This window comes from Amphiprion ocellaris, chromosome 2 (assembly GCF_022539595.1).
Source record: "Amphiprion ocellaris isolate individual 3 ecotype Okinawa chromosome 2, ASM2253959v1, whole genome shotgun sequence".
NCBI lineage: Eukaryota > Metazoa > Chordata > Actinopteri > Pomacentridae > Amphiprion > Amphiprion ocellaris.
Genome location: NC_072767.1, coordinates 15,442,037 through 15,586,215, shown reverse-complemented (window position 1 = coordinate 15,586,215; position 144,179 = coordinate 15,442,037). Strand labels below are relative to the sequence as shown.

Here is a 144,179-nt window from a genome sequence, read left to right as displayed (position 1 = left end):
GCAGCCAACTGTCAAATGTAAGAAATTAGTTTTCTTGTATCAGATGCATTTGTTATGACTTTTTCACAATCAAAACAAACTTTTTTGCTTGTTTGTTTTTCTCCATTTAACACTTTTATTATGAAGCAGCAGCAGTAGGCCATGTTGGGTGTGCATCAGCAGATTAGGTTGTATGAAGAACATTTATTATTTCCTATTAATCTCTTGCCTGTAGGTAAACCTGGTGGATCACAGCTGGAACTGAGATGAGTTTACCGAATTTAAGTACATTGAATACTTCTTGCATTTTTATCCACAATTCCATCAAAATACCAATGACTTGCTTAGCGGTACTTCATTTAAAAAAAAACCTCCCACTTACTTGCTCCTCACATCCCACATGTGTACCATGTGCTCTCTGCTCAGAACCAAGAGGTTTTTCAAGGTCAGGAAAATACTAAACCGTCATAGCGCTGCTTCCTCTGGTCACTGTGCTAGCACTGAAATAAGGTCCCGAGACATTCAGATTCTATAGGAGCCTGAAGAACAGCAACCCAGCTGTGCAGTGCAGCTATTAAACCTGCTTCATTATGATTCAGGAATACATCCACCTTGACTTTGTCCTTCACTGAAAAGTCTTTAGAGTGTGACATTTAAATTTTTGACAATTAAAGGTGAACATATGGATTGTACACATTTTGACAAACTATGCTATATGTTATGTTCCATCTGAAGAATATGTAACGACCTAACTTACAGCATTGAAGACTAAAGAAACCGTGCGTACAGCATGTTCCCCCACATATGTAGCCTACACAATGAGTATAGTTTTTGTTAAATCTATACAAAACACAACAGGAGAACAAGAGCACCGAGCGTGGTAATGTAATCAAAGGCAAGAAGTTATTTGTAACTAAAGAGTCTTAAAGACAAATCGACTCGCCTGCTATCTCCTTGAAGAGTCCCATAGGATCCAAGCCATTCACTTAAAAAGTAATGGATTTAATTAGTCATTTTATCATAATGGGAATGACTATATTGAAACAGATATAATTACCATCTTCAATGAGATAATTATGTTAATAATGATACGCTCTGAGGTTCATCAAGCTGTATTTTAATGGGTGTCTAGAAAGTTCCAAATGACAGCTGAAAACATTTGTCAGAATACCACACCTTTGTTAGGCTGATCTCCAGGAAAGCCTTCCTTAGGGGAACCTTGAAGCCAACTGTAAATGCCTGACACTTGATCAATTTAATCAGCTAATAAAAGAGGCTTAAAGGGTTCCAGTGAGATCTTCCTGATATTCTGTGTTACCTATTGCACGCAACACTATGCACTTCCTTGTACTGTTATGCAAAATACAGGGAATGATTAATGCACTCAATTTGCATGGGGAGGTGAACATACAACACTAATGACAATAAACAAATGAGTTCATAATGAATTTGCAGGGGAGAACCTGCGTTACAAATGCTCGTAAGCTAACTTTGGTTCTGATGACTGTTCTTTTCAAAACACCATTATGTTTGATTAATTGTGAATGCTGAGTGTATACACTTGTTTAGTTCATTTACAGATATATCAATAATGTACATTTTATTCACTTCTGTAAAATAAGCTACTTTTTAACCATAATTGAACTTTTTTTGCAACCAACTGCTGCCCAAAATGAAGGTAGTGACTCATGCTGTATTGAGTTCATTAATGTTTTTGTTCTAAAGCCCCAAATCATGAACCCCATAATAAATGAGAGAGTTTACTTTTCCAGCAACAACAAGAGAATAATAATAAGGAAACCCTGAGCAGTGATAGCTACTGTGGCTGCAAAGACAATAAAAATAATGCCACATTCCTTTCATTAATTGAAAACACATACAACCCTTTTTGGACTTCTATCTTTGTGGGGACATTCATTTGCATAATGCGTTTCCAGGCCCTTTATCCAAAAACCATGAAGTTAATTCTATCCCTACCTCTAAGACCAAGTCTTCACACTGAAGCGTCTTTTGAAAAGGTGTCAGAAACTGAGATCAAACCCGGCACCTCTAATCATAACCTCTAATTACTGCTACAAGATATGATAGCGCCTTTCTTGTATTTTTTCCCATTATACTGTCGCTATGCTGGAGCTTTGCTGTGGGTGAAAGTCGGAACTTTTCAATATTGCTGATAACTCGGTCACTGTTAACATCAAGGACAAATTCAACTAAGTCTTGTGCAAGTGACTGGTTAAGGGTTTTTTAAAAGTAAACTTGAGTAGTAGAAACTGTTCATCTGCTACATAATTAAAGTGGCACCCCATGTGGACAAAGACTGAACCATGTCTGTGCCAAATTTATAATAATTGTAATTCCTGGATGCTCATTTGTGTGGCACTTTGATTATTTCGCTGTTGCTGGGGACAAAGTTTGGGCAAATTTACCATTTTGTTTTGTTTCATGCTGATTTCAGACAGTGTGTTGATTGGATTGATGTGTTTTACTTTCTAAAGCTGGGCAGGCAGTGTTTTTGGTGTCAAAGGGGAATAATTTCATAGTAACCTTTCAGCATATTGTAATTCGAGTGATCTGAGAGGGAGACTTCAGCATCTCTTCGTGGCTGTGTTGTCAGGTGTTAGTCGAGATCAGAGACTTCCGGCAATCAGGGGTCTTTTCACCTTATCAGGTCATTACGAGCAGCAAAGTCCATGGTGGCAAAATCTTTCTCTTGTGAAGCACACGTGAATATTTACGTATGGGTTCATTATTTATGTGCATTTGAGGGTGTGCAGTTGCCTATGCATGGCATGTCTGATGAGAGGGAGTTGTGGCAGAATGGAGAGGTGGGATATATTTTCAATTACTGCCATTTTTTTTGTTTGTTTTGCATATTCCAGATTTTCTGTCTGCTGCCTACTGTCTACTCTCAAAAGGAAGCAGAACTCAGTGCCATTTCAATTTCAGAATTCAGTACTGCAAGCATTTCACTGTCTGTTGAAATCATCAGTTCATTTACAGCAGTAAAGGTTAAATAAGCTGTAAATTTGGGAACATTAAGTCACGTTTCACCCCGGGGCTGCACAGTGGATCGCCTTGAAGCTAGAAGATCCCTGGTTCACATCCTGGCCTTAGCGTGGGATCTTTCTGCATGGAGTTTCAATATTCTCCTGTGCATGTGTGGGTTTTCTCCAGGTTCTCCAGCTTCCTCCCACAGTCCCAAAAACATGCTGAGGTTAATTGGTGATTCTAAATTGTCTGTAGGTGTGAATGTGACTGTGATTGTTTATGTCTATGTTGTTACAGCTTGGCTCAAAGGCTGCAACAAAACAAGGAGACAACTGTATGGTGACTAACGATGGTTTTATTTTAACACTAAACAATATGAACAGTGCATTAACGACCCCAAACCATGCTGCTGGAGCTCCAGGAGGAAGCAGCTCCTGACAGAGAGAGTCTTCTGTACTAGAAGTGAGGGAGGTTTTATTCAGTTGAGCCACTTGATCACAGGTGGGAATTAAGTGGTGTATAGATAATGGATAGATCGATGTTTTGTCCTTTCATGTTACTGTGCAACAATAGCTGTCCATATGCTTCACAAAGGTTCAAATAAACATTTAACGATGGAATGCAAACTAAAGTATAGCATGTAGTCCTGGATCAGTACCACCCACAATACACTCTGTCCTACTCACTAAGACAAGGTGACTCCTAGTCCTTCATTAGTTTCTTGCTATGGCAATTAAAAACTTCACTTCAGATCATGTCAGATTTACTAAAACCATGTGAAATTAGTAGGTGTAGAGGAGGAATCTCAGCTAAACTGTGCTCATACCGCCATTGTTTAAGATCCCTTATGTAATTTCAGCACATATTTAGCCATTTGTTGCTTTGCAGCCATACCAGCGTGCCTTTAGATGAGAGCGATTGTGCAGCTCTTTCCTCCTACTCCTCTTTTCTGATCCTGCCAGCACAAGGGGCAAGCAATTAAACTCCTCATTGGAGTGAGGTTATCTCTGCATCCATGACACAAGCGCAGCAAACAGTCCCACTGCAATACGTAAACAAGACGGGCCACAAGATATTTGCTGTCTGTTAGGAAGCAGCTATCAGCACATGGAGGAGATCAGAAGAGACCCACCCTCCTTCTCACATTGCCATGAACAATACAGATTAACCTCAATAACACCCACAGCTGATTAAGAGACTCTGAAGAGCCCCACTGCTGTTTTGGGGGGTGACTTTTCTGATATAAGGCATGCTAAAGGGCAACATTTTAAAAGCCTAAATAATGAAGAGAGAACCTGTGGCCCTCTCATTACTGCTGCTGTGATTGTGTGGAGATGTGGAGCCATGCAACACAGCAGTGGATGCCTCCACCTTTATCTAACGCCAAGATTGGAGCAATTTAGATCCAATCTCTCTCTCAGGGTTCTGACCTATTCTGTACTCAGTTGGGAGGATATTTTTTTTCTGATTGAAACAATGTCTAGATCATTTCCATCAGGTTCCTGGAGCTCAGTGATATATACAGAAGGAAAATCATCTAACTTCTGTGTTTTGGGAAATTATTAAAAGCTGATGGTCCTTGTTCAGTGTCCATCTACAAAGAGGAGTCATTTTCTATTTGTTTTATTTTACGTTGCTTGTTCGATCTAAATTTACACGAATTTACACTCTGATCAATGGTTGCACAATAACATCCTCTGCTGCACCAACAACTGCACACATTTGCTGTTTCAAACTATTTTTGCCATTCTTTCATTATTTTTTTTTTATTTTCCCCAAAAAATTAACTGAAGAGAAAATGTAAATGAAATGAAAAAGAGCTCCTGGTTATCAAGTCAAATTCAGCAACTCAGTAAAACTCAGTATTTGGGCTAGAAAGTATATTTACAGTCCCCTAAAATCTCTAATAAGATGCAAAAAACACTGAAGATATTTTGCAGTTGAGTTTTAATGAGAAGAAAAATTGGCACCGTATGCCTTTTCTGTGGGCTGCCTGCTTTTAGGCAAGCTGGAAACCCAGAGGAAGCTTCATGCTGGCCTATAGTTGTTTTGCTCATGTGTGGTAAACTACCTGTGCCAAATCACACAACGGGGGACTTCACAGCTACATGCAGCACAACTGCCATATCTGGCTCAGCAGTCTATCCCATTACCCCTGCCATAGCTGGCATGTTTTGGCTTAGTGATAACATTATTAAAAATAACTCCACACAGATGCATAATCAGGCAGATTGTGAATTTTGACATGGAGCTGAGGCATTTTAGAAAGACAAGTAAGAGACTTCATTTTTTTCTTTGAAATTTTGCATTCAGACAAAACAATTCAGTGTTTTATGGATGGATGGCAATTCTTGTTGATGACATTTCAAGGAATTGGTTGTCGTTCAGCACAGAGAAAGAAGGCGTTTTGAGTATGTTAGTACCAAACAGTGGTGTGAAAATTAAAGGTCCTGTATGCAACAATCAGAACAACTGGTTATTGCAAAAGCGTCTCGGATCAAAATAAAGACACTCATTGACCACACCTCCTCCTTCTTGTCACATTTCATTCACTGCATACATGCGAGATAATTTAGTCACAACCATTAGCCCATGCTAGCATTGTGAAGTACGTTCAGTGTTGTAAACTCGAGCCAGGTAATTTTCGCTTCACTCCACGTGTCCCTTTCTGTGTGCATGTTTCCATATACTGTTAGATCCATTAGTGGACCGACAGGAGCAGCACCACATGTGAAAACAAAGACACACAGACTGGAGTGGAGCAGCCCCAAAAAGAGTAGGGATAGAGGAAAGCTTTAAAAAAAAAGAGAGAGAGAGAGAAAAAAAGCAGTAGATGCTCGTACATTGAGCCGAAATTAAAGGAGTGCACTTCAAGTAGGTAAATATCATAAATAAAAGACTGTTTTTGGTTTTTCGGGACACTGACTGACTAGTTTTCTGATGCGGTGTGGACCGACAATTTCAAAAGGATGGACTCACATGCACAAACGTTCCTTAACAAGTATGAACCAGCCGCCAAAACATAGAACACAGACTCTCAGATTGTACCACATGTACAGAGAGTCTGACTTTAGTCTCAGAAAGTAGAACTCACACAAAGACACAGTTAGACATGAAGACTTGAAGACTTGAAGTTGTGAATGGAGAGTGGAGAGGCAGGTGAAGAGGTGAACTTAGGTAAATGCTCATAGAGAAGAATGGCAGGCAGGAGATGGAGTATGGCAGGAGGGTGAATGGCTGGCAGGCTGTGGCAGGCTGCTTGGACAGAGATGATTGCCGAAATGTGTAGCTGAGAGCATGGCGGGCAGGGGGGAGCTGAGCTGGTTGTGGGAGCATGGAGCTGAAAGTGTGGCAGACTGGGTGAGCTGAGCAGATGACGAAGGGTAGAAGGGAAATGGCAGGACAAAGCATGAGGAAACTGAAAAGTTGAAGCTCAGTGAAACAAAGGGTTACTTCAAATCGTTGGCAGAGACAAAACTAAACAAGAGCTGGTTGTAGCATTAATACCAAGTTGGTGAATGTTCAGAATGTCGCACCCAGACAGATCCACACACAAACACAGAAGGAACAAACAGGCGACCAATAGCAAGAAACACAAGAGACGGGATAAAAAAAAAAAAGCAGGAGAAATGAGGAGAAGACACAGCAGGGACCATGACAGTGTCAAGGATTAGCATAATTTTTGCTTGTGTTGCCCACTTGCTCAAACAAGTTCTGTTCTGTTGTTGGATTTCTCGGCAATTGTCATGAACAGATCCTACTTGTTTTTCCAGAGTTTTGTGTGGATAAATGTTGTGGAACAATTAGTTTTTTACGTAAATCCTTCAACCAAGAATATATTAAACTCACTGCATTCTCATACTTTTAACTGTGGCTGTGGTGTAAATATCAAAACACCATCCTCACAATGTCTGAGATGGATGGACTCCTCTAGTGGAATTGTCAGATGTGGTTAGCAAGCGCAGCATTATTGCTATTTTTTTTTTTTTTTTTTTTTAGTTTTATGTTGACAATCGTAATCATGTTATACTGTTTAACAGGCCTGCAAAAGTCTAACAGCTTCTTTTCTCATCAATGCAGAAGAGGATGGAAACGCTATTTTATTGATGAAAAAAAACACGACAGATGTTAGATGTGATTGGTAGCCACACAGCAACGTTCGTCCACCTCTGGATCACAGTTCAGAAGCGTTTTAATGTATTATCACCCCCATCAAATCTGACAGTGCTCTCACGGTCTACCTAAGTAATTTGCCACAGCTTGTAGAAAATGAAATTAAGGTGGTGGCCTCATCTCAATCACCATATTCAGTGTGTTCAGTCCCAAGAAAGAAACAAACCACCGAGTTCATTGGTCACACAACGGAATGACAAAAATATGATCTCTATCTGCATATATTGAAAACTATTCATATTGTAAAATAATGTTGCTATATATCTCTGCACTACAGTTGAAACCAATACTGTGAAACTTAGTGAAATGTTGTGTATTTGTGAGCACTGCATTATTTCACTGAAAAACTACATGGGAATGTTAATTAACATACTAGGCAAGCTGCAATTACACTGATACTAAACATGAGTAATGTGTTTACTTCCAAAATATTTGATCGTGTACAGCATTAATAAACTTTTTTAAGGATATCTCCAATGCATCCACAGCACATAGTTCAGGATTGGGAATATTGTGGTCCGGAGACTGGAACTTGCTTCCTGTTTGGGACCATTATTCTTTGACCTAAGGTCTGTTTTCACATGCTATTTACTTAAAGTTTTCTTTTGGCGAGGTTTAGACACCAAGCATATGTGGTTTGGTTTAAGAAAACACTTTGACAATGATGTCTACTTGTTGGAAGACTTCACATGTAGGCACCAAATTATTGGGTTAGCTTTGGGAATCCATGCTTTTATAACTTATTTAAAGCTTCATCCCTCTTTTGTGGGGTTACCAGGGTGACATGTCTTGCCCCATCTAATTAATATATGATTGGCTGACTGAAAAGGAACAAAAGCAAAGTACTACAATATATGGCAATGATATGTTGTGATTTGATTTGTTATACATCACAAATGTACAAATAAATATGTCAAATTTAAAACAAAAAACAATGCAGTTTAATTGTATAGGAGTGTCATTTTCAGGAGACAGTGCTAAAAAATGCCTAAACAATATATTCACTCGAAAGCACAATCTCTTTCCAACCTTGACAAAATGCTTTGTTTACTATGGTTTCTAGTGTAAGATTTGTGATTTGTATGCCCACCATCAACCCCAACCACCTCCTTATGACTCCTAGTCTGCTCATGACAGACAATTTATTCAAATAAAATGTTGCCTCTGAACATAATCCAGTCAGTGATTAAACTGCCATCACAGCAGAACTGCATCAGAATCTTTTTTAGTAGTAAGCCCACAATTAATCATCGATTACAGGGACAAAATATAAATAAGTATTATTTTTTATGGTACTTCCACATTTTAAACCCAGCTTTCACTTCCACAGAGTGCTACATTTGTCCTGTTGTACAAATCTTTGCATCAAATTAAGCCTGGTCTGATCAGAAGCAACATGCAGATAAAACTGAAGCAACGTGTTTTTACTTAAGATTACATGAACAGAGCCCTGCTTGCTCTTTCTCTTGCTACACTGTGTAACACCAATGTTATGGATTTCTGCATTCACGCTGCACAAGGACAGAGATTCAGCGAGGTAATTTGAGCAATGCTTTTCATCTTGCATTCATCCTACTACAGGTTGTGGTGTTTTTTAATGTGGCTGAACAAAGTAGTTGTGATGCTTTGCGTTACAGACACAAGCTTCAGACATATTGTTTAATAATATTTGCCCAAAATTTTTAACACTTCTAAGCAATAGATGATGATGGATTTCCATAGACTGGCTCTTCACTTTCTACTCCAGACATTTGATTTTTGTTTTGCACATCTGCTCTCTGCTGTATTTCACTCCTCTACTCTGGACTCCAGTCGCATTACCCAGGACATTTTTCCACAGGCTGCCACTGCAGGCAGACCGCCGCAGCATTGTGCCTCCTCAAAACTGATGCCAAAACATTGTGAACGCTCCCTGGCATTTGACTGTTAGCATACAAAGCACTTCACTTGATATGTCACAGGCTTTTCTGTGAGCAGAGTCCATACTTTAAACGTTAGCATTGCAGTTGGTCGCGCACCCAAAATCGAGACTAATATTTGATTTACTGTGCAGCCTTAACAGGAACATCATTTCTAGAGGACTGGGTTGTTTGGGTAATAGTTTCATTATTTGCTTGAAATTAGTTTTTCTTTTAAATTAGTTGAAAAATTAACTCATTTGGTTATAAGTTCTTAACCTCCCTTGGTGGAAGTCCAGATCTCAGCTGTGAAGTTGTGAGTAAAATTGTATCATAATTATTGCCAAAACCATGAAGAAAGAAGAAAAAACTAAATGAAAATCTGCAGATTGAACCCAACACAGGGGTCTTACTGTGCAGGACATGTAATCTGTGTACCCGAACATAAACCCTGTTGCTGTTTTTCTCTCCCCCTCTGTTTCACCTGCACAGACACATTCACACAAACACCACCTGGTGCAACACCACCCGGGGAGCACAAACAGGACTTTCAGTTAAATCTACTGTCTTTTCCCAGCTGCAGCCATTCATCTACTGAGGATGCTGCATGTGGCTTCCATTTCCCTGTTTTTGCCCTTCTAACCAGAATCTCCAGGTGAATAATACATTTTTAATTCGATCTCTCACCAGGGTACGAAGACATTAAGAAAAAGGTGAGGTTGAAATTCTGTGATTGTGACACGTTTCTTAACAAAAGAATTCTCTTAATGAAAAGCTTCTTAATAAACCGATCATACAGAATAAGCATTCTGAATATTACATTGTTGATAAAGCAGACATAGAATTTTCAATTTTCAGTGCTACCTTTCAGACATGTCTTCTAATTCAGGTTGTGCTTAAGGACTCTGGCTAATCCAAATGACATTTGACCATCACGTCTTGAAATAAATTGTGTGAATGTGTGTGTCTGAATGTGTGAATGTGTGTGTGGGCGGGTGTATGTGCACATTAGGAGAAAAGGATCAGCAACTGCCATTCTCCAAGGAGAATGCTGTTGTGGGGAATGATTTATGAGAGTCAGACCACGTATCAGGGCATGATGTATACATTACAGTGTGAAAAAAAGAGGTCGCTACTTTACCGTGACCTCAAATGTATCTTTCTGTAACATTGTGGCATTTCGCTTAAGACACAGTTATCCAAGGCTGCACATACTTGTGTGCAGACTGCGGCAAGATGTTTGCCCTGTCACTTTATATGATTTGAAATGCACAATTGCAGATGGCGACACATCCCCCCCATCTCTGGTTCCTCTCTCTTGGGTCTCTTCTGAAAAGCGAGTCAACACAAACAAAACAGGGAGCCCTCCAAATGCACGCCACAAAAATAGAAAACATGATTATTGATGCTTTCTCATTCTCAATATAAGGGCTGACATTCCTACAGATGTAGCCATTACAGAAACCTTGTTGTCCTCACAGTATAAAGATGCTTCTTGTAACTGTGAACTCCTGCCGCACTGTTGCTCAGGGGGAAATTCAAATTTGGTTCTTTTTTCAGCTGTCAAAATGCACAAGGAACAGCATGGAAAGCAGCTGAAGGAAAGACAAGAGCTTTGTATTACAATGTTCTGCTTTTGTTCTGATTTGAAGACATGCTGGTTAAAGCTGCATGATGGGAACTGGGCTGGTAGCTCAAAATAATCATTTATAAAATGGCGACTGTAATTTTTGTCTAATGTGTAATATTTATTTTTGCTTCAGTAGGAACACATAAAAAAAATGTACTTTTCACTGACAGTTAAATGAAAAAAGGAAGAATATTTTCTAAAGAGTTTTCATAAATGATGGAACAGGAATCTCATCATAATTCAAACAGGAATTACTGCAAATACAATCATTAAAGTCAATATAATGACAAGAAAAAAAAACTAATCCACAAAAAAAAAAAAAATGATACGCAGTGGCAGCCAACCATGCACTGCTGTCCAAAACAACCATTAGCAAACACAATCATCACAACTAAACTTAGCAAATTGCCATTATTGAACAGCAACACTGTACTCCAGCAGAAGCTGTTGCTCCATGGATTTGGGTAAAATCAGTGTTAAATACTGGACTCTCTGTTATAATACTTTCAAATGTTTTAAAATATGAAACATAGAATGCAATATGTGGTACATAGCAGTGTTACATAGGCTATGCCACTATTAATTGCAACCCTAACCCTTTTGTAAAGCATTATGATAATTGTAAATAATTATGAAATGATACATTTATGATTAGTTATCATCTGGCAATGTTATGCTAAAATCTGTGTGAATGCATTAATTCCCACCTCTACCCAAGTCACAGGCTGCACACACTCTCTCACACACATTCTCACACCCATCTGGACTACAACCCCCCTCAGCATAGCAACGACCTGCTGAAGACGGACCCCACTGCTAGCCCAATACACCAACCCCTTCTTCATCCAGGATCCTCAACACCAACTGAACGACAACCACAAACACCCCACAATGCCACCTGGGATAGCCACACAGATGAGATCCCCTCCACTACAACAACAGCGGATCAAAATAGCACCCAGACAAACGCCATACTGCTCCACAGAACCAATATACACAGCCAAGAAATGGCAAACAAGATGACAACTTTTGAGATGACTTGAATTGGCAATACATTCTTATTGAATTTATTGAATTTTGGGATCGCCATTTGTTCGATTTCTGTTGGTTCGCAGAGTGGATGCAGCATCATTTCACTTCCAACAGTCTATAAATGTTACGTGTTCAGTGTTACCATGCCGTTAATCGCTGCCATTCCATAAAATGAAGCAAGAAAAGGTTTTTTAAAATGGTGAATTTAAATATGTAAAATGGCAGATTTATTTCCCCTTGATGTTGACTCCTGGATCGTTGCATTATTTTGAGAACGCACCTGAAAATGCAAAAATGACTCAAAACCAAGTGACACCCAATCTATTATTATCAAATACTGGAAATGAAATTCAGTTGTTTTCTAACATTGTAACATAGTGACAGAATACAATATATCATGGAGATTTCACATAAAAATAAAATATGCTGTGTGCACTCAGTGGGTTGCAGATACCCAGCATGTTATCAAAACAAGAGAACGCAATCATCAGGGGTAATTACATCTGCAAAGCCAGTGTGACCATGGTGACGCATTTCTTAATGTGATCATATGTGATAGAAATGTACGTCATTTCAGTTACCTGAACCCATCTAATTCCATTTCACTTGAGTCAAATGATCTAACCTTCCTGGAACTAAATGGTCCCTTAAGCTAAAAGTTTCAGCTTCATGAGCTGTGGACCGTATCTAACCAGCCTGCGATGCTTTTTGGTTGACCTACTTCTCCATCCTGCATCAGCCGCTTCAGAGGAGTTTTAATTAGAACCTAATTGACAAGTTTAACAGCATCCTCAGATCACAAAGTGGGAAGTGCTGCAGATATTTAAGATGTGAGAGCTTTAAACATTTACATGTCGCTCAGCTGGAACGCAGTTAGAAAAATAGGACTGGATGGGGATGTGTCAGACATTTGGGCACTTTGGTGGGCTTGATTGATCTGGGCCTCTGAGAGTTTCTGATGTATTTTGGGACATTCAGTGCAGAGAGGACGGTGACATTAAACACAGCCACGCAGATGTTCTTTTAGTGCTTGGATTCCGCTATGTGGCAAGCTGATAGAAACTGCATACTTGTTTTGAAAAGAGATGCTCCACTTTCATCCCCAACAGACCGAGCACTGAGTATTGTATTAGTGGTGACTTTAGTATTCAAGAGCAGAACATTCAAATGCATGATGCCAGGAAGAAGTTTCAAGTTTTCTTTTTCCTCTTTTACTAAAATGACTTTGTACTGTTGCAGCTAACAGTGTGACATTTGACAGAAAAAGACAACATCTTTAGTTTCCATTAATGGATCATTTTAAAGCTCTTTACCACCACAGTCCATTAAGTCTTGAAGGCATTTTCAACATCAGAAAGGCCAAAGAAGTGAGGAGCAAAAAGTAGGGATGGGGGTGTATTGCTTCACAGTAATTAAAAAGTAGCTTCCAGTGCTCTTTGGAGCTGTTTGAAAGGTTTTATCACCACATCAGGTCCACGACACCTGAGCAAGTGCTTATTAAAAAGTAAAGTTCTGTTGTTTAACAACTGGGGCCTTTTTACTTAGCAGATTAATTGCAGAGATACAAGGCTACAGGGAGACCACAAGGCAGGACATGCATGAGTTGCATGCATCTGACACCGGAAACATTTTTTTTTTCAAAGTTTTCTAAGTGGTTTCAGTCGAGTTATATAAGACACTTATTTAATAGTACATGACCTGAAAATCTTCACTTTAATAATCGGCAGATTTTCAAAACAGCATCAACAACAGTGAGTGCAGTAGGTGAAATATGAACATGAGATACTGTAGCTCAACAGTACAACATACATTTATAATAGCCAAGAAATCTAGTTTTGTCTTTAATTCAGAATACGTGGTCTCAAACCTGTATTTGTTTCAGCCGTAGATGCATAAACGGATCAAAGAAGACTCACTGAGGTTGTTTTCTTGCAATATCTTTGTAACGGAAAGTTTTTATTTTTTCATATTCCAGGTGTTCCTCAAAAACCATGTTTTTGACATCATTCCATTCAGATTTTTTAAGTTACCTTTAATGCTTTTAAAGAAACTGTGAGATATGTATTACTACCCCAAGCTCTTTAGTTTATCACTGATAATATCATACAAGAGGTGATGTAGTGCACAAACTTGGAGGAATGAAGAGCAGCAACAGCTGAAGGAAAAGAGTGGAAAAATGTTTATAAAATGAATGCTGACATTTTTCTATTGCAGTTCTGTGTAGCCTTATTCTTCAGTGATTAAAATGTTCAAAATCTGTTATTGAGTGAAAAATGAACATATTTCAAACACAAGAAAAGCACTCAGAGAGCACAGTATTCTGCCGAGGCTGCTCAGTCATATCATTTCCGACAGATAAAATGTTCTAAAAATTCATGGTCAACAGCAGTCTGTTTGTAGTAGGATCGCAATCATGTGATCATCAGCAGGCAGCTGACGTAATGTTCACTGACATCGGCCACTATCTTCGCAATTTGTTAAATCTTTAACAAATCTACGGATCCAGACTATAAGCTGCATCGCTGCCAACATCTAATCACTGGTCCTTGTGTCATTTCTGACCTTCCCTGAAAATTTCATCCAAATCCGTTTGTCCATTTTTGAGTTATGTTGCTAACAGACAGACCGACAAACCAACACTGAACATCACATAACTCCTCTGCGTTCTTTGGCAGCATAATGAAATTATTCTTGTGTGTACAAAAATATAATGCAAATAATAAAACAAATGATTATTTTTAACCAAAATGACAAAAATTGCATAAAAACACATTGATTCTTATACGGGTCATGTTTGATCCATTTATGGAAGACTGTAGGGCCCAATCACGTGTGCATCTAAGGGTTAAAACCTGACTCGTTTTGAGCCGATGGTACAGGTTAAGCTGTGGTATCATTCCCTGCATGTAAAGAAAAAAACCCTAAAAAACTTATTTAAAACATAGCGACCTTGACTGACAGTAGGAGACAATACATGGACTGAACTCCGGCTTTTAAGACTCAGATTTGAAGCACATCACTGCTGAAAATTAATGTTCATAGTCATTATTAAAAAAAACTGTCAGTAAAAAAAAAAAAAAAAAAAAAAAAAAACCCACACTTAGTTCTTAGATTTCGAGTTACTAATGCTCTAAATTTTCCATGGTCACACTTACAGAATGTTTATGAGCAATAAGTGAAACATACTAACACTTGAAAACTTTAGAATGTAGTTTAAAGCTTGGTGTAAAAGGTCACATAACTCCACCGTGCTTTCATTAAGTGTTCCCATTATACTTAAGAAGGGGATTATTGGAAGCTCCAGTTCATCCCCTGTAGCGTGTTCTGCTGTTTCCCACTGGAACTTAGATGATTTCAGTGTCAGCCTACGCAAAGGCATCTCAGGTCAAATATCTTTGAAACATTTCCATATATATTCAGTGATATATATAAGGTGCCTGTATACCAGAGAAATAAATGAACCACTAACTCAGAGGGACTGTATGTTCAATGGTCTTTCATCATAAGCGATAAAGCTAACGGAAGAATTGTTTTTTGTTAATGCAGAAAAAGACAGACGATTAATTCTCTGCTGCTGCTGTGTGTGTGTGTGTGTGTGTGTGTGTGTGTGTGTGTGTGTGTGTGCATACACTGTATACTGAAGTAAATATTAAGTATTCAGCACTTAAGCATTTACGTCCAGAGTGTTTGTCTTTTCACTGTGCTGATGCTAACCAGAGAGTTGCATTAGCATTTCAATTTTGTGTCCTCGATCTATTTTAATATCTTTATCATTCACTGGTTATTATTGCAAAGCAGAGAATGAGCATCCACAAAACTTCGCTGGCTGAGATATTCAGCAGTTTACAAAAATCAACAATCCAGGAACTTTGCCAGGAGATTTCCGCAATCAGTTTCTACTCTATTGCACCATCTGTTAAAGTCGACAATAATTAGCTCCACAATTACCTGTGAATATATAAGGCCCTCTTCATTCCACACAGTCATGATTACTCCTCTATATTTTTATTCCTTAATGTTGTCTGAGCACATCTGTGGAGCATGACCAGGGAGAATGCAGGAGAGTCCACAGAGATGTTTTTTCCGCAGATGAGAATACAACATTTAAATTTGGCAAAATCTCATTTAGACTTAAAACCCTGAAGATGTTCAAAAAACAAAGCAAAAAAAAAATAATAATAAATTTAAAAAATTAAAAAAAAAACTGTCTGCAAATGAGCTCTAAGTTTTTTGTTTTGTTTTGTTTTGTTTTTACCTTGAATAACCCTGATACACACTGCTGTCCATGTAAATTCTAATAGCAGATATTGGCTTAAAATAAAGAAGCTACTCTTTTCCTATATGAATACTGATGTGTTTCTCTGATTCGAAGCGGGGACAAAGGCAGGGGTGTGAAGGTGTGCTCAGATACAACACAAAGTGACATTCAGAGGGGGTTTACAATGCATTTCATCATCAGTCCTTCTCAATGGTTTTCAAATCTTTCCCTCGGTCAGCGCACCTGATAATAATCTGCCAATAATTCCTGCAACATGATCGATCAGGACATCGAGATAGGGTGTTTCTATTTATCATGGCTCACGGGCAGATTTCAAGTATTGTTTTGTACGCTGGTGTGTAATTACTGTGCGTGGACCGGTGTCAGACAAGTTCAGCTAAATAACCTGTCTGTGGCGGTGTGGAAGATCTGCTGTGGGAGGATGCTAATGAGATGACAAATTGTTTATGAAACAAATTATTTAATGCCACTAAGTGGGCATTTTCATTTAGTTGGAATGCTTCGGGCATGTTTTTAGAACAGATCTGATTATGGAATAAATGCCCCTGCTGTATTTTCAGGTGTATGGTCCCATCAGAATCCCTAGTTGTGCACGCTCACGGATCTGCCTGTACTGTTACTGCTTTGCTTTAGGTCTGACCTCCAAAGAAAATTTAACTAACTTGTTAGCAACATCGCTGTGTTTTCAGATGTCACTCATTACTTGATTAAGTAAAGTGCAATAAAAAGTGCTAATAATCAACAAATAAATCCCCAAAAAGATTTGGGAGTGACCAGGATGGATAGGATCAGGCATGAGTATATCAGAGGGACAGTGCATGTTAGATGTTTTAGAGATGACGTCAGAAAGGCTAGACTGAGATGGTTTGGGCATTTACAGATGAGGGATAGTGGATATGTCAGTAGAATGATGCTGAGTTTTGAACTGCCAGGCAGGAGGCCTAGAGGAAGACCAAATAGGAGGTTTATGGATGCAGCAAAAGACATGAGTTAGTTGGTGTTAGAGAAGAGGATGCAGAGGATAGAGTTAGATGGAAGCAGATGATCCACTGTGGCAAACCCTGAGGGGAAAAGCTGAATGGAAAGAAGAAATCCCTACAAAGATAAATGGCCCTTGAACAAATGAAACTAAAATGATTTTATTTTAGATTTTTAATCAAAAATCAGGGACCTGATGATTACAAGTGAGTCTGCAAAGACCAGTTTCTGCAGAATTTTGCAGTAACTACTGACAATGCTAGAAGATACACTGTGTGTAGAAGATGGATCTATCAGTCATGGCATCACCCCCTGGTTATAGACTATACCGTTTTCAAGTCTTGTGTTTGGTTTTTTTAACCCAGACATAATTAACAAGTGATGGATCTAAGTGGAGAACCTGCAGACACGAAGCCTGTCAATCACATGGAGGCCTCGCCCGAAAACATACATCACTTTATTGTCAATTTTACTCTATATGTCACCATAATTTACAAAATCACATCAACAATCCTTAAACCTAGCAACTTGCACCATCAACCCATTAAGAAAATATTTACGCAGGTAACAAATCAAAGAAGAAGTAGATCCCTTTCCTCATAGACTTCTGTACAATCTTTTTTTGCAATTATTGAAGTTGCTCCTACTAGAAACAGTTACAAAGAATGTAGATTTAAAGGCGCTTCTGTGTTGCTATCACTCTTCCGAACCGGAGGCTCTGTCCATCAGTAATACACAGTCCATAATATTTACACTATATTTTCAGCACAGTGCCTACAGTGGGCCCAGTTACCCCTTGGTTCACCAAGACTTGGGTGGACTTTCAATTGGGTCTTGTTGTCAATCATTGAATACCTATCAGGAAGGAAGGAGTTGAAGCACTTTTTGTAAACTCAGTTCAAGAGAAATATAGCAAACATTTAAACTAATCATTGTCATTATCAAAGTTAAGTACACATCTCTACTCTTTTCCATCTTCTATTGGTTTTAGTGACATGATGGTTAAATTTATGTAAAGTACATTTCACTTTGCCAGAGGAAAATTGTGAGTACAGGCACACAAACTGTTAAATAACTCAACTTTACTTGTACTGTAGTTTCGCTCCAGGCAACAGTTTTCTGCCAACTTTATCAGAGCCTTTACCACCAAGCGAAGAATGATGGAAAACTCATTTGTGTCCCAGACCAACCAGCATATACTGACCTTCAAAAACAAATAAAAATTGTTGATGTTGTGCAGAGTTACAGACTGGATTTTGCATGAAGTACACTCCTGAGATCTGTACTGTTTTTTTTTTCTTTAGACCAAACTTTCTATATAGTTCAGTAATAACTTTTTTCTTCCCCATCAAATCCAGATTAGATTTCATAAATCTAAACCTCACTATTATCAGTCATCAGTAATAAGACAATCAAAAGGAAGGATTGTGATTTAGAAAGTAAATCTGCTAAATCATTTTTGAATGACAACTTTGACAGAACAAGTACCTTTTCAGCTCGCTTTATTTTTCTTAATAAAGATTCAGAAGATATTGCATGCAATTCATTTAACTTTATTGACTTTATTCCCACAAGATTGTATTTAACTGTCAAGATGTCTTCAATTGAGGCAACTTCAGCCATGCAGTCAGAAAAAAATAACTTTAGATAACGCTCATTTTCAATTTGTTATTTGATTCAATAATGATAAACATTTATTGGAACATGACACATGACGGAAATGTCAATCAATCTTAGGAGATATCATGGCGTCTACTAGTTCAATTTAAACTCCCAGATCCTTCGATAGCTTCGCAGAAGTGATCTAATTTGATGAAATTCAGATTCTTTCAATATCCTCTTGCTGACTGTAGCCCGTACTGTAAATTCTCAATGCTGAATCTGCCATTGGCCCTATTTGAGAGTCTGCTGGTGTGCCTTGTGGTGGTGCTGGGTCTTGGCAGATGCATGGAATGGTGAAGGGCTCTCACTGAGGTGATTAATCAAAGCAGACATTTGGATGGAAATGAGCTAAGTTGGATAGCTCATCTCAGTACAGATGCAGAGCCATAGTCCAATATACAGAATTCAGCTTGCATGAAGTATTGCAGTGAAGCAATAACTGCTTTATACAGAAATAATATAACAGAAACATTAATCCCAATAGCAAATTGGCAAGAAATGTACATCCAAATCAATTAAATAGAGTCCAAATTTGGTTGAGAAACAAACACCCTTTTTAATGTAAGCTGCTTGTTGTAACTGATCATAAATCAGGCTGAAGTCTAGAGAGAAACGGAGTACCACAGTGGTTTTCACTGAACTGATGATTGCAGTGATGCTAATGCTACACGCTAATGCATGATCATATCAGCATATCATTCACTTACAATTATGCTGATGACTATCGTTTGCATATTTTCACCCTCTGGGCTGCAATCAAACATGAATTCTAGGCTTTTTATTATTTTTCTTTATTACAGTTTTCACTCATATATTTTCAACTGCCATGCACAAAGATTGCCAGTAAAAGCAGCAAGGTACTCATTTCCGCATTCCCGAAAGGGACGTTCGGCTGGCTAATCAATATGTGAACATATTAGTTGTGTATAACACAGCAGGAACAGTACACTCTCATTTTTATATGATATGATTTGGCCAAATTAAAAGATTCTTCTACCAACCGATGATCAACAAATTTTAAGTTTTAATTTGCAATCCACCCCCCCCCAAAAAAATAAATAAATAAAAATAGACCAGTACTGAAGAAACAATTAATGCAATTCAATGTAGAGTAATATACAAGTAGTATGAAGTGAGGAGTCCGCTTACTGACTTTCTTTTGTTTTTTGGTCATTTTTGAGTCACTTCTCAAAGGTTTTGAAGCAGATAAAGTGGCTATAAAAAAAAATATATCAGTAAGTCAAGTCACAAAATAGCAACTCAACCATTCCAGAACATCTCAGCAAATTCCATTTGCTGATAAAAGCTACAAGATGCGTCACACACCTCTGAAAAGAAAATGCTCATTGCACAAAGAAGTCTTTTTTTTTTTTTTTTTGCCAAAGTAGTGTTTCCAAGGTCAATAGTGAATCTTTAAAGGCCAAAATGGACTGAAGTATTTTTTTTTCTTAAGCTATTTGCAACTGAACATCTTTGCAACCTACTAAAGTGTTTTTATTATTCAGTTTTGACTTTTACAAATCCACTGTGCTTAGAGAAATCATTGTCCTGGTGACCTTTAATACAGCCTACTGCCTCCGTTCTATTTGGCTCTGCCGAGGAATTTGAATCTAAAGCATAGACAAATAGCAATCACAATTCTTAAAATGAGTTTAAGTGCACAGGTGCCATGCTAGACGGGCAGTGCTTGCACTTTTGGGGACAGTGAATTGGTTCCATACGGCCAGGCTGAAGGATATGATTCATTTCAAATCCACTTTCCACCACACATAATCACCACTTGCTGAGCTTTTTAGGGACGCTATTCTGTGGTGGGACAGAGTAAGTATCAACGTCTCTATGGCTGTAAAGCAAGGAGGTTATGGATTCATTTTGCATATAAAGCAGTGTTTCACTGAAAGCAACCCCACCCAAACCTCAGTTTCAATGGAAGAAGCATTCACACAAAACAATTTCAAATGTTTAGAATGACAATGTGCTGAGATGAAGAGCGTACAAGGAGAACTGTGCAGCCTTATGGCTGGACAGAATGCTGATACACTGGAATGCATGACAAAGCATATTTTATATACATATCATATCCTACAATAGTGCTACAGACACTGGTATCACTAATGTTAAGCAAAAGAAAACTACATCAATCAGGGGGTGATTGTGGTTTTCACGAAGCGTTAATTGAAAGCAAGGAAAGTAGTGATTTGGCAAGAAAAAATGTGCCAGTTTCATTCCATTAGTAGGATATAAACATCAGGGTCAAAAAAACATGCAAAAAACATGCAGGGCTCCTTTACAGTAAGTTTTAGTAGCAATGTTTGGAATAAATAGTGGTCATACTATGACCACTATTTAAAACAAAAATGTAGAGCAAAGTAAGTTTTTGCAACTAGTAGTTTAGAAACCATAGTTAGTATTCCGTCAACATTCAAGTGATAGTGTTGTTGATCATTTCTTTTATGACAAATCTCCTAATGCATTTTGACCAGCACTGGCAGCAGGGTTTTTTTTTCTTCTCATTCTTTGCTCTTAGCTACAATTCTTTGATCTTTTTCAGCAGTTTTTAAAGAAACAGCAGAGAAGCAGAACTGCAGACCTATTAGACCCACTGAAATAAAAGAAATCTTGATAGAAATTCATACAGTGATGTCAGGTTAGAAGTGATCACGATGAACACCAGAAAATAAAGCACACCAAGAGCAGCTCTGATTCCAGTACCTGAGGTGTTGAGAGGGCATTGCTGTCATGTGGTCACATGTCATGAGGCTGTCAGTTTCTTGTGTGACAAGTTCTTCTCTTTGATTTCTTATTTAGACAACAAGATGACATAATGCTGATCATTTCTGCTCAAGAACAGACACATAATGGTAATCAAACCCACCGGAGTCAATATAAGAGAATAACTGATGATTTTAAATCCTCATCTTACCAACATATCTACCATCCAAGGACTACTGAATAGGACCCCAGGAATACACTACTGTAAATCTAAAAAAAGAAAAAAAAAAGAAAACAGAAACCGCAGCTTTTATCTTGGTACAATCCACATCAGTATCTAAAAGCCTATGCAGCATCCACTGATTCTGGTATCATTTCATTTTCAGTGATATAAGTTTCAAAAGATATGGAAAGCCTTAAACTGCTAATCATTGTTGCCTAAAAATGAACAACAAAAAAAACAGTGATGTTGTCCAAAACTAAGTCACACAGATAAATTCAAGATTTATTACAGATAAACACATTTTGAAGCTGAGAAATAATCTGAGAAATCTTTCTCCTTACATAGCCCGTGCTCCACGTCCCCCGCCCCAAACTATTTCCTGAATATGCTCCGACTAGACATTCATATGCATTAAGCATTATTTTAGTCCCATCTTGTGTCATGAAATTAAGCATTCTATTTCTGACTTTAAACATCAGCTATTTCTGGAAGAGCAGCGCTTAGTGCTGTTGACCGAGCAAATGAGGAAATAAGTGTCTCCTTCAAAATGACTGACGGAGTGGCCCTGTCAGTCACTTTGAAGGAAACACTGGTATCAAAAAGAATAAATAAATCAACTATTGAGAACATCTAGATGCCACCTTTCTCAGTCATTTTGGAAAGTGACTGTCGCTTTCAGCCAGGAGAAGATGTCGTCAGGTGGCATCTAGCAATCATCACGCATTTTCACCCTGAACCACAACACCCTCCAGTTAGTGGGTCGGTACTGATGGCCAGTCACTACCCACCTTCTGCTGGCTCCCAGCTTAACTCCTCTCTGTTATTCCATAACTGCAAAGAGGCTCTCTCGGCTGCCTCTTCCTTCCTGCTATCCCCAGAGCTGTGAGCAACTTCCACACTGACTATGCTGGAAGTCTCTGCAGCCAACCTCCACTGGGTATGCCACCTTTTGTTCCTGCGTTGCTGGACAAGTCCTGGTACTTGGTGGTTTTTCTAATCTGAGACCTCAGCACATCCTTTTCCCCATGGGACTGTCAGCTCAATTAGGATTATAATAATTACAACAATAGGGGGAGGAAAAAAAAACTGACATGAAGGCATCAGGAATGAAATTATTGAAAAAAACCAAGAAAAGTCAAAATAAAGCATCTGTGAGATATGACAAAACTAGTGGTGGGACGTGATTTAAAAAAAAAATCTAATTAGAGGCTTTGTAATTAATTAATTGCCATTAACTGTATTTTTGTCAAATAGCAATATTTGACACAATAAGTAAAGTTTTTCAGTTCAAATAAATTTTGGTTGATAGTTGAATAAATGAATAGACATATGTGTTTATGATTTAAAATTTCTAAAATACAATTTTAAAATGGGACATATAGAAAAAAATGATTTTGATGATTTAATGCCTGGATTTAGTTGGGTTTTCCCACTGTATGGCACATAAAATAAGAATAAGTAGTTCAAGGACCCTTAGAAAGTTGAAAATCCACAGATTCATTCTGTTTCCATAGTTTTTGGGTCTGATAAATGGTGTACCTGTGATGGTTCTTTTTTTAGGAATATCATTTTTTTTAATAAACAAAAATATCTTTATAAACTAAAAGTTTATAATTAAGTTATTAAAGTTATTACTTAATACATAAAAGACATTTTTCTTGTTTAAGTTATTACTTTGGCGAGGCTCCACCTCCTGGGTGGAGTAATAACTTAAACCACAAAAGTTTTCCATTTGTCTACTACATACACAGTTTACGGCAAACTCAAAGTGAAATTATAGCGATTACATTCAACATCCCACTATCCTGATCTGCTCCCCCTCACTTCTCTCCTTTCGAGATAAAGGACCAGCTATTACTTGCACTGGCTCTGAACCTTAGATATGCAATAGATGAGGCGCTGCAGAATCCAACTCTAAATAGACACAGTGGAGTGTAGCTCAAGTTACTCTTTATATTTCCATGTTGAAAACACAGACCTATACTGACTTCAGTAAAGCATGGTTCAGTTAAATAAAATCCTCAGAGGTGCAATTATACAATTCAAACATAACAGCAAAAGCCATCGAATTGTGTCACCCCACAGGAAGAATCCGCTGTGATCTGTTTGTGTTTAAGGAATACATAGAGTTTCATGTCAATACCATGTATTGTTGATTTAATCCCAGACTCATAATGGTACTTGTCTGAAAGAAGCAGTTTGGGAGCAGATTTGTGTTTGTGAATTAAAAATGATGTTCTGAGTGTTAAAGCAGCATGAAATTGGTTCTGTTTGCAAGCACTTCCTGGGACACATATTTCTTTAGAAGAGGAACACTAATCAGAAAAGCCTTTATGTTCAGTCTCTGTGGAGCAGTAGAGATACAAGACAAAGTAGAACTCATTGTATTTGACTCAAGCCCCCCCCCCAAAAAAAACAAGCAAACAAAAAAAAAAACAGTGACATTATGCGATGGCCTTCAATTCTGCAAGTCCTTTAGGAATGCAACCCGACTGTGTTTTTTATACCGTCTTCCTCAATACTCTGTTTTAATTGCTCCATGCTGGATAAATAACATGGACTAGAAATAAAACTAATTTTAAACATAATATTATGCTTTCTAGACCTCATGGTGGTTATGAACATGCAGTTTATTTGATGCACTGCCTGCTGCATATTCCTTCGCTGGTCATTAGGATATTAAATATAACGAAAAATGAGATTTGCTCACTGATTTGTATTGATAAGGGTTGCCATATATTGCCATTTTAAAATGCATAAGTGTAACTAGATGAAACCAAGCCTTCAAGCAATCTTCAGTATTACATTATCAAACATTCCAAGTGACAGACTCAATACTTATTTCCTGCATGATGGTGTATTTAGCTTTAGCTAAACCGCCACAACAGACACACAGATCATTTTGGAGGGAAGTGTAAAATGAAACTGTGTTCACAAGGAAAATTTAGAAGACACAGTGCAACTACCATTTAGATATTTTGAAAATGTACTTGAGAATTTCAGTTTCACCATCACACACAATTCAGAGCAAAAAACTGCACTTTTTCCTCTACAGCATTGTTAAGCAGCTATAGTTTACTACTGTCTTTGTGTTTATTCTGATCTCAATCATAGATATTGGATTTTTTCTTGTCTTATTTTGAAGATTTTTTGACATTTTTTCATCGCATATATATATATATATATATATATATATATATATATACACACAAACACACACACACACACACACACACACACGTATGTCTATTTGCTTCCCCTTCACCAAACATGATTCACTTTAACTGTGGCTGACCTCTCCATGTGATAAACAAGAGCAAATGGGATGACCACTTTATTGTCTCTGACATGCTCATTTTTATGCAGGAGGAATGAAATATTCACAGAAAAACAAATAATGAGCATTTCAAAGTTCATGCTCAGTTCACCAAGTTTTCACCAACACTTACATGCTGCTAGATTGTTCTTCCAACCAGCTTACTGGCAATAGATCACAACCACAGCACAGTTCTGAGTGGAAAAAATAATGCACATCCCATTCTAGGGGGATTGGTTGTTTGCCATAAACAGACCTATTATGACATATTTTGTTGGGGTAGATCGTTTTCACCAGTCACCACGCTGCAGCGCTGAGCTGAGACAAACATGTAGCAGCTTCTTGATTGATGGAATATTGCATATGCACAGCCATATTATGGCTGTGACAGCTGGCACAGTTTGAGTAATTGCTTGCTTCTGTGTCTTCTTTTATGCATAATTGGAGTATTTCTTTGTCAACAGGGTTCACTTTGCTCCCATTCTGAGTGCTTGTGTGTGTGTGTGTGTGTGTGTGTGTGTGTGTGTGTGTTCAGTCATGTATGTTTTTGTGACGGGGTGAGGTGTGTGGGCTTTGCACATGTGCAGACTGTATGTGTGGGCAGATGTACTGTCAATGCAGAATATATTAAGCCAACAGATTGTTGTGAGCTGTAACATCATTATTTAATGAAGCTATCTGCTGGCTGTTTTGGTGTTTCACTAATGATGTAATTCCAAAAATAATGTGATATTGAAACTGGGAAGACATCTGGTTCCTGCATGCGAGTGCCAGTGCCTTTTCTTTAATTTATGCACTACATATGAACATACAGTATGGGCCTTCATTTGAACATATGAATGAATAATGCTGTCTCTTAAGGTTTTGTGATTACTTTCTGAGAATTTTGATCCCAGAAAGGCCAATAACCAGAAGGATTCGCATTCCCACAAATCCCTTGAGCAACGGATTGCCATCACGCAAATATGAATGTATGAGCTGAGAAATATGGAAATACTTCAATTTTTATTCCCGCTGAAAATGTGTGTGTATGCATAAGTGCGTTTGTTTAAATGTGGTGCTAACTTGCCCACTGAAGGCAAGTCCTAACAGCAGCAGCTTTAATGAAACTTCACCTGTTTTGATTTTCTTTTTAAGCACCAATAGCGGTGGTGGCAGCGGAGGCTCCCTCTGCCCGATCGCCTCATTAAAGAGCCATAAAGCAGTTTGACACTCACAGGATGCCAATCCATCACAGCTAGGCCACTTCTGATGGGGGGAAACCTCCAGGGGAAGAAAGCTGCAATGGCTGGGAGGAAGCGAAAAAAAAAAAACAGTCCACGTCAAACTGAGCTGTCGTCTGGTGAGCTGAGATGCCAACACCCCTGAGGTAACAGAGCTGGATCCAGATCCAGTAGCCGGCTAACACGTCCCACAAACTCATGAGCGAGGCAATTAGCAGGAGCCCCTGTGGATAGCACATTCCTCTCCCAATGATTATTTCTCTCACCCGCAACCCCCCCTCCTCCTCCCCAACCCTTCTCAGCTTCTTTTCCGTTCCGTCTTTGCTTCTCTTTAAATTCCTCTGCTTGCTTGCCAGTCCAGTGCTTACAATTCAGCCATAACCCATTTCGGTGCAACAGCGGCTGTCTCCCCGAGCACAGTCATGTGGCCTGTTGTTGTTAAACAGCAATGTTCCTCATTATTCTAATTACCTCTGCAGGAAAATAAAAAGAAATAAAATGTCATTTGGGAAGCCAATTAACAAAATTGAAAGTTAATCCATACTGCAGGAAATTCAGAGTTTATAACTGAATTGTCGACGTCTCATTATTTTGTTCAATGGAGTTAGATTGTATTTATTTCATTTTATTTCCTTTTTTTTTTTTACTAAAGCGGGTTAGTCAAAGGCAAAACTTTAAAATGAGTTGTTGAAGTAGGTTGGTGAGCAGTTGAAATGCCGGCCTTTTATTTCAAATATGCAGATCTGTGTCAACACTGTGATTCATTATCTGTGACACTGTCTGCTAATCCAGATGGTACTTGTTTTGACAGAAATAATGGGAGCATTATTTGTCCTTTTCTAACATTGTAACAGTCACATTTCAGGCATAACTGAATTCAGTGAAGCAAACTAACATCTGCATGACTTTGATATGTGATAAGTGAGGGAAATGTGGCAGTGCAACATCAGAGCCAATTGATTTGCTGCCGATCAACAATCAATCAATAGGTCCCTTCCCCTTTTTCGTGCTCACACACACCACATTGATGCACTGGTACTGTACGCTCAACTATTTTTCTTATAAAAGTGGGGTAGTATACAGAAGAGTAAAAGTTTTCGCACCACTAGATGCTAAGTTTTTTTTTTTTTTTTAAGCCATCAAACAGCACCCTCAGGGAGGATCCCACTGCCCTTAAACTCTTTCTGCAGAATGAAAACAAGCCCAGATATTCCGCTTAAGTCATCTTCTGAGGCAAGAACAACAAGTTCTGCATGAAATGGAATGGTCCCCACAGGGCTTTTAGGTTGCTCCAAGCATCCTGGACAACTTAGCTTTTCAAGTTATTTGGCAGCTGAGTGCAAGAGAACCATATACTAAACTGCATATTTTAATTGCATTGTAAAGTAGGTTTTGTACAGATTCCTGAACCTCCTATCAAGATTTGATGAGTAAATTGCAAGATTGTTTATCATACAATACCATTAGCGAGGTGTTGCTTGTGTGGAACTCTAAGAACTTTTGTAGTTGCTATTGTTTCATTTCTGATTTCACTATAGTGCTGTTATTGTGAATTATGTATGTCTCTGACATGGTCCAGGGGTCCGTTTCACGAAGCAGGTTCAACAAACTGAGTTTAACCCTGAACTCTGAGTTGATCTACTCTGAGATAGAAAACTCTGAGTTTTCGGTTTCACAACGGCTGATTGGTTTAATCAACTCGGAGTAGTTTCACCAGGAGTTAAGTGCGTGCACCACAACTCTGGACAGCCAGTATCAATGGAGCGCCGATTCGGCGAGTCACCATGGCAACGGGGAAGCGGAGGACTACACCGTTTGAATTGGAAATCTTAATGCGCTTATATAGCGAGTTTGAACACGTTTTTAGAAAGAAGTGCAGGACCACTGCAGCTGCAAAAGAGAGGGAGACGGCGTGGAGAACATTGCTGCCCGGGTCAATGCGTAAGTTTAAATCACAATAATATTACAGGAAAACTCTTTGAATAGTAGACTATTAAGTTATTTCATTTAGGTGCAATCCCGCGGGGGAGAAGCGCTTGTGGCAGGAGCTTAAGATGAAATGTAAAAACATTTTTAAAACAGGTAAGAAGCCGGCATAATCTCATGGAGCTACCTCATTTTGATCATGTTTTACATTATAAAGTAGCCTAAATATTAAGTGGCTGTTTGACTGTGCAGTGGTTTTAACCCACACACAGCCTAAATGTCTGCATCCATATCATGTTCTGTTAAATAATTAAGCTTATTTAAACTAACACAGACTTCTACTCAGCCAACTATATATATATATATGTATATATATATATATATATATATATATATATATATATATATATATATATATATATATATATATATATATATAAACAGAGCCTTGATGGCTCTGACAGGTTTATGTCCAGGGAAAACGACAATGATGGTAAAAGTCGTTTCAGGGCCAGACACACTTTTCTGACCGTCCTGCATACAGTTGCTTTACTGAAGTGTTCTGCATCTCCTACATTATATAAAAAAACTTCCATTTGCAAAGAACCGCAGCGCAACACACAATATCTGCTGGGATGTGAGAGCGTGACTGTGGTTGGTCATGTTGTAAATGTAAGGATGGATTAGGTTGTGGATGTAGATTATGGACTGTGATGTGAAACGGTACCGCTCTAAAAGATAATTGTCCAGAAATGCGAGAACATCTATGCGCGGTCTGATAACAATCTCCTGATGAATATTTAATTCTCTGCACAGTAATGCTGCTCCTTCATCTACTGGATCGTTCATAAAAGGACATGACATTTTGACACACGGCAGAACTAGACTGCTAAATCAAATGGCGTGTGGCTGAAAAAGGGCGGAGACAGAGAGAAACTCGAGGTTTACTGAGAAAAACCTGGTCCCGACCAGGTTAGAGTCAGAGAGTCTGTTACTACGGTAACTGACCGAGAGTTTAAGTTACCTCTCTTTGTGAAACAGGCTAGAGTTACCCCTCTGTCTCTGGTTTGAGTTACCTCCCTTTGTGAAACAGAAAACTCTGAGTTTCCCTCATTTCAGGGTTAACAAACTCAGAGTTTTCACTAAACCTGCTTCGTGAAACGGACCCCAGTCTAGTTTTACAACCTAGAACAAAAAGGTGATATTCAAATGCACCTAGAAGTCGATGCAAATATAGCAACTAGATGGTGAACTGAGCAAGTTACAGACACATACCATTTGGTGAAACCCTACGCTAACCCTATCAATAAGAACAACAACAGAATCTGCTTTGAAAATGAATAAGGATAATAACAACAATAATAAAAACAACAACAATAATAATATGAGGAACAACTTTAATTTCTTAGTTTGGTTTTTAGTTGATTTTTAAATACAACACATGCAAAGGAACTTTTAAAACAAAATCTACTTCAGAAAATAGTAAGGACAAGAATAAAAGCAAAATATTAGGAACATTTTTTTTAAAAGGATCAAACAAAAACCTTACGAATCAGGCACTAAGACAGAAAAAAGTAAATATTTCTAATTAACAGGAACTTAAAGCAACAACAGAATCCCCCTATTTTTTTTTTTTTTTAGATTGTGTATCCTTGATTTTTCATTCCATGTTGATGGGTCATGGTGAGAGATGGACAGATCGTGTTTGCACGCATAATAGAATATGTTTTAATTCGATTTGAGAAATATAATTTTCCTTCCTGAGAACAGAGAGGAGTTAGATTACACCAAAATTCACGTCAAATTTCTTTCCACGCTCTGGCATACACCCAGAGACTAACTCAGGGGATCAAACCCAAACACCGCCTTTGTTCGCTCTTCTCCTCCTGTACACTCATCCTCACTCCACTGCTCTGACGCCTTGTCTCAGTTTTTCTCCATCTTGATAAGTATCGCTCTTGAACTTTATCGTCTCCTGAATTTTTACTTCATTTCAACGCATTTCAACGTTTTCTTTGTCTCATTTTTGTCACTCTTTTTTAAATTAGCGACATATTTATACATTGGTCACTTTCGTTATAAGCCTGAGCTTATATGCTTTAATCTTCTTTTGATGAGACAATAACAATAGAAATCTTTTTTTTTTTCTCTTTCTAAATTCCACCGCGCCTCCGCTCTGAGTTTTCACAATCCTTTTTCGCTACCTGGCTAACACCAACAGAAAACATAATGAGAGGTACCATTAAACAAGTTATTTTTCATCAACCCTGAAGACCACACACTCAACACCGGTTGCCTACCGACACCATCACCTGCATGCCAACAGACGTCTGCTGGCAGACCTCCGCCACTGCGCTGTGAGAGCTCCAACAGCAGAACTCGTTGCCTAGCGACCACACAACGCTTCAGGACAGACAGCCTGTATCCGTCATGAGGAAGATTCCGGCCTCCCACCATGTTCCAGCCAGCAGAGCCTCTGCTTCGATCAGCACTGCACAAAGTAGGCAACCTCTCCTATATGCTCCTGACTGAGTTGATGTTGTAATAACTTGACGATAGTGAAATATATTCACTCATAAACGTGTCGATCGTAACTCAGATCATAGATTTATTCTGTTAGATCATTCACCGTCTACCCTCCTTTCGCCACAATCTTCTTCCTTTAGCGTATTAACCTGATTTCACATAGTCACCACACACACACACACACTAATTTTCACTGTATATAGCTCACCTGTATTGTCTTAGTAGAACACTTGGTAAATGTTATTCATTTAGACCAAGTCACGGTCTCTTGCATTTCTACATGCGGGAACTGAGGTCAATTTAATCAGAATTCTAGACTTTCAGATATCAGACTGATCAACTTCATTTTAATATAAGTCTTTGAGACTTTGTTTAAATTGATTTTTTCCTCAGACAAACTGAGGATGGTGCCCCTTTATTAACAAGTGCAACTTAACTACTTCAGCAGTCACGTCACAATACCATAACCTTCAAAGGACTAAACTTCGAACAAACCAACATCCTGGACATCAGCCTAGCCCTGTCTACAACTCTAACCTCAACTCCTAAATCCAACCATCTTTAATCTAACCCTAATCTTAAATGCCCCTCATCAATGTGCACCGTTTTAAGATTCGTTCTGAACAACAAAGCTGAAATATTGTTCGAACACTCATTTATTTCATCGATGTTTAAGCACATGCTGAATCAATGGCTGCAATATGCCTCCAGTATCTACCCTGTAAACTATTTTATTTCTATCGAGATATGATTTATGGGCATACTTTCCACATCATCAGGACAATGGAAAGAAAAATGAACACGTATCCCTGGGGACGATATTTTCACATCACCTGATGATATTCTGCCATCAGTAAGCCCCTAACCAAACAGCCCACATTTTATCCATACTGCACACATTCACTGAAACAGTATCACTCAACACGCTGATATTGCACTGAAATCTAAAAGCCATAATGGTTTTAACAAATACATTGGGATTGTGGCAAGATGTTCATAATGGCATATTTGGCATTATTGAATATACTCCTCACACTAGTGAGAAATGTTGAATGGTTTATTATGTCACACCTGTAAAGGGAATGTTAATGTCATAGCACTATAGCAAAGCAACAAAGAAAGAAATAGACAAATTAAAAAAAAAAAAAAAGATGCTCAACGTTCTTTCTGCAGGTAGAACTTTCTTAGTCTGACTAGTGGCTAACAATGTTTTTCCTCCCAACGAAAAAAAAACAACAAAAAACACACAAAGCAAGTCAGGAGAAGGGTTACATTTGATAGAAAAATGTCACAGAACCTGAGAGACAAGTGGTAAATAAGCTTTCCTTGCCTCTCCATTCTGACACCGTTGGATGGCAGACGCCTTGGAGAAACAAAGTGTGCCCTTTTTCCCCAGGCCTGCACATGCTGCGATATTAATAAGAGTCCTTCATCATTTCCCGCAGTGGGATCTTGTTAACCTATGTACCACAGTTAATCAATCTTAAAAGAAAAGAAAAAAAAATACCACTATGTCTACATTTTAGTACTTTTGATTTGCATATGGTGTCAGGCCAAGTTTAATAGATGGATAACTGTCAGATTAAATATATAAGAATAAAACCAAACATCAGTTGGACAGATGAAAATGGAACCAGCACACTCCAACACATATGGAAACGTGTCTTATTCAGTTAAATCCGACTTAGTTAACAATTTTAACATAAAATGTGCACACTGATACATTGAATTTACATATATAGAATGCAGCAAGGAAGTATAAGATCATGCTAGTATTAGTCCACTTCTCCATGTGTGGCAAACATTAAACTTAGACTCCAAGCTTTAATGCAACAACTGAATTTTGCAGTCAGCCTTGGAGAGAGTTCATTCTTTGAACATTGCTGCTGGAGGTGAACTTGGGAAACGGGTCAGATACAGTATCAGTCTTTCAGAAGTGAAAAAGAATTTAAATCATTCATAGCCAACAGAGGTTTACTTATGTTCAAGGAAAACTGGCCATGAACTTTTTTTTTCATATAGTTTAGAAAGTGCCTAAAAAACAAGTATTTTATGAAATATACATGTTATTTTAAAAGGCAACAGAATGGGCTGGTTTTACAACTCTAGTGCCATAGCTTTGTGCGTTTTTTGGTGGAACGCATGTACTGTAATTTATCTTATACATTTCTAGGATGTTCTTAAATGTATTTTTTCTTCTCCCCTGTCCTAGACTTTTCTACATTAATAACCTCACCTATTTTTTTTTTCACAGTCAAGTCCTCATGCAGAAATGCACTCTTTAGCTACGAGTTAATTAGGCAGTGATGGAGAAAATAGCACATCCTTTTTCTATAGACACCACTTACCCCTTGTGCCACTCTGTATTCCATTACCATTGTCACTGATAACTTCCTTACCATTTGTCATCTACCAATCCCCTTGATTTCATCCCCATTTGTCATTGAGTAACTATATACAAACTGACCACTACTATTTTCTGTATTTACATACTGTCTACTTGCAACTGTTTGACCAAAATGTTTTACTCCGTAAATTGTCTGTACCATCAGACTCAGGCTCTGCCCATTTTTAAAATATATTTATTTATTTGTTTGTTACTCCTCTCATCTCCCAGTTCTCACGGACATAACATATTGGAGGGCTTGTCCATTTCTTTTAGAAGAAGTTGGGAATTGACTTGTTTGATTGTGTTGTATTTTGTAGTTGTAGCCACTGAGTATTTGTTTTTCCTGTTTAGCTGTCGTCTCAATCACAGATTCCTCAGAGAGACAGGTGAGTGTCCAGCCGAGCTTCTTCAGCTCCTCCATCGGACGCTCTTTTGTTATTTGACCTTTCTTGTTTTCAGGGTTAATCCTGGACATGCCCTCAAATATGTTACATCCCCAAGAACTAGGGGATGAGGGGAGTAACAAATATAAAGAAAAAACGGGTGAAGAGGCAGGAAAACCGATTATGTAACAAAAACAAATTACAAAAAGCAAACAAAAACCATAATTCAACACAGATTGAGTTCCTTAAATACAAAGCCAGTCCAAAATTCAAGCACAACACTTGGTTTTTAGCAGAACGCTACGACACCAACTCAGTACACTAGCAGCTGATCTGGCCTACTGGCAACGACGATTGTAAAGGAGTCACAGGTGCACCTGGCCACTCCCACCAGGTGTAACCTGAGAAAAGGGAAAATAGAAAAAAAAAAAAGACAACCTACCCTACGCACACACAACACACCAAGGAACGTAACAGTTAGTAAGCCCACTGTATACCGGAATTCTAATAAACACCCTACTACAGCAAACTTTGCAAGTTAGATTCATAACTCCACCAAGGAGCGTGGCAGAGTTATGTGACGATCAGCATAGGTGAATCTTTCCTGTTAGCAACATTCTCAGAAATGGACAAATGGATTTGGATGAAATTTTTGGACAAGGTCAGAAATTACACAAGGACCAAGTGATTAGATTTTGGCAGTGATGCGGCTTATAGTCTGGATCCACGGATTTATTTAAGATTTCCCATTGAGGTAGCGGCACGGCGTCTGATAGTAACACAGTAACCATGACAACAAGTGAACGCTACAGCTGCCTGCTGACGATCACATGATTGTGATCCTACTAGAAATCCATCACTGTGGACTTGTCAGAAATGCTACAAGGACAATTGATTAAATTGTGGGGGTGTTTGAGTCTCATCAATTCCCACCACCCGTTACATATTTAGGTCACGCAATTTTGGTATCCGTGCATAACGTACACATGCATAACACACACCTGTACCTAGCGCAAGGTCTGGAATAAACAGTTCTGAGTGCTTTTCTTGTTAATTGACGTGACAAGCCGTGAGCATGTGTGTGAATAGGCTATGTGTGTGCTAGGATGTGATACTGCCACAGATAGATATGCGACTCATTCAATAGTAAGTTATCATTTTGTGCCTTAAATCTACCACTGACTTCATGTTCAACCAGTATCTGGCTGGTACTAATTTCCCACTATGGTGTGCGAGCTTGTATAAAATGGGTTGGAGCGTGTTAAAGAATTAGTTTCAGAATAAATGTCAATTAAAATGTTGAAACACGTTCTAAAAGCTGAAAAAAATGCAACTTTTTAGCAATTGTCACTTTCTCCTGCAATTTCATCGCAAGAAATATAGAACTGAAATTTATTGTAAGTGGTTGTGAATTGATGAAATGGCCATCATTTAGTTAGTTTTTTGTTTGTTGTCGTTTCAAAGAAAAAAGAATTGGCATAAAACAGAAGAATAGGCCAGTGCCAGACCAGATGAGGAGTGGGGATATGGTTTCTCTCCCAGGAATGATTTGCCCTCCCAATACTAACAAAAGTACAAGCTGTACCCTGGTGTAAGGAGGGCGAGTGAGATCCTCACAAGAACAGTAACTAAATAGAATTATGATTTAGTGAAGCAGGAAAATAAATGGTGGCCAAGAGTAGGTGTGAATTAAATGTTTTTAAGAAGGAATTTTATTTATTTATTTAGACGGAACATGGAGTTTTGTTTAGCAGAGGCACAGAGAATGTGTGTACTGGTCTTGTGAAGAAGGAGCACAATGATCAGGGTGCTGTGAGAATTTAGAATGAGAAATAGAGGGTAGAGAGAGTGCTCTGGAAGCACTAAGAAAAGGAAAATAAAGACATGGACCATTGGAGTTAAGGAAACAGAAATGGCCAAAGAGAAAGTAAGAGGGCCTGTGAATGGGGGAAAAAAACAAAAAACAAAAACCAAACCCCAAAGTCCACAGTTTAAGCCAGTGTAGAACCAGGTGAGAACCAGGGATGTGATTCACCCTCTGAGGTATGATCAACTCTTCCAATACTTACATCCTTACAAGAACAAAAGTAATTCTGACTCGCTCTCTTTACACCAGGGAGTAACTAGTATCTTTGAAGTAGAACATTGATTGAAGGAGCTGTTTTAGTAGAGGTGCAACAAATAGGGTTACTGGTCCTGTAAAGTACATGCATGAAAATTAAGAAGAAAAATAACAGAAAAGTCAAATTGCGTTGTTCTGAAATCAAAGGAAACTATAAGCTGCAGGGGTTGGAGGCATTTCCATGTTTTAACCTGTCTCTGATCCTTTGTTATCTGTAGGTTTTTTCACCGAGAGCATGCCAAGTTTCACATCTTCACACTCTCTCCAATCCTTATATACAGCATTGCATGTGCATCAAGATCATAATTTGAGCGTATTAACCCAGACTTTATTTTCTACTCTGATGTAGACAAAATGGAAAGCCATGCAATGCTGATATGCAATTTATGTCAATTTCCAGATTTTTTGAAGTGTCACCCTCCAGCTCCACCCAAGCGGCCGAGTTACATGCGCTGATGAGCACCTGCCAGCTAGCAGAAGGTAAAACTGTTGCCATCTAGACAAAACTTAGACATCAGGCATTGACTTGCCTTGTGTTCTCTTCTGAGGTTGCCCTCACACAAGAGAGCACTAATGTTGGAGAGAATAGGTTAGGGACCCTCCATGTATACATATGTATATTTGGTGGGTCTGCAATGTAGGCTGCATTATGGACCCCGTATTTTAGATTTTGGAGTTTCTTCATTTGACATTTTTTTCCTAACTTTTGCATAGCATGGATTTTTTTATTTATTTATTTTTTTAAAGGATAAGACAAGTCAAAAGAAAAAAAATTCGTACAAACTGTTGACAGAACTGTTGCCTCCAGCCTCACTGACAAGATCATTAAGATCTACCCCAATTAGGCAAAAGCTGTCCAGTCTTTTCTCAGTGACAGACTGCACCACAACAACCAGCTATGAGGTGGGTTGAAACGGGCTAGGATTAAAAACGATGACTTAAAATGAGGGCTCTTTCATGAAGACTTAAAACAAAGGTTTAAAACTGGGTTCTTTTATGATGGCTTAAAGAAACATAACTTAACACAAACTTAACTTTAAACTAGGGCTTTGTTTTCCTATATTTCAATAGAAGTTTGACTTAAGTTAACTTTAATACTACAACAGCACAAATATTTTCTTGATAACTATGAGCTTTGACTCTTAGTGCTTTTACTTCGGCACATTTTTGCAATGCAAACCTGCCAGAGTGCCTCTTTACATTTCTGAACCAACTCATCCAGCAGATCATCACAGCTACACATCCTGCAGCAGCCTCCCTCTCACTGCTGCGAAGGCTACGCAAGTATCACTTTCCTTTTGCTAAATGGGTGAATTTACAAATTACAATTGTTTTCCAATACCAGAGTGATTCTAAATTCTTCACTTTTCTACCAACTGCTGTCAGTGACGATCACAGTTAATTCATGTATCTGCAAATTTTCCACTCTGTTTATTATTTGTTTATAGTATTAGTTAATAAATGTTTGTGTATAATTTGCAGTTGTACCGTGTATTTCTTTGTTTGGGGAGCTGGAAGTCAATGAAGTCAGAGTCTACGACCTGATTATGAGACTGATCAATACAAGGAGATTTAATTAATTATTAATTATTCAACCTGAAATATTGATAAAAGTCTCTTAGGGGGATAGATTAAAGACCTACGTGGTGCCCCTGATAAACAAGTGCAATTTTATTCAAAGTGTACATATAAGTACATTTACACATATGAGGCTATTTACGCTACTTAACAGATTATGTTTTGTCTCCATTTTGAACTTGAGAAGTACTTTGGTCAACTTTTGGTTATTTATATAGCACATTTAAAAACAAAGCTGACTTGACCAACGTGATATTGCAGTGAACAACGAGTGAAACAAGCCACAACCATCAAGTAACACATACCTCCAGCTAGCCAATTTGGTAGCTAAAAACAGCCCAACCCCTAAAAACTGTTATGTCTGTGGCTTCATTCCACACAGTAAAAAAAAAATGGAGAACGTGCGCTGATTGCTTTGCCTCCAACTCTTTGTGACATGTCATGTATGACAGTCCCTTAGCTCACCTCATGAAGAGTGCACATGTCCCAGTGCAACACAAACCACACATTTTTTTTTTTTTTAATTGACAGGACACCAGCTGTCCTATGAGGACTCTCCCAAACCCTTCATCCTTACAAAAGGTCCCCAAGATATTTCAGTGGTTCATCAAAGGCACAAACACAATGGACAAGATTTGTTGATGCACTCATTCCAACCTATGGAGTTATGTCATCTTCAAACCAAATACGAGATCTTCCTTATGCTGTAGATCTTGCAAATTCCAGTGCATATGGTATGGCCATGCTTTCACAAGAAATGACTGCTGTATGTCAGAAAACCGGCCTGCACTAGATTTCATATTGGCATCCCAGGGAGGAACGGGCCATCATTGGAGCCGAGTGTTGCACCTCATTCCTGATCACAATGCAGCCATACAGGAAATAAGTGATTACTTGTACAGCATTGCAAAGATGTTACATGAACCGGTCTTGACTGAATTGCTTAGCTACATGAAGAACAAACTAAGAGTACTGGGCTGCATAGTATTTGGATGGGTATTGTTTGGTTTGATTAGGATTAGTTTTGATTACTTGGCATATGTTTTTTGGAAATTACTCAATGTCAGAGCTACTACTAATATTATATACTGTCCATGGAAATTGAGCCTGCTTTACCAGTACAAGAAAACTTGACTGTATAATATTGAAATTGATTAGCATTACCACACATACCCATGCTAAAAAAAGAAAAAAAGTGTGGATTTATTAAGAAAATAGCACATCCTTTTGCTACAGACACCACCTACCCATCAAGTCACTCTTTATTCCACTACCTTTGTTACTGATAACTCCCTTACAGTTTGTCATCTGCCAGAGCCTTTGATTCCATCACTATTTGTCATCGATTAGCAACTATATGTGAACTGACCACTATGCTTTTCTGTATGTACAGTCTACTCCCAACTGTCTGACGGTATAAAATGTTTGATTCTGTAAATGTTGTGGGTCACCTTACCTTCACAGAGTCATGCTCTGCGTTGGTAAACCCACCGTATACCACAATACTAATAAACACCCCACGACAGCAAACTTCACTTGAGGACTTTGGGTACATTTCTTCAAGAGCAGCATGGCTGCTGAAGTACAGAAAAGGGCTGAAGTGGATTTTAAACATTCAGTTTCCTTATACTAAATGTATTGCTGCTCCTTATGGTCAATACTGGACTTCTCCAGAAGTGTGAGAAACTATATTAAAAGAGTGTGCTACCAAATCCCTATATACAAACACCTTTGAAGTGCAATCAAATTCAAGTGTCTGCCTGGGGGCCAGTAAGTTGTGCCGATTTGAGAAAGTCAGGTAAGATGGAACTCCGGGGAATCTACTAGAAACAAACACATTTGATTGTACCTGCATCACCAATTGCATTTTACATCTTGGAATTGAAACTAACCAAATAGTGACGACTAAAGTCTCCAGCCCCAAAGATTCAACCTTACTTGTCTCTTTTCTCCTTTTTTCATCTGATGTAACTGCACACAGAGTTCACAATACGAATACAAAGCGAGTGTGCACAAAGTTTAGATCAAGTATAATTTAAAGTACATTTCAAAAAGTCAGATTGCTCTTGTCAATTTGTTTACATATTGTAACACATGTGCTGCATGCAGCTTGATTACTGGGCTGCAGCAGCACTCATGACCTTAAGCAGATTAGATGGAATAAATGTATTTCCGTACAGACAGCGTCTCCATTTAACACCGCACAAATCTCCTTGTAAAAATGCAGCTTACTTTGGGTCATCACACCCAGCTCTGTGGGAAGAGATCTAACCAAATCATTGATTAAAAAAGAAAAAAAAAAGGGTGGGGGTGGGGTGGGGGTGGGGGGTGGGGGGTGGGGGGGGCAGGCAGCAGGAGGATTGGTTCCTTCTGACTGAACACACTGTGATATATTCATCAATACTGCTGAAACCATGCAAGCAAGGCCGCAGATAGTTTAGCAGTTCTATTCTTGGCAAAGCAGATAGTGCCTCTCTTGTTAAATTCATCTGTCAATGCTGTTGGAGGAGGAGGTAAGAGGTGGAGCGACCCCCACATGGAATCAGTCGAAGTCACATCGATCACTCCTGCCTTCATTTCAGCAGGATGGTTAAAAATGATTAGAGTTCCGGAACTGAAGTTAATTCTCAGGGATTGGCTCTCTATAACAAGAGTCTGACATAATCAATGCAAATGATCTCACTCTCTTGTGCTATCAAATTCTGTTCCCCTCATAGACAGAAGCTTAATCAAGGACTGTCATTGTTTAAGATTTGCATTACAGCCAGATGCAGAGACCTTACACACCATGTCCTGACAAGTATTCTGCTCTGTGGGTTTTATTTCTCTGTCAAGAGAAATGCACAAAATTAGCAAGTGATATTATATAAAACCCTTACATGACCTAATCTGACAGGGTTTCCTTGGGAAAGGTAATGGGATGTTCGTGAGCTTAACTGTGAGAGCTCTTACCTGCACTGTCATGATTATTAACATCAGGTCTTACCTCTTACTCATGTTTCAGCCGACTTCTACTGCATGCAAGAATGAGTTTAACTCTTAAAATTTAAAGAAGCCTCACAAATTCCTTTAATCTGCTTCTTTAAATAAGAAAAATTATGAAAGAACTCAGCAAAAGAATGAAACAAATACTGATGTGATGCTCAGAGTGTATGCCATTATAGACTTGACATTTTGATATGTTAGCAGAAAAGAACAGATGTAAACAACAAACAAAAAAATAAACTAAAAATAATTCACTGAAGGTTAAAGGAAATCATTATATTGGCAAAACTATGAAATAATTTCATTACTCGCATACTGTTGGTATATACAAGGCAAAAAATGGCAAAACTATAATGCACTGCAAGTTCCAGTTTCATGATTGATGGTGTAAAGAGGCGAGGTGGCATTTTCACTAGGTGGCCTTACGTCACCGAACATGACTTGCCAAAGTCAGGGGAAAGGTAAAGTGCAGGGATGTGTCAGAGGAGCAGAGTGCAGCATTGCCGTCTAAAAATGTGCAGACATTTTGTAGTTTAGCTAGCACCAAATAGCCCTGCCTCCTAAAACTGATGTTCCTATCAACTAAAATGAATGCTAAATTGCATTTTGAGGGAAACGATTATGTTGTTGCGTTTCTTTTTATGTTGCTTCCCAGCTGTTTTTCTCTTTGCAGCCAACTAATCCCCACCCTTGTAACCCTGAAAATGGAGAAGCAGCTTCAAGCGTCTTGTGAAAGGGTTCATTTTAACACCCAATTCGGATGTTATCAGCCCATTAAATGGCCGTCATGATGGCACATCACTCCCATACATGTGTAAATTAAGACATGAAAAATGTCTGCTGAAATGGTCACTCTGGAAATGTACAAGCTTTGTAACATGTAGCAAAAGGTTGGTTTAATCAACCATATGCTGTCTGAAAATTCAAATAAACAAATGAAAAAGCCAAAAATGAGTCAAAAACAGCCTAATAATGGTCCAAGAAAAGACTGAATCTCAAGCCTCTTGATTAAAAGTCTATTTTATAATTACTAATCTTTCGGGGACAATTGTTCCTCTGTTAGGACAAATGTGGTTCCACAACCATTAAATAAGTGATAATTGAACTCTACTGAATGAGTTGATGAAGACCTACTGAGCCTACTAGAAAGTGGTGGAAGTCCTGTCTGGCCCATATGAGAATGATGTGTACAACTCTTCTATAGGCTGATAGCATACACAATGGGAGAATTTAATCCCAACATGCAATTTCAGTGTCTAAACCAAACTAAACAGTGAGGGAGAAATCTATGCAAACACTGACGGAAAACAAAACTTAAGCATAAGAATAATGGCTCCACATGGGACAACCTCCAGTCTCCAAGGTGAAAGTCTGATGTCAGACTTATGCCACCCTCCCTCCAACCTCCTAGTGTGAACTTTATGGGTCTTTGAAACTGGAAATGTTTCCTACAATGTCACATTTACCTTTCCAGGAAATATTTTATTCAGAGAATGATGTTTATTTGTAAAGGAACATAATTTGAGAGAGAGTTGCAGTGAACAAAAGCCACTGAAAACAGAATTTAAAAAGGCCAAGACTACTGACAGTCAGGTTTTTGTTTTTTTTTTTTTGATCGTTTTTTGTTTTTAATTACACATTACTCTGTAGCTGTCCATATGCTGATCTTGCTTGGGACTGCACAGTAATTCAGTGGTTAGCATTATTGCCTTGCAGCTAAAAGATCCCCAATTTGCATCTTGGCCTGGGTCTAGCATCTTTCTGCATGGAGTTTGTATGTTCTCCCTGTGCATGTGTGGGATTTCTCTGGGTACTCCGGCTTCCTCCCACAGTCCAAAAACATGCTGAGGTTTACTGATTATTCTAAATTGTCCATAGGTGTGAATGCAAGTGTGTTGGTCTCTATTTGTAGATAGACTGGTGACCTGTCCTCGGTATTCCCTGCCGTTGCCTTAAGTCAGCTGGGATAGGCCTCAGCAACCCTAATGAGGACTAAGCGGTGTATAGATAATGATGAATGGATGATCTTCCTTGTCCAAAACAAACCCAAAAAAAAAAAAAAAAATGAGATGAGACACCTCCTCCACTTTAGATAGTTAAACCAAAAGTACTTCTGCTGAAAAATGCCCCTCAGTGTGTCTTCTCAAGAGGTCAGTCTTTGGTTTAAATTTAATATTACTCTGAGCATACATTGCCTCCACAGCGTTTGACAAGCAGGCAGAGCTGGCTGACCTACAGACCTCATGGCTGCTCAACGGTGGTGTGTTTCAGTAATCATTTAACATGTCCTGCTTCATTTCTCCTCAGCAATTGGTAACATGTAGAACAAGTCAGCCAGGGGTGACATGCAGAGGGGCAGAAGCTGTGGTGAAAGGGATGGAGATGTGAAGTGGAACATACTAGCCCTTATGCAGGGCAACAGATGAGGATCAAATGGAAAAGATGAGTTGCATTTATTAGCAAAATCTCTGAATATTTTACTTGCATTTATATCATGTGCTTTTGTTCATGTTCATAGTGCAAGAAAAGTATCAGAATACATTATATGTAAGACGTGAGCCGAGAGAATTTGTTTTCTTGCCCCCTTCCATCCAAATGACTTGATTTCATGAAAGTCCACTTAGTAACTGTAGATACTTAAAATGGAAATGGGCATTGTCCAAAGGGAAGCAACGGGGGAAAACTCAAAAGCTTGTTAAATGAGCAGAAATGCGCTCCGGATCTGTTCGACTCAGAGGACCTCTGCAGCAAAGAGGAAACACAGGTTCAGGCAACCAAGAAGATCAAACAGCTGATGGATCGAACAGTACAGGGTGTGGGAGAAGGTAAGTTTAAGCAGACTTGGCAGATGGCCACTAGCTGGCAAAAACTGCTGCATGTGCTAAGACTGGTGCCCTCTGCCATCGTGGAGAACAACTTTTAAAATCGACTAGTTCATATCAGAACTTCAGTCAGTACATGGCAACCTCTTGTTCTTTGCTGGATGCTGCCCAAAAGTAAGAAAAACTGTAAGTGAACATCCCTAGAAATGTCTTAACAGAGCTCATATTTTACTAAAATGTGCATGCAAATTGAAAGTGAAACACATTTGCTCAAAAAGGCCCAAAAAGTGTGTAATTTGGGGCTGTTGAGCTGTCAGTTTTACATCATTGTGTGCATTCTTTCTTGATTGCCTGTTCCCCATTCCTCACCATCATGACGTTTCAGACCAGCTGACCCCAGTTGCTTTACCCTCTTCTGCTCACCTACATCCACTTCACTCATTTGTACTTTCAGTTCCCCACTCATTTCTTGCCAGATTTTCTTTGTAGAAAGCTCAAAAGAACAAAATGTGCAAATTGCGCATGTTTGTAGGAAAAAGGCTCTATAGCGCCCCCTACAATGTTTCAAAAATTTAGCCCACCGAGCCACATTTGACCTACAGCTATGAAATTCAGTAGGCATATGTAACACATCAAGATGTACAAAAAAGCCTCTTGAACAAATACCCCAAAACCAACAGGAAGTCAGCCATTTTGAATTGTGTCACATTTTGGACATTTTTTGGACTTAGAAACTCAAACTTTACATGTGTGATCGACTCCAGCCCTGATGACATACATGGGATGATACACATTCTCAGTCGCAGCACCACCTGGTGGACATGCTTGGATTCGCTGACCAGCAAGGATGCGAGGACCCGACCAATGCTGCTTGGAACTTTAATTATACTTTCTTCTTCGGACGAAACGAACACATTTGAGGCCCTAAAAGTACTTAAATAACCAAAGAAACAAACCGATGAGAAAATGACGCAGATTGCAACATTTGCAGCCTTCATTTTCACCAAAAAAGCTGTTGCACTTTTCCAAATATAGCAATTGTGCAGAAGTTTGTAACACCCTTTGGCATCTACTTCTTTTTTCCCTCTGTCCATAGCACCACATTTCACTCATTTGTATGAATTCATATGCCTTGATAGACCAGTTTGATAATTGATTGCAACCAGGAATTTACTCGACCGATGTGGCTCAGTGTGACATACCATGAACCTGTAAGACTGCCCTTTCTGTACAGTGTTTACTTTTGTAGCCTAAGAGGATAATTTCACTTAAAGCAGCAGAGTAAAACTGTAGCTCTTCCATGTAGTTCAGCTTTTTTGACATGCAAATTTGTGCTCCACACAGCAGCAAACAGTCTTGCACCGTTCACCTCTGAGTTGGTGTTCACACTGAAGAAGCCATCTCGGCAGAAGCCATCTTGGCAGAAGCCACTGTGCTTTTTCTTGCAGTTTTATTAGTTGTGTCCATTTGCTTGAATAATAAAAAATGTTTCTTAGAATCTTTAGAATGTTAAATTCAGTCAACAAATAGTTTAAACCATTAGTTTAGAATCTAGCACAGAATTGACATAGCCTCATCATTAGGCATAATTCAAGATAAGGTAAACCCTAATTAGAAACAGACAGAGGAGCACAGGACTGCATGAAGGGAAAACAATGGGAGAACCAGAGATTTCTACCTGGTGCTGTAGCGACGGATCTCATTTCAAAGGCTGCTTTTCTATAGTGCATATTTCAAAATCTGAGATGACAGAACAAGTTGACAGACACATCCTCTTCCAAAGGCTTGTTTGAAATGGAGAGAAACTGCTGCACCTTTTGCGGCTCATTGTGCAATGGCCAGTTGTTTAATGGTGCATTCAGAAGGTCCTTGTCAACATGGGCGAAGTCAGGAAATGTCGTGTTGCTTTGACAAATTTACCAGGTGTTTGCATCTCGATTTTAACCAGTCAGTTGTAAAAAACAAAAACAAAACAAAACAAAACAAAACATCATCTCCAGACCAAATGAGAAACAAACCAAATAAAATATTAGAAACAAATTCAAGTTAACTGAGATACATGCAAAAGCAACCTTTATATGCATAATATATTCAAGTAAAATGTCAATGCTTATAACCAAAACATGACCACTGGGGATGTTAACCCAGTTAAACATGGTATTTCCTACTTTGTCAGGCCCCCAAAACACTATGTCCCCGTTGAGGCTACACCTCCGTGACCATACCCTTTGTCAGTAGGATTAACGAAGGGAAAAAAAAAAATAATAATTGAGCATTATCGAATGAAACTTGGAGAGGTGCAGCAATGAAAGAACTCATATCGTGGTGCAGACCTGGATCACTTCCTTTAAAGTAGTGAGATAGGGCACTGGCCTTGTTGGAAAGCTGTGAATTTTTTTTTTCTTTTTTTTGTATGATCCAACAGCTAAAAACAACAATTTATATGTGGAGAAGTTTTGTAGTGTGAGAATTCTTTGTCATAGTGGATTTTTTTCCCCCTTCGAGGACAGCCCTTTAAAAGAAAGAAACAAAATATGAATTCCCCACACAGTCATGTCCAGCCCCAGAATAACAAAAAAACAAACAAAAAAAACAAACAAAAAACAACAACAACAAAAAAAAACAGCATCCATGGCTTGGTATTTTTTGCCATGTCTCAATGTTTCGACCTTCACTGACACAGCACCTAAATTCTTAAAACTGTAATCTCGATGGAAAGATAAAGTCTAGGGCATGTGTCAAAATCCCTTTCCCAGGTAACAGCACTCCTTCCAGGGAATCCAGGCTGTATAGATACCAACAACACAGAATTGGAAAACGTTTCATTTCAAAATACAATCTCAATTAAGAATTTCACTTAATACCCTTGCTGTATTATCCACAGTCAACATCGATGAAGGCTACTTGGATGGAAGCTTGAAGGATAGTGTGCCGGTGATTGCTGCACCCTGCTGCCATCTAATTGATACAGCTCCACTATTTCCAGTGGCTGTCATTTTAAGCAAACAAGGTGACAGGAAAAGATGACTTGCTGTGAATCCCCCCAGGCAAGAACGGCACAGTGAGAAGGATGAACATAATACGATGAGTTGATATTCAGAGTTTGACAATGTAAAGGAAACACTACCTCACCACCATCGCCATCAACCCCTCAGGCCCTTTCAGACTCCAACTGACTTCTCTTGATAATAGTGTCAGCCAGTGATTGACATTTGCTAATTTCCCACTTCTACATGGGCAGTTTAAGGACGGTTGAAGGCTCGAGGCTGCCAACAGGGGTCCATGTAAATGACAGTCTCTACTAGGACAACACCAGCCTCAGAACAGCTCATGTAGGCTCCATCAAAAATCATGGATCCTTAACTCTTCTCAGTATAATTGGATAACTATATTTGACAGAAACGCTTGTTTCCTTTACAATAGCAGATGATTGCTGAACTGTTTGCAACATTATAAAAACAGGTAAATCAAGTTAGATATTTCACATTCCTGTATTACAGCCAAACTCAAAAATTAAATTTTTTAATGAAACAACATGCCTCTGGATTAATTTCCAGTGTCATCGTTTGTGGTCGTTTTCCATAACTGCTGGAATCATTTTGGGTACCATATACTGCTTAATTGGGATTAATTTGTTTTGATAGCACAAACCCCTTTCAGGCAGAGTGGTTCACTGTCATTAGAGTTGCAGAGAAACTCACTAAAACCATTTAGACGGGAGAAATGTGTGTGTGCGCACGTGCCATATAGATAAACTATGGAGAAGAGATTTTTATTTTTGAAGTAGTCTGTTTTCATATTGCGCTAAAATAAATCAAACTGCTTCATTGAAAAAAGTTTGTACTATTTTTAAACCACTGACAGGCCCTTTGACTCAAAATACATAAAAAGTTCCTTAGCAGTAGCTTTTTAATTGAAATTCCTCTCTCATCATACTCAAGTACATTTAGCTGTTTGTTTCCCATCTTAGATTATTTATAGCGAGCAACAGTGGAAGACATCAATCAGGTTGACAGCTGTAGTTGTAGCACGTTGATAATTTGCTAGCACCTGTGCTCCCTCCACAAACTCCACCGTTCAGCATTGAAAAGACGATGCTGCTTTCCATCTGCCTTCCTGCTGTTTGCTTTCAAAAACAAAAATGAAAGACATGAACAGCCAATATGCACTGAGGCCAAGAAAGCTTATTGTGAAGCTGAAACTTTGCATGTACAATAGTACATCTGGGGGAGTGGGGAAGAAAAAAAAAAAAAGTTACTTTTAAAGTAGCAAAAGTGAACATTTTGTTCCAACTCCTAAAGGTGAACTGTGACACCAGTGATAGTGGAGTTCAAACTCCAATTGTTGCAAAAAACAAACAAACAAACAAACAAATAATAATAATAATTTAAAAAATGTTCTATTACAGTGGGGCCAGGAAATTTCAGTAATATATTTACACATGTGGACAAAACTGTTGGTACCCCTTGGTGAATGAAAGAAAAACTCTCTCCTTGGCTTCCTCTGGTCCATGTTTAGTGTGGTACACACCATGTCACCAAACAGCACAGTGACTACTTGTAACCCTATAAATAGGTCAACTGACTGATTACAAGTTTGTAGACACCTGTGATGCTAATTAGAGGACACACCTTGACTGAACATGTCCCTATGTTCACATTATTTTCCGTCTTTTCTAGGGGTACCATCATTTTTGTCCAGGCCTGTTTCATGAGTTTATTTTTAAAAATAATTCTGTTAAACCATAGTTCAAAAGCAATGTCTGATTTTCATTGGTTAATTTTCATAGAATTTTATTAATTATTACTTTTGTCAGATTCAAATTATTTCTATGACAATTGTGGGTTTTTCTTTCATTAACCGAGGGGTACCAACAATTTTGTCCACGTGTATATGGTGGCACATGGAAAGCAAAAAGTTCTTTTATTTGTATTCATCTGGTTTCGTGGTATTCTAAATTGCCCATAGGTGTGCATGCGAGTGATTGTATATGAAGCCCTGTGACAGACTGGTGACCTGTCCAGGGTGTCCCCTGTCTTGACCCCAAGTCAGCTGGGATAGACTCCAGATGATGGATGGATGGTTTCATGGTTGCAAGTTTCACAGAGATATTAATTAAAATGTTTGTTGTTACATCCCTATTCTGCTAGGGCAAAGTGAACATGAAACCATATGTTTTTGGCTTGGTAAAGCAATGTATTGTTGATGATAGTTTAAAGAAAACAGGGCTGGAGGGTGTTGCTAAATCAAAGAGTCAAATAAAACCAAATAGGAGCAAACAGTTTCAAACTACAGTACTGTTCAGAATTTGGGGTCACGTAGAAATGTCTTTGTTTTTGAAAGCTTTTTTTTTCCCCAATGAAAATAACATTAATCAGAAATACAATCTATACACCATTATTGTGGTTAATGGCTATTCTATCTGCAAACGGCTGATTTTTAATGGAATATCTACATAGAGGTACAGAGGCCCATTTCCAGGAACCATCACTCCTGTGTTCTAATGGTGCATTGTGTTAGTTAATGGTGTTGAAAGGCTAATTAATGATTAGGAAACTCTTGTGAATTTTTTGTTAGCACTTGAATACCATTAGTATTCAAGTGCTAACAAACTGAGTTACTGAGTTTTCATAGAAAACATGAAATTGTCTGGGTGACCCCAAATTTTTGAACAGTAGTGTAGGTAAAACTAAAAACAAAACACCAAAAAAAAAAAAAAACTCCTTAGGCAAATTTAATGGCAAGCAACCAATATCCCCTGACTAACAAAAGTAATCAACTGGTGCAGGTGTAAAGAAAATAAAAACAAACAAGTGCTTCAGCAGGAGTTACCATTTCTTTAATGACTACCAGAAGCACTTGTGTCCTATGTTTTATCCACCCCTTAACTGAGCTACATGTTCACAGAGGCGAGTTGCTCATGTTGAAACACAACCAACAAGACTCACACTTTGGCTGCAGCTTTATACCCTGATGTGAGAATTGGTACAGTCTGATTGGATGGGGCGAAATGGGTGATGGACCAATCAGCCTGGAGAATAGGTGGGAATGAATAAGGAGGCCAGGAGTGCAGGTCAGGAGGTCCAGGCCAATCATCCCTGATTGGAAACAGGTGGATCTGGAGATCTTCAGCCATGGCTTAAGCAAAAGTCTACACAACTGTCTTCCCACACAGAGTTTACAAGGGTCCAACACAAAAAAGAAGGCACACAGCCACCTAGACCTGTAACACTGTAGTGTGTTGCCTTGAATAAAATAAACTGATCACATCTGAGATCTCAAAAAGATCCATATAACATCAGGCTTCAAGGAATAAGATGTTTACAGAACAGGGTGGGATAGTTTTAAAAAGAAAATGTTGTACAGATTGAAAATAAATTTTAACTAAGATTCACTTCTATCAATAAGACTCAACTGAAGTCCATCGCCAGCCATCGATTAAACCTCTAGAAACTAATTTTCATGTATCAAAATTACCTACTTAGAAGTTGTTTCATAAGAATACTTTGAGTTTTTTTTAATTTATTTATTCATTTACACAATCCATCTCCTCCTCTCTTCCTCCTCTTAACTCAGCAAATGAAAAGCTTTATTCCTCAGTTAAACAATCAGCTTTTACCACAACCTCTGTCTGTGAGCCAGTCATTGTGTTAAAAGTCTTTCTTTTTATATTACTGTCAGATGTTATTTCAGTGTGATATCAGTGTAACCCTCCCCGACACCATTAACCTCCAATTTTTATCTGAACCACTGTTCACAAGTCCTTCCACTGAACTCATAGTCCTGTTTCAGATCCCATCCGTTAGACCATCAGCATTGTTCTTCACCGCTGCACCACCAGCAGTGTTCTGACTGATATTTCTGTACAGCTTGTAACTTTTCCCTTTAATGGGTTCTAATCACCAAGGACTGCTCACATATTCCTTTAGCTTTTCCTTGCTGTGCACACCATGTTAAATCACTTAATTATGGTTTAAGCCTCTTGGATTTGAGCCTTTCCTGATTCAATTTAGTTCTCCTGAGTTCTGAGTGAAGTTGATGTAGCATTTGAATGAATATGGAGGGTCTTTAGAAACAAGTCAGAAAAAAGTAATTGACTCAGTCATGCCATAGATAACATAAAATAACAGCTGCAAGCACATGTATAATATAAGAACTTTTAAAATATATATATATATATGAAAAGCAGGCCATTAGTTCTCAGTATGTTTGCCATTTGGATCACAGACCTAAGTTTGACATTTTAAAGGCTGAAAGAACGGTCATTGTGCATTGCAAGCTCTGATCTTAAAATCCCCAATCAGACTGCAACAGGTTCACCTGTTAAAGTCTCCACAGGTCCATGGAACACGTAGGTGTTGCCACTTGTTTTAGCTAATTACAGCTCATGGATTTTTAGTGAAAAAGACACTGTGCTGGATTGTCATGCAGAAGCACACTGTTCTGTTCCACATTCTGGCATGACAGCTTACGCTTAAAAGAAATTTTCATTTTGAACAAGAACAAAAAACTTAATTGAAAGAAAAACAGTATATTTGTGTCTCCATGTTCCCATTTACCATTTCCATAACAAATAAAATGCACTAAAACAGACCACCAACAAAAAAAAATAATAATAATAAAAATGGTTTTGCTTTCTTACATTTTATAGTTTTGCATTCTTTCCAAATAATTCAAGGAGTTCCAAGAAAAATTATCATTTTGTACCCATCAAGGGAAAGATAGACAGTCTCATTTGTAATGAGCCAGGCCTACATGGAATCAGTTGACTGAGAGCACAGCACAATGCACACTGGATAGATTTCTGTTCGAATTAATCCCCACTTGCAGTACTGTCATGTCGACATCGGGGATGGTATCCTCACAAGACCAAGGCGGATGCATGTATTTAGTGGGACTTTTTCACAGTAGACACTTTGACTTGCCACAGCAGGAGAAGCGCAGGTGTGACTAATTACATCAGCAATCTAAGGAGCCCAGTCAGTGCACAATGCATCGGTTTCAGAACAGGAAAACCTAAATGGGATGCAGGCATAATTTATTTATTTTTCCTTTTTGCCAAATCCACCTGTGCTTTTTGCGCTACAATGTCACAATTACTGCTGTGACAAAGAGGTGGTCTATCCTGCTGACAGTAAGACATGAGTGTACAATGGGGGGAGGAAAAAATCACCATGCCCTTGATGTAGCAGTCCAGTGACCTTGATGCATGACAAGTTTGATAGAAAATCTTCATTTTTTTCATTTTAGTTTGTTAGTTGTCTGTCACGAAAGTTTTCTTTTTGAAGCAATATCGAGGAGAATCAACCCTCAGAGTGCAACAGATGCATTTCCTTGCATCTTTATCCCTTCTTCTTGGTTCAATTGTTCATGAAGTATTCAGTGCAGCAAGGTGGAGCACAAATACAATGAGACCGCACAATTCAACCTTTTTAACAATGCTACTTGCTTGTCTGTGTGACAAAGCGTTGACATGAAAATTCAAATAATTTTGAATTTACATTTAAATTTAATCATAGTTACAGCCTGCAGACAGATCCTCATATATTTCTGCACTGATTTCTCTTGCATTTATATGAGAAAGAGCAGAACTGGATCTTTGTAATGATGGTTGTCACAAATCTGTACATACCAAAGTAATCATATGGTGTAGACAGATCAAACCTCTGCAAAGTAATATCTTTAATAATGTATTTTCTTATTTTCATACTCCTGCTTCACGGTTTAATAACTCATGAAGTTCCTATTATTTCACAGCACATTGCCTGTGAAAAATAAACAGCAGAACTTATCTGTTCTGTTTTTGGTTTCCTTTGGTTGTCTGTGTGGCAAAGCATGGTTTTGAAATCAAAACATTAAAGTCATCTTGGCACAGTCTCCAACATAGGGCAGGCAGAAAATACCACTCACCGCTAAAAATTGAACAAATAAAACAAACACAAAATAACATATGTGCTTTTTATTGCAAGGATTCTGAGCAAAACATGGTCACAAGTCAACTGTGTGAAAGCAGGCTAGAGTGTGTGCTCACTACAGTGAGGAGTACAGTGAGGGTTTTTTTTTCCCCCACAGGCACAAGCATTTTTTTTTTTCAAATTGCGCAGTCATTGAGTATCCCACCATTATGTTCTGATATTACCAGATTCCAGATAATCTCCCTTATGAGACAACATCTCCACTAACAGCATTTTGTGGTTTGTGTTTACATGTAAAACCACAACTTAATAAGACACATTTTATTCATATTTATTCATTTTACTTAATATAGGGTTGTTTAAAAATAAAAAAAATAAATAAATAAAATGTAAGCATAATAAATGATTTAAGATCTAGATAGTCTACACTGTTTAGGGACAAAAACACTGATACATGTATGGCCAGCCCTTTTAACAACCAAGAACCAGCCAAAAAGCTTCACCCTGAAAATATCCCAGTGCTCATGGGTTAAAGCTCTTGTCTGGACCCTATTTGTACTGAATCCACTGTTCAAACACCAGGTCCAGTAGTATTATTTCAACAAAAGGAACGTCTGCACATCACTTTCATTGACTTCCATTGGCAGATGATATAGAGCGTGATTATCGATGTGGAAGATCACATCTTTTGGTTTGGCAGCCCACAGCATCTTCGATGGTGAATCCAGGTGGAGCCTTAGATCATATATGTAGGTCGTCTGTGAAGGTCGTGTGTTTTGACATGAATGCTCCCCCACCACTGGTCCCATACACTCCTGGCATGAGCCATATATATTTAAGCTAGGGGCAATGCATCTGCTGGACATAAAACAAAACAAAACAAAAAAACCCAAAAAACTTTTCTGTCATTTTCTGTAGCTCCATATAATGAATTGCATTTTGACCTCAGCCTTGATCAGTTTGGGTTGGACAACGGGTCTTAAGGTATCATATGGGTTGAAGAGATTAACTAACACATTTAAGGTGTGCGTCCACAAGTTAATGCTAATAGGCCAGGCTGGTGTCTCAGGACATTGCCTGATGGAGATCCTGACTGTATGACCTCTGACTGTGGCATGACTTCTGTTATCCAGAGAGATGATGATGATGGTGAGTGGATGATGCTATCAGGAGACGGAAGGAAAGTGATGATGCAGCAGAGTGTCGATGTGGAGATCTGCTGGTTGAAGTTTGCTGGCAAGCACACAGACACGATAGGGATTTCTGGCCAGTAACAAAGAAAATGTGAAAAAAAATAAGTTGCATTCCAGTGATCTTTTCCTACAATAAGTTTTGGGGAAAAAAATTAGATCAGCATCATACAATTGCGGATGTGCTCAGCTCCAGGGGAAATGTTGACTTTCAACCCCCCTTTTTTCTAAGTATGCTGTCCATGAGAGGTCAGTGGCCAAATATCTTTAAGAACTATATTCAAAATCATCTCTTAACTTACATATCTGGTTATTGAACAACTAGAATGATGAACACCTGAATGCCATTTGACCAAGCATGATATGCCTATGCCTAGCAGTAACTGAAATATTAATAACTGACTTTAACATGAATATAAAATGTGTACATTCAAATAATGAGAACAACTAAGTTTTTTTTAAGTATATATATTTATTTTAAGTATATATACATAAGAGGAAAGTCTTTCTGTCCCCAGCAGTAGAAGAAGTAATTTTTTTTTCAATTTATTTATTTATTTATTGTCTTGTGTATGTTTTTCATTCACTACTGGTCTGGTAGGATGACAGAGTGGTTAGTTCTCAGATCATCATTGATGACCCAATGTCAGATTTCCCTCATTTTTAAGTTTAAACTGTTGGTTCCTTCCAGTATAACATACAGTTCTAAGTGTGGGGTGGAGAATGCCTGGAGATGAGTTGCAGGTCACGTCAAGGTAGACGAGTATCCTGGCAAAAGGTCTGTGAGAGGATCCAAACTGACACTGAGCCCTTATCACTTCTTTGGGGGATAGGGGTCATCTTCTGTTTTCTCCAAAGGCGCTTTAAATTGTCATTTGGCTGTAAACATCTGTCCTGTCTGTCACAGGGTCCAGATTGTCCAGTAGAAGTGTTTTGTTGTTGTTTCTTTTTTTTTTTTTTTTTTTGTCTGCTCAGTGTGACCCAAACAGTTCTGTAGTCAAGTTTGTGGCTGTGAAAAAAAGTCCATAGATTTGGTGAGTGGTTGGTCTGGGATGTGTAACCATGCTCTGTCACTGGCTGGTTCAAAACCCCTTGACTCTGCATTGTGTTCATTTATAAAGAAGTCAGAAGGCCAAAATGTCTTCTCTGTGCCATCTATTGCTCCATCTGGTAAGTACAAAGAAAAAACTCTGGTTGGGGACTCAAGCGTCTTGTGCACAGAACACTGTAAAAGGAGGAGCACGTACATTTAGGCTAAAGCTCACTAGATAGCTAGCTTATTGAGTGTCTCAAACTCAACATAAAAATATTTTAACACACTTCAATGAACATCCAAGCGGTTCATTATGCACATGCACTACCAGTCAAAAGTTTGGACACACCTTCCCATTTAGTATGTTTGGCCCAAGCAAATCTCTTCTGCTCGTTGCTTTTCTTTAGTAGTGGTTTCTTAGCAGCTATTTGACCACAAAGGCTTGATTCGCACAGTCCCCTTTGAACAGTTTTGTATTGTAACAAAACCAAGACAGAAAACTGAAGGGATTAAAAGTGAATGGGTGCTACCGAAAACAAAGAAGTAGAAATGGTTCCTGACCAGCTTTACAGCTTTGAGAAAGGGTGTCTGGATTCTCTGTGTGTTGCTTTGGAATGTGGCTGTTGTTCTGCTCCTCAGTCTGTTACACAATAGATAAATAAACTAGAGAACAGCAGTGCAAGTCACTGGAAGCAGCTGGTAAAAGTAATGATAAATTCAAAGCTAGGTTTGAATAAAGAAACCAATTGTAATTTCTGCCTTCGATCAATGAGCACAAAAGAAATACAGTACTACTTGTACAGTACTAGTGTCTGTGGAATGGATTCAGTGTGCAAATGTCAGCAGTAGAGAAGATGGTTGGTTGGGAAGCAAATAAACACAAAACCCCCCACCAGCAACAAATAAAATGTTAACTTTTTGTTGACAGCATGATTTTTTTATTTATTTATTTAAAAGCATTCTTATGTCCTGTTTATCTAGTTATTCATATTATTTGTTAAATATTTTATGTATTCCCAACTTTAACCCAAGCAGAGGCCTAAATAAACAGCACTGAAAACACTTGGTTGGGCTTTCTAACATGCTGTACCGCCTTGGTAACATGGTTAAAACATGCTGGTGATCTCTACATTTAAATATTTTTGCAAAAAGAAGTTATACAGCATAACCCCTCTGCAACTCACTCGCTGCTATGACTTTATGCACATTTGAGAACATGTCTGATGAATATTTTATGTCAGTCCCAAAGGAAAGCTTTGACATCAGTACAGCAAGCAGACAATGGCTACTTGTTTACTCACAGCTGGCTGTAAGCACAAAAAAGAAAGAGAATTGCCTATTTTTTTCACATGCACATTGAAATCATGTTTAAATATTCAGTTGATTGTGTATTTTCAATCTGGGCTCTATTTACTCAACCATACAGCATATGTGAGTGACATTGGTACAGGCTTGTCGGTATGGCCTGGGTCAAAGTCTTGCAAATCAATCTTGGTGTTTTAATCTGGGTGCAGTACACGATGGCATGGATTTATTGCACCAGCACAATTAAGACAGTGTCAGCAAAGTCGGCAGGCTGTCAGTCAGAGAAATATACTAAACTGACTTTCAAATGCATCCCTGTTACTGTCTTGAGGCTAGTTGCATTGATCTACAACAAATGTTCAGGCACTTAAAAACAAACCAAATGCATTTGGAATGTGAATGACTGATGCAGTAGAAAGCATTGTATTTTACAACTGAGGCTATTTAATTGCCGGTATTTTGTGCCAATATTCAATAAGTTTTGAAAATCTGAATTGTTAAAAAAAAAAAAAAAAAAAAAAAAAAGCATTCATTTTTTTCCCCCTAGGATCGGGCTCATGTCATTATTATTATTTTTTTTTTTTTTTATTTATTTTTTTTTTAATTTCTTTTTCGTATTTTAATCATGTCTTAACTGTGTAAATTCATAACTGTGTTTTGTGTTTGCTGCTGCCTATCTTGGCCAGGACTCCCTTGAAAAAGAGGTTTTTAATCTCAACGGGATCTCTCCTGGTTAAATAAAGGTTAAATAAAAAATAAAAAAAATGTCAAGGTAGAGATATCCTTGGAACTACATTCAGACTATTACAGGACACAAAAGCTGTCCTCTGAATCTGATGAAATTCACACTGACTCTTATCAGCAGAGTGACCCATTTCTCTCAGGAGAGAAACATGAGAAAGAGGAACCCACATGACATTAAAATGCTGTAGAAATTATTAAATAAATGAATAATGATGCCAGTGTATGTTTCCCGTACTTCTTTATCATGTAGTTAGCATCCAGTCAAGGTTTAATGCTGTGCCAAAAGTGTATTAAAAAACATGTTTGCCACATTGTAGAACTGTGTTGGCCTAATGTCTGGCAGCATCCTCACGTACTTCCTTGTAATTCATTTTTAACATAAATTGGAACATTTTTTTTAGTTTATTATTTAATTTCAACAATGTGTGGCAACAAGCTGACAGCCACATGGCCCTGACATATGATTGCCTCATTGCTAAGTGTGGGCAAACAATTTCCTGTTTACCTTTTCTGCAGCCAAAGATCCATTCTTTCCAGCAACTCTTGAGAGACATATTTGCCTAAATGTTTCACACTCTTCACAAGGGCATTAACACTTGCTTTGTCTTCTGTTTGGTGCTACACAGATTGTTATAGTGGGCTGAAAGAAGCTACAAATCCCTGCGGAGCTGCAAAGTGAAGTGCATTCAGTGTGTGCAGCTTCGTGTTACACAACTAGCATGTGTTAAACTAGCTAAATGAGGTTCTTTTTAATTCAACATTTACATGATTTAACTGTCAACATATTCTAGCAATGGAATAGCCTATTGATTGACCTTTTTTCCTAACTTTCTAGTGCAAACAATTTGGTGTCTAAGTAATCCACTGTAAAAGTTTAAATTTCTGAACATACTGAAGGCAAATTCCTGACCTGAAAAAAACAGGAGAGCTTTCGCGGGTATAATGAAGCTCATGGAACTTCTAGTCAGAATTAATAGATTTACCATTGTTTTACACATGTACACAAAGCTATATGTAAACTAGGTTTTACCTAGCACTGACATTTTGTTCTCAATCATGTGAACTCGCTTGCATGGATGATGATTTACAAGTGTCACATTCTAGCTTTAAATGATCCATTCATCCATTAATTTTCTTCCACTTATCCAGCAGTTTTTGGGTCTAAATCAGACATGCTCAAAAAAAATCTAAAGGAAGACTCCCAGGAAGCATTTGAATCAGATGTCCGAACCACCTCGAGTGGCTCATTTAATACCCAGAGGAGCAGCGGCTCTACTCCAAGCTCCATCCGAATGTCTGAGTTTGTCACCGTATCTCGAAGTATTTTCCTTACACCTGCACCACTTGATTACCTTTGTTAGTTAGGGGATATTGGTTGCTTGCCATTGAATTTGGCTAAGAAGTTTTTTTTGTTTTGTTTTGTTTTTTAGGTGTTTTGTTTTTAGTTTTACCTACACTACTGTTCAAAAATTTGGGGTCACCCAGACAATTTCATGTTTTCTATGAAAACTCAGTAACTTAGTTTGTTAGCACTTGAATACTGTTAGTATTCAAGTGCTAACAAAAAATTCACAAGCGTTTCCTAATCATCAATTAGTCTTTCAACACCATTAACTAACACAATGCACCATTAGAACACAGGAGTGATGGTTGCTGGAAATGGGCCTCTGTATCACTATGTAGATATTCCATTAAAAATCAGCCGTTTCCAGATAGAATAGCCATTAACCACAATAACAGTGTATAGATTGTATTTCTGATTAATGTTATCTTCATTGGAAAAAAAAAAAGCTTTCAAAAACAAAGACATTTCTACGTGACCCCAAATTCTGAACAGTACTGTAGTTTGAAACTGTTTGCCCCCATTTGGTTTTATTTGGCTCTTTGATTTAGCAACACCCTCCAGCCCTGTTTTCTTTAAACTATCATCAACAATACATTGCTTTACTAAACCAAAAACATATGATTTCATGTTCACTTTGCCCTAGCAGAATTGGGATGTAACAACAAACATTTTAATTAATATCTCTGTGAAACTTGCAACCATGAAACCATCCATCCATCATCTGGAGTCTATCCCAGCTGACTTGGGGTGAAGACAGGGGACACCCTGGACAGGTCACCAGTCTGTCACAGGGCTTCATATACAATCACTTGCATGCACACCTATGGGCAATTTAGAATACCATGAAACCAGATGAATACAAATAAAAGAACTTTTTGCTTGCCATGTGGCACCATATACACGTGGACAAAATTGTTGGTGCCCCTCGGTTAATGAAAGAAAAACCCCCAATTGTCATAGAAATAATTTCAATCTGACAAAAGTAATAATTAATAAAATTCTATGAAAATTAACCAATGAAAATCAGACATTGCTTTTGACATTACTAAAGTAACTGCAAAAAATTATCTTAAAAATCTACTATTGCAAAAGTTAGTCTGGAGTATCGGTATCGGTATCGATATCGATATCAGCGATACTGGCCTTGTATTTACTTGGTATCGGATCGATACCAAATCTTGCAGTATCGCACACCACTAATGTGTAAAGGTAAACCTAAGCTATGTGTAGATAGAAAGGAATTATTTACATTGAAACAATAAGTAATACAGATCTTCTCATCATGAAACTTATTACTTATTTTATGATACACAGACATGACTATTTAGAGGTTGAATCAATGATGGAAGAGATAATTTAAATAAAGATGTGGGTGAAGAGCAATAAAACACATTGATTAGTGGAGCTCTGAACAAGTTGAAAAAGATGTATCCGTAATTTGTCCTTTAATACGCTTCCACCATGGGTTTTCAATCAGACCAAGACTAATAACTCACATGTGCAAGGCTGCTCACATCCATTCATTCATACAACCTCTGAGGTTACCCAGGCTTGATTAGATAAGAGGTGATGAAAGAGGAGGTTCAATGTCCACAATTAGAGGCAGTATTTGTATAAGCGTATCCATTTGTTGTTAATGACATCATACAGTGGCTACTGGCAACTGCATACATGCTTGAATAAAACAAAGTGGAAGGATAAAGAGCCAATAGATTTCTGTCCCTTCCTGTCCTGTCCTCCTCAGCCTCAGGCCTGAGCGATGGCTCTCAGTAACTTATGTGATGATGAAGTTATCGCCGTGACTGATGGAGCCCCAAAGGAATCAATAGCATGCATGCCTTGTACTGGAGAAAATGCCTACATATTTTGGATCCACTAAATGACCACATTTACCATACTGAGGGCTATGTTTCTCAATTTGACCTGCCTTTTCATATCAGGAGGTGGGGAAGATATGAAAACTTAAAGAGTCGGCTACAAATAGGAAAGGTGTGTACTGCTTCTGCTTTCTGCTGAAAGCATTGGGGTTGAGCATAAATGCTGCTGGTCTGTATCTCAGGTCAAAGGAGATTTGTTAACAGCGGCTGCTAGATCTCCACTCTCCCTTTTAAGTGATAGTGTTTACAGGCAGGCTAGATGATTTATGACCTTGCCTCCCACAATCACATATTGTCTCCATTTGTGAGATACGACATGTAAAGCAAAGTCAATTAAATGATTGGGTGACACGGTGTTTTATCAGACGAGGCCGTGTTGCAAATGGAAGCACTACCTTGGTCAGTCATTTGACCTTTAATTATCTTCCCTCAAAACTGGATTAGATAAAGCTTTGCACCCAATGGAAACACGCTGTTATCTATCCTTTCAATTACCCCAGTCCCTTGATGAAGGGGAGGAGGGATTACATTTGAAAGAAGGGAAAAAAGAACTCCTTGTAGTTGAAGGATGGATAGAGCACACTTTTTAAAAAATGCAGTGATTATTGCAATGTTTTGTGTTACCTGTTTTCCATTTCCTAAAAGTTTCATTATGTGCTCATTCTTTCCCATCACTAAAATCACAAAGGATTTATTTCATGAATAGATATTTGTTTTAAATTGCATTGCAATCCTTCCAGTATGTCACATACTCTAAGGGTTTAAGAAAGAAGCAGACGTCAGTTGTTCCTAATTTGTGCCGAAGCTACTTTGAAAATTGAGACTTTGCGTGGTAAAGGCAGTTGTAAATAATCACTCTTGCTTTTAGAAACTTCTTAATCAGTCTGATAAGATCATCGGGGTATTATGACAAACAACAGATGATAAACACAAAAACTTGACACTAAGAAGTTTGAAATTTCCTATCAAAAGAACAACTAATTGGATTTCATCAGATAAAATTCTTGATGAATCAGAGTGTTGAGCACAAACTTCATTTCAGATGTGACAACATATGGAAGCCCCAGGAGCCGAGATACTGAAATTAATCACAAAATGTTTTGGAAAGCAATGTCTCTGTAAACAAAATTAACAAAGCAGACGAGATGGCCTATAAGGGCATGTCCTATTGACACCAAAGCATTATTGTCACAATAGACACATACAGAGCAGAATATTTCCTCCTTGGCACTGAACGTCTTGCCAAGGCCCAAGCAGCTGGGGTTCTATTAATTAACTTGGCATTAGCAACGTTTGGTTTTTGTTCAGCACCGAGTGCACAGGGGTGTTTTAGGACTGTTAAATTAGGGCTCTGGAACAGGGGAATGCTTGCGCCAGATTCAGGGAAAATTACAGCGAGTCAAATCACGAGGGAAGAAGCCTCTTCTGGAAGCTCTCTGTAATTTAACATCGCTGTCAATCACTGTTTCTAAAGGGCCACTAAATCCCTCGTCTGTAGTGGGGATAAAACAACAACGCCAGGGATTGGCGACAGCTCTGTTTCTTGGTAAATATTCTCCCACACCTCGGAAAACAGATGTCCAACATTCAAACTCTAAATGAATGTTGATGGATAGAAATGTGCCTTGAAAGCAAGCCAAATCACCATTATTGGGCATCCCAATTATGTGTCTGAGGCAGGCAGTTATAATATGAAACTGACTTCATAGTTACATGCTGCAAAGACATGCTTCTAGCCATTTGTTGTTTCCAGGTTGATAACCATACAGCTGTGAAATATTCAGTTTTAGGTTCTTTACGTGCTGTATTTATTTGAAAGTCACTTCATTAAATTTTACCAGCTTCTGAGGTGAGGACGCTGCTATTTCCAGTGAGTATAACAACAAATTACAAGGTTTCAAATAACAATATGAAACCAGTGTGGTGGTGTGAAATGGCTTTTTTCTGGTGACAACCCTATAGATTTGTGATGTGAATCTGCAGCTCCTGTGGTTTTATGGCGCATTTTAGCTAGTTTTAGCTCATGGTTTAAACAGTCCATCCCACAACTTCAAGATGTTGGCTCACTCTAATGAAACTCATTGTATGGTTTTCATTGATGCATTTATAAAAACAAAACTGTGTATTAAACCTGTTTGATGCTAAACAGCAGTCCAACCAGATGGTAGTTAATAGAACATTTCACAGCTAAAGAGCCATGTATTTTCTGAAAGAGTTGTTATAAACTCATACCGGAGCTAAATGACAGAAAATGCTGAACTTTATTCGCCCAGTGGTCAGAAACGAAAGTTATTCTTACTCTGTAACTGCTGGATGTATAAACTGGCAACTCTTTGTGACCAAGTTGGTCAGATTAACTCCACAGATGACACACTATTGTTTCTCCCAAGTGCTCAAAAAGTCAGTTAATGCAGGTTCAAACTAGAAAAGCACTCAGAGCACAGTACTGCACCAAGGCTGTTCATTCCCCCATATGGCATTGTCAAAAATGTTTTTTTTTTTTTTTTTTTTTTTAAGAAATGCAGCAATTTGTTTATTAGTTACTGATGATCAAAAATCACGCCGCTATAGAATGTGGCCATTTAATATAGATGTACCCACAAACAAAATGACGTTGCGCTGAGCACAGGTGTGTGTTATGAATGTATAAGTTATGTACAGATATCAAATTGTACGACCTAAATATGTAGCAGGCGGCGGGAATTGATGGGACTCAGAAACACCCCCAAATTTAATCAGTTGTTCCTTGTATCACTTCCGAAGGATAAGTCCTGGTAAGCCCGCAGTGGTAGATTTGTAGTAGGAACGCAATCATGTGATCGTCAACAGGCAGCTGACGTAGTGTTCACTTGTTGTCATAATTACAGTGATGCAGTGCTGCTATCAGTCAGCAAAGACATGACAAACTGAGTAGAATAAACAATGATTCATTTACAGGAATAGCTGAACAAAGGAATACAGAGTAAGGCACAGTAAGACAGAACTAGGGAGCCCTCTGGAGGAGAGACGGACTGACAAGGTACTAACCAGACTATATTCAAAATACAGACAATTTTGGTACAGACCTGAACCAGGCATTACTAGGAGCAGGAACGTGAACAAAACTACACTAAGGTTACGGAAGAAGCTAGATGCCAAAATGGCTAAATCGAAAGGAGCAAAGAAGTATGAGAACGACTACAAATACGGAAAGCCAGAGGCTACAGATGACGGCTACGGCGCTAACGCTAAGCGGAATGTCAATACTACCACAACAGATGGAAAACCTAGATATTACTCTACGAGCAAACTAACTAGGTTTTTGTGCAGGGAACTTAACTGATGACTGACTGAGGTAGGAACAGACCTGTGGAAGGTGGGCGCAGGTGGCGTGAGGCAGGGACGGAGACAGGTGCTGCAGAAGGGGAAGCCGTGGTTGTGTAGGAATCCGGATACCACAGATAGCCGAGGGGAATACAGAAGTTCCAGGAGGTAGTTGTAAGTAGGTGGAGGTCCAGGACTAAGGGTAGAAGAGAGAGTCATTAGGAAGAGCAAGGTTCTAGGGAGCTGGATGCAACAATGATCAGAATACTGACGAGAGTTGTAAGACAGCCCAGTGAAGTGTAGCAAACCATGTCTGGCTTATATGCAGAGCTGAGTAATGACGGTTGATCATCTCTACGTGCTCGTAATCATGGATTGGCAGCACCTGTCCACCTGCCACACACTATACTCACACCCACCTGGGAGAGGGAAAGGGTGAGAGAAAGAGGAAGGAAAACAAAACTGCCACTAACTGGTGTCAGATGTGGAGGGCGTTACAGAAATCTCTAAAAAGTCTGAATCTAGACTTTAAGTCACATCACTGCCATAATCTAATCACTTACTCCTTGTGTCATTTCTGACCTTCCGAAAATTTCATCCAAATGTGTTTGTCTGTTTTTAAGTAATGTTGCTAACAGACAGACAAACCAACGATGATCGTCACATAACTAATGTTTATTACTTCACTGCGTTCCTTGGCGAAGTAATAAACATTTAGACAAGATACATTTAGTTGTGTTTTATTTAGCTGCAGTGATCACAGTCTTGATTTATTATTCATAGACTCTGACAGTGTAGTGTGCAAAGACATTGGCACTGTGTGCTGCTTTCCTACAACTACAGTAACTTAAACTAGGCTTGACCCTCATGTTCTGCTCTATTTTTTTGAAATGAAAAATGCCTGGATGTCAGAAACAGAACTTCAATAAATCAGAGTCCAAAAGGGAGAAATCGGTGACGCAGAATAACACCCTGACCAAGGATGTGTTTGTTGAAAACTGCACATGGTGTTTTCATTTGACTCTAGAGGACAGCGTGGGATGTGAGGAAAGCGTCTATGGTAAATGTTATGGCATGCATGAGCTAAATCACTGGCAGCCCAGACCTCACTGCAAACAAGGACAACATGGAAAAAAAATAGATTGATAACAACTTATGTAACACACATCTGTGGGATTTATTGGATTACATTCATTCATCAAGTTTTGGAAAAATACACTACATATCAGTTCAAATATTTAACAAGATTAAAACAAACAAAAAAATAACTTTAAAGTGCAGTAAATCCTAATTTATGCATGTGCTGGTTTCTTTATTGAGTATCAATGGGTGAATGCTTGACAGAATAGAAGTGATCGGCTTTTGCTCTGTGGCCAAAATCCATTCAGCTAAGCTCTGCTGTAACTGAAGTATTTAATTTGGAAAGACGATTATGGTAATATAAAAAAAAATTAATTTCTCTGCTTAAAGTTGAGAGTAGTAATATTTCAATGGAAAAAGCCAGGTTTTAGTAATGCTTTTAATTTGTGTGTTTAATCAGGGGTCATAGACCACAGAAGAAATTCATTAGTTCTATCCATGGTTGTGTGCACACACAGCGATCACACAGCCCTCAGCGAACCCTTCAGCTCACACGCATTTTCCTTTCTCTCCGTCTGCTGGTTTGGGATACTTGAGAATTCTCTTTTCTGGAATAATAAATGTTCCCCATTGCAAAGTGATATAACACTGGAATAATTCAACTCATGCTCAAAACAGTGTCCAATAGAAGCCCAATCTTCCATTGGCTTTTCTGGTGGGGAAAAAAAAATAAAAATCTTACCAAGGAGTGATGTGTGCTTTATTTTTCTGCAGGAGGCAGAGGCTTATACCAGCACACACTTGAGAACATAAAATTCAAGTTGAAAGAGTGTAGTACCTGCCACACTCTTTGACATACGCCTTGTTATGACTTCACCCAGAAACAATAACGACCTAAGCTGCAGCGGTACATTACAATATTGATTATTCATATCAGTAAGCACATAAACGTCACGCTTAATTACGGGTATTCATGGGGTCTTCTTTAGCTTTCCTGATGAAATGAAAAGCTGGAGATGTTGACATATTTAATGACAGAGGAGGATTCAACAGGGGAGTGGGCAGACAGTGCACCAGCCAGCTCATCTCTGATAAATTAACTGTGGACAACACAGTGCCAAACCCATCACTGCTCAGACAGCTTAAGTAGTGGTAGGTGTAATAAATGATTCAGTAGTCCCAAGAACTGGGGTGTCAATTTGTAATGTCCTCCAAATGCCCAACCACCTCTTCCTACAGCCACGGAGCCTACAGATTTGTCTGAAACCAGCTGTAAATTTAATTTTAATGGCACGACACCTTTCGCTGAGTCATGCACTTTCCCCCCTTCTCTGCTTTTCCCCACTCCTCTCTGCTTTTCCCAATGCTGTCACAAAGCGGTCTTTCTCTGCGCCTTGTATTATCTCTGTCAGCAGAGGGCCCATGGATCTATCAGGCCAAGCTGGGAAATACAGATAGTGACAGGGGTAATGTGGACCGGGTCACTTCACATGCCTTAACTTGTCTATTCTTCCAGCTCTCAATCCTCTGCAAATCACAGGTTGAGAATTTATCTCTATGACTTCCACTCAGCTTTGTGTCATTTGTTTACTCTTCTAGCCAAAGCAGAAAGTTGGATAAGGAGAATGTACTGGAGACAAACAAGAGGAGCCACTCAGGGCATTCGGTGCTGTGAGAAGATGCCATACATTTATTCTATTTGCCCAAATATACTTCAGATGATCACAGGGAGCAAAGTCTCTGCTCTCAAAAGCTGACCGTTCAAAAGCAGATCTTTTTCTTCTCTCCTTTATGAAGCCAGCTCAGGACATTCTAGGGGCCTAAGCAGACTTAGATCCCAACAGGACATATCGTCATGTCAATGGAAGGCGATGACTTGCAAACATAAAAGTAGGCATTTCTGGAATTGAAAGCATCCATGACCAAGCAGTTGGTGTTAATGAGCAGCTCCAATCCCTGGCACATTCGGCTTGGCCATGGTTTCTTACGACAGTCAGCAGACTTTAAGGGTGGGATGGCAATAAGCGATCTTATTGCTGTCGCTGCACAAACAGCTCCTTCTGCTAAGCATTTGATTGTAGCTAGATTAGGAAGCACAGTGTTAGTTTCTACATTGATGATGCCTGCTGAAGCCTGCTGACATTAATATAAGCACATTAAAGGAATGTGGACACCTCAACCCTTAAGTACATTTTGCTCTCCACCTTTTCTGCAAAGTGGACTGCACAGAGTATTCAGCCATGTTTAGGAGGATTCCAAATGACAATGAGCAAAAATGCTAAAAGAGAACTGTGAAGGGGGAAAAAAATGAACAGTTTATCAACTTCCTTGATAGTAGACTAGCACGATTAGCAATAGGGCGGGCTGATACTGTAGAAGTTTCATGCTGATTTACCCCAGTTTCATCCTCCAGATGACCAGGGGAAAATCTGGTCTGGACTCTTAGTTTAAATTGACATTCAGTCTGGATTATTTGGTAATGTGAGGGGTTTACAGATCTGGTCTGAAATCACCCACGGCTAAGCTTGTAGCTTCTTCAGATGAATCATAGCTGTCTTGGTGACCTTCACAAATGTCTTTCTTGCATGGTCACTCGTGTTTTGAGGACAACCTGTTTAAGGCAGATTTACAGATGTGATGGAATTATCTGTACCCCAAGGTATATTCAGTGAATTAGAAATGTTCTTGCATCCATCCTCTGATTTCTGCTTTTCAGTAGCGTTTCAACAGAATCACTTTATAAGTATTCTTTTGTTTTTATGCTATCTAACCTGGATTGCTGATTCACCGGTGCTAAGCCCTGCAGATACAAGTGTCTTTACAGTCATCTGAGACATGTTCGCTGCACTTAGATGATCTATTTTTCACTAATTGTGTGACTCTAATTGGCTGCACCTGTGATGAGTTAGTTGAGTCACTTTAAAAAGGATGAATACTTGAAAGAAGTCACTTATGAGGGTTCTTCAAAAAGTACTCGGCATCACCTGGAAACAAGGGGGTGAGGTGTGGATGGGCACATTCTCCTGAGCAACAGTATGGCACCTGGAAGCTTTCTTCTCTTTGACAAGAAGTGATGCCAAACATTTGAGTTTTTGTGGACAGTGAATAAAGCAATGCAGTAAACTGTTAAGCCCAAAATTGGGAGCATCGTACCTTATTTCCAGGTTAGGCCGAGAAGTTTTTAAAGTAACCTTGTATTTTATATTTTATATTCTTAATTGTTGACATTACTTCGTTGAAATCTGTTTTTACTTGACTTGAACAAATCTTTTTTTTGTATACTTTTGGTGTGTCTCACTGTACATTCAAAAAACTATTTCAGTCGTGTAAAATTTCTACAGTAGCAGTTTAACAGGGTACCGCACAAGTCTGTGATGGTAACTTTACATAATGTTCCAAATGTTAAATTTCCTTACCTGATAATCTCTGAATAGGGAGCAGCAGGTATTTGTTTTCTTACTTATATTTTCTTACAGCCTGGATAATTTTCATGAACAATGTTTTTTTTTTTTTTTTTTTTTTTTTCCAGGTTAAAGAAGTGTTACAGTTTGTCCCACTGGTAAGTAATAGGTAGGTGGTGGGAGTGGATGTATGAGTGGGCATACAAAGCACAGGCTATATAACCTGGTTAGGGTTAGAGGAAAGATCATGTTTTTCATTAAGTGTTGAAGTGTTAAACCCATTCTGTCGTGCTCTTCGAGTCACTGGATAATCTTTTAGTAACCTCAAACATGTGCTCTGAGTGTTCAAGCATCAAAAAGCTTTAGTCACGACAGCAGACACTGAAGAAAAACCAACAAAATATGCTGTCAGTAAACATTTCACTGATATAACCGGCATCAGCAGCAGTTTGTGACTTGCTTGATGCACGACTTAAAAAAAATATTGTACTGTAAATGAATTGAATTTCAACAAAGCAGAAGGTACACCAGCCTACTGACAAGAGTCCTGTGCAAACAAATCAACCACAACAAATCCAGAGTGATGATTTCCTCCCTGTCATAGGATATTTTCTTAAGATTTATTACAAACTGTAACTATCTAAATATGCTGGCTTCTTACTTTTAATGCGGGCATTATGTAATGCATGCACTGTGCTGCTGTGCAACAGTACAAAGGAAAATGGAAATAGGGTTGACCTCTGTCAACAGATGATGTGTATTAAGGGACTGTGGGTTAAAAACTTAATTGGGACATCGGTGCTTTAGAGAGATCTGTTATTGCCAGGATGTCATTATGCAGAGTTATTGCTGAGGGTCATGTTTTTCAGTGCTTTTACTAAGGATGAGTCACCTCTTTGATAAACTGTTTTTACAGACTGGCTTAGCTTCATAATGTGTCAGTTTACTGATGGCACTGATTACTGAATACTGAAATATTCAAACTGTGGAAAAGATCTTATAATGGGGCTTTCAGACTTAATGCAACATGTGGTGCACCCGCTGCCGGGTTCAACTGTTCAAGGGAGTCGCGGAAGAGACAAAGCAAAAGGGGGGGGATTTTCAAAACTTTTGACACTACTTTAGTTCTGTATGAAATTTAAACCCCTTCACCTCATTATTTCAAATAAGAAACTGTAATAGGTCTGTAGCGCAGTCAGCAATGTTTACACACATATACTGATCAGGCATAACATTATAACCACTGACAGGTGAAGCGAATAACACTGATTATCTCTTTATCATGGCACCTGTTCGAGGGTTGGATATATTAGACAGCAAATGAAGATTTTCTCTTCAAAGTTGCTGTTAGAAGCAGGAAAAATGGGCAAGTATAAGGATCTGAGCGAGTTTGACAAGGGCCAAATTGTGACGGCCAAACGACTGGGTCAGAGCATTTCCAAAACCACAGCTCTTGTAGGGTGTTCCTCGTCTGCAGTGGTCAGCATCTATTAAAAATGATCTGAGGAAGGAATAGTGGTGAACCAGCAACAGGGTCATGGGCGGCCAAGGCTCATTGATTCATGTGGGGAGTGAAGGCTGCCCTGTATGGTTCGATCTGACAGATGAACTACTGTTGCTCAGATTGTTGAAGAAATTAATGCTGGTTCTGATAGAAAGGTGTCAGAATACAGTGCATCACAGTTTGTTGTGTATGGGGCTACATAGCTGCAGACCAGTCAGGGTGTCCATGCTGACCACTGTGCATCATCGAAAGCGGCAACAATAAGCGTGTGAGCATCAGAACTGAACCACGGGGCAATGGAAGAAGGTGGCTTGGATTTATGAATCAAGTTTTCGTTTACATCACGCGGATGGCCCGGTGTGTGTGCATCGCTTTCCTGGGGAACACATGGCAAAACAGTTCAGCAAAAAATATTTCTGAAAACATTTGAGATGAGAAATAAGCCATGCAGCTGCCGAATCTGTCCTCATTTTAGTTAAACAACAGCGAGTTTAGACATTTTACGAAAGTTTCACGAGGCGTTGGGTCTCCACTCCCCGTGCCTCATTTGCATAAAGTAGAAGTCAAGTCCACCTTATGCAAATGAGCTGCAGGTAACTAGGGGGAGACGCACCACAATGAAGTTCAAAACGCACTGCATCGCAACCAGAATGCAACGTGAAGCGTTTTACATAGACAATGAATGTCAAGCGAGAAACTGACTGATCCTGTGGATGAGTTCATAAATTGATAAAGACTATTATGAACTGCTAAGCATACAACAGTTTCTCTGGAGTCAACTCTGATTCCGGAGGTCCATCAAGTTCCATCTCAGCTTGCATGTGAACAAAACTGCAAAATCTCGGAAAACACCACGTTTTGATTGGTTTTCTGTGCCAGAAAAATATGTCAGCAATATACAGTTACACTCAAGAGCCACTTGGAAATCCTGCAAACACGTGACAAAGATGATTCTTCAATGACTGCATACAAAAACCTCACTGAAGCCCACAACTTCCAGCTGAAAAAACATATCCCAGTCAAACCAAAAGCTAAAAAACAACCAGCATGGCAATCAAAAAGAGTTCTGGTCAAATGTAAACAACTGAACGAAGCTTCAAAACTGAAAAAAGCAAATCCAACAAAATCAAACCAAATTCTTGAAAGCACATACAAATCTAAACAAAGCTTACAAACAAGACCTCAATGAGTATGTTCAAAGTAAAATTGATGATATCACATGTGCAGCGGTGAACAATCTGTTGGACAAACTGTTATCTGAATTCACAGGTCGTAAAATTACAGCAGTCCTAAAACTGAAGGTTTCAAACCAGAAAAAAAAAAACTGCTCGAGTCCTGGAAAGATCACTTCCAAAACCATCTCGGCAAACCTCCAAAAACTTCTAAAGAACCCATTCAAACAGTTGTTGAAAATTAGGTAAACATCAAACAAGGCAACTTTACAATAGATGGATTGACAAATACAATTGTAAAGCTGAAACACAAAAAAATGTCTTGACGGTATACCTGCTGAAGTTTGGAAAACTGGAGAACTCAGTGACCTTCTTCATCTTTGCAACTTTAGCATTAACTAGAAAATGCAGCTCACATTGGTCTCCATGTTAATGCAGAAAAAAATGAATTTATATCTATGAATACTACAGGAAAAATAACATTTGTCTGGTTCAAATATAAATCAAGAACACAATTTCAAAAACCTTGGCAGTAACGTATCATCAAGAAAAACCAACGTAAAAAGAAGAATCGCATCAGCTTGATCTGCCATTACATGGTTAAACACTATCTGGAAATCGAATCTTTCGGATGGTATGAAACGTGGATTATTTTGAGCCATCGTTGAATCCGTACTGATGTTTAAACCAACTCATGGCCAAAGTCACAGTCGACCATCACGTACCTGCGAGACCAACTGACTGACGATACTGGATTTACTGCAGATGATCTTGCTGTTGCAATGACTAATCGTGAATTATGGCAGAAAATTGTTGCGGGCATCCGAGGAAACTCGACCTGATGACACACATTACCTAACTACAACAAGCTATCAAACTGTTTAAAGACACCTGGCACAATTATTTTGATTAAAGTCTGTTTTAAAGACAGGACTTTTCTCCGGAGCTGTCATTACTACCTTGTGTCATATACTTCTACTACTCCTAATCTTTAAACCCACAGACTCACTCACTTCAAAATGCTCTTGCTAAGTGTGTGTGAGAGCTCAGGGTTGTCCAACTAACAAATCATATTGGCAGACTTTTTCACAGCAAAAATGGTGACATATTAACGTGGTTGCTATGCTCTTCACAAAATATGCCCAAATCAAGCATATATGATGTTGGAGGGCAGTCTGCTGAGGAGTTTTTCTTTAAATGGCAGCATCTGACTGCTCACTGTTCTGATTATTTATTGTACAGTTGTTTGTGTTTTCAGTCAAACATAATATTTACAGATGTTCATGATTTTCCTGACTTTTGGTAGATTGCCAGAATGCATCAACACTGTAATGTCACAGAGGGTGACTGACTGAGCAGCTAATTACACTGTGAATGACACACAAGTTGAAATTTCAGTTTTTTTTTTTTTTTATATTATGGCAATGTATTGTTTCCAAACAGTGTGTGCTGTCACAATAATGTGTCCCATCCCACCTTTTTATCCAGTTCTGAGTCATCATGAACTCACAAACTCAAGCAGCTAAGTCAGTTAAGCCTGTGAGGGTTGCTGCTTTGCGATTGGGATTGGGCCAACATCTGCTTTTTTTTTTCTGTTTCACTTTCCATGCCTGGCTGGAAGCCTTATTTCTATTGGCCACATGGGTATTTGGTACAGCACACAATGGTTAAAGTTCAACTAATTTGAACTTTGGCTGTGGAGCAGCAGCTCATTGGGTGGTGCTTGACACAGCAGCAAATGGTTGTGATGTGGCACAAGCGTTTTGAAGTAACTACATTCAGAGACAAGCCATGTTGTGGTTGTATTCTGTGTGAAAGCTTCTTATTATGACTTTATGGTGTTTATATATTTGCATCAGCCACAACATATAGGCTCAACTGCAATCTATCTATTTGTGTGTGTGTGTGTGGAATAAAACCAGGTGCTCTTTAAATAGGCTGCATACAGGTGAATGAAGATGCATCTCAGCCGCACAGCATGAGACTAGCCTTTTGACTTCACCTTCAAGCGCTGATGTAGAGAAGTGGGACATTCCATCCCATGTGTGGAGACAAACTGCTTGTTTGTTTGTTTTTTTTTCTGTCAGTACACACACACCACCCCCAACACGTAATAGTGTTGATATGAGTTCCCTTGTACAGAGACGAGCTCTGACTGTTGTATTGAAAAGAGGGGGCTGTGTGTGCTGGGATGGCCATGGGGGAGTTTTCGCTTTCATCAACGAGGTCAGCCTCTCAGCAAGAGCTTGTTGCTGCCTAGTAGTTTATCCGCAATATATCATAGGTGATGGATGGGTAATGGAGAAGCCATAGCCTTCTCATTCAAGGCACTATATCATTTCTGATAAATCTTCAAGCTATCTGTTCATTGGGTTCAGTGATAGGCTTCCTCTACGGCATCATACTCGAGGTACAAAGGTACACTGATTTATCCATATCTGGTCTCTCAATTTCCCAGTTTCTGTCTGAAACAGAGTTGACTGATAAAGCCTGCACTGCTAAAATATATGTAACTACACAGATGGACACCAGCTGCACTTCAGATTATAATTATTATTTTTTATTCTTTTAATGTTTGACGCTTTTTACTAGAGTTGCTGGAAATGAATATTTAACAGCGACGGCAAGGGATGCAGTGGGACTTCTTTGTCAAATGTTTATCACAGCTCTGCTTTGTTGGCCAATGAAATGCTTAACTGGGGTAGTTGTAAGTTCAGTGGCTAACCTAAGGGCACTTTGATTGTGCTTGATGTTCTTTTTTGAGCTTGTCCAGGGATTTATGCCAACAACTTTATTTGTCACAACTTTACTTCTCTAACAGCGTTCTGCAAATTTGCACTTCCACTTACGACTCCAAACTTTACTAAAGCGTTCTAAGCCTGCAGTGCTTATGGCCACTGTGTGACTGGGTGGATGTTTTCCCAAAGAATCTAACATTGTCTGTCTGAGATTGTGAATGTGATCTGTGTTTACTAAGGGATAGTCAAAGCAGCTTACCTTCCTCATCCCCCACCACAGTTGTGTTATCTATCCCACAATACGACTGAATTAGCCACCACACTGTTAAGCACTGATGCTGCCATGCCATGATAAATATCTTGAATGAAAACACTGATTACTATCTCAGTATTACTGTTCACAAGGTTATCTCACTCTGCTTCTGGTATCAAGTTAATTCTTCTTCTCTTCAGGGTCATCATTAAGCCTTGTATTGGCCATTACACAAAGTGATGTTCATTATATAATAACAACAACAAGCAGGTGCTTTTGGGAACAGGGTAGGATTCTATGAGAAGTTCTGCTAAATTGAAACATTAACCCTGAACAGTCTCATCAAGTCTTTATTTTATGCACTCAACAAGGAGACGTGTCAGCAGGGTGGATCTGGAGATTTTGCTTGGTTTGACAAAAAGGTAAATAATAATGATTGCTACTTGACGTGGTAAAGAAAAGTGAAGAGGAAAAGCAGCTGAATATCCTTTGTGATGAGACACAATGTTGAATATTCCCTCTGAGCAGTTTAAAAGTTCCTTCTGTTCATGAACCTTTTGTCCCAGCTATGCACAGATAAGCATTTTGCACAATAAACAGGAGGATGATACTGCTGCCACTGGCTCATATTCTAATATGGAATCTGTAGTGCAGCAGTAGATAGAAGGTAACACAAGATAGCCTGAGGTAATCTGAATGAAATATGAGGCATATTCATTCCCTGCACCAAATAATCCTGGCTGTTTTAAATATGGAATAGATAACTGCTGGTTTGATGGTATTCTGGGGGAGATGATAGACAGTAAAATGGAGCCAAAATGAATGGACCCCGTCGTTGAACAGACTTAAATTCATTTCGCCGGCCCAGTGGAATGGAGTTATGTGAATCAACTGTCCCTCCATGGCTGCTTGAGGGATTGGAGATGGCTAGGGTCAAATTACAGAGGAGGGGGTTCAGCTTTTGAGAAACTGTGGAGACATTACCTTTAAGAGTTCACAGCAGTCTGACAGGCAGCCAGGCTGATACACCGAGATCTAAAACAGACTGGGGTAAATCCTGTTCTCTATTCCATTTGACACAAATGTGTGATCAAACAGGAATTCCAAGCAATAAAATAATTGCTTTTGCTCTGATTTAAGAACGATTCATTGCTAAAATGGATGTGAAACACCTTTTCAAACAAAACACCATTAGAAAAGGAAGAAAGGCAGCGGAAGAAAAAGGCAAAACATCCCACGTGACACTGCTCTGTCTACTGGAGGGACATTTTCTGCACTCGTGCTGACAGCTACAGAGCTAAAATGAATGTGATGCTCTCCAGACACTCCCAGGTCCTCTAATGAGACTGTGCTTAAGGTGTAAATTAGTTACACTGCCTTGCTCATCACAGACACCAGAGCAGCAAATCCACTGGGTTGCTCCAGTTCCACCAGACATGATGGAGGTCCAATTCATGAACATCACTCATTAATATGCTAATGGAAGTCATTAATGCCTGATAGTGGAATTAATAGAATTACAGTACTTGGCAGGTCGTGGCAAAGAAGAAGAAGAAGGAAGGGACATTATTCCCAACACAGATATGTTCAAGAAGAGAGGTATTTCTGTGTATATTTTTACATATAAAACACAAACTAATGTAGCAATAAGTATGTTCTATATGCTGTTATAATAGAAGACTTGTAGAGACTTAGCCTAGCAAGCATTTATGTGATTTTTAATCAAAAAATTCAACTCAAATGATCTTTGGAGCTCCAAAAAGGGTGCTGGTTATTCAGCACCATGGCCAGCGCCACACCCATGAGCTTATCATCAACAGCAACCTCCGAGCTGGAAGGCTTTAAGACGGGTGATAAATGCTGTTATGCTGTTAAAAAATAAGAGCACTCTTACTAAGACTTACAGACACTTAGCCAAGCAAGCATTTGTGTGATTTTTCTAATCAAAAAAGTTCAACTCAAATGATCCTTGGAGTTCCAAAAAGGGTGCCGGTTATTCAGCACCATGGCCAGCGCCCCACCCGTGAGCCCATCATCAACAGCAACCACTGAGCTGGAAGGCTTTAATACGGATGATAAATGGATTGGGATGGGGGCAACGTTGTCATTTTTTCTAATGCAGCCCACAGATGGATGAATACACTTAAGGAAATGGTTAAATTAATGACATTTTTCTAACAAGTTGTCACTTTTTTGCGCCACCGTTCTGATCGGAATTGACAGTTAGGAATATAAAACGGAGTCTGTGTCACGCTGAATCTGGCACAAATCTCTGCTGGGACGCGACATAAATCAACTTCAGAAGCACGGACAGCTCCAGCACAGCTCAGCATACTAAATGGACACTGAAATACATGGGGAACTGGGTTAATTAGCACCACACTGAGGCTGCTGTGCCCGTAGAATTCCTAGACCTGATTGCTTTCACAGATTAATTTCTGCTGTTTCTGGGTAGATTTACTTTCTATTCTTTAGTCTCAGCAGAACCACGAGGTGACAAATGACCCAGGGATGCCACCCACATTGTGCTGTACATGAAGCAGCTCCCTAAACGTTAGGAACATGTCTCATAGTGTTCTTCATTACATGAAACATGGGGACACTGAACTGAACATCTTGATATTAAAATTCACTTTTATCCACCATGGGCTCAAAAATCCACTTACCCAGAAACATATCCACATCACTGGGGCTTCTAAATTGTATTTCATATGTAATTCACACACTATACTCCTTTTTCTTCCCTCACTGCATATTAATTATTCCTGTGCAGTAGTAAGAGCCAATAAAAGGCAACAGAATCTTCCCTCCTGACCAATTCAAGTCCTACACGGTCCGGCGCTGTTTTTGATCGGTGCAATCTGAGATGGAATCAGGTGACTCGGTTTACAGTTAAACAACGCTGATCCCTGTTGCTGTAATGTGTGCTGTCATAGTCATTATGAAAATGCCAGCATCTATTCATTCACTCAGCGGCTATATCTCTGCTGCACGGTGATTGTAGCAGAGCTGCCTTTGCAGTGCCCCTTAATGACTCATGGTTCATGCATAGGCATGCTCCACAAGACAAAACCAAAGAGGATTACGCATTATGCCCGACACCTTCCCTCTCCTCTAACTAATGTGACAGCTCAGACAGATAAGGACTTAAATGTTGACGTCCTCTCTGGAGGCGCTTTTTGGAGTGGGCCAGCCAAGCAGTTATGGGGGATATTCAATTACTTCCACTGCTCATGTCTTTATAAATAACTGCTGCATTAAAAGAACTATATTAGGGCATAAAGTTAATGACAAGAATGTCATTTCGCTTAGTGCACCCCAGCGCTCTTCATTTAAAGTGAGAAGGAGAGAGGGTGACTGTTAACAAAACGCGCGTTATTATTCTCTCCACGTCGCCTACCTTAGTCTACCCTCCTTTGGCAGCTATTACAGAGGGCTACTTGTGCCTTAAACATGTGACTAAGTGAGAGAGGGGCACAGGGGAGAGCTGAGGCGCCCATGCCTGTTATCTGCTGAGCGCCTACCTACAATTTCTACAGGATCTGGATCCTCCGCTGCTGCGCTCCTCCACAGCGATGCGGAGTAGGCGGGTCAAGTCGGAAAAAACGGCGCTGGGGCGGAATTCGCAACGGGATATTTAACAGTCTTCGTGGGGCGACTGTCCGCGTCCCGGTAGCCGCATTCCGTCGCATCTGTCTGACGCCGGACTCCGGCGGTTTGTGTCTGAAAGAATTGCGCCAAGGCGCCTTTTTAATCTTCTGATCATCAGCTTCTTTGCGCTCCGTGAGTCTCTCTCCACCTCCTCTCTCCTCCTCCTCCTCGGCTCTTCTCTTGACTACATCTCCTGCCGGATGATTTCATTTTGTAAAGTCATTATCCCCAGAAAGGTCAAAGCTTCTCCTTCTAGGAACGCAGAATTACTCTGGGATAAGCCGACTGTCACCCCAAGCGCATCCCGACCGCTTCCTCAAAGTTTCTCACTGGTGTAGAACCGTGCGTCGGATTTGTCCGGAGCAGCCTTCCTCACCAATCACTTTTACCTCTTTTCGGATCCCTGAGTGTGTACGGGTGTTTTTTTTTTTTTTTTTTTTTTTTTGGAGTGCTGTTTCTGTTTTTTTCTTTTCTTTTCTCCACGGAGTTCCTACTGAGCCCCGACAAACTGTGAAATGAGTTTCTCTCCAATTTCGGCAATTGAGAGCCATCGAGATTCAGACAGAAAATGGGAAATACTGAGTTAAACTTTATCTGCTGTTCCAAACCGCGGTGAGTTCCTGCAATTCTGCTGTTTTGTCTGATCTGTGTGAATATAAAGAATCCCGTACAATGTAAAGCATCTCCCCTTTGATGCCTGTTTCCTGTAAAATAACCGCACATCGTCGTTGTATTTGATCTGATGAGACTTTAAATCTGCTATCTGTGAAATGTCGTCTGAGGCTTGACCACAATGTAAGCAAAAACTCTCTCACACGCACACATTTGCGCGAACATGACTCCGGCTCCACACCTGCGCATGGCACAGACACACACACACACACACACACACACACACACACACACACACACACACATCTACTGCATCTACCAGGAAAGTATACACAATATTGCTTTTCATGCCTTGTCAGTATATACATGAGCACAATCACACTCATCTCCTCCCCTTCTCTCTGCCTGTCTCCTCCCCCCTCCTCACCCACACTGCCACCCTTTATCTGGCTCTCCAACAAACATCTCTAATCTATATTCCTTAGGGTGTATTGGCATTCTCGCCTGTGGAGGATCAGATCTCTAACACTGATCTGTGCACGGAGCATAGTTGGCCAAGCGTCAGCGGGGCAAAAAACCTAACTCAGCCTGGCCAAAAGAAGAAAAAAAAAATGAAAAAATGAAAAAAGAGAAAGTCCCACTGATTTCATAATTATACATTTCACCCTCAAGCATCACCCTCAAAGAAGGCACATGAGTCAGGGCAGCCTTATGGGATGTCAGTGGAGGCTGTGATAATGAGCCAAATGCCCTCGAAGAAGATAAATAACGTTTAAAATGCAACCATACCGGCCCAAGGGCATGCTGGCATAGGTGCTGTTTGCAGTATCTTAAATTTAACTTTATATTAAACCAGAGTGAAAAAAAAGAACCCTCTCCAGTGGCAGGCAGGTTGTTTTGTAGCCGAGCTTTACGGTGGAGAAAACAGTGAATCACTGCTGTAATTCTCATTGCCACTTGCCAGTGTTAGGCAGAAGTGCCAAAGCCTCAGAGTGTTTATAGGGCCACAACAGGGCCACTGTTCAGCAGTGTCCTCATCTATCCTGGGAGACTGGTGAACCCGACCGTGTCCAGGCCTGAAAGGCACACTGTCTCCCCTTATGAAAAGAGAGATTTCTCTCTTTGTGTCGGTCACCTGGTTCACAAAGAAAGAACTTAACAGCTCAACACATCCCCTGATTTTACATTTTCTTACTTTTTAAACGTGTGTCCCAGCTCCGCTTGTGTATTTGCTTGTTGTTGATGGCAAGAGCAGCTGCCTGTGATGGACGTATACTTGAGAGGAGACAAATTGAGCTTGAGAAACACTTTTGCAGGCCAACTGTGACCTAGCGTTGGACCATCTATAGGCTCCTAGAGTAACGTCAGCAGGAGGAATTACATGCTGGAGAGGACTCCTTGTTCTGAGAGTTCACTGCTTGGTGGCTGATGGGGCCGGATGCGGCATCAGTCGTAGGTGTGACGGCTGAAGAGAGGAGAGAGAGGAGGGAGGAAACGAAGAGGAACTCTGCCATCCTCCTCCCACAGCCACTGCAAGCACACCAAAGGAGAATGAAAAGAGCGTGGAGTAAATGCAGTTAGTGCGATGCAACATGGTTCTCTGTTGCTTATTTTCAGGGAGATGGATGGATGGGTTTGGGGGCTAGAATGCTAACAAGTGTTCAGCTTGATGAACAAAAGCCCTTGCTGTCTGAAATACCACTGCAGTAGATTTGATCATAATTGATATTTGCTTGGAAGTGGGGAGATGGAATTGAGAAGTAAAAATTAAGTCTGAAAATAAGGAGAAGAACCGAGGGAAGAAATGAGAAGGATAAAAGGGAGAGAAAGACTGGCTGTGCAGGTTTAGGTGCTATTTCGGGGTCAAGTTTTGCCGGATCTGTTCCATATCCACAGCCCCTTATTTTATGATAATGAGCTAACAAACGAGTTTTACTTCAATCTAAAATGATGGAGAAGAGCCTCTGTAGGGAGAGAGGGCAAAAGCGGGAAAGATGAGAGCAAAGCAAAAGAGGAGAAAATCATAAAAAGAGGGGGGGGGAAAAAGTCTCATTGAGGGATTTGAGACTGACTTGGGCGTTAAAATAGAATCTCTCAGATTAAGACCGACTGGGGCATTGAGCCAAAATCTCTCTCTGAGGCAACTGGTAATTGAATGTTGAGTCTGAACATATTCTGTGGAAGTACACAACGGACAGACACAAGACTGCTCTTACAGCAAATTTGCAGTCAGTCACTAACAGCAGTGTGCTCGGTTTCACATTCTGCTTTGCAAATCAAGTGCAGACTTTTTCTTTCTAATTAAAATAGACAGACGCCAGGGATGGACAGAACACTGCACTGACTAAGACTGAACACATTTAAGTCGAGAAGAAATTGTGAGCTTGTGATTTTATCCATCACCTTGCCTGTGAAGCAAAAGAAGTATGAACTGCGGCATCTAAATTGCTCCATTTACTGCTATTCACGTGGTCAGAGTAGCAAACAAACAAAAACACAGACAGAGCAGCGAGAAAGGAATCTGTCCCTTTAATTTAAGAGCAACCTTTGTCCCTGTTTGTACAAGGCCAACAGCAGAAGAGATCTATTTATGTTTTACTGTGATTTATAGGAGCTTCCTTCTCCGTATGTCCGTGATATGCAGCCGTATAAAAGCCTGCAAGGGAGAAGTTTACAGTCTGAGGAGCAATTATAAAGGTGACTTTTCCCCTGTTTGCTTTCAACTTTAGCTTTTATGCACAATGGTTTAAAATGATTTACAATATGGCGGCAGATTAAAACTCACACGCTCACTTTGAACTCTCTAAAACCTACAAACACACACACAGACTGCTGGCAGAATAAGCAATTGAATTCACAGAAACAATTAATCTCATATTGCCACCAAGGACAGCACACACGCACAATCTGTATGCTGACAAACACGAACACAAAAGCTCTCTGTCTGTGCTAACATAATTAAATTGATAGCCGACACTCAAAACTCCAGGTTTGCTTTGAAATAATTTGAAGGGGCTTTAAGACTTGAGAAGCAACTTTCTTTGCATAATGATGTGAGACGGTGAAGTCAGTGTTTGAGGTTACTGGGCTCATTGCTATCCTTCTTTCATAATGAATTGTAACTGTATTAAACAAAGAGGTTGCTGTTTTTCTTCTCACTTTATTGCTTTTTCCAGACAAATTTCTATCCTACTTTGTTGGACTGACATGTTTCCATGTTGGCCTGGAAGGTGCCTGCAGTCGAGTTTATTTTAATCTTTGTATTTTCTCAGTAGTCGTAGAGAGATTGAACTAGATATTACAAAAAATATAGATTCTTGAGGACAGTCTTTAAACAGAACCGCACACTGTGTCACTGCAAAGCCCCTCAGTGCATGTATGGCAATACCACCGGCTGGTTTATTGGTTTATCTGCTCTCTGACTCCACAGTTGATCAGCCGCCTTCGTCTCATTATAGAGAATATAATGAATATTTGTTCAGTTTTGACTGTTAGAATTTCTGTTTAATAGTAGCAACCATGCTGAGCAAACAGATCTTTAGTTCACAATGCAATTCCTCGGTTATTCTTAACTCTGATGTCGTGTTTGGGCATCTGGGCACCCCAGTCTCTCTTTAACAGTAAAACTGAGCCTCGCATTCTTTATCAGATTGATACTTCATCCTCCTATTACCTTCATATTAACTAACATCTTTTATCCTTGGGGTCAGTTTGACTCCAGCAATTTAAACCTCTAGGAAATTATTAGAATTAAGCTTGTTTCCCAGATTTATGTGTCAGGTACTTTATGTCTTTTTGTTGACTACTAAGTAGACCTTTCAATAAAACATCTCCCCACCCAGTCCCATTACACGTCTGGAATACTTGATATGTGACTATGGAGACATCTGCAGATCACAATAAAATCTCACTGACTGACCTAAAATTTGAAAGAGATATCTTTTTAGTGATTTAATGGATTTATATTTTTTTCAAAGTACATATTTTTGTTTTCTATAACATTTGGAATGAAAAAAACTATTTCTATTTTCAAGAACAGTTACATGTATTATGTTCGGAGTCAACTTGCCCCCAGGAAAAACCAACACAATTTTAAAGGGCCCTAAAGCTGTTTAAAGATTATAAAATTGCATGTTATAATGAACTCAATATCATCCAAAACAACCAAAACTAAATTATGTAACATGTTGATATTTCTTATATGTCTTCTACAGCTAAAAGCCTGGAGTCATATTGACCCTAAGAACACTGATACGTACAACTTGTGTACAGGACATTGGAAACATATCATCATGTTAATTTTATATTTATGCATTAAATTAGGAAAAGTCATTAAACATGAAGAAAAAAAAAGATGTCAGTTATTTATTTAGAGACGTTAAGCATTAAATCAGATCAAATTTACCCCAAAGATAATAGTAGGGTTAATGATTTCACTAATTTTATGGGAATTGCTATTTAACATGATTTGAAACTAAGGACTAATGTTTCAAGAATTCACCTGTATTACTTCTGTGCTGCCTCTCAGAGACCGCATGGTTAAGAACAATGGATTTTCATATGCTCTATAGCTGTAATTACTGGCAATAGTGCTTTTTCTCAGTGGTGCCCCTCACAAATCCCTAATAAGTTTGTCTGGATTGCTGTTTTATATCTGTTTGTCTGTAGAAGACCTAACATGGAGTTATTCCTATCTGGGCTCTAAGTGATCCAAAGTACAGCATCTTGTTTCTAAATTAATTAAATGTAATGCTTGATGCATTGGGGATATATTAACAGTGATACATATTTTCCTTTTTACTGTGACGTCCAACAAACAGGAAAACCCATTTTTGGGGACATATGGATGACCACTACAGTACTTTGATACATAATGAGTTTTAACATGCCCATAGAGGGGGGAAAAAAAGGTATATTTAAATGTTAAAAAAAAGATTAACAAAGTCTGTTTCAACAAACACAAGAGCAAAGGAAGCTACAAAATAACTATAACTCTGTCTACACTGGTCTACATGATTATAGCAGCAGCTCATGTAAATAAGCTTCCTTCCTTAGGACTCCACCAAAATGTATTTACATAACAAGAGGATTATAAGAGATAAAGCATATTGCAGCTAAAATGCACTGCATCAAAGTTTAAGTCGGAATTTACAGTGATTAAAGGAATTATTAAAAATAAATAAATAAAAGCAGGCATGAAATGGGTTTGCTGCGTCCACTTATTAAATCTCAATTTGGAGTCGAAGAGCACCGTGCCTTACTTTGAAGAAATATATCTTGAGTCGGTTGTAGGAAAGTTTCTGTTCGGGAACATTCCATCACTAAATTAGATTCACTACGTCCCAGAAGACTCAAAAGTAAATTTAGGAGTCGATAGAACAACACCTACACAGCAGTATGAGCTAAAAAACACACCTTCACTATATATATGCTATGATTTGACCTTCCCCACAGCAGCCTGGCACTGCTGCTCTTGTATTATTGCTTTGAGTCTTCATGTCTAGGACTTATAAACGCATGTTTGTAGATCTGTAAATGTGTGTGTTTATCATTGTTCATGTAAGCACTTTCATAGTGACATTTTTTTTGTCTTTGATGTCTTCGTGAGGACACCATGGGAGCTCATCCTTTGTATTTGTTAGTAAGACAGCCGGATGAGTGCAACTGGCAGTCATATTATAATTTCACAAAGGCTGTGTTTTACCCCCGGCGCTTGTATGAGAGGTATTGTTGACAGTTGTAGGAGAGAAGATAACTGGGTTAATTAGGGCCAAAAACCTCATTAGTCAGCATGGAAGGGAAGATGTAAAGTTTATCAGTTCCTGTTTTCCTACTTTGAGGATGGTTTTAGGGCTGGCTTGCAGACAAGTTACAAAGTGGATCCTGTTGAAGAAATTCTAATGAAATATTTTAATCAAACCCCCCTCCTCCCCTCCATCTCCCTTTCTACCATTGTTTTCCTTCAGATGTGTTTAAAGTGTGACATACTACAAAATGAGACTCATTTCAATTTGCATCTTTGCTGTGCCAACAAAGAGGATCTGCAGTGGTGAGTGTTCCAGTCATGGACATGGACACATTTTGTGAGACGCCACATGCACACACACACACTCACATACATACATTTACGCACACATATGGCTCATTCAGGTGACCATTGCAGCTCTGGCATCGTACAATAAGCGAGCAGATGTTTAGGGATTGAATGATCCATTTTGTCCTGGTCTCCAATGAGAACGGCTGCTAAAATTCTCAAGAAAGATTAGGCTTGGGAGTTCCCACATCTCATCAAGCTTACTGTATCCTTCAAAAGACAGGGTGAGAGTCAAGATCCAACACTGCGGCCAGTAGCCAGGCTTGTATCTCAGGAGAAAACATGTAATTTTGGCTGTTACACAAAGTTACTGGAAGTGGTGCAGTGCAGCCTGAAAGACGTGCTCCGAAATCTTGTGGAGACGGATAAATCTATTCATCATTAGGAAAAGCCCAATAAAGAATCTGTTTTGGGATGCTCTCTTTTGCAAAATCAATTGAAATATTAACTCAAAGTGGCAATTTTGTTAATTTAGCTCAAGAAGTCTGTGAATCAATCAGCCACTCTCAAAACAAGCTATGAAAAGTGTCAAGAATACCAGCAATCGTGGCTCCTCTCAAATTATGTCTTTATTAAGTGAAAAATTTGCAAATATTTTCAGATTTATCTGCTGTATCATTGGAGGACGCAATCCTACAAAAAACAAAAAAAAAACATCTTTCTGTTATATGAAAGCCTCCCTCTTCGTTATTCAGAAGAAAAATGGGGAAAAAAATCCAGACAGCTGTCATTTTCTCACAGATGTTCCAAATAGCTGGAGGACACTATGCACGTCACAGCTAAATGTAACCACCAGTGGTGCTCGTAATGAAAAATACCTTTGACTCACTGTTTCATCATTCAATTGACTTTTTTTTTTTTTTAACCATCATGCCTTAAGGAAGTACCATCTTGAGATATGACTAAGTTATGGGCATGCTTTCAAGTTTGCTTGACTGGTGCTCTTCCAGGATAGACGTCTGTTTTTATCCTTTGAGAACTACAGCCTTTCTTAGGAGGTGAGGTGCTGTGTCGAGTTGGTCTTGCTTGTAGTTGACACGAGGTGCTTAATAGGCGTCCACAGAAGTATAAATAGAATTTCTGATGAATGATACATCTACATGAGCCCCGGGGTTAGGGTTTGATAGCAGGGATTGAAGCTGAATCATTCAAATGATGAAGTGGATCTGTTTATGTTTGTTTTGCAACAATTTTAAGTAACAAAGGCTTAGGGGCTTAAAGTCAAAACTGACATTCAGATATTAAAAAAAGGAGCCAGAGCAGATTAAATATTTGCCATTTAGATATATTAGATAAATCCCCAGATCCTATTAGTACTTGATAAATCTGCTATATATTTCGTAGAGTCAGTGCCACTGTTTATTGTTAATGGAAGAAGTGGTGAAGCTTTAATGCAGCAAAGTCAGGGAGTTTAAGGTAGTATATGGGTGTTTAAGATATCAGCAATTCAGAGAATACAGATGCAAACCTTTGTTTCCTTCACATAACCACATTATTTCCTTAATCTTGCTTCTTTTAGTTGCCCAACATAGCTTACTTGTAATATTCTCACAACATATCCCAGCCTTCACCAATATGTAGCTGTCACCCAGAGATAAGATAGAACAAAGTAATGTTCAAAACATTCATATTGAACGCCAAAATGCATTGCCATTCAATGTAATCTGTGCTTTGCAGAATCACAATAAGCCTACCTGCATGTTTTAACACTGAAAGTGTGGGAGCAAGGAAAAATAACAATTTGATATTAGAAGCCGCTGCACTCAGAAGCCAACAAATCCAGGTGTTTTCACAGCGCGAGGATCTGATCGAAATGAAATTGCGCTCACTCTTTGGACTTACTAGCATCCAACAACTTTTGTAGACCATATCGAGGCATACCAGGTAGAAATAGCTTATCTGTGGTTGTAGAGGATGGTTTACTCTAAGTATCTAGAGGAATTTATTTTAAAATGATCTCAGAGCTGTATATAAAACTGCATGTTTTAGTCATAAAGTGAATAGCAAAAGAAAAAAATAGACTGCATGTATCCTATCACACTTAGCTGTGCCATTGATCCACTGAGCTTTCGGGTCAAGTAATGACAGAACATTAAACCTTGCATATGATGGGAGTCATCACGGATGACTTGTTAAGTATTTTTGTAGAGGAAATATTTGATATTCAGTGGCGCTTACTGAATATAGCCTGTCATTATGATGGGCAGTGGGCGTAAAAATGTTGTAGATTTGATCCACTGTTGGCTGTACTTCACTCGAATGGCCATTTGTTTAACACCCTCCTCTCTCTATTGAACTGGCAGAACAAAACTGACTTCCAAATGGATATTTCTTCCCTGCAGAAATAAACAGGACCTTGTCATAGGTGTCATTTCAAAGATAAATTGCAATCTCTTTGCTTTCTCGCTACTCAAAGGAACATTATGTCTCTTGTGCAAATGTGTGGCACATTTTTTAAACGTATGAAAAACAATTGCGTGTCATATGACAAGGCTGAAGTTATTGTGCATGGGGACACATGCTGACTGCCAATTCCACCGGAGAGCCGTTCTAAACCTTGAGGGCCTCATAACAGATGTTTTCAAGGATGGAAAAAAAAAATGGTTATAATAGCAGATACTGTTTTTTTTCCCCTCAAAATTCTAATTACCTCTGTGCTTAGAGAAAAAGTCTAGCAATGTGTTTATAATGTGTAGAAAGATTATGACAAAATACTGAAACGACAGTCACTTGATTGCTTAAATAAACATAAGTAAATGGTGAATAATTGGTAAAGGGTTGCCTTTGCTATAGGATGCCACGTCTTGCCTTTTTTTTTCTTATTTTCTCCTCTTCATTTGCCTATTCAGGCAAATCTTCATTATATTCATGTGTGGGAAAATCTATTCCCCCCATCATTTGCACTCTTATCACAATTCCATTGAGAGGACGTCACGGGAACAAACAGAGCTTTCATTTTATACAGAGGTTCCAAACAGCCCAGGGCTATTGCTGGCCCACGTTGTGCGAAATCATATTTGAGTGGATCTGCTGGAGCCCCGGTGCTTGACTACTGCTCCAAATGAAAATTCTTTCCTGCTGTATTACAGAACATCTGATTTGTTGTTTCTAGATTATGTGGAAGCTTTCCTGCCTCAAGGAGGAGCATTTTTAACACTGTCTGATGAAAAGATGTGTTTACATAAGGTTGAAAATGATGACATAATGTTCCTGTGAATAAAAAAAACAAACAAACAACATATATCTGATATCATCCAGGCGGCTGATGACAAAGGCTTAGTGGACGGCTTTGTTTGGGTGATAATGTGATTTTCGAGGCCTGCGCAAACCTGTCTGAAAACAATACATGTTTGCAGACAGGGCTGCAACAGCAAATGTGTAAAACATTGAGACTCCAAACTGGGTTTTAGAGGTATTTGAGAACGCAGAGGAGGTAAAGAGTGGGTTGTTTGCAGAAGAAGAGACACAAGGAAGAGACAAAGGAGTCTGATAGACAGAAGAAGAGAGAAAGTGAGGTACGGAGAACAGGGAGAGGCTGGTGTTCTCATGCATCAGCAATTTGGACAGCTGCCTGTTGGATGATAGGATTAAAGAGTCTTTTAATATGACCTCTGCACTCTATTTTGATATTAACATGCCACACACTCCCCTCTGAGCAAGGTCACTATATACACTACATGCACCATGTAAAGCAAGGCTGTATTTCACCTGTAACGCCTAGTCAAAGCCGAGGCCAGCGGTGGGTTTTGATTCAGCTAACAAAACTGTGCTTGTAGTTTGTCCCTGGGCCAGTTTTTTTTTTTTTTTTAACAGCAGCAGAGAGTCATTGTCATACATTATCATACAGCGACTTATCCTCAAACATGGTGCTATAAGATAAGTCAGATTGTGACAAAGGGTGACTGCGCTCACTGTGTGGCCCTTTTTTCCTGCTGAAGGAACAGGGATGGAGAAAGAAAAGTGAAAAGCTCAAGCTCAAACAAAAAGCATGGCAGAAGATAACAAAAATGCTAGGAAGACAGAGATTTCTCTGCCTTAGTGCAAATAAACTATTCAGCAGTGCTGGGATGAGAGCAGAAAATGCTAAAGGACTCGCTCACAGTTTAACTACATCAACAATAAAAGGAGTTACAAGAGAATATGGTAGAATTTGCTCCATGACAATGCTGGGTAACGTTATCTCCACTTGTACTTTATTTGTAACAACACTGCTCAGTACTGAATCACATTTATGATAATTTTTTACTTAATGTACATGAGACCAAGCATCATGTATGAATATGAAACTGCAGACTTGAGAGTGGAGACTTTGATCTGGGTCAGTTTTTCTGGCCTTCTTTTCTGTTCGTTGTTCCCAGTAAGCAAGTCTGGCAAATGGTAAAGCAGTGACACCTAAAGAGTGAGAATTATTATTTCTAATCCACCTCATCAGGTTTCAGTGCAGAGCCACAGCTGGGCGAAGTTCACCTCCCTCTCATAAAGCTCTGTCTCCATCAGCTGCTTCTGCAGAGCCCCTCTTCTCCACATCTACAGATTGCAGCATAAATTAACAGGACAGGTTTTTGATGCTTGACCATGTCTGCTTCGGTTCCCTGAAAGAGGGATTTCAGAGGCCGAAACTCTAATCACAGAATTCGATGTTCAATATGTGCTCCGTTCTCTCATTAAGAGCGAAGAAACTATGTTGGCTGGAGTCGTCGAGTGAGTTGTCTTTTCCTAGCAGGTTTTATTAATATTAAGGTTGGCTCCCAGTTGTAGGATTTGAGACCCGATTCAGAATTCTGACTTTCAACTTGTCTCCCTAAAGACTAGATTTCACACAAGGCTTGAAAGCGCAGCAATTCATTCTCAAGTAAAACTAGGGACTCATTCCTTAAATTTTGGCAGTGCACTCTAAAAACTTCTCGGGACTGCGTAAGAAAAAAGAAAATCTATGAAATTCCTGAACAGCTTGTTGTAAGAGTTGTAACCTAACTTGGATTTTCCTTTAAGGGCTTTAGACACGATAGGCGACCTGCTCTGATAGTGGACTCTATAATGGACTTGCTTTTGGGACTTGGACTTAGGAACACAACTTGCGTCTTTCCAAAAAGTAGATGACTCATATTAAAAATACATGCTAAAAAACTGCACATACAAGTGTTAAAACATATTATAATTCAATTAATTGCGCAGTAGCACGCAAAGATAGTCTCCATACACACACACTGGGGTCCAACAGGCCGAGTCTGGGGAACAACGACAGCGAAGTCAAATTGAAATCAATTTCCAAATCGCCAGCTCATCTCATCTCATTAAAACTGCTAAATTAAAGTCCTCCGGCATGCTTAACTTTCAATAATTAACCCCCGTGTCTATCTTTTTTCCGTGTACGAGCATGTGATGGTATTCGATACAGCGTTTTAACCCTGGTTTTTTTGCTCCCTCCATCCACCTCCAGATGTTGCGCGTTCTCCCCACGCTGTCAGCTGTGTTGTCTGAGAGTAGTGATTTTTCAAACCCGCACACCCACACACGGTCATATGGCTGAGTTAACTTGACAGATTGTCATCAGAATACTGTAATGGGACTCAACACCCCCCCCTCAACACAGACACACAGACACACACACACACACACACACACACACACACACACACACAACAAGAGTGTGTCACTGTGGGAGAGATGATTGACAGGGTTTGAAATGGTGATAGAGACTAATGTGAGCTCTGGACAACAGTCTGAACAGCAGGTAGTCTGATAAATCACAGTAACCAAGACTTTTCATTTTAGCAACAAAGCAGTGTGTGTGTGTGTCCTTGATTTGCACAAACGTATAACTCTTAATAGATCTGTTGCAGTGTTACAGTACAAGTGTTTAAGTATGATGAGTATAATTTTGAAAACAGCAGCACAGCAATTATCCGCCAAGTTAAAGGGATGCATTCACAAATAGAATCAGAACTCTCCCCAGTTCAGAAGCATAAACCTCCGTGCCAAACTTTTGTGTCAGAGTATCTCAGTAAATCACAAAGCGAGGCTGCAACAGAAATTTAGAACTTCGCTAATCAAGTCTGCGAAACTTTTTTTTCCCCCTTTCTGCCCGTATTAAGTTCTTGTCTATTGTATGAAAATCCCAATTCCCTGGAAGCAATGAATGCGATGAATCATAACAATAGTGAAATGTTTAAAAAAAATAAATAAATAAAAAAAAATAGAGCCGAATGGTTCTCTCTCTCCCCAAAGGAAGATGGATTCATTACACGTTGCAGTGCCTTTTACTTAAAAGTGCTGTGATTTATTTATTAATTTCTCTCTCCTTTTTTTTTTTAGATTTAACGTTTCTTTTCACTATCCTAGGCAATTTAATGTAGAGTAGGAGTGCAACTGATTATTGTATTTTCCTTTATTATTGGTCAACCTTTCATTCACCTTTACTTTTGCACCATCTATGAATTTAAATGTCTTGTAGAATCCCCATAACAGCAAAAATACACTACCAGTCAAAAGTTTGGACACACCTTCTCATTCAATGCTTTTTATTTATTTATGTTAGTTTCTACATTGTAGATTAATACTGAAGATATTTTGAGTTTTTTTGTTTACAACATAATTCCATATGTATTCTTTTATAATTGTGTTGTCTTCAGTGTTTATCTATAATGTATGAAATAATCAAAAAACATTGAATGAGAAGATGTGCCCAAACTTTTGATCCACTTAGTGCATGTTCACTACTTAGTAGTGTATGTCCATCACAATTCCTCACTAGAAGCACATCATGTAATTTATTTTGATTTTAAATTTAGATTATTAAAGAGCTTCTAAAAAGAACACTTTATTTATTGATATAGTGTCATCGTAAAGCCCCTTTCTTCTTGTTTTATTCAAACAACGATCCAGAACCTACAAAAAAAATAGCTGACAGATATGCAAATGCAGAGAAAAGCAGCAAAACCTCACAAGCTGAAATTAGTCCTCGTTTGGCATTTTTCCTCCATGAATTACTCGAACAATCAATTCTTGCGACAGAATGTCTGTGTAATGAAACACATTTCAACAACTGAACATTCAAGCGGCTACATCTTGCTGCTGCACAGTGCTGTCTTTGCTCGTTCGTCTCTGTGTTTGTTGTTGACTGTCCTCCGTGTAGGATGTGGGTGTTTGTTTATATTCTTCACTCTGCTCGTCTGTGTTTTTTCTTTAGGTGTTCGGGGGGCGTTGAGGTGATGCAGGTCCCCCGGTCATCCCAGTGGAGGAGCCAGTTAATGATGAGTGTCTCTGGCTGCTGAACGCCCCCCTCCCACCGCCACCACCACCACCACCACCACCACCACCACCCTCGTCCCTCCTCCCCTCCCTCCATCTCTGATGGCTCTATGGGGCGTCGTCAGCCTCAGCCTTCACTGCTGGGTGTGTTTACGGTCCGGTGTAACGGCAACGGCGGCGACAGCCAGCCTCCCCAATGACAAACCCGGGGGACCTCTGGACTGGCTCCTGTCTGATAAGGGGCCCTTCCATCACTCCCCTGAGTACATCGACTTTGTGGAGAAGAACCGGCAAGGCTTCTCCACCAGATACAAGATATATAGGTGAGTCGCTGCTGCAGGATGAAGAGGCTCTTTACACTGTGTTTACTAATGCCAAGTTATTACTCAGCCTCCATTATATGCATGACAAATCTCCCAGCAGTCGCATCAAATAGTCTCCGTGGTTGTCCTTTGAAAGGCTGGCTGCGTGTAAATAAAGGCCACATATCAATATGTAAATGTGTTTACATATTAAGATTCGTATAACTCCCAGTCACAGTATTGTGTCCTTAACCACAGGCTACACAATGCCCTTGTAAAACTGAAACATTTTGTTTTATGCTTTAGGGTCTGTACAATTTAGAAGTGTATTTGTGAAATGTCAACTTTCAATCCAATTAGTAGAGCCATGCTAGTTAGCTGTTAACGCCCACTGCTGCCAAAAGGTTCTCCAATATAGCTAATATTGGATGCTGACTGCAATTATCTACTGTAATTTCAATGAAATCACTCTCATTGTGAGGTTTATAAAATGATTTTGGAAGAATTAGTCTACATAAAGGACAAATATCAAAGTTCAGCATCATTCTGTAGTATGAAAAGAGTAAATGTTATTTAAAACATCGTATTTCTCATTGGTACCACAAAGCAAGAGTAATAATAAGAGAAAAATTTAGATATACAGAAAATGTGAAATGTGAATTTCAGCAACCTCAAAGCCACCTTAAACTTCTTACCTGACATGTACACCACCTGTCAGAAGTTTTAGAACGCCCCAATTTTTCCAGTTTTTTAATTGAAATTCAAATAGTTCAAGTCCAATGCATAGCTTGAAATGGTACCAAGGTAAGTGGTGAACTGCCAGAGGTTAGAAAAAAGGTAAGGCCATCCAAAACTAAAAAAAATGGTACATTTCAGAATTATACAAAATGGTCTTTTTCAGGGAGCAAGAAACGGGTTAACAACTTAAAGCTGTTCTGCAGCATTGGAGGTTGATCAATCCTTGAAAGCTGGTGCTACCAAATCCTACAGGTGTCCCCAATTTTCTTGATTACTTCCAATCCCCTCTGTCTGCATAAAAGTAATGATGGAACACACTGTGGCACCAAACCTTCCTAAACATTATTTGAACAGTATTGTACTGCAGAAAGTAGTTTGTTGCTTTAAAAATGGTGAGGATAGAACAATAGAAGAGAGACAGACCATCATAACACTTAAAAATGTAGGTCTTTCCTACAGAGAAATTGCGAAGAAAGTCAAGGTGTCAGTGAGTACAATTTTCTTCACCATCAAAAGGCACTCAGAAACTCTGACAGGGAGAGATCTGGAAGACCCAAAGCCACAACAGAATCAGAAGACAAGTTTCTGAGAGTCAACAGCTTGGTGATAGGCGACTCACAGGACAACAGCTTCAAGCACAGCTTAATAGCGGTCATAGTAGGAAGTCTCAGTTTCAACTGTGAAGAGAAGACTTGGAGTTGCAGGTTTGGCAGGTCGAGTTACAGCAAGAAAGCCATTGTTAAGACGTCAGAATGAGAAAAAGAGGCTTGCGTGGACCATGGAACAACACCAATTGACTCCTGAAGACTGGAAGAAGGTATTATCGATTGAGGAATCAAAATTTGAAATCTTTGGTTCGTTACGCAGGATTTTTGTACACCGTCGAGTAGGAGAAAGGATGGTTCCTCAGTGTGTGACATCAACTGTCAAACATGGAGGAGGAAGCGTGATGGTCTGGGGATGTTTTGCTGGATCCAGCGTTGGTGACTTGTACAGAGTGAAAGGTACCCTGAACCTAAACAGCTACCCCAGCATTCTGCAGCACCATGCATTAACCTCTGGTATGTTCCTAGTTGGTCAGAGGTTCATCCTATAGCAAGATAATGACCCAAAACATAAATCCAAGCTATGCCAGAACTACCGTAGGAAAAAGAACAGGATGGTAAGCTTGAAAACATGGAGTGGCAGCACAGTCTCCAGACTTAAACCCCATGGAGCTGTATGGGATGAACTCGACAGAAGAGTGAAAGTAAAGCAACCTACAAGTGCCACACATTTATGGGAACTTCTGCAGCAGAGTTGGGAAGAACTTTCTGAAGAATATTTTATTTCCATTGTGGAAAGAATGCCAGGAGTGTTTTCAGCTGTTATATCTGCCAAAGGTGTTACTTTGATGAGTAAAAAATTGAGAATACGTTTTGGTTTCTAAATAGATTTTTTTTAACTTAATTTGTTTATTTGTTCTATGCTTTAACTTCAGAGTACACTGAGACATTAACATGCATAATTTCCAATAAAAAAATGGAAAAATCTGTGTGTTCTAAAACTTTTGACTGGTAGTGTATTACAGCTCTGTAGTGAAAATTAGAATGCTTGCATTGACATGTGCTTCATTTAAAGCAGCTCATGTTCATTTAAAAGATAGAGATGAAGAAAGAAGGGAGTAAACCTTCATCTGCTTTGGTTAAATGAGGTTGCAAATGTACTTCTGTACATCTGTTATCTAATACACTGATTAAAGTTGGAGGATGTGCCAAGGACGTCTTTCTCTCTGTATTCTAATAACATATATTTAAGGTTATCAAAACGTTACTTTTACAGTAATGTTCAAGGCTGCATTTGGGGAAGGTGATTATTACCAGTGCATTTGCTTTCCCATGATCTTTTTTATTCTAACATGAAAATGTCAGGAGGAAATGCAGCATAACTACATATCTAAATGCAACAGTGGACAATATGCTTGACGAAAATCCCTTTTATTGCTCTTTAGTAGAGACTTATTTACTTGCCATGTGGTGTCATGCAAAAAAGGTTCCTCACAGCCAGTGTTCACACAGTATCTGGCCTGCCTACACAGAATTATCATGTATTACACTCAGTGCATGTTTCAATCAGCTGGCTGTATCACTTCCTGCTGCCTTCCAAACCCTCAGGGAGTCACCTGATCACCTGGTCAAATGAGATATGTTGATTAGCACTGTAAAAAAAAAAAAAAAAAAACCCGATGATTTGTCATGACAGCAACACAGTCTGAGGTATCGGCATGCGACCAATTTAATGGAGATTGTGTCATGAATCATACCCGTCATCGTTTAGGAGGATGTTGTCCAGGCTACTGGAAATAAACGGACAGGGTTCCTGACATCTATGGATCGGTGCGGGGATGCTTTATGGCTTCGGTGTCGTGTTAGAGCTTTTTAATATTTCCTTCTCTGGCAAAAGGCAGTGGTCCATTGGAACTGAGCTGCATGGGCGGCAAGATTAATAGTCTTATCATGTGGCCAAGTGATTAGTGAGCTCTTAGTACTTATTACTCTGCATTATCACAGAATCCCCAGAGAGGCTTCTGTCAGCTGCAAGGTTGTGTTTGAGGCCCTCTAGATTACCACAATGCGGCATTGATTAATAGTGATGATATTAAAAGGAAAAACTAACCTAAAAAGTAAATAGCCTGTAAATCTTCCCAAATTGAATTCACTTGGATTCAGTCCCATTCGATTGGGGAAAGCGACGCAGACAAGAGGGATACAGCTGTGTGGGGATTGTTTCTGTTCTGGCAAATCATAGCTTTCTTTCAGTGCCGGTGTTGGTGGTGTGAAATGTGCTGATGATTTTGGGAGCTCACATCTGGAGCAGGCGCATAAAACATTCAGTAGGATTGTTTTATTAAAGATAGAGGGCTCGCTGCATTATTCTCTTGAGGGGACTGAGCTACATCGCCATGCTCCTGCTGAGTAACAGAGGTCCTTAAATTTCCTAATCAAATTCTATCTGTACTACAAGACAAGGCAGTGATCCTCTGTGGCAGTAATATCTGACCTTTCTGGCTTGTAAAAGGCAAAGGATGTCTTGAAACTACTTACCACTAGCTGAACATATGCCTGAGCTGTGAGCACATCCCCAAAGACTGCTGTTTGCTTTTTAAGCTGTTTCATTTGAATAACAGCACTCTGAACAGGTACACTTTTATCAGTGCTGTAGCTTGTGGAATAATATTCTGCATTAATAATAAATTAAATCTCACTGCAGTGTTGAAATAGTCTTCACACCAACAGTCAGAAGGCAGAGCTTGCATTGTATGGCTGCAAAGTTTATTGATTTAGAAAAAATCTGATCCAATAATATACACACGGGACTAAAAAACTGACCGAGCATTCGATACTACCTTGAATGGTTGCCAGTGTTCTGATATTTAATGTCGAGACACATTTAGTTAGAATGTGTCTGCTTAAATACAAAAAGTATTGAGGTTCAATAGCAGCACTGACAAGATAAACCTATCACCGTTTATGAGGAAATATTATTTTAGCAGAAATAAAGTAGTAGATATATATATATATATATATATATATATATATATATATATATATATATATATATATATATATATATATATATATATACATATACACACACACACACACACACATACACACACACTATATATATATATATATATATATATATATATATATATATGGTCAACATCTACCGCCTTCATACTGACATGTATTTTAATGACTTTTGATTGGAAATAAATAAGCTTATCTAACATGGACCTTGCTGTAACGCTCTTGATTAAACATGATTTACTTGTGTCCAGCCTCCAGGTGCATTCACAGTACAGACCAGAGTGATTATCAGTTGAGGTGTGAGCGGTAAGCTTTCGGCTCAGCGATTATCTGCTGCACACAATTATTAGTTGTTAGATAAAATTTGCAACTGAATTGTAAGTAAACACACCCTGTAGCATATTATGTGAGGGCTGTGCAATGTTGACGGTACTGACAAGAAAGAACACTGCATTATTACCATGAAAACAGATGAAAAAAAATGCAATCCATTAGAAAAAAAGGATGGAATAATAGGCATGTATTGTGCAACACCTCTGCAGTGATTACAGTTACAATGCAGTGCAGTGAAATGAGTAGCCTGAAAATTGGCCTTTTACTTGAATTCAATGTGACCATTTTTTAAATGTTTTTTTTTTTTTGGGGGGGGGGGATTTTTGAAAGTTTATTTTGAACATTTCAACATAAAATGAAAAGAACAAAAGACAATGAATAACTTGCTCAAAAAGAAGTGGCAAGAAGATGAAGCTTATCTAACCCCAACCCTTCTCCTTACACAAATGATTGTACATCTATTCTATTTATAAACAGTAATAACACTAATAATAATAATAATAATAATAATAGTGAACATGATTTATAATAATTATACACCAATATGTCCATCTACATTCATACAACAGCACAAAGACAAAATGACCTAACAATAACAAAACACAACAAAAATAAAAACTCGACTATGATAATACACATAAATAAATATAGAAAACAAGTCATTAAAGAAATAACTAATAACAGTAACCTGTCCATACCCAGTGACTGTCACACCCCCACTGTGAAAACATTATCTTTATATTTTGTTTTAAGAGTCTTACCCCATCAAATGAAATACAGAATATTTTTCTGTTTGTACAGATTTTGTTCATTTTGTGTTTTCCTCTTAACTGATATCTTCCTTCTCGATCCCTAAACAGTTTCTGTATATTTTGTGGCAAAACGTTATTTTTAGTTTTGTACACAATTTGTGCAGTTTGGAATTTTACTATATCTGTAAATTTTAATAATTTCAACTGTAGCCAACATTGTGAATAACCCGTATTGTCCCTTTTTGAAGAATAATTAATGAGTAGATTAAACTCTTGTAATTATTACCCCAGAACCATAGATACATACTGAATAAATGTAGACAACCATTCCTTTAGTTAAATTTATTAAACATAAATATATGCTTTATACTTCAAATATAGGACACCCAATTAAAACTGCTGGGTGGCTTCTGAAAGAGTGCATTACAGTGAGCACCGGTATACAACCCCAAATAACACACTGAAGCAATGAGATTCTAATAATTATCTACAATTAATTTACTCAACCATCCCGTGCACCCACTCCAAGTTTAACTTGATCAAGAGGAAACGGCTTACTGTTTGATGTAAGAGGCACTTCAAGAACAATGAACAACAGCAGATTTCCTAAACCACAGGGGAGTCTGCAGGTGCTCTGAAGAGGGTTGAGGTGAGTGTTTCAGAGCAGACTCCCTCAGCGCTGCTTCTCAACATCCCACTGCTACATTCTTACTGATGTTCTCTGTCTCATCTCCTCTCCTGAAATTCCCTCTGAGGTTTTGGCAAGTCCAAGTTGCCCCTTGTGGTAAACAGGCTGGCGAGAGAGCGGAAATAAATAGTCGTTTTTCACCTCCAAGACCCCTTTTCTCAGCTGTTGTTTAAAATGTTACAAAGGGCGCTGATCTCTGAGCAGTTATTTATTTTGTAATTCAAAACAGACACAACGTAAGACATTTTACCCCGAATCAGATCTATCGGTTGCTCAGCTTTTACTTTGGTTCTCGCATTGATTCAGTGTGATGCTGCAGGCAACTGAAATTTCTCTTCAGTTGAGCTGTCTGAAAATTTTTTTCAATAAAATTCAAGTGTAAAAAGGGATGATTATTGCTCTGTAAATCGAAGGCTTTGGTTTCCCTTTTAATCCTCATTTCAGGTTTTAACCCACACAGTCAGTCCCACAGAATAAAACCTGCTAACTTTGATGATTTATTGACTTTATTAGTGCCTCTGTGATTTTGGCATTCATGATTTTGCGTAAGGGCTGCACAGTGGCTTGGTGGTTAGCTAGAAGATCACCAGTTCATGTCCTGGGCCTTCACAAGATCATTCTGCATGGAGTCTGCATGTTCTCCCTGTGCATGCGTGAGTTTTCTCTGGGTACTCCGGCTTCCTCCGACAGCCCAAAAACATGCTGAGGTTAATTGGTGATTCTAAATTGTCTGTAGGTGTGAATGTGAGAGTGATGGTTTGTTCCTTTGTGTAGCCCTGTGATAGGGTGAAGGCAGGAGACAGGTCACCAGTCTAAGTCAGCTAGGATAGAATCCAGACCCCTCCAACCCTAATGAGGATTAAGCGGTGTATAGATAATGGATGGATTTTAAGTAAAATCTCACTCTAACTAATGGTTGAATTGACCTAATGATGGTGCTGGAAATGTTATTAAACATTTACACCCAGATACCTGCAGAAGTAATGATGCCCTCATTAGCCACTGCTGCGGCTTGCATTTACTGCTAATTAGCAAATGACAGTATCCTCAAACACAAAACTGTTGCACATGGTAAATATTCTACGGTTAAATACAAGCATATTATCATTGTGAGCATGTCAGCATTCTGATGCTACCATTTAGCCCAAAGCACCGCTGTGCCTAAGAACAGCACCTCCTCACTGAGCTGCTCGCAGGGCTGACGACTCTTAATCTTATTGACTTAATGCCATGCCAAAATTCAAAAAGGCTCTTTGAATTTACATTTCCGCTGCAATGACAATATTCACACAAGCTGTGTCACATTATGATACACATTTGTAAATATGAATGATTGCATGGCAGCAGCTTTAAATTTACAAAACTTAAAGAGCTTTTCTGGCTCTGAGTGCCACATTATGCTACGTAAAACACAAGGAGCACCTGCTAACATCACTGTCTCAGCAGTTTCTCTGCTGAATACTACAAAATGTTTCTTATACCGTGAGGAGCTTACATCAATAAGTGTCTGTGACTGTTGTACTGACAATCTTACGTGTGTTTGCTGTAAGTGATAATTTTTGACAGCCTGTTTTTGGTTGAAATTCACATCACTGGGTACAGGATGCAGGGCAGAGGTGATTGAAATTGACAATATTATTTCCTTCTCTGGTCTTCTTCATGTGTAGTTCAGATCTCTGCTAAGTCCTAATAAATGCTCAATGACAGGAGAAGATGAATTACCAGAATCTGTGCTTCGAGTAACAGCGTTTGAGCTACTTCAGCAGTGATGGAGTAATGAATTCACGACATGTTATGCCTCTACTCAATTTCCCACTTTTCTCACTGATTGAATTTGAAAGAATTTTTAACAAGTCCTCTGAAGGAAATGGAAAAGGGTTTATGGTTTTTTTTTTGTGGGTGTGTGTGAGTGTGTGTGAGCTTGTGTTTTGGGGACTCACTGGAGAGCATCCCCATTGCTTCCAATGCAAACACAATGTGGGCCTTCCGCCTTAGCCACCTGCTCAGAGCAAACACTGCCAAGGGAAGGCTGCCATATTCACCAGGGTGATGGTAGCAGTGTTGACATGTATTTGGACTCATTCTGAGCATATTGCATTGGGGTAATCCATTTGATTAGTTTTTATGGGATAAAATTTCATTAAAAATATCATTTAACTATGGAAAATTCCCTACGCTGATTAAATGCTATCAGATTGCTTAATTATTAGGCGACACGCCAGCAAATAAATATGAGCATATGAAATATCATAAGCACACAGCCTAAAGCTCTATTTATGCACTTAAGTTAAAATGCCAATACACCTTTCATTACCAACATCAAATTCAAAGGTGCTTCTTTCTAAAGAAACATGGTTCCTGCAGCTGGCATAGTATTATATATTACATTATTAAATTACTGTTGCATTAGTGCATAAGAAACTCTGTGGTGTAGTTTATTTGATCTATTTCATACAGAGTTAGATATTGCGCTGTGGTTTCCAATCTAGGGTTTGGTCTGCAGTTATGAGAAGACTGATGGAGCACAGAAACTTCTGCTAATCGAATTTGTATGCAGATTTTGGACCTTTCTCATTTGCCTTTTTGGTCTGTATTGGTAAAACTCTATAGACCTGTAAGTCCATCACTGGGCACTGATTAAACTTTAAAAATGCATTTAGAGGTACACTACAAGTCAAAGTTTGGACACACCCTCTCATTCAATGCCTTTTATTTATTTGTATTATTTTCCACAATGTAGATTAATACTGAAGATTTATACTTTTTTGTTTAAAACATAATTCCATATGTATTCTTTTATAGTTTTGATGTCTTCAGTGTTAATCTACAATGTAGAAAATGATTTAAAAAAAAAAAAAAAAACATTGAATGAGAAGGTGTGTCCAAACTTTTGACTAGTAGTGTATTTATCATGAAAATAATCCCATCCTACCTTAAAATGGCTAAGACAACATTGCTTTCTTTAGAACGTGTGGCGTTGATTTTTTACTCATTGTCTGTATTCTATTATATACAGTACACCATAAGGACATGTGTTACACCCAGCCTAGGGGCTGCTCAACAGAAAATGCCATCCTTCACAGGTCTCAAGCAGCCACACCAAACACTTTTTCCTCTGAGAAATGAATCGTTTCTTTTACCAAACAAATGTCATACGATAACAAAGGTTGTGGTTAACAAAAAACAAATCAGTGGAAACATATAAATTAAATTCAGAGTGAGCTACAAGCCAACATAACAAACAAAAGCCACACTATCCTTGGGAATCTGTCTTACCTACCAAAATAAAAGTGGTTAAAATAAAGTCTTACATCCCTTTCCCTTTCTTTGTCTATACAAAGAACGCTGGGCTCAAAATGTGTGTGCCGGTTGGCATGCAGTGGAGGATGGCCCGCCCAGCTGACCCTATGACTTCTGGCTATGGCATCCTTCGCCTTACGCACCGCTTTCTTCGGTAGCTCGACCAATCCTGTCATCGGTACGGCACAGCCCTATTTGAATATTAAATTGGCGCATAGAAAGGAAGCACACAGAGCACATGAAAACATACACATATCAACTGCAGTAGTAACAACATGTTAACAAACCAAACGAGGACTTAAAGTCTCTTAGAGGCAACCAAACACCAGACATGTGACGAGTGATCCCAACTAGACCCTACGCCATTTTCAAGGAGGTTACAAGCAATAAATAAACGGTAACTAGTGGTTTAACCTTCAACAAAACATTGTATTTTGCAAGTATTTTACATGTTCTCCAGTAACTATGGTGGTGAACTTGTCACAGAGGGACAGAAGTGCAACATATATCCATCTGATATGTATTTGAGCATTAGTACAAGTCAATATGCAGTATTTCAATAAATATTCTTTGTTATTTTCTAGATGCAGAAGTGAACCAACTTTTAAAAAAAGGCTTTCTTTTAATTTGATGGAAATTCAACAGCTTTAACATCTCGGCTAGGATGGCGTCAAGAGAGTTACAGAGATGAAACTGATGTACCGCTGTGAAAGGAGCAATGAAATGATAATAATAATGACTTAGCTGGTTGTAGGGGGGATTGCAGCCCCTAAAATCAACTCTGTGGTGAAACCCATTTCATTTCATGCTTTCCTTGCAGGATGAACCATTTGGCCTATCGGGGGTTTAAGATAAGACAGGGCTAGCTTATCACAGTCAACGATAACTGAAGAAACGAACGACAACGGGGATTTGCGAATGCTCTCTCTGTACCTGTCCCCCCCCACACTCCCTCCTTCTCACCCCCCCTCCCTCCCCATGTATCCCCCTGTCTTTTTTTTTTTTTTCACCCACAGAACATGCTGCTGCAGCTTTGAACTGCTGCTCTCACGCTGCAAAGTGGAACTCAAGAGACAGTGTCCCATTTGAAGAGGTCATTTATTTGTATGGCATGAAATGAGGAGAAGATTAATAGCTACACTAGATATATCTGAGCAAGAGATTAGTCAAAGCTTCGTCTGAATACTACAGTGTCAGCAAAAAGGTCAGCAGGTACCACATATCCATTTAACATCATTATGTTTACTTCCTACACAGTTTCTGCTTAATATTGTGTGAATCGTCCTTGTTCCGTGTTTATAGAACAGAAAATGAAAATGATATGCATTGCAAATCTCCACTGCCAGCTTGTACTAACTTTTGTGTGCCGCAGTTTGAATTCTAGGGGATTTGTGCTTTGTATCATTTAAACATCTGTGTGTTTGAGCTTTCCTCATTACTCCTTGTTTAATGTGATATATACCCTTTCAAAAGGCCACACTCCCTCCATCCATCATCTGCAGCCAAGGTTGTTAAACCCATTCTGATCACGGCAGTCAAGCTTTTACTGTGAAGACAGAAAAGTGCAACATTTGACTGATTGGACAATGCAGTTCACATACATTTACTAAACATTTGTTATTTCCTGCCACACGGTGAAATCTCACAGGAATAGTCCATCATTCAAGGCAGTCCTGTGCATTTCTACATGGGGTTTGTGCTTTTGATGATCACACAGCATCAGAATATGGCCCTTAGAAAAATAAAGAAACTTCTAAAACGAACAGAGTGCTCTCTAAAAAGGCAGAGTTCTTTGAGGAACATTTTTCCATTCCCTTTTTTCCCCCACATAAGCATGATTATGTGAGTAAATTTGGAGCAGTGCCAGTCAGACAGCAAAAATTGGCACCACACTCTTGTACCCGCCCAGAGAAATTTCAAAGTAATCACAGCCGATCTATTATAATTACAGCTGTGATATCTGTCTGTGACTTCATAACTGTCTCTTCAGAAATCCATTGCCATGCGGATTTGTAATGGAAAGTGTTCACAAATATAAATACAATCTCAGTCCTGGCCTAATATCTGAGTTGTACATATTAAAAACATCAAAAATAGTGCTGCTCTTCAAATGGCTTTAATGCTGCAAGTATCTATTTAATTAGTTCTAGTTACACATGCTGAACTAGGTTATGTCTCTGTAGGAGGCTTGTCTTTTTTCATGTTTAGCTGATTTTTTTCCTCTATTCCTCACTATCATGACTTAGTATTCATTCCAGTCCGAGCATAAATGGAATATTTTTATCCTCCACAGACTTCTTTCTTCATCTCACTGCTGGTAGAGCAGTAAATGGTTTCTGCTGCAAACTGAAGACTCAGAAGAAACGAGCTGCTTTTTAGGAGAACTTGAAAACTATGGCATTTAATTAGTCTTAAAACCCATGGACACAGAAACCAGACGCGTGCATGTGATTAACGTGCACAGAATAGAATTTGTCCTAGTGGAAAACCTTTCTCGCCAGAAGGCGTTTATGCTGTGTGACTGCACAAAGCAGTGTTCATGGAAAACATAGACCGTAGGAGAAAGACGGATGTAGTGATATCACCCACTGGTGTAAAGTTTAGCATTAATATATTGGTCTTTTGAAAGCTGACATGACAAATGAATGATGGATCTGACAGGAGAACCCAACAACAACATGTATGGTGATATGGTAGCCGTCTGTCAATCACAAGGTAGTCCCACCCTAAAACAACCAACTCTCTTTTATCTGATTTACTCAAAATGAAGCCATAATTTACTGAACACCAAGCTGTGTTGAAGAAGTCGATTGATGCCAAAACCTCTCAAGGATTGTTTTGAACAGATTAAGTAACAGATCATATGAGCAGTAGGATAATTTTCTCATTGACTTCATTTACAATCAGACTTGTTTTTACAACTAGCTGTTAGAGAGAATGTTGGTTTTAAGCGCTTCCCCTTGGCTCCACTTGACAGACCTGAAGGCTATATCCATCTGTGAAGGAAAAGCACATTGTCGAGGAAGTGTTTGTGCTCTACAGGAACAAATGCGGTACAACAAGCACAGGACAGTGACCCTCCCTGTGTGATCACAACTACCTGATGCTCACTTGGTTCCAAGTTGACTTTAGAGGCAGGAGCAGTGGGTGTTGCCGGGGTTTACATTTATCATCGTTACATGAATGGTGTTGAGAAGAAGAATTAACCAAATTCTGTTGAACACTGATATTTTTTTGTGATTTATTGTCTGTCCATGTCCTACAGCTGGATAGAGTAATGACACGTACCTTCTTCAAGGTAAAATGCAACATGTCAACATGTTGTTTTTCACTGCATATAAAACACAGAAAGATATCAATAACTAAACAAAATGTAATAAACATCAATAGCCACATCATAAAGGAGTCACTATCAAGTCATTTAGGGTGTAGTGTGGTGGTTTAAGTACTGTAATGATGTACAATAATATGGTATTTGTATTTTACTTGACTATGTACCTTTTCTAGTACTTTAAACTTCTACCCATTTTTTTTGTTTGTTTGTTTTCATTCTTACGTTACATGTAATTAATAGTACATAATATGATGAGGAGATAGATTATGGTGCAAAATTATGAGAAAGTAATGACTAAATATTTGATTTAGATGAACGGTTATGGATCCCCAAGGAAAAAATGTGCAATCTACCAAGCAGTAAATATCAAAACCAGCTTCACCTTCAGCATCTGCAACGTTAAAGAGGCAAACACACTGATCCATCAGTGATCATAATTTAATGATGTAATATTATGAAATGGACCATTCTGCCCCCCCCCCCCCCCCCCCCCCCCCGTTGGTTCTTGAGGTGTATTTTGTCACAAATACTGTTGTACTTTTATTTTAAAAAAAAAAATGAGTGAAAGACTCTCAGTTGCAGGGCTTCTTCTGCTCTGTGCTGTTGTCTCTTCTTCCACCACTGTCAAAGGACCGGAGAAAGGCTACAGACTGGGTGCTCAAAGTGACCAATCAAAGGAGCAGAGTTATTAGCCACTGTCCTTGCCTCCAAACTCTCAAAAGTCAACTTGACATGTGGGCGACTAACTGTGGAGCAGTTGTGAGCACTCAGGGAGGGTCGAGCAAACGCTCGTCACGCTACTGTGCTTGTGGGACCACATTTATGCACGAGGAGGAGAAACGGTCCCTCATGAGTACGTTTCTCTACTCAGACACTGTTCTGTGCACTCGCAGAACAGAAATGCTCCCTTGCAAGGATGGATTTCCGTTTGATGACACTGTTCTTTGTGCTCGTATTGCTCTCACACCTAGTTTCTGTGAGCATGAGTTGTAAGTATAGTTAAAATTATGGTCTTCTAATGGTTCAAAATTCAATTCAATTCAATTTTATTTTATTTATATAGTGCTAATTACAATTCAGATTGTCTCAAGATGCTTTACAGAACCCATATGAATGAACCCCCAGAGCAAGCCCTAAGGCGACAGTGGCCTTTTAATGGGAAGAAACTTTGAGCAGAAACTGGCTCATATGGGGGACCCATCTGCCACCTGTGGGTTGAGAGGGACAGAAGAGGTGGTGGGGGGAGATTGGGATACATGCATGAAAAGAGTAACGTAGATGATACATACAAAGTACAAGCCAGCATTGCAACTGATTCATAAGTTTACTCTTATGGTGTAAGGCTCTGACATTAAATATACTACATATATAGCTGGTAGTAAGATGCAAACATTGTCAGTTGTGTCCTGTACATGTGGACTCCAACTGACCCCCTCAGGGTCCCCCAGTCAGCCCTAACTCGAAGCTTTGTTAAAAAGGAAGGTTTCAAGCCTGGTCTTAAAAGTAGAGAGGGTGTCCGCCTCCCGAACGCACACTGGGAGCTGGTTCCACAGGAGAGGAGCTGATAACTGAAGGCTCTGCCTCCCATTCTACTTTTAGAAATTCTGGGAGCTACAAGTTAGCCTGCAGTCTGAGAGCGAAGAATTCTGCTCGGATGATGTAGTACTATAAGATCTTTAATGAATTGATTTCAAAGTTTGCATCGGCTTGTTAGAAAACTAAAAGGTAGAGAATAAAATATGAAGCACATACCTGATACAGTTTGTCAGTAAAATATATATTTGCTTCACTATTGAAACTATTGAACAAGAGGAAGTTTAGCATTAGGATTATTCTGAAGAATTTAATGGTAGCTGCTTTCCAATTACTTTGAAGTCTTTGAATTTTTCCTGTTTTATGTGATTTGGACACATTAAATTCAGGAGAAGTAAATTAAATTAAGCTGTAAAATGTTCATATGATACTGCCAACTTTGTGTTGATTGTGGCTTTAAGTATTTCTCTTGGACATTAAGTATTTGTCTAAATGAGCAAAAAATGCTGCTAAACTTCATCTATTGTCCAGACTAGATAAATAAACTTTGAAGGTGCTCTTGCTTCAGCTATCTTCATTCATTCGTCCTTGTCTAGTGGTGAAACGGTGTAATGCAGGGATCCGTTTCTGTATCTTTTCCTTTGGCCCAGTGGTAAAAAGTGCACATCTGTCAGAGCTACAGCTGCTGTTGACCTCAGTCCCACAGCTCTCACTGTGTTTACATTTTAGACAACAGAGGCAGCTGCAACTTCTACCTGTTTGAAAGCACTTTAGCAGTCTGTCAGATTAGACAGAGGTGTTTCCCTGGGAACAGAAGCAAACAACATAACAAGTGCAGCTGAAAGCAGCAATACCTGACAGCACAATCTCTTAGATTGCATCACACAATCTTCCTTTGCAGATTAAATTAGCCCAACTGTCAGAGAATTATAGAATTCCTGTTTTGGGAGAATTTCACGTACTCCTCTTCTATATTGGCATAAAATCCCTCTGTAGATGTTTAGTTGTTGATTTAAACATAAAATCTCATATGTGTGTGTCAGGATTAGATATTTAGATGTTTTGGGTTTTTTGCTTGAAAATGAAAATGCTCCCTTCTTCTCTTAAAATGGTTTTGATGTAACTCTTTCTGTTGCTTCCTTGACAATGTGCCGATCTACAAAGTTGCTCCCTCTCTCTCCACCCACCCCTACGTGCTAGATGCAGCTGGAGCACACCAGCTCACCTGAGACTCTGTTCGAACACTGTACATCTACTGCATTACACGATGGGAAGCTGTAATATTGGAGCAATTTGGCTGTACCTGTTTGAGTTGGAAACCTATTCAGAAGTAGAATAGTGGTACTGAAAGACCCACCCATGTACACTGACAGGGTTAGTTCCTTTAGTTTGTTGTGTGTCGAACCCCAGAAGTCTGAATCTGTATGTCAGATAGCACGCTGATGTTTCAAGGTGGGGAAACTCAGCCATGGCTTTGGCTGCATATTTCGCTCAAGGTATCTCTTCCAACACCATGTAGGCATGTTAGCAGGGTAAAAAACAAACAAACTTGAATTTCACTGCAAGAAGTCTTTATCTTCACTCTCACTACAAGGTAAATGGTATTGGTGACAGGTTGGTCGAGAGACACAATATAACCTTTTTTTCTGGCCCTTTCGTTCTTAGATTAGATTAGATTAACTTTATTGTCATTACAGATGTGAAAGTAAAGGTAACAATGCAGTGTGACATCTAACCAGCGGGGCAAAAGGCAGCAAATGCAAGATTTACAAATGTACAAAGATATACAGGGTGAATGAGAGTTGATGTATTATAACTTTGAAATATGAATGGCTTGCTATAGGCCTAATACAGTTGAAGGTACAATGAACATACTGTGCCGACAGACGTATCAGAATATATATGAATGAATATAGACATAATATACAGATTATTGGGATGCTATGAATAAACTGTTGCAATGAACATGCTATATACTAATAGACATACGATATGGATATAATGATATTTCTGTAAGATATGGACATAATAGATATAATGTAAGGATATATATATGAATGATGTAGTCATAATATGCAGATTATGGGCAAATTATACACATCAGGCTGCTAAAAAGCACAACCAACTACTTTATTTTCAGTGTGTTATAAGGAAAATGTTAATGAAAGTAGCACCAAGAACCACATATACCACTTCTTTAAGATTTGAAAATTGTGATCTCCAAAAAAAACCTTAGAAATGTGAGTATTTTTGAAAAATAAAAAGCTTTTTAAAAAAATAGGTTAAATGAAATGAATTATAAATCCAGTCTATACATTGTTAATGTGATAAATGACTATTCTAGCTGGAAACAGCTGATTTTTAATGGAATATCTCCATAGGGGTACAGAGGAACATTTCCAGCAACCATCACTATTGTGTTCTAATGCTACATTGTGTTAGCTAATGGTGTTGAAAGGCTAATTGATCATTTGAAAACACTTGTGCGGTTATGTTAGCACATGAATAAAAGTGAGTTTTAATGGAAAACATGGAATTGCCTGGGTGACCCCAAACTTTTGAACGGTATGTACATATATAACGTGAAGAGCACCAACGGAAATACAAAACTAAAAGCAACCATAATCACTCTACCTTATTTGAAAAAAAACCCCAGTGGATTAGTGTTGTAAATATTAATAGCTGACAAAAAAATGAAAAAAAAGACATTTTAGGCCCATAGTGGGGCTACAGATTAAGAGTTCCTGAGTCCAGAGAGCAGAGTCTCTGTACAGCACACTGCCTTGACCTCACATTTTTGATCTTGCGCTGCCTTAGTCATATGGAGTTTGGCCATTGGTACTCTTATCCAATTTGTTATGACAGCAGGTTAGCTGTGGTCAGAGTACAAATTGTGAATTTGCCTGCTCGGGGCAAGTGGCAACACTTTCATCGAAATTACCTGGATTTTTCTTTGGGTGGTACTGAGCTGTAAAACCTGGGTGACTGCAGCTTCCTAGGTATACAGTATCTGGCATCTTCAGGAAACTGTGTGTGTTTGCAAGTCTGTATCCATAAACAGGCAGTTCATATGTCTTTAACGGAGTAAATGACTGTGTTTATATCAATCACAGCAACATTTTGTCGAAAGGCTTTCCCTGGAGATTATATAGTCAGGTTTTTAGTCATCTTTTTTATGTTATGTTGTGACTTTTGAGCTGTCGGTCTAGCAGCTGTCTCAACCTTAGCATTTCGATGTCAGAGCTCAAGTCTCTGCCTCCAAGAAGCTGCAGAAGTTGATTTAGTTTTATCTCCGCTTTGGTGCCTTTGGTGATTAACTTCACACTCATGAGGCTTCTTCAAAGCTTTACTATGATGAAACTAAATTGATGAAACAAGTTACTCTCTGGTATGAACATTACTTTCACTGGCAGCGGTCATTTAGTTCGTTGAATTCCAGTTTAGTTGTCATAAATGCAATATTGTGTTGCTCAGAGAAAACATAAAATCTACATTTCTGTCATCATTTTGGTTTTAATACAGAGCATTTTTTTTTCTTTGAACAAACTAAAATGTAGTCTAAAATTCTAAGCCAAACTGTTCAGATAAAGTGTGCCATGTGCCCTTCTTTTCCCAAAATACACTGTTCTCAACCTCAAATTTGTACCGTTTTGCCAAATGTAAGACAAACAAACGTGGAACGCTAATTTGACTTCACATGCTGCTCTCTCTGTTGTGCTGAGTGTGTAACTCCAAGTGAAGGAGTGCACAAAATGATGTGTGAAGGACACCTCACATCAAAATCTTTCACTAAACACCTTTAACTTCCTGATAGTTAAATAACTTTGTATAGAGCCAAAGCACTGCCAAAAGCAAAGTCAGTTCAAAGGGCTGAGCCTTGGGCAAATGTTTAACAAAAATAGGAGGAAGAATGCATGCAGGGTGCCAGGTTGTTTGTTATTGATGGCACATCCATATCCTTTGGCTCCTCGAGTGTTGCTCCACTTCAGCTTATCATGCTGCCTTTGACATACATTATCTTTTTTACTCTCATAATGTTTTTTTTTTTTTTTTGTATTTGGAAGTTGAAAGTTGCAGCAGCTTAAAAGCTGTAGGAGTAAGATAGGAAAAAAGAAATTCATATCTTTAAAAGCATTCATGGTTTATTAAATGTTATTCATTTTATCTCTGTTTTATCATTTCCAAGACGCAATTACATGAAAATCACCAGAGACATTGTGATCACTGCTGCTTTTGGTGATTATTCCTCATTGAATGTTGCATATATGCTGCTCTCATGGTTGAGGTCAGGCTGTTGTCAGAGGGAAATGAAAGAACATGGAAAGATAAGAAAAGCTAATATAGTCTTTAGTTTAGGCCTTATTCATCATGTTTACGGTAGCTTTGCTCCCATTTTGTTTTCTCTCTCATCATGGAGTACATTCTCTATCTGAAAAATGTCTTGTACCAACTTGTACTTATTCATTTAGTCGCACAGTATATCTCTGCCATGGTGAGGTTGTTAGTGAAAACGTCTGTCAGCTGTGTAGTTGGAGCACATTTCCATTCCACGTGAAAGTCATGGTTTCAGCTGATACCAGGTTTGTGTCTGAATGCTTTTTTTTCGTTTCTCCTCACAAACTTTCTCTCTTTTTTCATTCAGTTGTCTTTTTGTTTTACTTCAATTCCGCCAGTGTCAGCATGGTCGAGGGGCTTCTAACACTGCCAAAGCACATGACATAAAATGAATTATATTCGCTGCTCTCTGTGTCGTTCCCTCTCTTCTCTGTCTTTCTCTGTGTGCCATTTATTCCACTGACTAAGTTCTAGGCAATTGTTGTATACAATGCCACCTGCCTAAGAAGCAGATGCTGTCAGCTTCTCTATCTTAGTCTGATTCACCAGATCTAATGAGTGGGTACAAGTATGTTGTTTTAGCTAATATTTCTTGCGACATTCTCTTCCCCTTACACTCCCTTCTCTTGCTGTTGGACTGAAGGCACCAACACTGCATCCTGGGCTTTGGATCATCCAAGACAATCGTGATGCAAACAAGCAGAATGATAATGAGTCCAACTAGATCATTCTCCATCAGTGACACAGTGCTGTGGAGATGGGTCTGTCCATGCAAAACTAATTCTACCATAGCACTAGGACTGCTATAATTGAATGCTATTCATTATGAATTTGCCTTTTTTTAAAATTAATTCTTTATTCTACTATTTATTGTTTTTCAGTTTATTGAACATCCAAATTCTGGGTGAAAATGGAAAACCTCCCAGACAGTACGAATTTGTTTTAAAGTTGTTTTGTTCCAACAGCAGTCCAAATCCAAAATCATTTAATTTACAACAATATATTTTTTAAAAAAAGGAATAAGCAGAAAAAAAATGCAACAGGCTTAGAAATTGTTAAATATTTTAGGTGCATAAATAACTTTATGGGGCTCTTTGGACTTTTTGTGCAAATAGCAATAGTTTGAGGTTTTTTAGTAATTGAAATTAAGCTTACTTTACATGTTTATTGGCTTGTGTGTATCTTCTTCCTTGCTGCTTTTGGTGCATTGAGGCAAATATCGGCACATTGCTGCCACCTGTAGATCAAGATATGCACACTCATAAACAAAACGGACCCATTTGTCGGCAAACAGCTCTTTAAAAGTGATGATTGGAATTGTCAGCGTTAATTGTGTCATGGATAGACACAATTGATCATTTTAGTTCTCCCAATACAAGTGCATATTTATTACTGAAGCTTTCTTACTCAAGTTTTTGTTGCCCCTTGATCTGATCCGAGTCATTTAACATTTAGTGTCTGCAGATACCAAGTCCTGATTCAATACATGTTTATACATGTTTGAATACTCAGGCTGCAGATTTTACAAGTGGCTGCTGGATTGCATTCATCAACAAAAAAATCTAATTTTCCATCCCTACCATCCTGGAACAAATTCTGCTGTCTCTTTCTGACATCTGCATGTCAGTGGACGTAGCAAAGGATTGGGCTTAGGTTCAGGCTCAGTAAAAACCATACTGATCAGTTTTTTTTAAAAATCTATTCCCAACCTCTAAAATCTAATCAGGACATCCTCATTTATCATCACTTCTCATGTTGTTTGTGTGTTTTGTGATTCTTTCTAGGGAGTTTGGGAGATGGAAGGTGAACAACTTGGCAGTGGAAAGGAGAGATTTCCTGGAGTCTCCGTTACCTTTGACCCCTGAGTTCATCAGGAACATTCGACTCCTGGGCCGCCGGCCCGCCACCCAGATGATCACTGACAACCTGATCAGGAAATATGGAACTCACTTCCTGTTGTCAGCTACACTGGGAGGTACAGGAGAACACTGTTGGTTTACTGTTCATAAGATGACTACATTATATATCTTTATTGCTTATCTTTGTGGTTGCATACATAAATATATTGACTAACTGAACCTATTGGAAAAATAACTGGCCTGACTCGTTCACTTATCCAACGTGCATAAATGCAGCTCACAATGACAGTGGTGACAGATTCAGAAGTCATTGATTTTTGGAACAGTGGTTTCCTGATTTCAAACAGATGCAGCCTTCACATTTATGGAGAGCTTCCATCAATTTTTCTGAGTGAAATGAAAATTGTTGCTGGCAGATTTGATCAGATGTAACTACCAAAGCAATTAGGATCAATTCTGTGATTTGTTTGAAACTGTCTTTGGCTGATTTTAATATCTCTGATTGACTTTGCTGGAAACAAGAACCCTGCAAAAAGACTGGATAATAAAAATGGCAACACATTACTGTTGTAATGCAAAAAAAAAAAAGAAAAAAAAAGAAAGGAGATACAGCTAATGGGTCCCAGGTCAGCATTTTTATTTGTTAACGATTTATGTAGAATAAAACAGCAGTGTTTGTTTGTTTTGTTTTTTTTGAAAAGTCCAGAGTAGGAAAACTTAGCCTATGTGTTGTAGTACTTTATAAGAGAGAAAATGTGCTTCAAGGAATTATTTCTCTCCCAGATGAAATGAGGTTTAGTGAAGTATACAATTTGCGATGATAAAAGCTTTTAGTATTTGCTCTCCCAGTCAGTCCATATGGTAAACAGATGGACATGGCACAATAATGCAGTTCACTCAGAGTAACTCAATAAAACATCATAACTGAATTATATGTCACTGCCAGCACAGAAGTTAGTCTTTAGAGATGTATGAATACATGTACAAGCCTGTGTACTATAAACCTACCTCTCCTACTGCTAGTTACAGTTGCCCCTTTTTGGATTTTCTTCAGTCAAATGAATGGGCAGGGACTAATGGTTCTCTGACTGAAGAAAAGGGGAAAAAAGGAGGAAAAAAACCAAGTTAAGATGCGCAGGCAAATCCTGAAAAGCAGATTTGCTTTTACACAGCAACACTTGTCAATTACTTTATACCCAACTCCAGGCTTTGAAAAGGTCGCTGTTGTGAGTGGCTCCAGATAATGCAACCCTTCCAGCTGCCTGAGCTGATGCAGCCCTGCACTCTGGCTCTCAGCCAGTACTTAGTGATATGAAGAGAGGAGAATGAGGAGTTTGCCTTGGATTCTTGCCAGAGACATGCCTCTGTGGTTCTGAATGGATTGCCTCTGTGTTCAGAAACATATGGACTTAATGAAATTAATAAATAGATTGCGATATCAAGAGGGTGCCCTTCAGCAGCAGAGTAAGAAAGGCAGTGGGCAGAAAAATGGCCCCAAAGCATTAACACTGCATTATGATGAGACATATGATGTGCAGTGTCTTGGGAACTCTCAAAGCAAAGAGAGTGTGCTGCACCACGGCCCCTAGACTTATGAAGTGCTGATTGCTATGATCGGTGGCTTCTGATACAGGGTGACGTTGCTTATCCTAATTGTGGTCAAGTGTCTTTATGCTTCAGAGGCGTCTGTACTGGCTGCTCCTGAGCTCATAGCCACCTGGAATTCTGTGTGTCTCTCTTGGAGGGGAGCAGGTGGCTGCTTTTAAAATTATGGCACTGTTAAACTGTAGATTAATTAATAAAAAAAAAAATATCAAGACATTAAAAGGTATCCTGAGCTTTGTTCTGCTATGAAATATGTGCCAACCGCAGACACTAAAACCTTATTAACTGAGAATCCGAGTGAAAAGATTGGACAGAAGTTGGCACGCTTTGTGATTGACAGGGGATTTGTGGGAAGTGCCGTATATAAACACCTCACCGACGAGCGCTTAGCACCAATGAGAGAGACAAACACAACAATCACTAAAACACTTAGGATATTAACTCTTTGATTTTATGTCAAGAAAGCACAGCTCAGCCTCCGAGAAGCTAAAAATGAGTTTGTACTTAGAAGGCAATAATGTGCACACCCAATCAGTTTTCAAAAAGTGCAAGCCAGATTCAAAGTGCCTCAATGGTAGCCCATTTTCATCCCAAAGGCTTTCTTGCATTTGACTAAACGGTGGCGAGTTCCAGTATTTATTCTCACCCTCAATTCATATGGCTTAAGGCTTGTTAATGACCCAAGGTTAATGGTGTGAAATTGCCTGGAGAGGAATCCCAGGACTGCATTATAAATACCTAATAAGTGGAGGTGTAGACAGTCTGTTCCATTTTACCACATACAGCTTACTTTACTGCTCTCTCAAACTATCTGTCGAGAATGTGGCTGTCACCGTTTTCAAAGGAGTGTCCCTTATGCTTTAGATCAGTGGTCTCCAACCTTTTTTGCACCATGGACGAGATTCAAGCCAGACAGTTTTCTACCGACCAGTCATTGTGCACAAAACAAACAAGAAAAGCACTCAGAGAGCGCAGTTCTCCGCCAAGGCTGCTCAGTTGTTACATCATTTCCATCGGATGAAATCTTTAATAAAGGAATTACCTTACGCTGAGCACAGGCGTGTGTTATGCACATTTAGGTTATGTATGGATACAGAATGACGTGACCTAAATATGTAGCAGGCGGCAGGAACTGATGGGACTTGGAAACAATCCCACAATTTAATCACTTGTTCCTTGTATCATTTCTAATGGATAAGTCCCGATAAGTCCGCAGTGGATCTGTAGCAGGATCACAATCATGTGATCGTTAGCAGGCAGCAGACGTAGTGTTCACTTGTTGTCATAGTTACAGTGACGCTATCTTGCAATGATACAGAAATCTTTAACAAATTCGTGGATCCAGACTATAATCTGCATCACTGCAAAAATCTAATCACTTAGCCCTTGTGTCATTTCTGACCTTCCTTGAAAATTTCATACAAATCCATTTGTCTGTTTTTAAATAATGTTATTATGTGTAGGACAACGGTTGGAAATTAGCCTTGTGCTAAATCTGTCGTATTTACTGCAACCTTGTGTAAACTATTATGAGATTGTATGTTCATTTATTTGCACTGTCCCATCCAAATAAACAAATAAATAAACAGACGGATGGACGGACAGACAGACAGACAAATGTATGTCAATCATCACATAATTACTCATTATTAATTTTATCATTATGACTCTGCCGCCACGTTCCTTGGCGGAGTAATAATGATCTTTTTTAGAGTCCTAAGCAAATAAAATTATTTGTTATTGCTAAATATTTACTTACTTTTTCCTTCTGTCATCATCAAGTCTCTCCCATTTTTAAAAGAAGCTCTCTAGAGACGTTTTTTAATAATTTTGGCAGATTGACAGCTTCATTTAACATCAAGTGCGGGAAACCAGCACAGATGGAAGCGACAGGAAGACGATTTAGTCATTTTTCAAAATAAAACACCTGCAGACTCCACCAGAAATAAAATCTAAAATAAACCGTTTTTATTCTGTCAGCGTGGCCTAGTACTAAATGATCCATGGCCCGGTGGTTGGGGACCACTGCTTTAGATGCAAATGAGTCTTGTCATAGTGCGCTGGCTAGGCTACATTACTACAGCGGGTTGTTGAGTGGGTGTTTATTGGGAAACTAAAGTTAACTGGGACTCCTAACCGCTTAGACTAATTAGAACTAAGGACGCATTTTAGATGAGTGCTAAAACATGTTCAAGAACCAGAAATAAATCTAGCCACATTCTGCTGAAGTACGAAGGATGACTGAGAATCTACACAGACGACTGAATGCTATTTCTTTTTTTTCTGTGCAGGAGAAGAGGCCTTAACAATATTTGTGGATAAGAGGAAACTGAGTAAGAAAGCAGAGGTGAGCGACTACTCGGGTAACTCCTCCACTGTGACTCTGGAAGCTCTGCACCAGCTGGCTGCCTCCTACTTCATCGACAGGGAGAGCACTCTGCGCAAGCTGCACCACATCCAGATCGCCTCCACTGCCATCAAGGTAACGCCTTTTTAAACATTTCTTTTATGCTGTTTTGACAGTGAAATTCACTGATTATTCAAAATTCCATCTACCTTGTTCTTCAGTCAGTCATCAATCAAATCAAACTCATTACTCCATGACAATACACCTAAAACCTTACATGACTTAAAGCTGGAACACTGGTACTCAGTAGATCACTGTTTCTTACTTTCTCAGAAACCTTCTTTTGGTTCCGTTCCCATCATTTTTCACATTTGTACAATGTTGGAATAGTTACATTGTTGATTATTTTGTTAGTTTCTACCAATTCATACAATTTATTTTTGTGAGATACATGTAAATCTACAGAAACCACTGGAAACAACTGTTGACAGACTTTCTATAAGCAGCATTGCTTGGTTACACAAAATGTTGTCGTAACAGAAGTAATTAAACAATATCTGTCCAAATAGCACTGATATTTGAAAGAGTAACATAAACAAACCAGCTCCATGAGTGCAAACCTTTCTCAAGAGCAGCAGAGAGAGAGGCCTGGAATAGCAAATACAGCATATTTTGCTTCTTTAGTGCCATTCATATCCTTTATTATGAAGCATTAGACTGGCTTTGACTGGAAAATTTGAATGGACAAAATCGATAGAGAATTTCAGTTTTCCTTTCCCTGGTTCTGGAGATGCAAACTTGAAAATCTCCCTGAGGAAGCTTCTCATGAAGCTCTTCTTTGAATGAAAACAAAGCTGGAAGTGACAGGATGCAATATTTCATCCCAGATAGTATATCCTGCTGTCAATCGACAAACATTCAAGCACAGTTCTCCTTTGTCACTAGTTATGCGTAATACGCTGCACTCCTATTGAATGTTATTATGTCAATTGCACTTTTAGCATATGTAGATTTTAAATTATAAGGGTCATTTTCTCAAACCACAACAAAAAAATGCATTTACAGGGCACCCCTGTAGCTCAACTGGTTGAGCAGGTGACCATGAACAGGGGCTATAAAGCTAATAAATCCTTAAAAAGTACAGTGAAAAATAAAAATAAATAAATATAGAACACAGTAAACTATACATTAATGTTTGATATTACACACACACACACACATACACTCTGACACACACACATATGTGTGCATATATATATATATATATATATATATATATATATATATATATATATATATATATATATATATATATATATATATAAAATGTGAAAAGCACCAACAGAAATACAGAAATGAAAACAGCCATAATCACTCTAACTTATTTGCAAAAGACAGTACATTAGTGTTGTAAATATTAATAGGTAAATGAAAAAAATGAAAAAAGTTTTTAAAAAAAAGAAAAGAAAAAGACATTTTAGGCCCATATGTATACATTCAATGCTTTTTATTTATTTGTATTCTACATTGTAGATTAATATTGAAGAGTAACACTTTTTTTGTTTACAACATAATTCCATATGCATTCTTTTATAGTTTTGATGTCTTCAGTATTAATCTACAATGTAGAAAAAAATGAAATTAAAAACATTGAATGGAGGGGTGTGTCCAGACTTTTGGCTGGTAATGTGTATATGTATATATACGTGTGTGTGTGTGTGTGTGTGTGTGTATACTTTAATAGGATCACACTATTTCTTTTCAAAGTTTAAACCTTATAGAAGTAGTATGTGCCGTTCTTGGTGCTACTTTTATTGTCAACAGTTTCCTTGTTATAGTACAATGATAACAGCAATGAAAATAAAGTAGATGATTATGCTTTTTATCAGCCTGCTTGTGATGAGATATGATCTTCAGCCGCCGTAAGCACATTTAGTCTGGAGGAAGCTCAGTGATGAGCACATATGGCGTGGGGAAGATAAATGAATCTTGTGAAGCACACCTTGTGACAGGTTTCTGCCTGCAGTCGTCACCTTCAGGTAGCATGAGGTTAATAGGGTGACAGAGGGGAGGATGACCCTCCTTTCTGCCTTTTTCATTTCTCGGAACACAGTGGTAGTCGGCGTGTGAAGTGTGGCTTTCTGTGCTGTAACAGAGCATGAATCAGTCTCTCTGTACTTATATCAAAGCTCTGTCCTCTCACTACATTGTGTTCGGGGAGTATTTCTTTTGCAGCTAAGGTGGGCACATCTGAGGTACAGAGGCAGATGCTTTTGTCTGTTTCATTTCTTGGGAATTAGGGTTTTTTTCTGTAGCTACAGAGAGGAAGAGAAGACGAGAGAGTGTGCTTTTATGCTCCAAAGGCAGTCATCTGGCATAACTGACAGGTGGAAAGTGGGAAGAGGAGAGATTCACCTCCATCACTGGTAGAAAGTGAGTCAAAGGAGCGACAGATTGCTTCACACTTGTGCATCATTTCCACAGGGCGTTGACCCACACAGTAGCAGAACTGATACAACTAAGCACTTCCCTGCATGAATTTGAATCGAACAAGTTGAGGAGTGAATGTGAAAGGGCTGGTGAGGCAAAGGACCCCTGCTGTCTTCATGCAAATGGGAAATTGAAGCCATAAATATTGTGGTGTGCTGCGCCTTGGCTGTGGAAATCTGGACTTTCTTTAAGAAGTCACGGCACAGAGCAGAGCTTGTTTGTACAATGAGTAATGACTCTGGTTGTTGGAGAGTAGTGGGGAGCATTTTTGCTACAATTTGAGAATTTCCAAGACTGAATCAATGGTGATATCCCCAACTGACTCCGACCGTATTTGCCAGTCTGTCTAAACGCAGTGATGAACAGGGAGACGGTCTTGACCGAGGAAACGGCAGAATCATCTGGTTTCGTATTTACTTTTCACTGACAGTCTCGATTTATTGTGGCTGAGAAACACATTTTTTGTGCGCCCAATCTTATGACTCGATCGATGTCGGTTGGACTGTCACGGAGCAGATAGACAACTGCTGTGATCTTCAATACTCAAATCAAAATATGTCTCTACGGTGCTTTTTTTTTCTGGCCTGTGGACATTAAATAGAAAAATAACAAAGTGATGTAAACTGTTGAAAAACACACTTTACAGGATAAATTCACAACCGCAAACTGGCATACCCATAAGGACAGCTGGATGTTAATTATAAGACATATAACTGCATTATTGTTATCATTTATTTATACTTTTTTTCAAGCTTCTGGTAGCTTGTTTTTGTTAGCCCACACAGCTTTGCCCTTGTCATTCCTGTTGGCAGATGCAGATGCCATTTACTGCGAACAAGCTCTAATAAATACATTGCATTCTACCTGATTAACAGCGAAACAGCAGATTTTTAAATGCCATGGACTGTTGGTGAAGAAGCTGTAAGATCTAAAGCAGGATTGTTCTCTCAGGAGGTGGTGGTGAAACAAAGCAGAGCTAAAAGTGAAAACCATCAGATGAACAAAAACACCATCTTTGGATCAAAATGCTTTTCTAGCCACCAGTTAGAATTTTATATTAATTTAATTTTCATATAGGCAGACAACTGGAAATACTATGATACCCATAAGTGCCATGATGAAGAAAAAGGGTCAACAGAAATGCAAGAATGAAACACCAAACTACAGTTGCCAAATTCACCCAAAATGGAGCCAAAATCTCAAAGTAAATGGATTCAGGCTGTAAGTAATTATTAACACTGTAATAAATGGATATTTCTCACTGACTTTAACTTGGGAATCCTGGTTAACCTCTTCTATAATGTTATTATGAGCACAAGTGTGTACCTTGGATCTTTATATTCAATTAACAGCTATTTCCAAAAGCAGTTACTCATGTTTTCCTCTAATGGTTATCTTGAGGTGCACATTTAGTCACTGAAATGCTGTAAATGTTCGTCAGCAAACAGACTGTGTGCTCTTCCCTACTTCGCAAATCTTTGGCTCACTTTATGAGATGGCATTATCGGAGGCAGTGTATCTACTGACCCCTAGTGGTGCTGCTTTGAGAGCCGTATTTATTTATTTATTTGCCCCAGTTTAGAGGAGGCAATTCAGCAAATCTGAACCTTTGATTACTCACCTGCTGTGTGTGCCAGTGATCAAAAATTGTTCTTCCTCTGCTTTGCTTCTCCCACTCACCTCTTTGAATGTGTTTGTGAAGTACTTAGAGCACTGTAGCACCTGGATCATTAGTTCCCATCATGAAGGCAAATACCGAACAAAGGTGCAAATCTTCTGCGGAGTTCGAGCCTTTGCCTCCCTTCATACAGTCACGTGACAGGATACAGGTGGCCAATAATGTCCTATTAAGTATTTTAATACACCAGAATGTATCTACAGAGAATAGCAGCTGTGAAGCAAAGCGGAAATTGAATGCTCTGCTCATCAGTCAATGTTTTGCCATATGGCATATAATATGGCATATCAAATAATTCCTTATATGGATTCAATATTCATGTGGTTTGGACCCCAGCATTGTATCTCATTTCCTCACATTCATATCAGCATTAAAATCTCTCATAAGAGAAACAAAGGGATTTATACTCGGCTATAAATATTATAGTCAAAGAATTGAACTCAAATTATCTTCATTTTCCTTTCCCCATTCACAGAGGATATTTATTCTTCCTCTCAACCCTTTCCTCTGGATTAGGCTTTTGATTAAAGACCTCTTTACTGAGTTTTCATTGGCTTGCAGCACCGGCCTCATATGAGTTCCCAAGCCCTTCAGCCCTCTATGATGGTGTTACTGATCGACTGACCCTCATTGTCTCGCCTCATCCATCTGTCACTTTGCACCAACTGTCCTCTGACAAGCCTGACCAGGACAAATTGCTGAACAAAATATGGTGTCCCGCAACCATAAAGAGAGAAAAATGAGTATTGGTTAGGTGCTCTCCACTGTGTCGCGGCAAGAAAAGAGAGAGTGCTGAAATAAGATCTCTTCTTGCAAATGAAGAGAAAAGGTTCCTTTGTTGGAGTTGCTTTGTGGCAAAGGTCAATGGAAAACGTCTTCAATCAGCAGCTAGACAAAAAAGAAACATGTAGCTTTCTTGCATAAAAATGAGTGCAGCAAAGAACCCTTACAGCATTTTAGGAGAATCAAAATGAGCTTACCCTAGTTTTCCATTCCGTTCACATTCACAAGTACAATCGATTATGTTGAAACTGCTTTATTTAAACCAAATAGAGAAAGCTACTTATGTTGTACAAAGAACCTTTTCTTTGGCTCATCAAACTAAGTTTCCTTTAGATATAGTTTGGTGTGAAGAAATCTTAATTAACACTGTGCCTGTCTTAAAATGGATGCAGTGAAGAATTGATAAATAAGCTTCTTATTTGTTGTTGCCCAGGTGACAGAGACACGAACTGGTCCTCTTGGTTGCAGTAACTATGACAACCTTGACTCTGTCAGCTCTGTGCTGGTTCAGAGCCCTGAAAATAAAGTCCAGCTGCAAGGTTTGTCAGATTTCTTTTACCACTTTTTATTGTGATTGCCGTGATCATTTTTTAAAGACCAAACATTCCTCTGAAACGTTTAAGCACACGAGGTAAATAGCAATAACTGTTTGGCATACAGATTTAGATTTTATTGAGTAAGTTATAAGCTCAGCCAGCAATATATTGCCACGACACTTTCACTGTCACTCCCCAAGTTCACAGTTTGATGACGGCACTAAACCCAGCTTCGTTTTACAGGCTTGCAAGTGATCCTTCCAGACTACTTGAGAGAAAGTTTTGTGCAGGCTGCTCTGAGCTACATAGCCTGCAATGGAGAGGGTGAGTTTGTCTGCAAGGACAATGACTGCTGGTGCAGCTGTGACCCCAAGTTCCCAGAATGCAACTGCCCCTATATGGACATCCAAGCCATGGAGGAGAGCCTGGAGAGGATCACAGAGACATGGGGGTTGCTCTATAAAGAATTTGAAGAATCAGGTAAGAAGCCTTAATGAAAGAAATGGATCCCTGCCTCCTTTCACATTGCATCCCTCATCCTAAATGCAAGAAAATCTGACTTTTTGAGCATAAATCATTTATATGAGAGGAAGTGGGGATGAATTCAAGTGTTTTATCTGCATCATTAAATCTGAGGGGGAATCTTATATGCATGTCCCTCCCTACTCTATGATTTATAGGTGAAATATAATAAGTGGTTGAGACTCCTGGATCCTGGTGCACTATCTGCATACAGCGAATTAACAACACGACCAGATTAAAAAAAAATAAAAAATCAACAGCTTTCAGCTCAGGTGGTTTACAATATGTCTGGAGCAGATTAATCAGCTATAAAACCCATTTATTGCCCGTATAGCTTTTCATATCACCGCGGAAACCGAGTTTGAATGGAAGCTCTTAGCATGATGTTTGGTTATTATTGCTGTGCTCGGTCACCCTGCCTTGGCGATTATTACTCAGGTGAAATCAAAATGGATGTCTTTTTTTCCGCTGTTCAGATTTGGCTGAAATATGCCTAAGTGCAATTACTTTCAAAGTTTATGTTTTAATAGCTGGCTGTGAAGCAAGGGCAGGAGCGTGCCCAGCATGCAGACACCTGTAAGTGTCATAAATGTGTCCTTCGGCGAGGGATTTTACATATTTCTAGCTGCCGCTTTATCAGCAGGAGATCTAAAGAGGTCAAAACTCCAGCAGCGCTTGTAGTATGTATCAGAGAGGTACAAGCCCAAACATGTTGGTCAAACAATGAAGTTCTGATGTATACTATAAGTGATGTTGGGGTTTTGACCTTTATGGACTTTATCCCTCCTCTATGCACTTAGGGGAAGTTGTGCCAGTAAACCCAACTTAGATGTTACAACAAAGTACATTTAGTTATTGATATAGACTACTGTTTAAATTTTTTAGGTCACTTAGAAATGTCCATATTTTTTGAAAGAAAAGTCGTTTTTTCAGTCAAGATAACATTAAATTAATCAGAAATACAGTCCAGACATTGTTAATGTGGTAAATGACTGTTCTAGCTGAAAACAGCTGATTTTAATGTAATATCTACATAAGGGTACAGAGGAACATTTCCAGCAACCATCACTCCTGTGTTCTAATGCTACATTGTGTTAGCTAATGTTGTTGAAAGGCTAAATGATGATTAGAAAACCCTTGTGCAGTTATGTTAGCACATGAAAAAAAGTGTGAGTTTTCATGGAAAACATGAAATTGTCTGGGTGACCCCAAACTTTTGAACAGTAGTGTAGATGGAGGTTGAGAATTGTGACTCCTATTGTTAACCTTGAACCCAATGGTGACACTAAAGAATACACAAGAATGCAATGACATGCGAAAAAAAAAACTAAAACTAAACTAAATTAAATTTTCTCACTTCACATAAAATATAAGTGATCATGACTGTGATAAACCTGTTAGTACCAATAATAACATAATTGAAATTGTTCATAATCAGTGTTTTAAACTCAAATAGAACAATATGAGACACCAGTGTTTATTTTTTCCCCCAAACCTAGGCCATATATCCATTCTTTCTCCTCCCTCTTTTTTGCTTTACTGGATATGATAAAAACATGAGATGTAACTTTTCAAAGCACACTTGCCAAATGCTGTGTCCTAATTTAAGTACTCTAAAGTCCACATTTGTAGTCCAAATAGAACAGGCCGCCACGCTCAATCCACTTTCAAAGGCGCCGCCCAATGCAACTGAGAATTGCAGCATTTTTTGCCTCAAACTGTAGGGCACAAATGGTGCATTCTCCGTCTTCTGTAGTAACCCACATTCTGTTGTGTACCGGTCAACTGCTGAACAGAGCAGATGTAAGGTGAGCCTCGTCATTGACTCAAGACTCATGAAAATGTCCCCGCTAGATGTAAATAACAGAGCATAAATGTCTTATCGTTAGGAGCCTAGACATGCTGTAAACAGACGGCTGAAAAATCAAAGTCCACATCGACATATTTCCTGGTAATATGGTACAATAACTTGCAAGTTTTCCATCTGTGTGGAAGTAAAATCTTACCGCTCAAACAATACACTTGGGTATCTTTAGTGCTGTCCCAGTTTTCTACTGCTGGTATTCAAACTTGGTCATCAAAAGTTGCACAATATACTCACATTACATATTGATGCAAGACTCCTGGAACCCACAGATGGAAACATACTTTCCAATAAATATGGTTGTAATATGACTGTCTGTATCTGCCACTCACCATGTTGGTTGGTAGTAAAGAGTAAAGCTGGGTGATGCAATCTAAAATCAATGCTGCAATTAGCTGTCACATTTAAGTGAGGAACAATTAACATGTATTTATCATTCAACAATAAGAACATTTCTTTTCTTTAGTTTCTTTTTTAACTGTTCTGGTGTTTGACAGCAGAATCAATGCTCCACTCTTCTACTGTGTTAAATGTTTCAAACTGTGTATCTGTGAGAATAACATTTTATCTAATATTTAGTGGTTTGGATCGCTGTTCAGCATTGACTGGGAAAAAAAGAAAATAGTTTCACATCTCATTACTTCAGGAAATCACACGTTAAATAACCTTAACGCTAAATACTGCAGGTCATTGCATCACCGAACAAAAGTGCTTAGTAGGGCTGTACCCAACTTAGAATTGTATCGGTCAAATCAGATTTGGATTCAGTACATAGCCTCAAGTCTCTGGCATTAAGACAGTCCATTGACATGAGTTCTAGTCACGATTTTGAACACATTAAGCAAAGAGTATTTACAATTCAATAAGAAGCAGCTGCATATGAAGCAAGATTTGAATGCAAGACATCACTATTTGAAGAGCTGATATGTAATGATAGGTTTCTATATGGATTTGTCAGAATAATAACACATGTACATCTGTTTGAATCAAACTCTGTACCTGCTATGACCACTTTTACATCAAAAACAACATGTAAATGAACAAAGTGATAGAGTTTCAAATACATTTACACCATTGTCCACAATTAAATGTCGGACACTGATTTCAAATGGTTTGCCATGTTTGATGCTGTTGAATGAGAAGCTGGACCAAGGAGTCAGACAGATGATTCAACTAGTCGACTTTTAGGGAGTAGCTCTAGCACTTACGAAGTTAAAACAGTTTAGCAGACAGAGTACAGTTTCCTGCAGGGCTGTAAAATGTCCTGCTTAGGTATGCAATTTCTGCTGTGACCTTTTTCTTTAGCCCATTCTGTGACATGATTCTGTTTAAGATGTTGAATCAAACTGGCTGTATTTCCCTTTTGAGCAGCCACTTTCTTTCTTCTTACAGTATTTGCAAATGGCTTCAATAAGCTCAGTATCATGTTTACAGCTTAAAACATCCTCAGCTCCTGCTGTTTCTATAAAATATGAAGCTTTTTTTTCCTGTTCTTGTCCTTCATACTTGAACCAACTAGGTTAAAACAAAGAAAAATATAGCCAAAGAAAAGTGTTAAAAACTGTAGTTCCTTTACGACCACCTTTACTAACCCTAACCCTAACCCTCCAAAAATGAATGAATCTTCAAAAACTTCATGTTAAAAAGATAAACTTTACAGCAGAAGTTTACCAGTTTTCACGCCTTGGTAATTTTAAATAATCCTGTCTCATCCCTGGATTCATTTTTGAAATTGTTGTTCATAAGCAGCAAGCTAACCTGGAAAATAGAAACATTTCTATTCAGCCACTGGAAAGATTCCCATTTCTTTGATTTTGTTGAAATTAAAGGTGACAAGAACATTGGTGAGAAATGTAAATTGTGTGCAGATAGTGGAACTAAGACTCTTTCATCTGCAAAAAACACAACCTCAAACCTCCTGAAACACCTCCTACACCAGCACAACGACATTAAGCTCATGGAAATACAAACCACTAAAGACTGTGGCTGCAGAAGATTCAAAACTGGATTTTAATCTTGGACAGAAGCCTGCAAGGGACAAACACCTCATAGAGCTGATGGCTGGATATGTGGATACAATGCTACCTTTTTTCATGCTTAACTGTCTATCTTTTAGATATATTCATGAGGAAAGTGCAGGTCATGGGCAACAGAAGGCCCAGAGTTAAAAAAATAAATATTTGCAAGTCATCTAGACAAAAAATACACACTGATTCAAGCTGCACTAAAGATAACATTTACAGAGACGGACTACAGGACAGCTATGTACAGTACCATTCAACAGTTTGGGGTCACCCATGCAGGCAATTTCATGTTTTCCATGAAAACTCACACTTTTATTCATGTGCTAACATAATTGCACAAGGGTTTTCTAATAATCAATTAGCCTTTCAACACCATTAGCTAACACAATGTAGCATTAGAACACAGGAGTGATGGTTGCTGGAAATGTTCCTCTGTACCTCTATGTAGATATTCCATTAAAACTTTTGAACGGTAGTGAACATTTATGAATCAACAGAAGTGTGTTGGCTTCTTTTAATCTTGCCAAATTCACATTAGGCTCAACCTGTTTGCTGTATTAGTATCAGTTTGAGCCAGACAGTGTTTCATGTGACTTGAAACTTTTATATAACCAAACGAACAAACAAACAGGCAAATAAATAAATGTGAATTAATTTCAAATTAAATCACATGTAAGTCTGAATTTTGAGGAAACCTGATGCAATTTCCAATTTTATGGGGTATAATGGAAAAGTAACAGAAAGAGTAGCATAGCAAGGTTCTGCTAGCAGGGACTACCAAGTAAAGTGCTATTATTATGGAGAAAAAAAAACAACTGAATAATTAGTTGTAAATTGCATCTTTTTATCATACACCGATTGTTAGTGAGGTAAACTTTGATTCATTGTTATCTGCAAGTTAAGACAAGGCAGCTCCAGACCACAAAGACTAGGTTTAATTCGTTTCATGACCACATCAACATGACAAAAAGTGGGTGGGTTAAAAAGCCATAATGACAATACATTTATTAATTCAATTAGTCCCCCAGCCCTTGTACAGAGGGTAGTGAATGCTAAACATCCTCTTTGACATAAACACTGCAATGCTGTGTTGATGATAAGTTCTCCCTTTAAAGCGTCTTCTCTGTTGTTCCAGATGAATTCAAAGCCTTCTATGCAAGGCTGCCTCAGAACTATTTCCTGAACGTGTCAACCATACAACACTTGTGGTCCTTGGACAGCCTGTTCCAGTGGCGATATGAACAGTTGGAGAACAGCATGCGGGTCCTCTCCAGACGAGCCCAGAGAGTCATCTTCAAGCTCTTCAGCCTCAGTAAAAGATGTCACCGACAGCCCCAAGTCCGCATACCAAGAGAACGGTGAGTGCAACTACAGCAGCACACATTTACAGTCTCTCCGTGATTTGTGAATGTACTCTAACTTCTAATTTTGTACACCTGACAACTACAATAATTAGAAAAAGGCTGATATGTTTTAGTCACAGAAAACTTCAATATTATTGCATCTTGCTACAGTCAAATACATTGTAGTTTATCACATTATAGCATTTTCTTTTTTAATGTAGTTTTATTTTTGTACATCCTCTTCATTCCTGTTTGATGTTCACCCCCGTAGGAGTTGCATGATTCTGGCATTTTTTTTTGCCCAAAGCTACTGTACATCCAGTCACAGCTTGTGTTCTCTCGATAGACTAATCTAAGAACCTTGAAGGAAGTAAACAAGTCGCCATCTCTGTGGTGGCATTTCACTTGTACATCATTACAATCACCATCACAGAACTGTTGATGTTGGAGATTTCCCTTTGGAATCTTTTTTGTCCAGCTTGAAACAAAACTGGCATTTTCAAAAGCTCGAATATTTCAGGCAAATTTAGCCCAGTTTTTATAGATACTCGTCTTTTTACTCACAGATCACCGTAAATGAGCTCACCTGGCATACTTTAGTGTAGTGGCAACAACAGTAAGCTTCCACAGAAATCCACAAATCTCTGTTCTATTAAATATGTACGCAACTTCATGAAATTTGCATGAAATCATAAAATCTTCATTTCATTTCTCTGGACTTTATCTCCATGAAATCCTCTGATATAGCTTCGAAACCAGGGTTTCTGCTCTGGTTTCGTGGCATAAAAGGAGGGAAAATGTACAACAGCATGCATTTCTGAGCTTCAGAGCGTGTCTGATTGTAAAGTTAGGTAAAATTTTGGAGTAGGGATTAAACATTTGTTGATGAAGTCACTACAAAGCACTTTTCCCACCCACTGCCTAGGAGACTAATCAGATGTATTGAATTAGTTTTTTCTCTTGACGCCTCAGTGACATAATCAGTTCCGAGTCTTCACATCTTTGTTCTCAGCCTTAAACGGTCGTGTGGCAGCAGTTGACCCACTATGTTTGTCCCAGGGCTGCACAGTGGCTTGGTGGTTAGCGCTTTCGCCTTTCAGCTAGAAGGTCCCCAGCTGGTGTCCTGGCCTTCCCCGGGATCTTTCTGCGTGGAGTTTGCATGTTCTCTCTGTGCATGCGTGGGTTTTCTCCAGCTTCCCCTCACTGTCCAAAAACATGCTGAGGTTAACTAACTCTGTTGTCACTCAGCCTGCCTGCCAAGGGCCAGTGATGATCAGGCAGGCTGAGTCACAACATGTAGTCAAAAATCAATTCCGAATCAAAAGTTGGACTCTTCAAAAAGTTTTCAAGAAAGAGTCTTCCAGCTGTCTTCAGAGACTGATGTGAATTATGTTTATTCAATGCAGAGGCTGTATGAACAAACATGAGCAAAATCTCGAGATTTTAACTGACTACACAAAGCATTACATCGTCTTATATGCTTTCTATTGTCTTAAGACCCAACTGGGATGTATATAATGTAATCGTATCAAAAATTTGACCACCTCCTCTTTTTCATTTCTGCTAGGTTGATATTATTTCTGCTTTACTCAACGTGAACTTGGTTTCAACTCACGAGTGCACATGAAGAGAGGACACGCACTTCCGGTCTTAACGCCCTATATGGGCTTCATGGGCTTCCGTTGGGTTGCCGCTTTCCACAGGATTATTTAGAGTATTCCTATTTTCAGTTGACATGTTAGGTCTTTCAATCTTATTATTGTTTGCTCTTAAAATTCACACATCCTATTTGTCTGATTTTATCATTTGTTCAATCTTAAAATGCCACAACTCCAAATCATTCATAGGCGTGAATGTAAGTGTGATTGTTTGTCTCTATGTGTGTAACCCTGTGATAGACTAGTGATCTGTCCAGGGTGTCCCCTGCCTTCATCCTAAGTCTGCTGGGATGGACTCCAACCCCCTGTGACCCTAGTGAGGATTAAGCAGTGTATAGATGATGGATGGATGGATGGATGGATGGATGGATGGATGGATGGATGGATGGATGTTTGTCCCAAAAGGTTTTGCTGATCTGTGACATCCAGGGATAAAAGGAGCACTGGGAAATTGTACTCAAGGAAAATAACTTGGCAAATTTGAAGAAAAAAGTAAAATTACTTACATAAAAGTAAAAAGTAGGTCAGATTTTTTTTAAATATACTGCTTATAATGCTTTGTGATATAACGAACAAAGGAAAGAACATTTTTAGTCCATAATAAAAAGTATGTCGTTGTTTCTCTGATGTCCGTGATGTGCAGGTGGAGAAGAAACGCCCGTTGACACTGACTTTCTTAATAAGAACTTTATTAAAAGAAAGAACAGTATCATACAGACAGAAGTTGTCTGGAAGGATGTCGCCCAATGATCCTCCTCGAACAAAGACCAACGGTCAGTTTTTATACCTTCTGAAAACGTATAGAATTACAGCATCTGGTTTACATCCCCACTAAAGAATGATAACTCCTCAGACAAGACTCCCCTTCTGTGCATTCCTAAGGATTACAAATCAGCAATAGGTTAACAGTGGACTCCAAGGTCAACATAACATAGGATTTCTGGAGCCGAAAAGACATTCCTCAATACTCACTACCTCCTGTTAGTTAAAGGTTCACTTTATGGTCAACAACTATCAGAACTCATATCAGATCAGATACTTCAAGTACAATCAAGTAATCATTGTAGCTGTATTCTTCATCATCACTATGTTCTGGGTGAGCCACACCAAGCCAAACAACACTAAATCCCTTCTCTGTAGACAGGCACTTTGCTGCCAGTGCAAATAACTGATTATCAGTTATGAATATATTACTGCCTTCCTCTGTATAGCCTTAATAGAATTACTCAGAGAAAAAGAACAAATCCACCACGACGTGTGTCCCTAGACCATGCCATGTCTCCCTACTGTCAGTGGTGGGAGTGTGTGTCTGTGGGCGTGTGTGTGTCTGTGTATGTATGTGTGTGTGTGTGTATGTATGTGTGTGTGGACGTGCGTACGTGTGCGTGCTCCTGCAGTTGTGTGCATATATGTATATATGGAGGGAGGGAGGGAGGGATGGGTTTTCTTGTTTTTAATGTTTTTAATGTTGTAAAGCACTTTGCGTTGCATTTTTAACTGTATGAAAAGTGCTCTATAAATAAAGTTTGATTTGATTTGATTTGATTTGATTTAGACTTCATGTAGTAATTTAAAGCTGCATGTCAGTCACGTAACCATCCACTTTTAGAAAATTAACAGCAGCATAAACAGCTATCAGTAAAGCCAGACAAGATGCAGCTCATAAACGAGCACTTTACAGGAAACACACTACATTGCTAGGCAACATATTGCTTTTTGTTTTCCTCTGGACAATGAGTTACAACAATCAATGAGCTTGCCATTGTACTCATCTCTCTGAACAGGCATGTCTAATGAAAACTGCATCCCAATACATCTAGGCTGCAGCAGGGCTTAACTGAGATGTATTCTCTGGCAGAGTATATTTGTATGAGACATATCATAAATACTGTATGTTTCAAATCAACATATCTTTGCCATTTAACATGCTGCTTTACTTTTGTTCTTTTTCAACCAACCAATCTGATATTAGATGAGGCAGGACCAGGTAATGGAGAGAAAGCTTTACAGGGTCAACTGAGCTATTTTCCTAAACAGAACCACGTACGTGTCTAAACACAGCCAAGCTTCTTACATGTAGTTCAGTGATTGTTTTACCTAAATTATGTTGTTTTGGTGCCTAAGCTTAAATAAATAGCAAGTGAAAACCAGAAGTAAACAATGTGTGAAAATGAAACTTTGGGACACAATCACCTCTGAGGTGAGAGTGTTGCTGACTTATGCCTCCATTTTTCCCTTTCTGTGTTGACTTTGTGACTCTTTTCTGCTAGAAGCCATTCATACAATGCCACGATCGTATCTTTAAGTGAGGAAATAGAAAAATGATTTCTTTCAAAACTTAAATGAGAAGGGAGTTTCATTGTAGAGGAATGGGATTTATCGGAGAGAAGACTGCACAGAACATTATTCCATGAGACTTGCACTTCATGCAATCCTCCTAAATTTGAGCTTATACTCAGTTCCTGTGCTACATTGTAAAACACAACAAGCCAGGAATGTTTAGGTTTTTTCTAAAATGTCCTCATTCCTCAATTTATTTATGCCCAGCAAAACAAACCAAGCATTAACCAAGCCAGAAATGGTAATGTTTGTGGTGTGGAGTGAGACCACGAGATTTATACAAACACTAAACATTAGCCAGTGTTCTGAAGCAGCATCGCCAAAGCTACAGAAATATTTAAAATTCAGTGGTGGCATCAGTTGATTAACTGACACTCACATGCTTGCACAAGTTGAGTGCAGAGTTTTTGTATGCTGCCACCTCCTCTACATCTCTGGGTAAAAAAAAAAAAAAAAAAAAAAGCTCACACTGCATAATGAAGCTGTCACCTTTCTTAAAGTTGAACAGATTCTATAAATGTGGCAGAGGATTCTTCTCATGTTCTGCCTCTGTCTCTGCTGCACTTTAATGGGATTCAGATTCATTTAGGTCTGCATTTCAGTCTCCTGTGTCCCTTTCTTTCCTCTCACTTCTGTGGCATTTCATCTTGACCGCCTGGCATGGAGTTAGCAACTTTTCACTCTATACCTGCATATACGGTTTATTTGTAATAAAAACCATTTTGATTGTATTGGAGTACAATTTCTAAAAGTAAATATATTTTAAAAAGAGTACGATTTTGAAAGAAATATCAAAAAGTATAAATAGACAAAAGATCAGTTTCCTAAAGTAACAAGAGGAGTTGTAATACATTACCTCCATTCCTTCTGATATACACTACCATTCAAAAGTTTGGAGTCACTCAGGCAATTTCATGTTTTCCATGAAAACTCACACTTTCATTCATGTGCTAACATAATTGCACAAGGGTTTTCTAATCATCAATTAGCCTTTCAACACCATTATCTGACACAATGTAGCATTAGAACACAGTAGTGATGGTTGCTGGAAATGTTCCTCTGTACCTCTATGTAGATATTCCATTAAAAATCAGCTGTTTCCAGCTAGAATAGTCATTTACCACATTAACAATGTCTAGACTGTATTTCTGATTAATTTAATGTTATCTTCATTGAAAAAGGTGCTTTTTTTCAAAAATAAAGACATTTCTAAGTGACCCCAACCTTTTGAACAGTAGTGTATGTGGTGAAGATTTAGTTCAAACTGTTATGGAAATCACCTAGATGGCTTAAGAGGTTCATTTCTGATTAACTGATTAATCGCCTAAAATTGTATCAAAGTTCTATATTTAGAGTTTTTGTTTATTCCTTTATTTTCCACTGATATTATCCATTCCATCCTTAAAAATTATTAACTTCAAAGACCATAAACTTACTCTTTGCTATTCAATGGCTAGTTGTTGTATTGGGTCTATTCATGAAAGCAACTGGTTGTGAAGAAGGATCACGATACAGGAAGTTCCACCCTGCAGGCTGACATGATTGGTTCCTTGGGTTTGTGATATATGAAACCCCAGAAGTCTGTATTTATGTTGTTGAGATGGTTATTAGCACTCTGCAGCTTTAAGGTGGAAGTACTTCACCATAACCTATTTCACACGATATTCATTCATTCTTCACCTATCAGCACTTACCGTTAGGACATTAGAAAAGAAACCCAACTCTCACCTCATATAACCTATCAAGCCCAACCTCCCCCATTACTTTTTGCTTTGTTAGAAGAACACCATGAACCTTCAGGCTTTGCGGATGAGAGGACAGTCATTATTTGTATGCCGGCAACTTGTCATTTTCCCACCAGAGATATAGACATGTCATTTCAAGTGTTTGATGTTTTTTCAGGTGGTGACATTTTCCAAATCTTAGAGTAATCTTAAGACTGAATAAAATCCCCATTCACACTGAATCGCTTTATCTACCGGAGGGATGATTGCAGAAGCTCATGAATCCAAACATCACTGTCAGTCACACTACTTTCAGTTCGACTCAGCCACCACAGTAATGGTAGCAGTAATGGCGGCGACAGCACATAAATCAACTGTCAGATTAATCTATGCAGTGCACTCTGTTTAATGTCCAGCCTCTCACTATCTGTTGCTCTTTCTTTCGTTCCTCTGTCTCAGTGTACCCTCCCTTTAATCGTTCTTATTCTCCCCACCATATTGCCAAAACACACATTAATCACTGATCTACGCCTCTGATGTTCCCCCCCTCTTGCCAGGAAGCATCTTCAGCCTCTTCTCGACAGTGTTTATCTATGTTATCACCAACACATCAACTGTGAAGCCCTCGCTTTCGTCTCTCTCTTCATAGAAATCTCCATACACTGTGGAGAGAGATTTAGAAAGGGATGTTTGTCAGTTTGCCTTGGAGAGAAACGGAAGCCCTCGAAAAAACCCTTCACTCTCCCTTTACCATCCCGTTCATAACACTTGAGACAGATGAAAGATAGGCGATTGATTTTGTTTCCTGGGGGCTACTTTTGCACTGCGCTGACAATTATGAGCGAGTCGGCTTGGCTTTTGTTGGGCGGTTAATGATAAGACACCACTGTATACTTTGTGCTGAAACTTTTACCATTAGGCATAATGACGTGCATCTTCAGTCTTCAGTACTTCTGCTTTAATCAGCTTAGAGAAGGCCTTTCTCATGCTTCCCCCAGAAAAAGGTGCAGAATTTTTTTCACGTCCGGTTTTGAACGCTTCACTGGAGGAGTCCTCTCATTGTTGTTTTACTACTTCTAGAGTGCAATTAAGATTTGACTCTGAAATTGTCGAATAGCTTTTTAATGATCCTTTCAAGGCATTGGGTAGATTTGACCAATTTTGTCTTTACGGCCACTCTGTTTCAATCACTTTCACTGTTACAGATGAAAAGATCACCTCAAAGGTGTAGTAATTGCACCTCATGATGCTGGTCGTTTTTTCCCTCACATTCTTCATATTGATTGCTTTTTGCTTCCTTGCATTAGTATTGATTTTCCGATTGACTGGTTTGACAAAAATGCTATTAATAGTATATATACAGTACCTCTGACAGAAGATAAATACAACTAGGAATGGTTCTAGAAATAAGTGCAATTGTGCTCCTCCGGGGAACATTCACAGTAGATCTGACAATAAAAAAAGACCAGTAGAATTAGTATAAAACCTTATATGTTTATGATATTAAAGCTGTTTAATGTTTCTTGCTGCAGGCTATCACGAGCAGGAAATATTTTAAGATATAATTAAATTGAGTAGTCTGCAAAGCATAACAAGGACTATTTTTTTTATTTTTTTGTACATTGAACTCTGAACACATTGAACCCACAAGAGAAATCTTTTATATTTTAGACAGCCTTCTTCTTCAAACTTTGTGGTAACAATTCACAGAGGGCCGTATCCTGCATGCACAAAGTAAAGTCCACAAAATACACATTTTTGGTTTTTTTTTTAAACTTCTGGTCTACACAAAGCCTTGACCTCAGCCCATCTTGCACCTTTGAAACGAACTGGAACACTGACTGGGAGCCAGGCCTTATCGCTCAACATCATTATTGAACCTCCCTAATGCTCCTGTGACTGAAAAGGAAAAAAGAAAAACCCTGCAGCCATTTTCCAAAATCTTACCACTTCCCAGGAAAGTGCAGGCAGTTGTAGTAGCAGATTAATGCCAATATACTGAGAATAGCAAGTTAATTTATTACATTAAGGTGTAATGTATTGTCCAGATACATTAACTGAGCTAAAGTCTAAAATCCATTTGATTTTGCATGCATTACATGTGAAAACAAAGCTTGAGTGTCCCTTTAAATCAATGCTGAGAGTTCTTAATACAGAGACAACACCCAATATTTTCAAAATTCAGTGTTGCTTGCTCCTTTAAATGCAATGTAGAAGTTAGAAGACACTGTGATTTACAGCAGTGGTCCGGAGCAGGAGATGTGGGGAACAGGAAGGCTGCACATAATCACACCAGGGAACTAACAGTACAACTACAGTCTTGTCTTGTCGACTGCTTTGCTCTGCTGAAGCTGTCGGAGGTGAAATGCCTTACCCACAGGTAGCGGGTGATGGAAGGAAGAGTCCTTTCAGTTCATTTCCCATGACTGCTTTTTCCATTAGAGGGTTTTGATATTCAAATCAGTGATTTTCTGAACTCAGCCTCGCTTCCCGCTGCCAAGCAAACAATAAGATTGAGATACAGAAGAAAAACGCCCCAAATGTAATCCAGCAAACATTTTCAGATTAGCATAAAGTTTACCTCAATACACCCTCATCAAAGAAGAAGCTTTTTTTTCTTCCAAAAGGAAAGCCAGCAGTATATACTGAACATTTCTTCTCTTCAGCGAGTAAAGAGGATAAGAGGCATAAAGGGATCACAGTAGAGAAAGTGCTACAGACGGGAATCAAACCCCAGTCCACATGGGGGAATTATGTGTATGTCTGAAAGCAAGTTACCCTACGGCTGCAGAGCACTTCTAATATTTATGTCACAAACTGATCAAAGACAACTTGCTCTGTCTCTCGTCTGTCTCTTCGTTTTTAAAAACCGTTTCTGCTCATATTTTTTGCATGTATAACCACCACTAATCGAGCACTATACGACAACAAAAACATAAAACCACCACAGAAATCTCACACCAGGCTTGCTAAGTAACATCCGGCACTTCACACAACACTTTCATATTATCCTAAATATACTCTAATGAATTGTTCTGGAAATGGGCTTGAGAATATGATCTCATTGGAAATATGCCTACCAAAGAGGCAAAGTGTGAATTCACTTGGCAGGGAAGAATTTTTGTTTCCTAATTTTGCATATAAATTCCAAAAGAACAACCATTTTGAGATACTGGAACCACTGTGTCTGGCACTCGTTTCATCGTTCAAGCAGTAGCAGGTCCTATCCATCCATCCATCATCTACACACCGCTTAATCCTCATTAGGGTTGCAGGGTGGCTGGAGTCTATTCCAGCTGACTTAAGGTGAAGGCAGGGGACACCTGGACAGGTCACTAGTATCACAGGGCTACATATACAGACAAACAATCACACTCACATTCACACCTGCGGACAATTTAGAGTTACCAGTTAACCTCAGCACGTTTTTGGACTGTGGGAGGAAGCCGGAGAACCCAGAGAAAACCCACACATGCACAGGGAGAACATGGAAACTCCATGCAGAAAGATTCTGGAAAAGCAGGGCTGCGAAGCGGGGATCCTCTAGCTGCAAGGCGAAAGTGCTGACCACCAAGTCACTGTGCAGCCCAGTAGCAGGTCCCACTTGACCTAACTTAAAACAAAACAAAATTGGAATTTGAATGTTTCATATGTTCTGCAACTTACAGCTGTATCTTCCAATCTTTATGAGCAGTTAAAGTTCAGTGAGTTGTCATGCAGGTTGTTCACTTCTTATAGTACAACCATTAGTAATTCAGTTGAAAACTCCTTTTATTGCATAGCAAGTACAAAGTATGCTCTGAAATGTAGGGGTTGAAATGCTGTTGAAATAATGGTTATATAAAAACCCTGGTCTTTTGACCTGCAAATGACCTAAACCATGCTTACTGAAAGGATCTCAGGCTTACAGTATCAGGCTATTATTTTTAAGGGGCAAGCTGTCTCTGGACCCAGACAGGTCTCCTGGGCCTAATAAAGCCTCTCCCTATTAAACCAGCTCATCCTAAAAGCCTGTTCAATAACCACTACTCCTCTGCCTTTCTCTCCCCATCCTCTGTTTTTTTTTTCTTCCGTCCCTGGTGCAGGCCTCAGTCCTACTGGCTGAGCCACTTCCAGTCTCTCCTGTATTGCTCAGAGAACAACCAGCTTGGTACATTCTCAGAGGAGCTCCACAGCTGCAGCTGCCGGTACGAACACAGCCCCTGTCAACTGCCTCCGCCCTGCTCCGTCGGGGAAGGCTCGGCCTGTGCGGCATGTGCACCAGACAACCACACCCGCTGTGGGAGCTGCAACCCGGGCTTCGCTCTGACGCAGGGAGCCTGCAGGCCGATGGTGGCAGACTCCACGGAGAACTACCTCGGGTTTGAAACAGACCTCCAGGATTTGGAGTTGGGCTACCTACTGCAGAGAGCTGACCGCAGGCTAGAGGTACTTTTCTTTTAGCCTTTGTTTAATCATGTCAGGCTCACTGAGAGTTGGGCTGTCTTTCACAGCAGCAGCCTAGGAAAGATACTTTCGCTCTTGGGAGCCACTCAACATTACAATGTCTTGCCCTTCTGGCAGCTGAGGAACTTTCTGCATTTTTTTCTCCTGGTATACTATGTGTGTTTGAATTCTGTTTGTGGTTTTGAAGCAACTTTTGGTGACAACATAATATTAGTTAATATAAAGAGAAGTAGGCGAGCTTGAAGAGTCACTCCTGACCCTGGAAGCTACAGCTTGATGCACCTCTTGGCCTTCCTTTGAGTGTGGAGTTGGTAAGAGCAACCCCATCCAAAGGCCACAGGATGTCTTTTTTTAAATTATTTTTTTCATTTTACAGTTAAACAAAAATAGACAAAATCTCCCAAATGCGTAGATACATTCTCTTTATATTTTGTAATCCTGTCCTCAATTCCTTTTTTTTTCTTTTCTCTTTTAGTAAATGCCAGCTCCTGCAAATAACAGTGCAGCAATTTTGGCCTTTGGGTTTGTTAAGAGAAATCCAAGGGCACTCTAATGTTCCAATAAGAGTTGCTCACAGGGTGCCAAAAAAGCCCTCACCAGTTTTACATTTGGGGCTTATAGCACAGGAGCATCAGAGCGTACCAGTATTTTTATGAAAACTCAAATATTTCTTTGTGATCTTTCGTGTATATTGAGACAATTCTAATTTTTTTTTTCATTCATATTCCTGATAGGTTCATGCAATCTTCATCAGTAATGACATGCGACTCAATAGCTGGTTTGACCCATCATGGAGAAAGCGGATGCTGCTGACGCTGAAGAGCAACAAGTATAAGTCCAACATGGTCCACATGCTGCTGGGAATATCCCTCCAGATCTGCCTTACAAAGAACAGCACCCTGGAGCCTGTCCTTACTCTCTACATCAACCCTTTTGGAGGGAGCCACTCAGAGAGTTGGTACATCCCTGTGAATGAGAACAGCTTTCCAGACTGGCAGGCCACCAAACTGGACCTGCCCTTTGAGTGCTACAACTGGACTCTGACATTGGGCAACAAGTGGAAGACATTCTTTGAAACCATCCACATCTACCTTCGCAGCAGGATAAAGACCCAGGATGGAGTGAATGACAGTGTTTATTATGAGCCTTTGGAAATGACAGATCCTGCTCGGAACCTGGGCTACATGAAGATCAACAGCATCCAGGTGTTTGGCTACAGCATGCACTTTGACCCGGAGGCGATCCGTGACTTGATTCTGCAGTTGGACTACCCCTACACTCAAGGTTCCCAGGACACAGCCATGCTCCAGCTGTTGGAAATACGAGACCGAGTCAATCGGCTGTCCCCTCCCGGTCAGCAGAGGTTGGACCTGTTTGCCTGTCTTCTCCGGCACAGGCTCAAACTGACTGCCAGCGAAGTGGTTCGCATTTATGCCTCCTTACAGGCCTTCAGCTCACGCCTGCCCAATTCAATGGATTACGAGACCACCAAGCTGTGCAGTTAACAGCTGCTCGAATGAGAGATCTGGACTGTAAACGGCTACGAGGAGAACTTTGGGACATAAGAATTGTGCCCACGATGGTACAGATGCTTACATTTGTGCTCAGTCTCTGTGGATTACCAAACTCTGTGGTTAATCAGGAGACAACCAGCTGTGGACAGCTGAAGAATGTACTCATCTGGTTGTTTTGGTTTTTGTTTTGTGGCTACTACCTTCAGTGCTATATTATAAAGATGGGGTGGATCAGTGAGGAAATGCACAAATGTTTCTCCAGAACAAACTGCAACAAAAAGAATTCTACAGTAGAAATATATCAGATACCGCTACATAAAGTTGAACCATCCTGTTTCAATATGACTGCTCATTTATACTGTAAGTACCAATGCCAAATGAATGGACATTTTATGGTGAAAATGGTACAGTCTGTTTGTTTGTAATTTTTATATGTTCCTTTGCTTTAGTGACAGTGCACTTTCCATGAAGACCAGAATACAGTGGTGTCAGTCAAGATTTTGTAGATAAATTGGTATTAAAACATCATGTTATAACAGAATATAGCTGTTGGAACCATTTTTAATAATCCCCTTGGGGTAAAGCACCTGGATGCAAGGATTTATAACCACCACACACTTATGTTAATTTATTATTGTTCATAAACTGACACGTGAAAGTAGTTAGACGAGAGCGTCTAACTACTTTCACGTGTCTCAACATTTTATGCTTGCTTCATTTAGCAGAAATTCACCCAGGAAATTGCGTCCAGCAAGAGCTAAGAAATGCCCTGCATGTCTGCTTACACAAGTTCTATTTTTTTTCTATTCACAATATCAGGCCAAACAAGCTATTTCAGAGGTGCCGTGTTTAGTTTAGTTTTACAGGCAATCTGTCCACTAATCTTAGTAAGGTTTCTTTAAAAGTAAGACTATGGTGAATGCAATTAATTGCCTCCACTTTACTCGATTGGTATTGTTTAATCTACAAAAAGTACATTTCCTGTTGACAATACTTGGTTCTACTGCACAGGGAATTCTTTTTTTTTTCCCTTCAATTTTTAGAACAAGCAAATGCTTGTATTAAAGTTAAGTGAGGCAAGCTAGTGTGAAATTGAAACTATGCACTTCAAATTGCAGAAAGACATTATATTTCCACACTTACTTAACATTTTGCACACGCACACAAATCAAGTTTACCTCACAAACAGGAGTGGTACAGACAGAGGTGAACTATGCAAATTGCAACATACAGGTGAGTGAAGGGCAGAGGTCTGCTACAGTGTTTGACTTCAGACCAAGTTTCCAGGGTTTTGCAGTTTTTCAGTTATATTGAAATCTTCAGGGCTTGGTGCCGGGTTTAGGAGATTAATATTAATGCATATTTTGTCTCCAATGTTTTTTGCAGATAATATTTCAGTGCTGGATGTGTTTTGGCTGAATTTTCCATTCTCTTCACTCTTCTTTGTGATGGTTGAGAAAACATGAGTCAATGCAGCTGGCTACACCAGCTGCACAGTGACTCGCGCCTTACTCTTGCTTTACACATGTAACTACAACCCAAAGCCCTTGTCAACACTTTTGACTCTCTTACACTAACAGATATGGCTGTGTAGTGGGCTGTGAGCTCTGTCAAACAAGTCTTGAGTGTGCCGCAGTGCACTGTGGTTGAACAGATCCAGTGTAGACACTAACAGAGGACAGCAGCTGCTGCTATTGTGCTGCTGACATGTTGCTTCCGCTGTGTGGCCAGTTTAGACAAGGTGATGGGACCAAATACCAATTAGCTCAGGCAGCACACAGCACTTTCTGTTCAACTCAAGTGCATGGCAAACCATTAGTCAGCTCTGCTTGCAAGAAATGTCTGTGTGTGGTTGTGGCAGCGAGTCAGGACGCTCTGTGAGGAAGAAGGAACATGCAAGAGCTTTCCTTTTAACATAAATGGCTATCATGTAGAGACAGTGCTTTTGTTTCTAATATTTTAGCCTGAGTAAATATTTTCTTAACCCTAAGCCGATTGGATGTTTTTAGGGATAATCAGTGGTGCAGGTGCACTTTGACAGTGTGCTTAGTTTGAAATCCTCAGAACTGTTCCACATTGCCTTCCAGAGGGGAAAGGTAACATCATGGTTCATTCTTGCCAATTCAAAATATTAGATAATATCAGACCATAACTTATTTAGCTAAACACTATATACGTGCTTGCTTAACAACGTAACTAAATTGATGACAATTTTCAGACATTTTATTATGGCTCACGGTGTCTATAAACAATGATAGACTGCAGTCAGTACAACAACAGCAGCCATTTGGGTTTCAGTCAGTGTCCTCTCAATAGCCCAGTATAAGCTGCACAGTAAGATGAAGTAAAAACAACTTTATGAGCTTTTGCACATGAAAACAGATGCACGCAAGCAGTGACCTTAAAAAAAAATTACTCCAGAGTTAGGCCCAAATGTTAAATTTTGATGAAAGCATGCTGTAAATTTAATGTTGCATTGTGTAAGGGTGCAGGATTAAGATTTTTTTTTTTGTATAGCCAAGCTTAGTTATACAGTCTAGGTTCTGCTTCAGTCATAGCCAAGCTGAGGCTTTTCCCTTTGTTGTCCATTTTATACTAATGTCTCTAGTTTATTAGTAATTTACTGGTGTTGAAGAGGTACATAAACACAGGTTAGTAACTGATGAAATGCTGTCATGCCTCTGTACTGCATGTCAAAGATTCTGTCAGCATTATTAATGTCAGTTGCAAGGTGCCATCTCTAATCTGTTAACACATGCGTGCTTTAGTGACACTGCAGGCCAAAGGGAAGTCAAGCACCTGTGAAGGTTAACAGTCATCACCTCAATTTGTCTCCTCCTCCTATCAGCTCCAACGCATGTCAAAAGCTACGTTGGATGAGGGCTGTACATGGATGAGTAGTGTTTGATGAGATGTGAGTGGCGGAATGTATTACCAAATGTCAGCACGTCTTTTCCTGGATACAGCTGTGTCAATTACGAAGAGGAAATGAGTGCTACAGCACAGCATGAAAAGAGCAGCTATGAAAGATTGAAAGACATCACCTCTGGTCTGTTATGACTTTGTTTCAACTTTGAGGTCAGCAAATGTCCAAAAAAGGTCTCAGCTGGTTAGTACATCCTAAGGTGGTCGAACTGTTTTATAACCCTAAAGGGAGAGAAAGGCATGATAACATTTTGCCCACTTTCACAAAAAAAAAAATTAAACAAAATAAAAAATTAAACACCAACGCAGTCTGCCTAATTAGGGATATGGATGCTGTTTTTCAAAGAAAAATGGAAATGGAGGACTGAAAAAATAATCCTGCCCTTGCTACAGTACATGTTCCTCCTCCAGCAAAATAAAAGGATCCCAAGTATACCCATAATTATGATGTTTAACAGCACTCTGCTCATTGTGCAATTACCAGACTGGGTTCTAAAAACCCATCGTGCAGAGGCAGCTAGCCATAATTCATTACCCCAAGCTTGTAAATAGCTCAATTTTTTATTCCACCAGTGACTCCAGGCTCCCTTATGACAGTGTGAGTGGGTGGCAAGAGGAGAGCTTTGATTAGAGAAGCTCCGACCTTTAGTAGTTTTTCAATCAAAGGTATCAGAGACTGAAAAGCATCCAATTCACAGTGAATCAGCTTGATTAAATTCTCTGTTTGAGATTTAGTGAAGATGATGTCTCCTAAGGGGAAAATTTACCCAAAGGCAGAATATGTGTACTGATAATGACCTTGGATATCCTTAAATGAACATTTAGAAAAATTAATAGCTTTCACTCAAAACTGGAAACCAGTCAGGCCATGGAAGTTAATTTGTAGGACCTTTCATACAAATGACTAAAAGCAATTGTTTGCTCCAGAAGCCTCAAGTGTCACCATGTTTCTCCGAAAGATCAATGCCACCCGACCTGAGACGTCTGGTGGGTCAATATTCCAGGACAATATCTGAGGGTTATTTGGTCCTAAAACTATTTAGTGATTTACAAAGACTACTTTTGTTTTAAATCAGTTTTTGACAGACTGAATTGCCTGGCAGGGATCTAAGAACCAGACACAGCACACACAAAAGATATCCCTAAAGATCCAAGAAAATCTTGTTAGTGGAGATAAAAAGTATTTAGTGAGTTTTTTAAATTTCATTTTATTTTTTTAAGTTGCTTGGATACGAAGTGGTAATAGGCAAATGTTGTCATTGTCTTGATATAATTTTGAGTTTAAATTTAGGTCTGAATCCATGACAACACCAATCTTCCTGTGGAAGAAAATACAAATAATTCACAGTGACACTAATTTGCAGCAGCAAACGTGTTGCGAGCGAATCCTGGATTACATTTGTATAAACAGAATGAGCAAACATTTTTAATGAATCTAAGCTGCAGAATGTTGATACTCCGAGTATCTGGACAAACTTTGCTAATGATCTGTTTCTATTTGTTACAATGTAAACTTGCAGAGACTATAGTGAAATGTCACTTATTCTAGTTATAGTACGCGATAAAGTTTAGAGAAAGTTATAACCTCAGTTAATGATGTCTTGCTTAGTTTTCTTGTAGACAAAAAAAGTCAACATTCTGTGTTATTGTCCTTGAGTTTTAACAAAAGTGGTCGATATTTTTTTTCTTCTTCATAAATCTGATTAGATACTTCAAAACTGACATTGTTTAAATCCATGATCACTTGTGTGCTTCTTCTCTCCTTTGTCGTCACATTTCTGCATATTTTGGCATGTGGGTCTGAGGAAAAGCATGAAATCATTGAAAGGAATGTATAGAGTCAAATGTTTGTGCACTCCGTAAACACAGAACTCACAGGAAAAGCTCCACAGCTAATTAGAGGTGAAAAGGGTCCATCGGAAACATTTAGGTAAGAAACAAGAAAAGCACTCAGAGAGCGCAGTACTCGGCAATGGCTGCTCAGTCACTGCATCATTTTCAACACATGAAATCTTGAAAAAAATTGTGACAGAAATCATGGCACCATAGAATGTGGCCATTTAATATTGATGCGGCAGGAATTGATATGACACGGAAACACCCCCACAATTTAATCAATGTTCCTTGTATCTTTTCTGATGTATTAGTACCGATAAGTCCACAGCAGTGAATTTGTAGCAGGATCACAATCATGTCATTGTCAGCAGGCAGCTGACGTAGTGTTCACTTGTTGTCATAGCTACAGTGACACTGTGTAGCAGTCTCACAGTGATACAGGAATTTCTTAACAAATCTGTGGATCCAGACTATAAGTCACATAACTGCCAAAATCTATTCAATTGGTTCTTGTGTCATTTCTGACCTTCCCTGAAAATTTTATCCAAATTCTTTAGTCCATTTTTGAATAATGTTGCCGACAGAGAAACAGACAGACAGACAGACAGACAGACAGACAGACAGACAGACAGACAGGCAAACCAATGCCGATCGTCACATAACTCTACTGAGGCTCTGCTTCCTTGGCGGAGTAAAAAACATGCAGTTGAGTTTTTTTATTTTAATTTTTTCACCACATTTTATCCATATCCTTGAGCTTTCCATGCTTTTACTGCCCTAACCTAATGGCACATATGAGGCAGTTTGGCCTTAAGAAATGCTTATCCATCCACATTTGTTTGGTCAGTACCTTTGCAGTGTGAAATCAGGGCCACTTGGTGACTTCAATACCGCATTTTTTTCTTATTTAAAATCTCATCTTGCAACAAGAAGACATGTATTGAGGGGAACTCTCTTTTCATAATTACGGTTGATGTAAAACCACAGGGTTGGATCGAGGCACTTGGTATTATTGGTGTCAGTGTAAGTGATATCTGAGTCAGCTTGCTTCTGCTCCCACATCTGCCACTTTATTTCCTGCATTAATTCCTGCTCACATTTACACAATTATGGATGCTCACACTTATTAGGACAACTCAAGTAGATCAGTTATCCCTGAGTGGAAATTAGTACGGAGTCTGTTTTATCATTTGACAGATACAGAAATACAACCAACACATTTGTACACTACAATACAATTCCCACTAACACCTATTACAGAGAAATCTACTTGTTCCAATCAATAGCTCTTGCGTTCTATGTTTGCAGGGAGTTTAAATCTTGGTGTCAGTATGAATGTGCATTTGTTGTAGCCCGGTGCAGGGCTTCAGCTGCTGCACAGACCAAACTTTTCCTCCCCGGGGACCTGACAGTGGAATGAAACAGAGAACAGGAGGAGAAGGCAAAAGGTAACTGTCGCCCGCCAATAAATCAATGCGCTGCTTTATTACTTCAGAGAACAAAAGG

General features: G+C 39.0%; 1 protein-coding gene across 1 annotated transcript; it reads left to right on the top strand.

Annotated features, from left to right (window-relative positions):
- The first annotated feature begins 76,164 nt into the window (after positions 1 to 76,164).
- On the top strand, positions 76,165 to 138,453 carry brinp3a.2 (bone morphogenetic protein/retinoic acid inducible neural-specific 3a, tandem duplicate 2). Its single transcript, XM_023268630.3, has 9 exons — positions 76,165 to 76,947; positions 90,231 to 90,615; positions 110,964 to 111,154; positions 114,935 to 115,125; positions 120,375 to 120,480; positions 120,721 to 120,957; positions 126,023 to 126,245; positions 136,038 to 136,380; positions 137,133 to 138,453. The coding sequence occupies exons 2-9, from the start codon at positions 90,395 to 90,397 to the stop codon at positions 137,901 to 137,903; spliced, it is 2,283 nt and encodes a 760-aa protein (XP_023124398.1). The 5' UTR covers positions 76,165 to 76,947; positions 90,231 to 90,394; the 3' UTR covers positions 137,904 to 138,453.
- The last annotated feature ends 5,726 nt before the right edge of the window (positions 138,454 to 144,179 follow it).

Excerpts from the sequence above, each read along its gene's own strand:
- brinp3a.2 (XM_023268630.3), top strand. The coding sequence starts at position 90,395 with ATGGCTCTATGGGGCGTCGTCAGCCTCAGCCTTCACTGCTGGGTGTGT. Across the intron at positions 126,246-136,037 it reads GTCCGCATACCAAGAGAACG|GCCTCAGTCCTACTGGCTGA; the intron begins GTGAGTGCAACT and ends TCCCTGGTGCAG. Across the intron at positions 136,381-137,132 it reads GAGCTGACCGCAGGCTAGAG|GTTCATGCAATCTTCATCAG; the intron begins GTACTTTTCTTT and ends TATTCCTGATAG.